This window comes from Melospiza georgiana, chromosome 1 (assembly GCF_028018845.1).
Source record: "Melospiza georgiana isolate bMelGeo1 chromosome 1, bMelGeo1.pri, whole genome shotgun sequence".
Classification (NCBI taxonomy): domain Eukaryota; kingdom Metazoa; phylum Chordata; class Aves; order Passeriformes; family Passerellidae; genus Melospiza; species Melospiza georgiana.
Genome location: NC_080430.1, coordinates 24,770,872 through 24,915,050, shown reverse-complemented (window position 1 = coordinate 24,915,050; position 144,179 = coordinate 24,770,872). Strand labels below are relative to the sequence as shown.

The 144,179-nt window shown below is 39.7% G+C and overlaps 4 protein-coding genes across 5 annotated transcripts; 2 read left to right on the top strand and 2 right to left on the bottom strand.

Moving 5' to 3' along the window:
- The first annotated feature begins 43,927 nt into the window (after positions 1-43,927).
- Positions 43,928-49,254, top strand: BET1 (Bet1 golgi vesicular membrane trafficking protein). Its single transcript, XM_058041222.1, has 4 exons — positions 43,928-44,105; positions 45,370-45,485; positions 47,398-47,454; positions 48,000-49,254. Exons 1-4 carry the CDS (start codon positions 44,087-44,089, stop codon positions 48,153-48,155), a joined length of 348 nt encoding a protein of 115 aa, XP_057897205.1. The 5' UTR covers positions 43,928-44,086; the 3' UTR covers positions 48,156-49,254.
- Positions 49,255-49,425: 171 nt separating this feature from the next.
- LOC131093847 (probable acyl-CoA dehydrogenase 6) lies at positions 49,426-124,682 on the bottom strand. Its single transcript, XM_058041198.1, has 9 exons — positions 124,536-124,682; positions 112,358-112,478; positions 78,990-79,119; positions 74,934-75,040; positions 68,856-69,023; positions 63,477-63,650; positions 57,360-57,521; positions 57,086-57,236; positions 49,426-50,219 (listed from the first exon to the last, which is right to left on the bottom strand). The coding sequence occupies exons 1-9, from the start codon at positions 124,680-124,682 to the stop codon at positions 50,129-50,131; spliced, it is 1,251 nt and encodes a 416-aa protein (XP_057897181.1). The 3' UTR covers positions 49,426-50,128.
- A 138-nt stretch (positions 124,683-124,820) lies between these two features.
- On the bottom strand, positions 124,821-128,409 carry LOC131093873 (guanine nucleotide-binding protein G(I)/G(S)/G(O) subunit gamma-11). 2 transcript variants are annotated; one of them, XM_058041234.1, is made up of 3 exons: positions 128,313-128,409; positions 128,083-128,186; positions 124,821-125,259 (listed from the first exon to the last, which is right to left on the bottom strand). In XM_058041234.1, the coding sequence occupies exons 2-3, from the start codon at positions 128,176-128,178 to the stop codon at positions 125,134-125,136; spliced, it is 222 nt and encodes a 73-aa protein (XP_057897217.1). In that variant the 5' UTR covers positions 128,179-128,186; positions 128,313-128,409; the 3' UTR covers positions 124,821-125,133. The 2 variants fall into 2 exon arrangements, with proteins under 2 accessions (XP_057897217.1, XP_057897228.1); XM_058041245.1 differs by lacking the exon at positions 128,313-128,409 and having other exon boundaries at positions 128,083-128,286.
- A 3,348-nt stretch (positions 128,410-131,757) lies between these two features.
- TFPI2 (tissue factor pathway inhibitor 2) lies at positions 131,758-137,707 on the top strand. Its single transcript, XM_058041211.1, has 5 exons — positions 131,758-131,836; positions 131,918-132,097; positions 132,556-132,735; positions 133,944-134,117; positions 136,573-137,707. The coding sequence occupies exons 1-5, from the start codon at positions 131,758-131,760 to the stop codon at positions 136,674-136,676; spliced, it is 717 nt and encodes a 238-aa protein (XP_057897194.1). The 3' UTR covers positions 136,677-137,707.
- Positions 137,708-144,179: the final 6,472 nt, after the last annotated feature.

Below are 144,179 nucleotides of genomic sequence, written 5' to 3'. Positions count from 1 at the left end.
TCTAAATGTCAATTTTCACTGAAGCTGTACAACTAGAAAGGATTAATTTTTAAATTTAAATTCAAGTTCTTTTTACACAGTGATTTGGCTGTGCTAATAAGACAGGTTCATTAGGATTCATGTGCTAAGACTACAGTCTCTTAGAAATTTACAGAATAGTGATTTTGTATGAGACAGGCTATGAAAGAGATGAAGAGCCTCATTCAGATGCCAAATATATGATTCCAGGACTCAATCCTGCATTTTTCAGCAGTCGTTTGAACAGTGTTTGCCACTTTGAAACAGGCTCTTTCCATCTTGTATCTATAGATCTAGGCAGCTAGAGAAAAGCTCCATATATGTGAAAAACAGCACTTAGAATAAGCCTGATTTCAAAGTATACATATTGTATTATCATGATTTTCACCATGTCCCCAGCTTCTCTGTTATCAGAAATATTTTCTAATAACGAGATTAATATGTACAGCCTGGAAATTTTGTTACCTGAATTTAAAAAATCAAACCAAATTCTGTTTTCTGTTGTTTTTGAGCTGAAACAGTTAAACTTTACCCAGCATTGTTTGCCATTCTGCATAAGGTTTCCATTCTTGCTCCAAGATCCCAGGTGAAAATGCAGAAAACTCAGCCTGGCTGTCTTGTATCTGTTTAATTCCCTGTATCTTGTCATGTTGTTATTTAAGGGCCAGGACATTTCCTGGATCACTTAGCATGAGGTTTACAAGGCAGCTACATATCAGAGCAGCCCTCTCTTAGGGCTGCAGCTGAGTTGCTGAGAGATTTCTTTTCATTAGACTATTAAAATAGTACAGCACTGTGATGGCAAGAAATTTCTCAAGCTACCTAATTTGAAATGTACTTTTTCAAATTTCTGTGCTGCTGTTCTGAAACCTAATGTCATTCATATCAGGCATCTTGGAGAATTTATTTTATTCTTTGCATTTGCTAAATGATCTTTTTTTAATGATCTTTTTTTTTTTCTGTGACTGACATCACAGAAAAACATATCAGTAGAGCTAAAAACAGGTATTTTAAATATAGAGGGAAGGCAGAGGTATTTTTCAGGTTAACTAACTACTGTGCTTTTCTGGACTGAGTCCTCATTCACCTTGTATCAACACAGATATACCACAGAAATGCTTTATCATTTGAATCTTCTGTATTCTTCCAAAAATATTACTTTGCTACAGCAAACCCAGAGGATATGACACAATTCGTGTTGGCTGAACCGAATGCTGAGGAGGTGGGTATTCAGTGATAAAGGAGAATGAAATAAAGACAGCATATAAACACATTTGCAGGTGATATTGTAAGAACTGACTGAATGAGAGGGATTAGCAGAGAGAGTAAAGGACAACAAACTTCTCAAAATGTGAAAAGATTAAAAATTATTGTTCTTTACAAAGCTGTTTTGCAGCATCCAACTATATTACCAGAGAAGTGAACCCACAGGTGACATGGTGACCTGGTCATGACAAGGAGATGTGGAATGGAAAGTTATTTATTTTCTTCATGGAAGCTATAATATGTTGTGGCTCCATGAGGAGTATGTGAGAAAAGGCAAAATTCAAGGAGAAACTAATGTTTAATGTTCATTCACTTTAGCTTTAAATTTAGAAGCTAGAAATACTAGAAAAAATAGGAGAAATGGAATAGCAGAAAGCTATGGAATGCAAAGGAATTGTCATTCCACAAATGCAAAACTAAATTAAAAGTCTTCATTTTTATTCCAAGCTCATACAGTGTGACAAATGGGGAAGGATCTGGCCACCCCTGGGACTGTAGTTCCCCGTGAATTCAGTGTGGCTTATTGCAGCCACCATATATGTCCTTGAACCCAGGTTCACATTTTGGCAAAGTCTGTATCAGGCAGAGATAACTTACTGGATTCATGCTACAGATGTGACGTCTGCCATCTTGGGCACTTTTTGATTGTTGGACATCATATTGGAGGTATTTAAGCAATTTCCCTAAGGAGTTTTTCAGTTCTTTATACAGTGCCTGCTAAAAAGACCTGTTGGTTACATCTTTGGCTGATTTTGTTGAATATTCACTTTCTGTCTGCAGTAAAAGTTTGCCTGCCTGTTGCACTGAACTTCATGGCATCCCCTAAATAGGCTGTCAGCTTGACTACTACAAGCACTAAAATCAACCTAGCTATGTATGTCACTCAAATATGACACCATTCCCTGCAGTATTTAAGATGTCTCATTTAGAAGCAGATTAGGTACCTCTACACTGTTATGCCACACAGACAATTTGTCAGTACTAATGAAGCTATGGGAAGTGTCAATATTATCTTTTAAACACAGGTACATCTAATATTTGTCTTTTTAAGGGTGACAAGAGACCACAGTTATGTCATTAAATGCAGAGATAGGAAGGTAGTTGTTTTGTCATTCAGGATAATTATTGTGTTACACTCTGCTGCTCCATAGAAGCAGGTTGGCTGCACAATCACTGCACCACGGTGATAGCTGGTTGCATGTGGTAGGCTGGAATCATAGAAGCAGTAAGGTATTGATAATGCAAATGAGAACTGCAGTCAGCTTCTTTAAAATTGAAATTAATTACAGCTGTGAGAATTTTTGCAGAAGATGGCAAATCTGTAGTCAAATTTTTGTTGCAGAAATAGATATGCTCCACTGACATTTCATAGAACCATAAAAAAGTTTAGGTTGAAAGGTACCTTTAAATATCATCTAGTCCAACACCCTTGCAATGTGCTGGGTCACCTTCAACTAAATCTGTTTGATCAGAGCTGCATCCAACATGACTTTGAATGTTTTCAAGGATGAAACCCCCCCTCTCAGGGAAACCCATTCCAGTGTTTCACTAACACCATTGTAAAAATTATTTCTTTATATCTAGTCTAACTCTATTCCTTTTTAGCTTAAAATCATTACTCCTTGTCTTCTTGCTACAGGCTCTGCTAAAATATTTGTCCCTACTTCCCTATAAGCCCCCTTTAAGGTCACCCTGCAGCTTTTCATTCTCCAGGCTGAACAACCCCAACCTTATCAGCCTTTCCTCATAGAAGAGGCGATTCATCCTTCTTTTCATCATTGTGACCCTCCTTTGGACTTGCTCCAGCAGGTCCATGTCCTTTCTGTGCTCAGACCCCAGGGCTGGGTGCAGCCCTGCAGGCAGGCAGCGCGGAGCGGAGGAGCAGAATCCTCTTCCTTGACCTGCTGGCCATGAATCCTCTGATTCTGACCAGGATGTGGCTGGCTTTCTGGGCTGTCAGCACATCTATATGTCCAGCTATAATCTGGCTTTTAATATAGGTTCTAATAATAGCTCTTGATAATAGCTGTTAATTTACCTTAAGGTTTTTCAATTCTAGAATAAGTTTTGTGGTATAAGACAGATACAAACACAAAACCCCAGGCAGGACACTGTGACTCCTCTGCCTGTGACACACACTCTGGTACAAAAAAGTACTTTGAAGTGGAGCCTCTTCCAAAGGAACACACCAAGCAGTGCTGACTTGGACAAACATGCTCCAGTTCTTGTAGTTTCTGAAAGAACTGACTTGGAACCTGATGTGAAGAGGGTTTGGGTTTGTGTCATTTAGAAGTCAATTCTTTTCATTAAAAGGAATTTCTTATTCAGACAATGTATAAAAATTTATATTAAATAATTTTAAAGGTTTTCAGAGGTTTTCCTGCCATCAAATGTTCAGAAATGTGCATAATTATAACTGTGTATAATATCATCAGAAATTCCTTTCAGGATCTCAGGTTCATTTCAGGCTAGACAAGGTCCCTAGGTCTTAACTTTTATATGAGACTATTTTCAACAAAAACATTTCCAGGAATGATTTCTTCACAGCAGCTTTTTGACCTGCAGTTTCATTCCTTCTGGTATCTGACCTTCTGCTGTCTATCTCCTAAAAATCCTCAAACTAAACCCTTCAGACTGATTGCTAAGCTCTGGTAATCAGAGATGGCATATGACAAATTTAATTATGTTGCAGTATTACTAGCACAATTTTCTGTAAGAGGGATTGTACAAAGTGGAACACACAAAAGGAGAATGCTAAGCAAAATGTGATAAGTATTTGATTGTTCAGCACAGCTAATAATTAATCTACCCTCGCTGAAATTAATAAATTGCTGCTGCAGACTAACAGATGTGAAGAGTCTGTCCTGATCTAAATAAAAGGGGGTAAAACTCAGGCCTGAGAGGGCCCGAGACTCTCACAGATGCTTTTCTGTCTATGCTGCTGATAACACAAACCCTCTCTTATTACACTGACATGCTCTGCTTGTTTTTCTTTTCAGAATAAAGGAGATTAAGAAATGTATAAATGATTGCATTAAGGGGAAAAGAGTAAAAACAGGTGGTAGAAGAATAATTGGTATCAGTGACTGACTTTGTAAAGCTGACTTTACAGGCATACGAGTGTGTTGACACAGCCTGGTCTTCACAATGGCAATGACTTTTTTTTAGCAAAAGCTTTACTTCTACCTTCACTGCATTGTCTCTTGTCCTTATTTTGCAACTATACATCAAATAAAGTCCAGCAGTGTTAGTACTTTATTTTGATGTTACTTATACCTGAAGTCACTGCTGTTTCCAGTCCCGTTAAAAAAGAATGGGTGCTCCCTTTCTGTCCTTGTGCTGCAGCCACAGGTTTAATCGACAGCAGAGCCCCCAGCCCAAATTCATCTGCCCCTGCTGGAGAGGCAGCTGGTCCCACTGCTCTCTGCAGGATTGGCCACATCACTGTGCTGACAACAGGCCTGGAGCTGCAAGCCTGCTGTCCCCAACAGCCAGGACAAGGTACATGTGCAAATGGATTTATTTTACCTCATATCTGAACATCATAGATGTCATCTCCAAGATCAACCTGTGATGCAGTAAGAAAGAGAAGTGAGGTTCTTAATTCAAGGGGTTTTGCAAAATGAATTTGAAGGGAGCACTAAATCCAAGCTCATGGTGAGGTATGTACCTGTATTGATTAATGTGCAGCTACTGATCCTTCCAAAACCTGGCATTTATCTAGGCATTCAGCAAAGAACTCCTCTGGCAGAGGAAGCTATTACTCTTTGTATCTCTCAGGACAGTATCAGCACTTCTATAATCACATTTGCACTCATTGTTTCGGAAGAAATTAACTATTTATTCTTGAAAAGGAGAAATATGTTTGGGCACGTCCAGTGAAAATTGAAGTTTTATCATCTGTTCCAGTGCAGTGAGGCTGCCTTCAGACACCAGTGACACATGACCAGTAAATACACAGTGAACATGCTGATAAGAGTATCTGCCATGGTCAGGTATGCAGAAGCTGAGGAGAGACTACAGACCATATTTACTTCTGTTTTATTTTACTGCAGAGGGTTAAAAGCCTGAATCTTAATATTCTGTAGTATCTTTTTTAAAATTAGAGAAATATTTTGTTGAGCTTGCTGCCCAATTTTGATCAGAAGAGGGAGAGAACTCAATGATAATTAAGTGCCTACAAAATTTATAAAAGGGAGCAGACAAAAGGACCTTGTGTGAATATTTGGAAATTCACTCCACCATCTTTTGGGTGTTATTTTGCTGGCCACTGTCCTGTTACTGCAGCAGCCTGTGCTCTACAGAAGGATGCCACAGGAGCATGGGGCATAGCCAAGGGCTTCTGACCAATGCTCCCATCAGATCTTTCATCAAGGAACAAGCCATGGCCAGGTTTCATTACGCTTATTGTACTCAGGAAACCAATTTTTTCCAGACACAATTCTTCTAAATTCAGAGCTCTGGGAGCAAGAAAGAGCTCTGAATGGGCTTTGACCTAAGGGTGCCATGATGGGATAAAGGTTCCCATAGCAGCTGGATATTCCTTTGCCTTCACTACCCCTTGGATATCCTTGGGACGACCTCAAAATGTGTCTTATCTGACATAACTATGCTATTTATCACAGAAGTTCCCTTTCCTAATGACTGCTTTCCATAGCCCTGTAGATAACTTCTTACTTTGGTAGTATGGTTTCCTTATTAACCAGATTCTACTACTTTCCATAGTCTTGGAACCTCTGGTAAACCAATCTTGCAAATGATGGACCACTGTACAGTTTATAAAACCCTTCTATTAAAATATATTTAAATATGAAGAGCAAGAAAGATATTTGTAAATATTTTTCCCCTTTGAGTGAAAATAAAATGTATTTTTTGTTATTGCATCTGTGAAAAGACAGCCCTTCCTAAAAGCAGGAAAATCTCCATGGTTATGTTATAGTGAGAGAACACTGTGTAATTTTTAAACATAGATACATATTTTGAGTTATTATCCTCTCTTCTGTTCTTATTTTCCCCTTTCTCCCACCACTCCCCCATAATTTTAATATCTTAATTGCTTGGATATTTCTGTCATTGAGTGAATAAGGAAGCATAGCTTGCCAAGAATCACAGATAGAAAATTAATGACATTCTTTGTAGTTAATAGAATTTCAGTATTTCCAGAATACCTGATGTTTTAGTGACCTCAAAATTTATTGCATTCATGGAAATAGCTGTGATCTCTTCAGAATACCTGCAATGGATATAAAAGCTTAATGATGTTCATAAATCTGCATAAAAACAAGGAAGAAAAATTTGATTACTATGTTTCTTTTATTTTAAAGGGTTTCAAGTAGTACTAGAATTATCCTGTCATACTTTTTCTTTCTGGTTGTTTCAAAGCAAAAAAAGTTGATTTATTAAGGAATAAAGTCTTTCCATGGAAAGACAGACATCAGTTGCTACTATTTGAATATTCAGAGTATTCATCTTTGCATAACGAACAGAGGAGATTATAAGAAACTGTCTGGGGAGATAATATATCTCTTCTTCACACCCTGGTTTTGAGAGGAGGAAGCTTTTCTAGAGATACTGATTTAGCTTAGTGGTACATGAAAAAAATGAAATTAAAACAACGTAATAACAAGATCAAGAAATTCTATAAGGTATGGTTATCAATTGTAACTTCTAAACAACATAAAAATTACAGAAAATAAGAGCTTGACAAAACCTTGGAATATTACCATATTTTTTGTGGTAATTGATTTTGGTCTGAAATCTCTTGCATTTATGAATGACTAATGAACCATATTGCCCTTGCAGCATAATGAATGCTACTTGGTGTTATCTCACTAGGATAAAGGACTGATGGGCTTCTTTGGTGTCTCTTTATACAGATACAGCCTAATTGTTCTGTCTCACCTACTGAAACATTTTTGGGTCTGTTTCATTCTGACATTCTGAGAACCTCAAAGGAAACTGAGGAGAAATGAAAAATGAAGCTGAGAAGAGAAGCAGAATTCTTGACAACAGGAATTCCCCACAGAGAACTCAAGGCAGAGTCTGCTGCCCCACGAGTTGCTTCAGAGATTGCTTGATAGACACAAAAATTACAAAACTCATTTGAAGTTTGGCTGTAGTCAGCCACCCACAGATAACATGAGGTACCAAAGCCAGCTGAAAACAAGCCCAAAATTGAGTATGTAGGTACATTTTTTACATGACCTTTTAATACATTATATGTCTTTGTATGAAAAATAGCCTCACTTCTTTAATTTTAACTAATAGCCAAGAAAAGCATATATTTTAACAGTGGGGTATAAATGATTACTAGCTGTGGATATTTTGCACAATAATTTTAGTCCTTTTTCAATTGATAGATAAATCTAGATTTTTCTCAATGTGTAACAAATCTCTGAATGGTATATTCAGGTGATTTAATCATTTGGGAGACTGTTGAACCTCACCCATCTCCTATATCTATGTGCATGGCGCAGTTTTTCCTCTGACACAACTATTAACTCTAATAAGCTGGAGTATAGCAATTATCTAAATGGAATATGGAAGATTTTCTACTGTCTGTTTATGACTTATCAAATGAAAATCTGAATTTCATCAGATTTCTGAGATAGGCTTTATTTTAAAAATCTGAATGTTCATGCCCAGTTATGCTTACATCATGTTGTTCCTATGGATCCTTCAGAAGCAGACTGATCTTAGAGCAAGACTATCACATCATCAAATATTTTTCTCTTCTGTCTAATCTGGTCTAGACCAGAACAAGAAAAAATCAAGGACTCAAGGAGAAATTAACATGGCTCCATGCTAAGGAATCAGAATGCTCTATATATGTGATGTAAAGAGCTTCCCTACGGATGAAGGAAGTTTCCAGAAGATAATCTGAGAATTCTATGAGACACTTTATGTGTGCTTTTCACCAGGTTTTTGGGAACTGTTGTACAATTAGCCTTTGTTTTTATCACAGAATTTTTCACCCACTCCTAGAATTTGTGCGCTGACAAAAGACAGAAAAAGATGGTAGACAATGAATCATTGAATCATCATACAGAGGTAAAGATTAGTGATGACAACCTACACAAATGGCACTACTAACCTTCTGTAATGAGAGGCTGATGAATGATAACATAATAGGAAAAGTAAACTTGTTGGTTGATTTATTCCTTTCAGTAAGGTAACACCTATAAGCTATAAAACCGTGACCCCACTGTGTTCAGCACATAGTAAAGACTATCATCTCTGGTCCAGAATACCTTGTATCAGTGATATCTCATAAGATCTTTCATTTTTTTCTTCAGCAGTCATGCTGAAACTGTTCAGCAGCAGGTATCAGGTACCAAAAATGCTCTAGGTATTACCTATTGTATTACCTCTAAGCTATGTAAATTACTTATAATACGTATTATAGGTATGAGTAACACCTAAAATCCTCACTATATCAGTAATTTGCCATTGAAAGGCAAAATAATGGATGTGCAAAATACATGTACATCCTTATGTATTATTCTCATGTAACACCCCTTCTGAAAGCTGTCATGCAGGGAACTGCAGAATTGTGGACTAAGATGGACATTTGAAATTGAGCTCTGAAGAGACAATAAAAACACATAAGCTCTGATTCCATGACACTTATTAGGGAGAAAAAAACCCAAAACCCCAAACACCAAAAGTCAAGCAGAGGACTGTGTTAATGAGGAACAGTCATTAATTAAAAGGTAAACACTGATCCTCAGTCTCACCCAAGTGACTGGCTCAGCTTGTTCTGAACAGAAGCCTCTCAGCCCCGAAGGAGACAAACAGAAAAGGGATTGGAAGCCATAAAATTAACTCTTCTGAAGCACTAATGACCAGCTTCTATTTCTTTGAGGAACAATCTGACATTCAGTATTCTTGTAGTAAGAAGTTACTGACCTGCAACACTTAACTACTGTGCCTGAAGCTCTCCATGGGACACTGAGGAAACAAGAAGCAGACAGCTGGGGAGCTGCAGCCGCTGCCAGAGCACAAAGGGGAGCTAAGCTTAAAATGAGATGACAGAAAAAATAAAGCCAGGAGCACATGCCTTCAGAATGGAAAGACTTCCTGGAAAAGCTGAAATAGAAAATCCACTTGGGCATTGACAGTGCTGCTTCAAATTGTGAAAGTTGAGCTGTTCACAAGAGGCACTTCACTCGTTTGAGTAATGCGGTGTTAAATGTAACATCACTGATTCTCATCACATGGGCTCCTGCATAAAGAAAACTGCCTGATGGAGAAATTGCATAATTTTCAATATAAGTTTTAATAATTCAAGTGAAAGGAATTATCTAGAAGGACACTATTTTATTTCTTTTCCTCACAAGTAAAAAGGAACAGGTGTAGGAGCAGTCAGGAAAACACCCATCTGCTACAATTGGGAAAATCCCCATCTAGAGTTATGTACTATCAGTTTAGAAGGTGAGGCTGTTTTCAAGTCACTCAAGACAAAAGGCATATCTCAGGCAATCAAGAGAATACTAGGTGATAACGTATTACAAAATTTCCAGTAGCAGATGAAAGCAACAAGAAGGAAAACACAAGGAAAAAATACTCAATGTGTTGGCAAGTGGAATATTGCAAAGATTAGAAATGAATGTGGATTTATTTGAGAAAAGTGTACTATTCAAGCTAGGATACATAAGACTTTTTTCTCAAGGGAAACAGAGGTATAAGAAGCAGACCAATATCAGGGATAACCGAGATGGAAGTAAGTGCAAGAGAAAACCATTGGTTCTTCCCAAGGCTACCTCAGTTACCAGAAGCGACCATGATGGGAAGAATTAGACCTTCAAGATGGAGGATGTACTTGTCTTGGATTGCAATATAATAAGCCAAATCTGTGACAGTGACAAATTGTGCTCTGGGAATTTGCAAAAAGAAATCAAACTACATTAAATTTTGAATATAACACATTAGGAACCAAAAGCCATTTATCAATGTAATAAAAAACTTGCTTCCAGACTTCCCAGGCCCTTCATGACTTCCAACTCTTTGATTAAACTGAAAAGTTTTCATCTGCAACTTCTGCCTTCAAAGTAGAGTTTACAGAACTCAGTGTGTGGTTCTCCAGGAGTCATAGAGTGAAAGGCTGGTAATCTGAGGGCACGGAGTACTTGCTTCCCTATTTACTTTGTTTTTTAATTCAAGACTTTGTAATAAGTCTACCAACATTTTTTCCTGAACAGAGTTTTTTTCTTCACACCAAGAACTGGGCCTTAAAGCAGAAATTCTGAAAATATGTCCTGCTTTTGACTGAAGAATACCTTAAATATACTGTTAATAATAACCCATAATATGTACTCTCTAAATATAAGAATATACTAATGTGATAAAGTATGGCATGTACTTCTCACAACTTATTTCTAGAAGGAATAGTCTCTTTTTGGTGTCCTGAAGCCTTTTTTTTAAGAGCTGTCATCTATATATCCTTTAAGTCCCTTGGTGTAAGGTAACAACGGTGGCATTGTCTTCCCATTCTTCCTTAATCCTTACAGGGTTTTTCTCTTTTGTAAAAATTTTAGCCTCTAATAAAATAAAATATTATTACTTCTACCTTCCCTATATATTTTTATGCATTCATACCAGTATGTATGCAGTACCTAAATTAATCTACATAAGGTGTTTGTCTTTTCAGTCTGTTCTCAGAGGTAAAAACTTTTTCCTTCTCAACTAATTATTCATCTATTTATTTTGATAGAGAAGGGAATAAAATCTCTGTAATTGTGTCCTGGTTTTAGCTAGGGTAAAGTTACTTTCTTCTCAGTAGCTGTTACAGTGATGTAACAGTTTTGGACTTAGAGGGAGAATGGTGTTGAAAGCACAGTGATGTTTTGGTTTTTTGCTGTCGTGTTTATCATAAATCAAGGACTTTTTTTTGGTGTGTGTGTCCCATGCTCTGCCAGTGAGGAGGTGTGCAAAAGAAACTGGGAGGGAGCATAGCTGGGACAGGTGACCCAAACTGATATTCCACAGCGTAGAAACTCATGCCCAGTGTATAAACTGGGGAGAGTTGCCTGGAAGGGCAGCAAATCTGGGTTTGGAAAGGGGTGTCTGGCATCTGTCAGTGGGTGGTGAGGGAATTCATTGTGCATCATTTGTTTCTTTTTCCTTTTTCATTCTCATTATTATAAAAATTTACAATTGTTACCATATTTTAATTATTGAACTCTATGTTGTGCTTAATTTCCATCTGGGCTTAAATCCCAACAAATGGCCATAAGTTGCCTGGGAACACCATTCAATCTTAAACAAGAACAAATCTGTCAGAAATTTTTCCATGTGTAATAGAGGTGCTATTATTGCAAGGAGTTAATGCTGATTAGTCCTATGACTGATGTTATATGGAAAGTTACAGTGCTCTGCTGTGACCTTCTTATAAAACAGAGCTTTAAATTGACACAGCAAGAGTGGCAGACAACTTAAAGACCATCATACCTCTCATTATGTTCTGTTCCAAGTTTTCTTAATTGTCTGATCAAATACCCAACATCTGCATAACAAGGAAAAATTGTCGTCTCAATGAAAAGTAAATGGAATAGCAGTTCTTATCAGATACAGGTGGAGTAAAAATACTCATAACAATACATCAAGGACACTACACAAGGCTGTGTAATAAACTAAGGCATCCATAGGCTGCAAAGTAAAATAAAACTGAATTAAATAGTAATTGGCATGTGACAAAGCTGCCCAAGATGTCTTAGGGAAAGTGGAAGAGAGTATTTCAGAGCTTAGATATTTCAGTCAAGAGCACAGAAATACACTTGTAGTATACATTTGACAGTTGTCAGAGCCTTCATTCTTGGTCCAATGAATCTCCTGACACCCTGTTGACGTGCTTAGGCCATGATCTGTGGGTATGCCTCAGAAGGCTGGCAGAGTGCTCTTTGTGTGCAGCTCACTGGTCCCACAGCACACACCAGGGAGATCTCCCTCATCACACCTCCCACAGCAGGGTGGGCTATTTTGCTAATATCCTGTCCTTTAGATATCAGTCTTTTGAGGCATAATCTTTCAGAATGACAGAGGACACCAGCCTGAGGCAGGGCAGTTGGCTATTTCAATGTCTCATTAATTAGAGCTTTACCTTGGCAATGAGGGTGGGCCTAATTGTACTTGGTGGCAAAAATGAGGCAGTAATTCATTGGACTACATTAACCTGAGCCCAAAAGACATCAGGAAGGGAGTAGAGAGTCCAATTTCCCCACTCGAGTGTCAGGCTCAACTTTTCTCATCTCATCGTAGGTGCTAAAAGAGTGTACCTAATTGACTATAAACTGAGCTTAGCATGATTGGCTTAGATGGAACGTGTTATATCTGAATGAAGCAAGATGAACGCCACTCCTCGTTTCAGAGCTCAAGAAATTTGGTGGCTGATCTGTGCTTAACACAATAGTGTTTGCTTTAAACCCATGTGCCTTCCCCTTCTCCACAGCCATGCACACTTACATTATTTGTTGAGTGAGCATCCTCAGCTCCATCTGAGTTCTCATAAACATCCAAATTTTCTCTCTGGGAGGTGTTCAAAATACTCTTATTACTTTTCATAATAAAAAAAAAAAAATGAAGACAAAGACAGGATGGAAATTCTGATCTCAGTGTCTCAAGAAGCAGAGAAAACCCTTGAATGGTTCTAACAGCTGTTAAAAATGTTAAAATCAAAATGGAAAAGGAGGTACTTTCAGCTTTAAGAACAAACCCATGACTACTATGCAGTTCTGCACATTGAAAATATCAAAGACCCAACAGCCTGAAAAAAGAGATGTCTTCCAAACATCTGAGCTGAATAAACTTTTATTCAAAGAATTCCTGCTGAAGAATGTCAGTGAATAATGTGCAATTTACCTTGTTACATTGTATAGGTTTTTCTTTGCATAAACTGCCATTTAAGATGACTGTGAATGTCATTCTGGCAATCTCCTGTTCTGTCCTCTAATGTATCTTGCTCTTTAATAGTCCAAATTTTTTAAAGTTAATTTTACATTTAATCATCAGTCTAATGTTAATATATTCCGGTAGCAATGCTGCAGTCATTATTGCAAAGTATATTTTAAAAAGAAAACTTATTTCCTAAATACATAATGATCTACCACCTTTTAAATGATTTATATTACTAGGCAGGCTTATGATTTGTTTTACTCACCATGCTTTGCTTCCACTGCAACTTCTCAAGCAGTTGCCAGAGTTTTATGAAAAGCTAAAACAAAAGTGTGTTCCAAATCCCTACTGGTGAAGGATTTCTAACATTTTGTGCCTTGTAACTCTCAAAGCAGAAAGTTCTGGCAGTGTTTCTTTTTCCATGTCTATTTTTTTGAGAATTGCACTGTGATTTTGTCTTACAGTACAAACAGTATGAAGAGGTTAGGAATTCTTTTGTACATTACAAACTCACTCCACACACCAGTTTTCATCCTAATCCAATTAAGTTACTGCTTAAAATTCAGCATATTTTTAAGCATTATTGCTATACTGGGATGAATTTGACTATTTCCTCTGTACACCTGTGTAATACTTCCCACACTCTTTAAGCCTTTTCAATTATTTTTTTAATCTTCTCTCAGATAAAAGACAGTGAAAGTGTTCTCATAATGCCATAAAAATCTTTTCTTTAAAGACAGTGAGAAAGAAGATTCAGTCACAAACATCTTGGTTCCTAAATTAAAAATTAATTAAAGAAACCATGTTTTTTGTTTTAAAGATTTCTTTTAGGCAAATTTTTTACTTTTCAAAAGTAGAATTTACTTCCAAGTTCTGACTTCAGCTCAGCCATTTAGCATGCAATTATTCATTAATTACCTTGTCACTTGAGCACTAGGTTATGCTTCCTTAGCTAGTTTTAAAAGCGGCAATTCTCAAAGTCATAATTCTTTCATATTCTGTATTTATTTTGAATTGATGTCTCTAAGTAGAGCTTGCTGCTGTGATTCTTTATAATTATTGGACCTGCTCCCAGACACCTGAATAGAGTCAGCTGTAACTTTGGTTTGCTATCAGTCTTAAAAAAAAAGATTATTAACATTTATAAACTGAGATGTCAGTGAGATGCTGATGTTGAAAAATGCAAATATAGGGCATAATTAAAGTACATCCAAGTACAGTGACTTTCAAATGCATAAATGTTTCTTGCTTCTGGCAGAAATTTGTGGAGTTATTTGCCACAATTAGAACTCAGTGACAGCAGAGTAGCACAGTGTACTCTGAGAGCTGATGCAAGGTCAGGAGTGACCCCATTGAAGCTGAAGAAAGAAAGGATTACCCAATGTCCCTTTTAAAGAGCATTGTAAGATTACATACACTGAGACTCTTGTATTTCTAAGTCACTTATTAGCAAATTAAAAGTCCCCATTCCTATTAGAAAGCGCAGTAGAAAAGGGTAAGTGGTTTGTTAGTCCAAGGCAACCCAGTTCAAGAATCATTACTGACTAACCCATTCATTAAAAGAAGTTTTCAGAACACATAGAAAAAGGTAGGTAGCTTTTTAAAAGTGACAGTGTCAGGGGTTGTACACCTATCATAACAGAAAGCAGTGATAATAGCTGCTGGTCTTTATTGCTGGCTATTTCTATGTGTCCCAGGAGATTTTAGAAAAGCAAAAAACACTGATAATGCCTCCACTCCTCTATGCATTAGGAAAAGAGGAGGGTTGGCTGGAATAAACAAGTCTGAGATTTTAGAAGAAAAAACAAGAGTTTTTCATCAGAAAGACTGTTGCAAACTGTCCTTACAGAATGAGGCTTGGAAAGATTAATTGCAGCCATTCAAAACGACAGTGACCTCCCTTTCCTGGAGGCAGCCTTCAGTTTCCTCCCATACAGCCGAGAATGCTTGCAGCCTTGGCAGCCTTGTTCAAACCCTCTTGGGCTGCCACCTCAGACTTACTTCTTGCTTTGGGGAAGGGCTGCCTGGAATGCTAAGGCTGGATCTGCACCACATAGCAGCCTGCCCCCTGAAGCCTCCCTGGGCTCCTGGGGAAAAGTAAAAGGGAACATCATAATGCTGCAGAATATGCATAATCCAATAGAAAGTAATTTAATTGGAATGTTCTTAATCAGCTTTAATTACAAATCCCTAGAGTACATTACAACACAACCATAGAGTTAATTTTATTAAACCCTTGTTATTTCTGGGTGAAATGTACTATTACAAGGCTATACTAATTGAAGCTTAGGCTAAAGATCCTGGAAACACTACAGAAACATCCAGAGGAATATGTAATTCATCTGTATGAAACGGGGTTTTAACCAGATTCTCACCTAATCCTGCGTTGGCTTTTACTACTATATGAAAGCCACTTCTGAAAATAGAGGACAGTGACTTGTGAGATGTAATAGGAAGCCAAGTACTCCTCAAAGCAGAGGGAATTCAACCCTTCTCTGAGCATTTGGCCCAGTAGAAACAGCAGATCTGTATTCTCTCTTTATCTCCAGTCGTGTCCTCAGCTGGCCTTCACATTTCTTCTGCTTGTAGAGACCCCATGGTTTTGAGGAAATGCTAATTTTGTTCACTCTTCACAATTGCTTTGTTCCTGGAGCTTCATTCACAGTGATCTCCTGCTGCAACATGCCCAGCAGCGAAACTTGAGCACATACTTTGCCATTTAGGACTCTTCTATTGCAGTGCATCTCTGTGCGTACCTGTGCAGTAAAAATAGGCAAATAGGACCTGGTGATGCTTTAGAAAGCAGGTATGGAAAGAGAAATGGGCACAAATGTCCACAGCATCAGATTCTGCAGATTTGCTCCTCACACTGTTTTCCCCAGGTCTTCAGCTCAAGCCAGTTGCTCTCTGCCCTTTTCACCCTACCTGTGGGCAATCAGCAATACTGCTTTTGCAGAAAGAGGCATCTCTCAGTTTCTGCGAAAAGTATCCTAGGAAACAGCAGGATATCTCCCAGGACAAAAAAACTACCTTTTTTTTTTGTAAGGGAAGTGGGGCCACAGTAATAGTGGTAAACATAGGAATCATTGGAAAGGCAGAATTCAATTTATGCTGGGAAATGGAAAGAAAACTGATAAATTGGACTCTTCCAGTAAGTATTGTCAGAAAACTAACAACTGCAGCACATAAATGTGGAAATGAGATTTAACTGAATAGCCCCATGTTCTGTGGAGGTGCTCAGTACCACATCTCTTTGCCAGATGTTCCAAACAAAACCCAAATCTTCAGCTAAAATAAGCATTTGAATGTAGAAACACCCGGCATAAAGGAAAGTAGGAAACCCAGAACAAGCACAAAACCACTTTATTAGCTGTCCAGAGGGAAAGAGTTTTTTTTTCATATTGAATTGGGTTGGCTTCCTGCTGCTAGGTTAGGGGGTCATGCAGTACTGTGGAGAGATAGGGAACTAAGCAGTAGATGCAATGCATGCTTTAAGTCTAATTCTTCTAGACCTGCCTGAAAGCAGCCCTCTGTTCTCATTTTCAGTCTTTGGCTGCAGGTTTGTTTAACCCCTGGGAAACAAACAGATTGCATTAAATATAATTAAATGAAGTATAGCAGAGTCAGTACCGCAGCAAGGTCCTGATCCAGAGCTAATGAGAAACTAACTAAATTAAACCAAATAAGTTTGGAAACAATACTTATAATACAATTATTGCATTTTAAATATGGAAGGGAAAACTGCACCATGGGGAAGGGATTATAGCAATGGTAGTGAATGCAATAAGATTTCAGGCAATGGTACTTGCTAAACCAATGGATATCGTATAACTGTTCACAACACCCATATTTGCAATACCACCACAAGGCAATATTTCACAAGATAGGCCAAGATCCAAGGGGGACTGTTTTCAAGCAGCCTGTACACATGGAGAAAACATACATAGGTGTTTTGCTAATAAGAGAAAGAAGATAAAAGCATGATGTGGTCTCCTCACATCATGCGTGAGCATGGGCTGCTGCCTCTGTGGACCTGATGACATCTCAGCTTTAAGAATGATAAATCTAGAATTTTTCCCCACCCCCTAGTGCTTTGTTAATGACTCTTTAACCATTTTCAGATAGAACAGACATAAAATTCTAATCAGCTGTACACTAAACCAAGTCAGTCTGTGTTATTGACCTTGATTTTACTTTACAGATGAGCTGCACGTGTTTTGTTCCAGCATTGAAGGTGTGGTGAAAACATCATCTATCAGCTACTGGAAAACTCAAAACTTTTCTATACAAAGACCAGACTAACACAGTTTGTGGTGCTATTAATAGCAAGGAAAAAACACACACTACCTTCAGTTTCCACTAAAAGCTAGATTTTTCTCCTCAGCTGAACTTTAAATAAAAGTTGATGTCACACTTCACAAAGGCCTAAGTGAGAAGTTTTTCTTGCAGTCGAGATTATCAGTAGTAGAATTGTATTTCAAATGAAACTAAGTACTGGAGGACAAGATAAAATCCAGAAAACCAGCCCAGTTATACTCTATATGTTATCACATAGTGCAAGTTTTGATGTCAAGGAAAGCAAACAAATCAATTCCAGTATTGACATAATTCCAAATTCCACTGTGCTCAAATTATATCCACAGCAGATGTTATCACTGGCCAAAATATTAGAAGATTCATTGCAGTCTGCCTCCACCCACTCTCCAGCTAGATATTTCTTTTGCAAAATGAAACCAAGAATGTAACATGGCAGAAGGAAATTACATTCCAGTAGGGAAGTTGTTACAGGTTTGCTTGGGATAGTTCAACTCAATGAACAACCCAGGAAATAGAGTCTAATATTCAAGATATGTTTGACCACTGTACAAACTTATTTTGCTGCAGTATATGTAACTACTTTTTAAACAAATGAACTTTTTTGAAAAGTGTTTTCTTGTTTTCTGTCAGAAGAGTGGCTCATTTCAAGGCTTTCTCCACCAACATAAATCCCCCTTTTCTGCCTACGTAGTCAACACTATTAACTTTTTCTTGTTCTGCTTGGGGGTTAGGAGTCAAGGAAATGAAATCAAACACAGGAACAATTCATTTTACTAGGATGCAAGATATGAAGTGCCAGTCTCCGGTATTCAAGTGGTACTAGTGTGATGCATTAAAGCAAAGTTTTTGGGAGAGAGCCAGGAATTCTAGTCTCAGGTCCTCATGTACTTTCAAGCAGAAAATTCAGAGAGCAGTCCCCAGGTTTCTGGCATGCCTGGACACAGAGTGGTCTGCTGGGAATCCAGCAGCAGGCTCCTGGCTCCCTCTGCCTCCTCCAGACCTTTCAGCATACACATTTCTGTGATGTTCACATTCCAGCTGTGCACTGATTCAGGCCTGCTATAACAATTTAGGATTTGATCTTGAATTGTTAAAGGCAAGTGTTTTCCATTGAATGGAGGCTTCATTGGGAGCAATGAAATATTCTTATAAAGGTTAAAAATGATCCTTAGAACTTTATGTGCTGTTAACTTCACTTGAGGCTGAATAACCTCAGGGGCAAATACAAACATCACTTAGGAAGCATGTTTAAAAGAAGGCACAGTAACAAGTAAAGTGCAGTGTCTAAAATATGAACAAGTTCAACTCAGATGTTTCTGTCCATTAAATCCATGCTATTGCAGCTTTCCAGTTAGCTACTTTTATGTCTTGGCACTGTTGAAAGGCCTGTATTTTTGTATCCCCTTGAGCTGCACAAAATCTGGATGGATACAGCAAATGCTATGTGGTTCAAAATTGCTAACTCATGCTTCCTAAGATAAATAGTATTAGACCACTGCAGGAATATAATCATTCACTTCTCTATAATTTATTTTAAGCTATCAGAAATAGTATCTCAAAGTCAAAGACTTATACTTCAAGTCTTCATATAACAAATCTTCTATCAAGTGTACTGATAGGTTTCTTACCGTTACAAACAGACAAAAATTGCATTTCAGAGATCCCAGCATTTTAGAATCATTAGATAAATTAGGCAACAGAAGAACCTGTCCTGTCAAAGACAGAAAAGTATCTGGAAGTTATCCTGCTTCAGAGGCAACAGGAGCTCCTTTCAGACTGTTCCTCCTCTCTCCCATCCCAAGCAACATCAGACACTCCTCAGTGTCAGGCCCCCAGAACTAACTTTCCAAGAACCTCCTAAATAGCTCAGAAATTGGTTTTCTTACCTAGGATTGATTCAAGCCACCAACACCCTTCAGGTACAGAATTAAACCTGTGTCTCCTAAAAATGCCAAGTTGTTGGTGGTTACAAGTAGTAGTTTTTTGATCAAGCTTCTTAGAGGCTATACAAAGGGGAAAAAACTCTAATGTAATGATTACTACACTTACTTTGAAACCTGATGTTGAGAGATTCCTAATTACAATATAGCTGTCAATTACCTTTAAAGGCATTACATAATCATTTGATGCAGCAGCTCTTTAAGTTAAATACCTTTGAAAATATTAAGTTAAATACCTTTGAAAATATTCCTGAGAACGTAAATAATAACTGCTCCTATTAAACACATCCAACATTCATATCACCAGGAGGGTTCTTTGGATAGCTGTAAAATAATAAGCATTGCAATATTTTTTTATTCTGAGGCATTTCAGTCTGTTGGCCCTACTATGAATCACCTGGGAAGATGAAATACTGAAATAGAACCAGGTTCATAGGCCTGCATTACTTTTCTCTGCAGATGTCTTCTGGAAGGAAGTGGTCTCTGCAGTGAGAACAGCTGTCCCTGTCTTGGAGAAACATACCTTGAAATGTTCTAACACATGACAGAAGACAGCCTCCAAGTGTCTTTGTACAAACTAATTTCTCTCTAAATTCAGTTTTCCCAGAATGATGCAGTGGAAGAGGCCGGAGCAATGTCATACAGCTGAGGCCCAGTTTTATACTTCACTGCAGTGCAAAACAGCTCAATGCACCAAGCCACAGCCCACGTTCCAATTAAAGAGAATTTCTCTGCAATAAAGAAGTATCCCTTTTATGCTTTTTGCTACTAATTTCCATGACCTCAACTTCTACAGAAACATTGCAACCGAAGATTGATGTGGAAGCATTAAAACTCAAGTACAGTTTCTGGATAAATGCTCATGTTCTGTAATGTTCTCTTCTTAGAGAATCTTATACTGAATCACAGGAAGTGTTGTGAGAACAGAGCAATACACCACCAGAAGGCACACTGGGCCCAGAGCTTTCTTAGAAGGCTCACATGCACAGGATTTATCACGAAGATGAGAGAGAGGCAAGGAGAGGGAGATAGACCTGTATAGGCAACTCTCAACAGAGATGACTGAACACTTTCAGAGCCTCTCTGGCTTGTTTGAGTCTAAAGTTAGGCACTTCATTAATCTGTAATAATTTAATGTGAGATGCAGTTTTCCAACTACAGCAGACTTTCCTTTAAGGACAGGGGAGTTCATTACTCTTCACAGAACCACAGGATCGGGGACTGGGTAAGGCTGGAAGTGACCACAGTGGATATACAGCTCAATCTCTCACAAGGCACAGGATTGTGTACAGCTGGTTCTTGAATATCTCCAGCAAGGGAGTCTCCACAACATTTCTGGACAACCTATTCCAGTGTGTGGTCACCTGTGCAGTAAAGTTCTTTCTTGTGTTCAGGTGGAACTTCCTGTGCATCTGTTTCTGCCCGTTGCCTCTTGTCCTCTTGCATGGCACCAGAAGAGAGCCTGGTCCATCCTCTTGACATCCTCCCTTCCAATACTGATAGACATGGATGAGGTCTCAGCTGTCTCTTGTCGAGGCTGAACAGACTCAGTTCCCTCAGCCTCTCCTTAACCATCTTTGCTGCTCAATTACCCCCAGCAGCTCAATGTTCCCTCTCTACTGATGAGCCCAGAACAGGACACAGCACTCCAGGTGTGGCCACACTAGGGCTGAGCAGGGTGTGTGGATCACCTTCCTTGACCTGTTGTTGATGCTTTTCCTAGTGAACAGCAGGATACCAATGGCCTCCTTGGCCACAAGGGTGCTGCAGGATCATGGACAGTTTCTTGTTCACCAGGACTCCCAGGTGCTTCTCCACAGAGCTGAAGTACAACAATGTAATTCAGGTAATTATACTCTTTGACTAAAGTAGATTTGGCCTATTATGAGAGAAGAGGTTTAAAAGCATGGGAGTTAGCAGCTACTGCTCACCATCAGATGTTTCCTTTATGTAACAGGAGAATCAACTGTTCCTTTAAGGTATGGTGGGCACCATACCTGCCCACTCCCCACTTTTCTCCTGCTCTCTGTGTGTTATGACTTTTTGAGGGCTTGTTATTTTACCTGATTTCATTTGAAGCTACGTGCTGAGAAACATTAAAATTAATATTAATAATGTTAACATTAATTAAGTTTTTTCTTCAAATGAGAGAACTTCAGTACAGATCAACTTTGGATCAGTTTCATGATTAAGAACATGTACATTATTGGGTGCAAGGGATACATTCTATGGACTTGTATTATTCCAGAGCACCTAGGCAATCCATGTGTAATGGAATGCTACAGCAAGAGCTCTTCAAGCAAAATATGCATTGAAGCTCTCATTGGTCGCAAGCAATAGTAGGTGGGAGTAGAGCATTTATTAAAGCAGGACGACAATATAGATGCAGATCCAGAAGGGTAATGCTGTCCTAAGTGCAGACAGAAGGTCTTACAGTGACTCCCCAGGGCTATGTAGAACCTGCATCTCTAATTCTTCCTTTAGCCTTTCCTCTACTTCCTAATAAAAACTGAAAAAACTTTGGAAAAGCTGCTACAGAAAGTACTGAAAAATGGGAACTTCATTATCAAAACCAGGCAAATTGAATCGGATAGGCAAAAGTTGCAGAGTACCAAGAACTCAATAACATGAGCTGAGAAGAGTGAGGAAAGACCCTTTGCAGAGGTTACACAAATATGCTCCTACACAAAAAGCACTTACTCATGCAAGATGCGTGGTTTGGTAGATAACAGGACATTACCATACATAATTATCACATGCATGCTCAATTGCCTATTTCTTTAGGCAGTCATTACACACACAGAAATAATTTGCCTACATGCAACTGAAATCCTGTTATCTTTGCTCTTATTTGTGGAGCATTTAAGATATTTAATTGCCTAAATTTCTGTGAGGAATCCTAAACAAGCATTCACTATTTTGTAAGAAGCATAAGATTAAAATACCAATTTTCTTTTGAATTATTTCCCTTAAGACTTTGAATGGCTTATAATTTCTAAGATGCCTCAGCTGATACATGTCAGAAAGCATTAAAAAAACCACAAAACAAAACAAACAAAATAACAACCCCTTCCCCCGATTCTGTCACCTGTAGCACATAACTGAACGGATGAAGGATCATGACATTATTGACTGATCAGGAAATTACTACAAGAGCATGTAGTGGTAATTCACAAGGAGGAATGACTTTAAACTGAGAGAAGGTAGATTTAGAAAAGATATTACTAAGAAATTCTTCACAGTGAGGGTGGTAAGATCATGGAACAGATTGTCCAGGGAAGTTTTGGATCCTAAATCGCTGGAAGTATTCAAGGATATTTCAATGGGGCTTTGAGCAACCTGGTCTAATGAAATGTGAAATGCTCACCATTCTATGAAAATTAAGAAACAAACTTCTCCAATATGTGACTGAAGTAGAGTATATGGAATTTTGGACTACAGCTGTCTAATTAATATACTCTGCCGAGTTCTGCACAGTAGTGCTCCAGTATAAAAACTACATCAGTTAGTCTTTAAATTTGGCATCACAACTATTTTGTTGTTCTACAGTGCAGCTAGGAAGAAAACAACTATTTAAAGAAAGAATTGAACCAGTAAAGCAAGGCAAGTTAGACATCTTTTTAGTCACACTTTAGTGACACTCAATACCCTTCTGGTTCCTGATGGGATCAAAACTTCCCCATGCGAACCCGCTGCATTTGCACAAAGTCCACACCTTATGCTGCTCTTAGCCACCTGACAATGGAAATTGGTATTTTTGTTTAGAGCAGCTAAGGAACATATTCTGCTCCTTAAGTGGCCTCTGCTAGCCTTGCTTACAACATTAGTATCTATATAAAGCAGTTCTAGAATTAGAAATACTGTAATGACTTTCATGGGCAGTGAGCACCTAAGGTTTAAGAATTTGATGAGGAAACAGAGCACTGCTCTCTTCTTACAGGTCTGGAGTATCTTTTCTTTATGGGGTAATAATTTTGCTGCATGATTGCACTGATCAGCTCTGTTTCTCATCCCCTTTTTGTCTTTTGATTGATCTATTAGATATATCTTAAACTATTTTGGAGAATCAAGTTTTGTGACTACCAAGACCTTCTCTTTAAGTCCCATACTTTGCAACCAATAGAACACATATCTAAATAATGTTGACTGAAAAAAGTGATTTTACCATAAAATGGTGCTTCCTGATGCAAAGTAAGCCATCAGTGATTCTGCACTATGGGCCTGCCTTGCCCAGATGCTGAGCGCCTTAATCTGTTAGCTATACTTTCAGTGCTTTGCATATAAAAACCAAAATAGACCAGGTGTTTCTACTCTAAATAGACAGACACAGCTTTGCCAGCTGAATGAATCTCAAGGGTTCTTTATCCTGATGTTATTGGATTTTTCTCAATTGGCAGGAAAATTGAGGACTTTCTGGCGAAATAGACTTGAGCCATTTTTTTGAAAGCTTATGGGAACAGACAGCCACAGGGGACTGTTTCCCAGTCATTATAATTGTTTATCTTAAACAGTTCTGAGGAAACTATTATTCTCAGTAGCTTTTTTCTGCTGCTGGCTACAGTGTGATCAGGAACTCTGCAAATAGTCAGCTACAATTGCCTTGCCAAAATATGTTTTGACATTTGAACTGCTTCATTGCTTGAACTTCTCTCTTCTTTGTCTCACAGGTGATAGAATGAACCCGAGAGTGATCTCTGGGAAAGTGCAGTTCAGGTGAAACAGCTGCTGAGAGCACAATCAACCTAATGCTTTCAGTCAAGGTTGCATTTGTTACAGAGTGGTGAGCACAATGAAAAATCATTTCTTCATATAGGTTTCAAGCAAGGCGCCTTTAGAAAGCTAGAAAAGCCAGATGATGACTTGCAGGAATCCGTGCTTCAGCACAGAAGAGGGAAGCACTGAAAAAAACCACACTGTATCACAGTCCATGCTGATAAACAAGCAAGAAGGGATTTGCTCAAGTAGAGGGTTGTCTACAAGAGTGTTAGTGAGAAGTAGGTAAGTACAAGATGATGAAGTTGTGTTCTCAGAGGAGCCTTTGAGAAGTCTTCAATTTGGATTTGTAATTTCTGATACTGACTGCACTGAATTGGGAATTGCAGCTGTAACTGTGTTAACTGTAAAGCTCTTCATGGTGAGACTTTTCCATACTTGACAGATCACCAAATATTACGAAAACTTGTATCTTTTGAAGTAGGAACTCTTAAATTACAGTTTTACATTGATGTGTGCTGAGAAGAAATTACAGCAGAAGAAACAGCAAAATTGTTTACACAAAGAGTTAAGTACTACTAAAAATTACTATGGAGATGCAAAACATTGCTTCCTTCATATGAGCTGAGTAGGCCATACAGACCATTCTTCAGAAAAATGAAAACATTCCATTTATCAGCTCTGCAAGGTCACCAACAGGCCATACTGTCCAACACTGGCACAAAACCTACAACAATTAATTTTCAGCACAGTACATAAATGAGCTGATCTAAGTACAAGCTGATTTCAAATATTCCAATCTGAACATTACCTACTGTGACCCTCTGGATTTGAAGATAACAAAGTGGTGTTTTGTTATGAACTCTGTAGCAAAAGAACACACATGGTCTTTCACATGTAGAACACACTCCAACACACTTAGGGATCTTAAAAAAAGCAACCTACTTATTTTCAGCTCTAAGTATTTTTAAAATGAAAACTGCACCCATTAAAGTTGATGCACTTTGCTAAAAGTATTTAATTCTAGTAAAATAATAAAACATTGAAAGAGATGTTTTAAGGTCATCAAATATATAATTTCTGACATTTCTGTAAACCAGAATTCAGCTATTTTATGTTTCAAACAGTTGTTTCTTCTATAAGTCAGACTATAATTATAACTTACTTAGGAACAATGGAAAAAGGTCAAGCATTACATAAGGCAACCAGTTTTTGACTCCCAACTCATTTTTTTCCTGCCTCTCAGTTCTGGAAACCCTTATGCATCTCTGCCTCCAAAATGAGAAAAGGAATAAAAAAAGCAAATTTCCCTCTTTAAGAGGAGGTCTGTTCTGCTTCCTTAAATGCCACCATGGAAATGCTTACCCTTCCTCAGTCTGTATCCAATTTATCCCTTCCTCTATCCAGGTGCCTGGTCAATACAAGCTTCTGCCACAACTCCTGGATTTCCTATGACCTTAATTTACCTTTGATTTAGTTACTTCTGGCTTACAAAGTATCCAGGACTTCATAATTATGCTCAAGTTTAAGACGAGCCAGTCTACATGTTTTCTAGCTGATGGCTGGCAGGGTAAGCACAGAGCAGATGTTGAAGGAGAAGATGATAGAGGACAGTGAAAACCTGCAGTATACCAGGAACACCAAGTCAAAGCAAGGCCGCATTTATTGCTCTGCCTTGACTTACAACAGAGGAAATAACTTTCCCCTTGAGTTCTCCCCAGAATAATTCATCAGCTTCTTGCTTTGCTAATGTGTTTATAGACGCTACATGTAGCTGAGTCAGCCATGGTCCCACTGCCAATCTTGAGGATTACTCATGGGTTTTGAAATCAGCAACAGAAGATTCTCTTATGTATCATGAACTTTTCCTTCACACATTAAGCAATTAACAATCATCTAATTAGGCCCCAAATCACAGTGGATTCACAGCCATTGTTGATCAGAGCAAATGAAATCAGATCTTTTCTTTGCTTGCTGAGGGCCTGTATGTCTCACTGCAGGCACACCTCTGCATGCCTGAATTATCATGGGGCGTACATTTCTAAGCCACGTTTTATTTTTTATTAGTATCTAGTTGAGGTTAACAAAGGACGATTTTCAGCTAAAAAGAACAGAGAAAGACTTTATGAAAAAGCAGCAAACAGAATGTCCTAAATTAAGCCTCATTAGCAAGCTTCAGTTGAACTCTTCACCCTATATTCAGTTTTCACCTTTACTGTTTTTACTAAAAAAATTAAGACATGAAAGCATAAAAAGTAACATTTTTCAGTTTTATTAGAGAATGCACAAATTATGCTTAAGCAGTGCATAAAAAATATCTGGTTTGAGGGTAGTCTTTTTTCCTGAATCATAGATTATTCAGCTTATGTGTTAAAGGATGGGAACTCTCTGCTTCTGAATTTTATTCTATTTATTCCTTGTGACATTTTAAATAGGCCTGAACAAGTGATTTGTACATTATGTGCCTTAACTTACTGCAGCCATAGAACTTGTACCAAATACTGTCAGTAATATTCCACCAGCACACTGCTTAGACATACTGCAGACATTAATCAGGTTATAAAGCTGGAAACCCCTCTTCAGCTCAGGCTACACCAGAACATCATCAACACTGAAAGTGTGAGTCCAGATTTTGTATGATTTTTGTTTACAACTGACTCTAGAGTCAGAATTGACATCAGCTAGTAATCAGCTGAATCTAGTCCAGACTGCAAGTTGTGAAATTTGGCAACAATTAATTTGTCCTATATTCCATACTGTTTTCTGCTAATAGAGAGGGAACAGTACACCCAGGAGGGAAAAAAAAATAGAAAGAAAACCAAAATCAAACAGGGTTAAGCCTTCACCTTCAGCCCTGGAAACTCCCACCCCCAACCAGCGGTCTCAGCTTTAGGCACTGGGAAAGAGTGAGGAGACCAACCACTCCTCACACCCTCCTGTGGCACAAGAGGATCACTGATAACACAGCCCCAGGAAACCGCAGCCTTGCTGCCTCTGGTCACCCAGCAGGGAAGGCTGGAAGGGAGCAAGGCACAGAGCTGGTGAGGAACCCCAGCATGGGTTTGGTAACACAGTAAACTTGGCACTTCTGGACTTACACAGTGTTACTTCTTGCAAGTTCTTCAAGCCTTGTGTTTTTCCTCTCTAGAGCAACTGTTCCAAGTAAATGCAGAACCATGTGGTTCTTCACATGCATTTAATTTACCTGCTGTTAGCTCCTGACGAGTTGCTAAGAGCCCCACCTTGCAAATCATAAGCACATTGATGAGAAAGTAAATAAGCTCAGTAATCACAAACATGCACCATAATAATCCAAGGAAAAGCACAGGCTATTTTATGGATTCATAAAACATAGACAAAATCCCAAACTCCCAAAAGCAGGACTTTATTGGTTTATTGTTTTTCCTTTTATTTTAATAACCATATTTTAATGGTTTCTCATTTGAATTAAATAACAACAATTTTTTTTCTTTAAAAATAAAAATCATCTCCCATTACCATCTGGTATTTCTACAATATTTTAAATCTACAGGAGGATATTTCTTTAATAGTACTATCCACTTAGAGTCAGTCACATGACAGAAAACAAAAGCTCTATAAGGTTTTCTGTTTCTGAAAATAAGACATCTATTTTGAGAATGAAAGCTCCTCATATGGTAGCCTAAAACAGATTTTTTAAACATAGTTACATGAAGAATGATTTTTAATCGCTATTTTCACACTTTCTTCACAAGTGTTATCCTTTTAGAACTTCTCTTACCCAAAGGTACAAACATTTGTCAGAGAAAAATCCTTCTTATTCAGACTTCACTTAAAATTTATTATATGCCCACAGATTTTGGAAGGTGTTCAAGATCATAATATAGAGAACTGTCAGATTTGAAATATAGTATTTGGTTAGAAGAAAATGGAAAAAAGTGGTGGATTCAACCCAGTTAGTAAATGTTAATCTCTTTCAGTGGCTGACAGAAATATGCATTGTTTTTGTGGAGTATATTTCTGGCTTTGTGAGAAGATACAGTGTTCTTGATCCTAATTAGGATATTACGATTTTTTTTTTCATTCAAACTTTGAGGTATTGTTATGTATATTCTTCAAAGCATCTGTTGTTTTTTTTTTAAATGAGATCTCAAGCCTTGAGGCATTCAAGACAGCCAATTATTTATCACAGTGAGTTGTTGGTATATACCCCAAATTGGAATGAAGACTATGTACAAGGGGACTTCTGCATCTAGAGGGTTTCTTCTGTGTGACTAAGGTTTCACCCTTCCAGCAATTCACTTTTTCATAACTGAAATCTGCTGTCTTCATAATGATTACTCCCTATGTTTGATTCAGTTTATTAAAAGTCAGAGTACCAAAAATGATACCTGCAGTCCATGAGCAAAAACTTTGTCCATATCAACAAGAATTGCTAAGAAAAACGTGGGAGGAAAGAACCTTTCTGTGAGCTCATATATTAGCTAATATTTTCAAACTACTGAAGAAGCAATGAGTATTTCAGTAAAAAAAAATCACACTTATGGGTAAACATGTCCAGAAATTATTCCATGGATAAAAACACACAAAGGCAGGGGGGGGAAAAAAGTAATTACATTAGATTCACTATAAAACCTAGGAGTGGTAATATGAGATTAAGTATTCCATATAGCAGTCAAAAGAAGTAGCCACATCAGGGTATTGATTGGCTGCTAGTCACCAAAATTCTTATGTATCTGATCTTTAAATTGAAAAATCCTGAGGTGGTCAGCCTTATCCAAGCAGAAGTGTGTCTGAGTAGAAGAACTTAAAAGTCTAGAGGACTGGGGGGCTTAGGAGTTTAAGTATATGCGTTATGAGACAGAAGGTGTGGAGAGGTTCTTGAAACTGCAGCTTGAGATTTGAGAGCTAAATATTGGCTAAATCCCTTTTTCAGATACACACTTTTTTTTAAAATATCCCTTATTAGACTCATGTTTTTTTTATTTTCCACCACAATGCAGAAATACCAGAGTTTCCTGCATTATTCACACAATAGCAAGAAAATTATTAGGGCTGCAAGAAGTTTCAGACACAGCTGGAGCGTGCCGTGTGTAAGGACTGAAGATGAACCAATTCACCCCAGAGCAGCTCCAGCCTTCCGAGCACTCCCTTCAAAGGTTCAGGCACTCCCTTCAATGTGTGATGGTGCATAAGCAATTCTGTAAGTGTGCAGAAAATGTGATGGTCACTCTGAACAGACATTTAACACTCCAAAAAATATTTGAAAAAGGCCTCAAAAGCAGTGAATCCTGGATAAATAAGGTATAATTTACATTTACAGTTGAGAAAAGCAGTGGTCTTTCTGACAAAATATTTATAAACATTTAATTAGATACTCATATATGAAATACTTATGTCCTTCAACATTCTTAATATGTTCTGAGATTGTTTCAGCACAGATTAATTGCCATTGAATGTGGAAGCCTGACACCAAGACATAATACTGCAATAGTTCTGTAAACCACAGAACAGAGATTTGCAGCCTGAGCAGATACAAATAATAAATCAGCTATGATTCCTGAATTTACTGGATGAATGTTAAACAGACACTGGAAAGGCACGCAATGTAAATGAACACAAACCTCCAATATTTAGTGGACTCTAACAACATATCTATGCATATCTCAGATGTGTAAAATAGTGAGATATTAAATATCAACAGAGAAAACAATGTATTTCCTTTTTAACCTAGTAGCGGTAAAAAAAATCTTTGTGTGTGAGAGCTCAAGAGATTACACTTGTGCAAATCCAAAGACCAGTATAGTCATAACTAACTGAGACCATAGCCCTTAATGAGTTAAATTAGCCCTTAATTAGTTAAATTTGATGATCAGTGCTGACCCAACCACAGGATACTCCCCCTCACCCCCTGATCTTTGGACTGGAGGGTACTGCACCAGTTCTGCCAGTTTATTTCATAGAGGCACGTGAAAAAATGTGATTGTAAGTTTTCAGCATGTTTTTTACTTCTAACACTTCCACTGACCATGTGGACCTTTGTGGTCCATGGATCTTTGTGAGTTAGCAGATGGCAATAAAATAATTGTTTATGGGAGATGTAACAGACACACACACACACACCCCTGCTAGGATACTGTACAGTATAAAAGGTGCAGATCTGTCAAATGTAAGAAAAGGTGCTCTAATTCTGTGCTAAGAAACAAACAGCCTAACGGCTTGGCTTCCCCTCTCCATTTGCAATTATTAAATGACAAACTCAACTGACATAGTTTATGAAAAGCAGAAAATAAACACATACAAAAGAACTGTATATTAAGGGCTATTTATTTCTTCACATTGGAGAAATCCTCTGCCCTACAATCAGTGTTATTTCTTTATGCTATCAGAAATTGCTTCTAAATAAGTTTTTGATTGCCATATTTGTCTGTAATAGCTGTGTGCAAGCTTTCTATTTGTTGCCATATTGACTAATACATACTCAGTATTAAGATAGCTGTTTGGTATCTCAGATTAAGTGTTTTCTAAAAAATAGATAAAGCATCCAGCAGAAACCAGGTGATAAGTGGAGCATTTGAAATGAAGCAGTGAATTCTGTCAGCAAACTGCTGTGTGTTTGATAAAAAGGCTGGACTGGAAATACAATTGAAAACTCAAATAAAAAATAGAACTGCTTATGAAATCCTCAGCAGATTTCTCCCAGTGAAACATAAGAAACACAGCAGGAGGCAAATATTAAACTTCAGACATAACTGAGCCATTCCAGTGTGTCCATTTGAGATTCCAGGAATCTCAGCCCAGACTCTCAGGTAAGCCCTCTGCACAGCAGTGTAATCACTGTGTATTTCACAGCTCTCCAGTAGGCAAAAGTGTCCTTGAGGCTTTCTCAAAAATGCTAAACCTGCTTTCAGAGTGCTTGTAAGAGTCATTAAGAGGCATAAGATAATCAATACATTATCCCCATCCTTGGAGACATTCAAAACCCTTCTGGACATTGTCCTGGCAGCTTTCTGGCCGTGAGTCTGTGTGAGCATGGGGTTGGACCAGTTCACCTCCAGAGGTCCCTTCCAATTTTCGATACTCAGGCAAATTTAATAATACAAATAGTTTGTAGTAATTGATGCAATATCTCAGCTTATCTGGAAACTTTTCATATTGAAGATAAGGAATGCATCAACATGACATGTTAACAGTGAACTGACAACTTCTTTAAAATGCTCACAAAAAGGTTAGAAGATAAACATCTTATGAAATAATAACTATTAAGCAGCACTGGCCTAACAAGGCTACTGTAATTGCCAACTTCTAAACTAGCTATTGTTTGCTATTTTTATGTACCTTGACAGAAACTGTAACTCATTTACCAAAGTTCTCAGCTTTTCTGAATCAATAGTTTAAAAGAATGATTAAATCTTTGAAGAAAGCATCTAGGACAGAGTCCTCTATTCCTCATAGAAGAGAAACGTGTCTGCTGAATTGAGGAAGGTGTATCTTTTCATCTCTGCTATTACATATGTACAAGCTAAAACCTAACACCTGAATTTGCTTCACATTAGACATCTTTCTGATCCTCTTTTGGATCTTCTTTCACCTATTTTTTTCATTTCAGTATCAAAATTCTGTCCTCTTTAAGGTCTTAATACCTTTTGGATGAGAAATTCTACCCAAGCTGTATAAACACAGTCTAAATAAAAACTGTTCAAGGAGCAGCAATTGCAGATTTTACTGAGTTAAACCTACTGAAAGACATTGAGTAATAACATCTCACATGACACTATGTGAGAAATTAATAATCAATGACTAAAGCAAATTCAGAGCAGATGCTCATGAGAAGCCTTTAATAAAATGGATAAAATAGCAAATATTAGCAAATATTCAGGAGTTTTGAAGGAAGGAAAAAATTTACATTTCTTTTTGCCAGTCTACCAGCTTTCAAATAATTCAAAGTGAAAGGCTTCAAGGATTTTTATATTTCTTTCCAAATCTTTGTAAGAACCAGCTACCACTAAGGAGCATGAAACATTAATGGTATTAATTTTAAATCTATTTCCCTTTGTAGTAGGGTTTTTCCTATCGTTGAGGATATATTTAAAAGTATGATTCTTTTTACATGAGAGGAAATGTTCTGAGAATGAAAAAAAATACTTTACAAGAAAAGAGGGTGAGCAGAAGAGATGTCCTTCTCCATCCTTGGCACTCCTGGAAAGGTTAGTGAGGTCTCCTTTCCTGCCTCTGGTGGAACTCAGCTGATTCTCCAAGTCATGCTTTTCAATGCTTCCCAAAACCACTGAGTTATTTCTTGTACTTCCAATCCTGTACAGTGTGGTTCAGGTTAATTTGCATAAACTATTTCCATTTTTGGGACATATTTATAAAGTCATTTACATAGCTGACAACTGCATTTCAGTGAAACATTCAGAGCGTGGCTTCTGTTCTCCTGCTAATTGAGGTTAGAAAGGCATTACTGATGTAAAAATAATAATGATACCCTGCAACTCAGTACAAACCTACTAATAATTCAGCTGTGGAAATTCTTTTCAAATCCATTAAATGTCATTTAAAATCCTCATTAGTATTCCATTAAATAAAATCTTAACTGTCAGTGCATTATGGTCTCCTAGAAAGAGGTTTAATTGTTTTGCTGATGGTTCACAGTATGTGTAAACAGTTTTATTTGACTTCAAGGTAATATTCTCCAGAGTCTTAAGGAAAAAAAAGAGCTCTTAAATAATTGAAGGCAGTGAGTTGGACTATTTTAAAAGCCTTGGCTAGAATTGGTTTTTATCAAAGTTCATATAAGAGATGCCTGAAAACCAGTTTTGTACAAACCAGTTCATCGAAGAACATCAAAGCTAAGATGTAAAAACTCATCTAATCAAACTCTTAGCAAAAGTCACCCCTAAAGAAACATACTCTCATTTTCAGCTGCCTAAAATATTCACATCCTTTACATGTGAGTGTCCAGCAGGATTCAACATCTTTTGAGAATTCTGCTGGGTAGGGAGAGTTGGATATTTCAGCTCCCTCAGAACATCTCCTACACAGCATAACTTCCTTGCTTTTGTATTTGTACTAACCATGCACAATTTTAATTTCTACCCCCCCACATATTTTCTTCTAGTCTAAGAAGGTCTCACTCCCTTCTTCCTCCTCACTCCTCCAGGAGAGGAGTCTTATCCCAGGAGTCCCCCAGTGACACTGCATTCTGTCCCTGAATCCATTTGAGCACGAGCCCTAGGTAATTGCTGTCGAATTTTAACAGGTTTCTGGCCTTATTGGTGTTGAATTCCCACAAGTGTCCTGCAGACACCTGACCAGTGAACAAGACCCTAATAACACACCAGTGGAGGGAAAGGTGTTTTGCAAGTTCTTAAGCTTTATAACAACCAAACCAAAACAGAAGAGAAAGATTTCATTGCCTTCATTACTCACAGGAAAGCTTGGAACAGACTACACACCAGGCAGCTCCCAAGGTCCCTCTCTTGCCCCTTTCTTCTCTTTCTCTTCCTTGGGAACAGCACCAAGGCTGCTGCCTGACATGGCCAAAAGTGGACACAAACAGGTGTGCTCATCCCAGCACCCTCGCCATGGGCACCGGAGCATCTGATGCTCAACCTGAAACAGCAGAGAAATGTGCAGCTCTTCTGTCTTCAGTTCTCCTCCTGTAGAAACCCCTGCACCTGTCAGCACATCAGGGTGCAGGCATCCCTCTGAATGCTGCTGGCTGCTTCCCTCCCTGCTGGCAGTGCCATAAGGGAGAGATGAATTTCCTCTTTGTGACAATCACTGGGTGGGCAATGCAGGGAAGCTCAGAAAAAAGCTTTGAAAAAAACAATTCATAGTATACAACAGAACAAATCTGCTTATTTTTAACTGTCTTCATCTAAATTTTCAAAAATTCTTATTAATTTGTTAAAGGGTGATATCAAATATTTCTTTCTAATTTCTAAAATGAACTTTTGCTTTATGAATTATGTGATTCCTAAGAATAGATTCTTATTACCAGTAAGTGCACGCACAGAATTTGTATCTATTCCATAATAAACATGACCTTGAAGAGCCTCATGCAAAAGCTCTTTGTATATGGCAATTTGGTGATGTGCATGAACATGATTTTGCAAACTTGTCTGCACATTCTGTGTCTTTTTCATAAAACTGGAAATTACAGTGCAACAAAATTAAAATAGATCATATAGCTTCTTTTATCAAATGTATGTTATTTTTAGCAAAAATAAAATCTACTTTATTACAAAGACATATATAAAATATATATTTTATATACTATGTTATATTGATATATTTCTATTCAGTTTGCACTCCTAGATGTTTTTCCTTCAAATGGGTTCCTTGTTGCTAAAATGAGGCATAAATTTAATGCTCACAGTAGGATAAAATACTCCAGGGACCATAAGAGTTATAAGGCATCTAGGAGAACTGTCGTGCCTTTCTATAAAACGTACAAGATGAACCATATAATCTTACTCTATTGTAATGCAAAAAAGGGTCATTCCTCTCCCACTGACTCTGAGGAAGGAATTATGTCTCCCTATGTAATCTCCATGATAGATCAGGTAATTGTTTCTACTGCAGCACAAATAGTGGACATTATTCTTTTGCTGATAATGAATAACACTTTTTTCTTTCCTAAGCCCCATTTCAAGACATTAGAACATATTAGTAAAAATGATTAAACAAACCCCTTAACATCGTTGGCAAGAAATTAACATTCTAGTGACAGGGAAAAAGAGGAACAGAGATGTTTTTGGCTCCATCCTAGAATTTATTTTCCAAGCTTAGAATCCAATCATCCTCTCTCTCCATCCTGCATATCACTTTCTAGGAACATTTTCTGAGCTGCCATTTGCACTTTGTGCTGCAAGAGAAATGAGGAAATACTGCCCCTTTCCCAGCAGCAGCATGGGAGCACACACTGAGTCTGACTTCTCAGGCACCACCGTGTTAGGAGGCACAAACCCAGAATTAGAGCCAGCCCTGCTCTCCTGGCAGGTCACCAGGATTTTCTTGGAGACTTGGCCCAGGATATTTTGTGTTTCCTGTGATTAATGAAGAGCATGAGTCATATCCAAGAGAGGTGCATTCCATGCTATGTGCACACGCACATTGCCTTGCACACACATGACACACGCTGGATATGTCACACTTACATCAAACTGCACACCAGCACTGGCTCCAGCCCTCCAGCCTGACATCTGGCACAGGATGAGCTGGCCTGTATGTGCCAAGAAAATGCTAGGCGCAAGAGCCAGGTGCCTCAGATCTGTCTTTTTTGCTGTCTAGTTTTGCTAGGCTTCTTTCTGTTACTAATTTCTTAAGATCTGTCATCTCTGGAAAATGCCTGAAGCAATTTGGACAATGCATTTGGACAATGTTCTCAGGCATGTGGTGCAATTCTTGGGAATCCTTGTCCTTGTGGGACCTGACCCTTTTAACTCAGGATATTCTGTGATTAATATACAGTCAGTCACATTGTAGTTGGTCATGATCTGTCAAGACACAGAACTGCATCTTGTGAAACATGATCGTGTGGCCGGAATCATCCCTACTTTTGCTGTGGTCTGTGATCTGTGCTGACCTGTGAAAGAGAAATGTGGTCTAAAGTTTATACTGCTGACACCAGTGAGAAGGAAGCCATCAGAGAAACTTTTGAAGCCAGATCCATGACTATGTATCCTGTCAGGAAATAGGGATTCTAACAGGAGTACTAGTATACCTCATTTAGTAATTCCTGAAGCATAGTTTTACACATATATGGAATACATAACTTAAAAGACAGTAATATTGAATAACAACTTTTATTTTAATGAATGAGGTTATCCTAGTAATTTCATTTAGAGAAAAATTATCTTTAAAGATTCACGAGTATGAAATTCAGATATGCTTTCTACATTTTCTTTTACACCACTGGAGTATATAGACATTCAGCATTGCTCTAGTAAACTAACACTTGTATTTTAACTCCGTGAATTTCCAACAGAAGTACAAGTAATTAGCATTTGGAGTCAACTCAGAAACATCACTCTGAGTAGAGTTTGTTGTGTCTAGTGTCCTCTCCATCCTTCCTGAACCCTTCCAGGAAAATATATTCTCCAGAAACCACCAGCCTGATCCTTTGCCCTGATTCAGAATTTCAGGAAAGAGATTTAGATAAAAGGGTCCAGTTAAATAACTGGATTCTTGGTAAAAGGATTCAAAAATACCAATTCATATTTACTCAGCTATGAAGAAATACACATTACTCAAGGATTTTCTGAGCAGCAGGGATATCAAATGGTGTTGACTAGGATGGACAAACTGAATAAGGTCTCCTTAGCAAAGGATAAAAGGGAAGGAAAAAGTATTTAAGAGTCAAGCTTAATTTGTCACACGTCAAACAGCAGGGAATGGAGTTCCAGCAGGACAAGGCCAGCACTGAGAGTAAAAGACAAAAGAGCAGTCCAGCAGACTTTGAGCTGTAAGCCAAGACCCAATCCATAACAAAGGACCAGCTGGTGGACCTTGAACCAAGGAGCAACCCACCACTGGATTTCCTGGTCCACCAGCAGAGCACAAGCTGGTGAACCTGAAGCCATTCACAATAGCATGTAGGTTTTGTGCACTTGAACTGGCAGTAAATGGGGTGGAAACCTACATCCAGACCTTTTGCCTAACGTGGTCCCTAAAGTGACAGAGGGTAGTGGTTATTGTCCAAGTACGGGTTTCTGAGCACTGGTGTCAATGTAGAGGGTTTGCATGTCATGGCATAGATGTGTATAATATAATTTAATTTGAACTCATAAATCATGTCCTTTTTGACCATACTTTTGACAAGTGACAATGACTTTTCAAGTTATTTTCAAGTAAATATTACTTCTGTAGGTGAATGGTCTGCAGGAGATGGAATCTTTCTTCATGGGTATAGCATAAAATATAACCTAAGTTTGATTTTATCTACTTTTACAGAAAACCATAAAGAGACTTTTAATTCTGAAACATAGTGATTCTTTCTGCACTATAATTACTTCAGTCTTTGACCCCTTGCTTTAAAAATGATGTAATTTTTTTAAAGTTTCATTATAAGTTAGATATTGTGCTCAGATTTTCAGTAAGTTAAAATAGCTTTTTCTTACAAGTGCATTGACACATCTTTGTGGAGAACAATGTCACACTTTCTTCCATGATTCCTACACTGCATCAAGCAAACAATATAAATACAGAAATTAAATATATATTCTTGTGGCCCAGTGTAGAGCTATGCAGAAACACACAAGAAAACTCAGAATGAGCCATCGTGGGACAGGAAGTCACATCATCCCATTAGCACTGTGCTCTGTCCAGGTAATTAACCCAGCTGCTGCAATCCATGCAGCAGTCTAAGAAAATGATCTTTATAAAACTGCTTTGAATGGGCAATTTGCTTATAATGGTCTTTCTGGAAAACAGGTGGATTGCAAGAGCTTTTGCAGACTTATGTTCAGGCACTAGCTTCTCTAATTGATCATCAAATAAATTGGTTTGTGCATGCTTTGTTGACTCATGAGAAGACTAAAGAGAGTTCTCTTAGGGAGGAAGTACATGATGGTTTGTTTTTTCCTTCTTAAGTAATTCTTCAGTGGCCAAGCACAAAGGTAGAACAAAGCTAGCTTCAATATCCAGGAATCTTGATTCACGTTCTCAGTTCTGCCTTGCTGGACAAACAAACAAGCATGATGTCTGCTCCATTTGTCTCGAAAAATATTCTGTAGGAAAATGCTCTGCAAGTCTGCAAAAGAGCACTCCCTTCACTGAAACTCATTGTGCTCAAAGTCTCTGTTTTTATTGAATTCTCTGCTTTAACTGGTGAAAGCCTTTCCCACATATTTGAAAGGTCAAAATAAACATAACAGAAATCATCAAATTACTATTTAATTGCATCTTATGGAGGATTGGGACTGTGTGCTCCATTCATTTTTTCTACTGAAATGAAAAATTACTTTGACTTCCACTTTTTGTTTTAAATGTATTAGTCCTCCTCTTTAGACATTACAGTTATTAATGCCCAGGCTTCTGCCATGGCTCTGAATTCTTATCACTCACTCAGCTGATATTATTACCCAGTCAAAGCTGACATCAGAAATGGTACCTTAATATTAGAGAAAGAAACCATGACTGGAATTATTCATAGATTACACAGCATACACTACTTGGGAGATAAATAATCAGCAGAGGTGTTTTTATAATAAAAATTTATAGCCTGATCCAAAGTCAATACAAAAATTCTCCATGACTTCAGTAAATTTTGATTCTAGCCTTACGTAATGAAATTTAGGAGGGAGACAGCAGTTGTGTCCATAACCTCTCTTCTTTATTTTGATGTAATTTAACAGCACTGACAAGAAATTTATAAAAATACGCCAGAGATTTCTGGGTGGGTTCCCTGAAGAATCAAACAGGAGCCAGAGCAGTTTATGATACTAAAAAGCAACTGAAGGAGAAAATAAGAATAATCACAGTATTTTGCAACTAGGTAATAATTAAATTATATGGTGCATGAGGTAATATAAAGCTCAATAGTTCCCTAATACAACTTATATCAAAGTGAGAAGAAAGATGCCTTCACTGCTAACAAATTCTAGAAGTGTTGTAAAGGTGAAAAAGACCATATTTTCTCACTAGACACTTTCTGCTGATGCAGCTACAGATATTGTTTCTCTTTCACCCCGGTGGTTCTTGGCTGCTGATGTGTATCTGAAAAACCAAGCTCCCTGAGGGACCTCTACTATGAATGTAAAATGGAGATGATACTGAAATCAGGAACAAGAAAATAGTGTGGAAAGTGTTCCATCACAACTTTATATAAATACAAACCAGAAATTTTGCTCTAAGCATATTTACTGAGTTGAAAAATGCTGTGATAGATTTATATGATTTTTCAACCTGTAATCATACTCATATGCAAAGTTATGAGATAGGAAGTCTTTATAGCTACAAAGTGTTAATGATCATTTGACCTTGTGTATGGAAAGGCTTAGGATGACTAGGCAGGGATAAACACAATTACATATATTCAAGGAAGCTCTTCTGATTCCCAGCAACATGGTTTTATAAAAGATTACAGGAGTTCTCAGAATCTTGTCCGGGTAGATATCTTGTTGGTTATCTTCTAAAGACAAAAAAGGCTATTTAGGCAGATACTTGATAACTGTCCTATTAAAATAACATCATAAAAAATTTGTTAGAATACAAAATGAGATTAAATTAGTCTAAACCTTATTCCAGAAGGAAGGCACTAGCTATGATGGAATTGCTTTTAGACCAGAAACAGCCATTGTTCTCTTTGGCAGTATTTAATAAAGATTTGAATCATCATGATGGGTGACACCAGCAGGTTTGTTGGTACTTGCAGTGGTTTACATATGGTCTCATGATTAAAGAATTTGTGATGCCTGCATGTACTATTCCTCTGGTGACTTGGATGGTTAATTCTTCGCTTGACAACCTGGGTGGCAATGAGCATCAGACCCCTTCAGTCATTTAAAGTCTTACAGAAGGTGTGTTTTTACACGGTTTATGGTTTTCTTGACAGCATCATTTGGAGAATACAACCAGGAAGAACAAGGGTCATGACATACTAAGCCCACTATCAGTTTTGTCAGCTTTGCAACATGGGAGCAAAGTCCTGAATGGTTTCACTGGGTTTGTTAGAACAGAAGCATTTTCAGAGTTCCCTTTTGATAAACAGTCTTAGAACAAACTAAGATGTTAATTGACAAGGTTACTGGTGAAAAATGCTGACATTATTCCTTTTTGAAAATACTGAGGGTAACTAAAATAGTCTGTTGTTTTGTGCTGCTTCTTTGTAAATAATGTTTTAGTTTTATTTAGAAATGTCAGCTGTTACTTAATTGCACAATGGATCAAGATTTAACTAGCAAGTGGTTTTTTTAATAATTGAAGAAACTGCTTTACAAAACATTGATTGAAATATTTGATACTAAACATTATATTGTGTGACATCTGCTTTTCAACTTGCTAATGATGCGTGTGACTAGTCAGGCTGTTTTCACAATCTATAATTGTTGAAAGTAGCAAGTTAATAATGAAGACTATAAAAATCTGTTTTTAAAGACATAAAACCATAAAGACATAATAATTTGATCAAAATAATGTCATTATTGTATCACGTTAGAAAAAGTCAGCTGTGTATTGGAAGACTGATTTTACAGGATGTTTGAATCAGATTCCCTGTGGTTTTGGGGTTTTTCTTCCTTTTTATTGCTTTTGCAGTGAAGTTATGGAGTAATCCACTAATATAATTTTTACTGCTTTTGCAGTGGTCATGGAGTAATCCACTAATATAATCAATTATAATCTAATATAATCTGTAGGGTGTTTTCTATATAAATGTATTAATCTAGTATAATTTGAGTCACTAAAGAGAACCAGTAGAAGTCAGTAAAGAGTCAGTAAAAACTGTAGCAGTGACAGGACAGCTGGTAGGACATGTGGAATGCTTCTCTTACAAAAGACATGATTTTTGTTTTTTTAAAGAGTAAATTGTTCACTAATATTTTGGGGAAAGGAGAATGACATGCACATTGCCTCAGCAGGGTCTCTGACAATGACACACCTGTAGCAGGCTATTGTTAAAAGATTGTAAAAGCATTGACAAAACAGGTAAGCTTGCGGACTTCATTAATTTTTTTAAAGGTGATTTTTCTTCCTGTATGTTGTCACTGGCAAATCAAACATTGATGAGTCACTCATTGAAAACCACTTGCTGACTACTCACTTAGGCTTCCTGGCAGGAAGAGCTGCAGATGCCACGAAACAGCTGCAGCCACAGCTGCCAGCTGCCCATGCACAGCTGGGCTGATGGCTGAGGAGCTCAGGGCACATCTCCATGCAGGGAGCTGCCAGGGAGAAAGGCAGCAGCAGCACAGTTAATCACATCGACAGAAAAACTGTATTTATGTCACAGATGTGTTCTGTGAAATCATTAACGTGAGTACAAGCTGTTCCATGGAAATGTAACATAAACATATTAATGACACCCAGAGTTGACCTCTGCGTGCAGCCTCTGCTGCAGAATGTAATCCTGATTTCCTTATTGTAATGCCAGGAGATCTGCAGAATTAACTAACTTTCCTATTAAGTACTTCCAGTGTATGAAAAACTGTAAATTCAGTATGACTAAAATAGATTTGAAACATTAATCATGTCAGTATCATTTTCATGCTTTGCTGTAAGAAACTGTAGAATAAATGTGGTATTTGTAAATTGCATATAGACTCAAGATGTTATTTCACAACATCATAAGGAGATTATATATCTATATACTATGAGTTCTGAACACACTACCTGTGGTTAATTGGGATTTTCTTTTGCAGAAAATGTAAGTGAAAATGAAAAATGAGCTCCTTAATATGAATAACTACAATTCTTGTTGAGAGATATACATTTTACCTAGTTATATATAAACCCATGTTTACTGAAAAATGGAAGATGAGTCATGTGGGAAAGAAAAAGGTGACATATAATATGCAAATACTGTAAAGACAAATATTTTCATACAGCAATGTCACCAAATGCAATAATTTTCTTGGATGGTGTATGAAGACAAAAATGTAAATAAAATTACACCTAACAAAGAGAGAGAGTGTTGGGCCAGCTGTTACAAAAAGACATTTCCTACTGCCTCCTAAACCTTCAGTTTTAACTCTCTGATTACTTGTTGTATAGACTGTCACACTAGCCCTTCTTCAAAAATTCTGATGATGAGGACATTGCTCCTAACAGAGCCCTAGCTCAAATCTGAAGCACTCAGGAAGAAGGTTTTCTCAGAATCTGTTAATTTTCTTTGCATTTTCAACACCTAGATTTTGCTGCTCTAAGCATGAAATCCTTTAAGAGACCTCTTTGCCCCAGCAAGTAAAAAATGGGCCTGTCTGTGAACTTCAGATGGTTTTACCTCAAAGGGCTCCATCTTTGAGCTTCAATCTGGTGATAGCACTTTTGCCATCTTTGAAACAACTGATGCATTTCCCTGAACTGCTGTAAATCAAGTCTCAGGTTATCAATAATGGCAGCTAGCAAATTCCTGTAAGAATTGCTGAGCTCCAGACAGAATCCCGTGACAGGAGACAGCTCTGCAGCTCATTTCTTCTCCTTGACCTTCTCTTCTGTTTTAGATGAGCAAATGATGCTGTACTTGAAATTTTGGATAAACTGCTTAATTTATCAATAATGAAATAAATATTTGTTTTCTGCATTAACTAACTTTACTCTTTGCAATGGTCTTTGAGACACAGGCATCCAGAGGTGACAGAGAAAGAAATAAATCAGCTTCTTAACATCTGTCCAGAACTTGGACAGATACAAGACTAAGGTCTCAAATGCACTTCCACAAAGGGAGAGAGAAGACATGCTGCAGTATTTGTGGGTTTATTCACTGGGGACTTGGGGTGTCTTACAGCAATTACACAGGAGGTCAGCAGGATGCCATGGGCCTTCTTATTGACCAGAACTATTTTACCCTTCCTTCTACAACTCTGCCTGCCTAGGTGAAGGCTCCTGGCGTACTGCAAGCTTCCTGAAAAAGGAGCTGTGGTCTGTGTTTAAATACTTTGTACAATGCAAGTAGGTGCTGGTCCAATATTGAGGGTCCCAGTTTGTACCAGAAGACAAACACCAGAACAATTAATGAAAAGGCAGCCTTTTGTATCTGGAAAGGCAGTTCAGCTTCTTTAATCCAGTGGACACTACCCCTGAAAGCAAATTCTGAATGGACTCAGTGGTGTTTGCTTTACATTGGAGTTCTGATAAATCCTTCTGGTATCATCCTGGCAAATAAATTAAATTCAGTCAATCACATCCTTCATATAAGCAGAAAAACCCCTATGCGCTAAAGCATTGCAAGAGGTGAATGAATGACTGAAGGAGAAATTATCTTTGAAAACAAATTTAAATCACATTCAATAATACAAGTGACTGTATTCTTCAAGTTTCCAGTCTAAGTGTCTGTATGCTGCAGTGGCACACTTTTTACTTCTAAATAAACAGTGGAGGGAGAATGTGAAAAATGTGTATTTTATGATTGGCTTCTCGCAAATATTAAAATTAATATTATATGTGTTGTGTTAGAAAGTAATGCTGTATTGATTCTCTTGAGTAGTGTGTTAAATATAGTTTGGGGTTATAAAAGAAAGTTGGAATAGAAACTATGCTGTGTAAGATACTTTTTAAAGGAAAGGACTTGTAGCGAAATAGCAGCCACATGACACCTAAATCTTTCAGAGAAAAAGAATTTGCTGCTCTCTTATCAGAAGAAAAGAACTTCTTCCCACCTCGAAGGCGCTGTTAGGATTCAGAGGAAGAAGTTGACAATGACCAGATAGTATCCTTTATTTGAATGGAATTTATGCATCATGTATGAGGTATATGAATATGCAACAGGTTCTTGTTTTTAAGGCTTAATCCTCTGTTAACGTGCTTCCTTTTTCGGGCTCGTACTGCCCAGAAAAAGGTACCCGGACGTCCGTAACTCTTTGTAGTATTATATTGTCCTATTTCACATTGTCCAAATTATTATTACTCTAATTGTATTACTACTTTTATAACCATTTTATTACTATTAACCTTTTAAAATTTTAAAAACAAGTAATTGGCGTTTTTCACAGAGAAAAAAAAAGAAATTAAAAGCTCCTCTCAGCGCTTAATTTTAATTTTCTTGGCATTCTGTTGCGGCCCTAGGCCAGGACTACAGCCCCCAGCAGCCCCCGCGCGGCCCCGTCGCGCCCCGGGCGCGCACCCAGCGGGCCGCGCGCGCAGCGCTGTCGTGGCGCTCGCGGGTGAAGGGTCCGCGGCCGCCGTGCCACCCCCGCCGCGACCCGGCGGCGCTCCGGCCTCATCCTCCTCTTCCTCCTCATCCTCCTCTTCCTCCTCCTGCTCCTCGTCCCGCTCCTCCCGCGGCAGCTTAGGGCAGAGCCATGAGGCGCGCGGGGCTGGGTAAGCGCGGCGGCCGGGCCGGGCCGGGCTTCGACACGGGCAGGGCCCGGCCCCTGTCAGGGCTGGGGGCGCGGGAGGCGTGAGGGGAGCTGTGCCCTGGGGACAGGGTGCTGGCTCTGCCCTGCGGGCAGGGTGCTGGCAGGGCTCGGGAGCTTGGAGGGGAAGGGCCGTCAGCCCTGCCTCTGCCTCTCCTTCTGGCCCGGCTGGATTTACCGAGCAGCGACAGGTTTGTGTTTGTCATAGGATTTGGTTTGGAAGTGACTTCAGAGACCATCTAGGTCCACCCCCCATGCCGTGACACCTTCCTCTAGACCAGGTTGCTCAGAGGCCCATCCAACCTGGCTTTGAACTAACACTTCCAGGGATGGGGGGGCATCCACAACTTCTTTGGGCAGCCTGTTCCGGTGCCCCACCACCCTCGCAGTAAAGCATTCTTTTCTAGTATTGAATTTAAACGTACTGTCTTTCAATTTAAACCCATTGCCCTGTCACTACATGCTCTTGTAAACAGTCTTGCCCCATTTAGTTGTGCTGTTGTTCAATTGTTCTAACACCATATTAGTTTGAGCCGTGTTCCCATGAATAGACAGATTTATTGCTCTTCTGTCAAGTCCTTCCCAAATTCAGAAATTGTTCATTTGGGGGTTTTTTTAAGTGCTTCTCTGTTTCCCTGCCATGTTCAGGGAGTAAAAAAAACCAAGAATATCCACTGTTATAAATTTATTGCAGATATAATCTGGTGCAAATTGAGAAATCCTTGCAGAATTCCTGCTGAGTGTTTTGGGCAGCTTAGGCCTCATTTTTCAGCCAGCAGTCATGTTGACGACTAGAAGGAAACTTTGAACTCCCACGTCATGTTCTGCAACCCCGTGGGTGCTGTGACGCCTCTGTAAAGCTGAGGAGATGTTCACACCCCTGAAGTGTATGACTGAGTCCTAGGACTTCCTCCTGGAAAGTATTTGGGGCTGAACCAGGTGTGTCTGACACTACCTTAGATTTATTCCTACACTTCAGATTTGTATTGTGCAGTGGTATTTTCATGAAATCAGACAAGTCTTGGGAACACTTCTTAGGGAATCAGGAGAGGTGTTAGGCAGTGTATCTATCATTAAGAAGTGGGTATTTGACGGTGCTTAGTGTTCAGTCCTTTCCTTTGTCAGACTGACGGGGAGGCCACCCAGCTGCGTGCTGTTTCTGGAGAGGGGATGGGTGTTTCAGCAGGGAGCTCTGAAGGAAGCCTGCCTGCTGACTGTTGTGTTTGCAGGTGATGGAGCAGCTGCAGGGAGCTATGGCTACACCAACAGTGGCTACAGTGTTTATGAAGAGGAGAACGACAGGTTAACAGAAAGTCTGCGTTCAAAAGTCAGTGCCATTAAATCGGTATGTATTTAACTGCAGTGGTGTCACCACAGCAGGAAATTCAGGTATATCCATCAGGGAAGCAGCAGACTTAGTTTACAACAGAAATGTAAAACTGTGATGTGTTAACCTGGCTGGATGTCAGGTGCCTACCAAAGCTGCTCTGTCACTCCTCAGGTGGATGGACAAGGGAGGAAGAAGCACAATGAAAAGTTCGTGCATCAACATAAGGGCAGGGAGAGATCACTCACCAACTACCATAATAACCAAAACAGACTTGACTTGGGGAAATGAATTTATTGACAATCAAATCAGTAGAGTAGTGAGAAATAAAAGACTTAAAAAGGCTTGCCACTACCTTTCCTTTTTTCCTGGGCTCAGCTTCACTCCCAATTTTCTCTGTTTCTTAAATCTCAGTGGTACAGAGGAACGGGGAATGGCAGTTGCAGTAAAAAAATATGTAATGTGAAAACAGCTCTTAGAAATAGCCTGCTAATATCCTCTGAAGGAGAAGTTTGGTGTTCCAATGATTCTGATTCCTTTCACAGATTGAGGACTTCTTTCAAACAAGTCTAACTGAAAGACAGCTCTGAGATTAAAGTTTTGTGGATTTATTGTTCTTAAAAGCTTTAAGTTTTATAAACCACATTCCAGTGAATTTTTTAGGCCTGAACTCACTCGAAGTTTTACTGCTAATACTGTTGCTTTAAATTGGTTTTGTCTCAAAGAGAAATTAAACAGGTTTAGAATAAGAATTTGGAGCAAGTTAAAGGGTAAAAAAAAAGCTTTGACCTTTGTTATCAAATTTCATTTCTTGTCTCCTGCTGTGGTATGTCACATTTCAAAATCCATGTATGTCAAAAGAGCAGTTCATGGTTTCCCAAGGAGATCTTTCTGTAGTTCTGTCTTTTAATGCAATGGGATAATTTTGGCACATGGAATAGCCTTCACATAATCCAAGAAGCCTCATGTAAAATCAGTTTCACTCTTGTTTGAAATGCATCAGTACGAGATAATGAGACTCAAGTTCTGACATGTGAAAACAAATGGCTTTTGGCCAATCCAAAGCATGGGGGCCTGGAGTCATTTCCCTCCACCCCAGGAACTGAGCAGTTGTTCAAGGCCAGTGTGCTGGTAACAGAGTCAGGCTCAGTGTCAGTTCTCCCCTGTTTCCTCCAGAGCTGCTTTAAGCCAAGGCTCTTCTGGCTGGCTCTCACCTTTGTGATGTTGCAGCTCCAGCTGTGCCTGGTCTCATTCCCCCTGATTCCAACCCTAACCCATTCCTCCCTCACTTCACTTTCTGGCTGGGCCTGGGACCTGTCTCAGGCTTTTGCCCAGGCTGTTGCTGGCCCTGGTCACTGTCTCAGGACTGGCTGTAGTGCAGCTTTCCTCCTCCTGTTCTGTGACATAAAGCAGAGAAGGGCTACACAAGTTCACTGAGCAAAGTCCTCCTGTTTATAGCACAGCAGCTTGTCAAAGAGGTGTGTTTGCAGGTTACAAGTGTCAGCTCCAGCAGCACCTGGAGTCAAACCAATGCTCATGGTTCTCTCTGCTGTGTGCCAGCAGTTGTAACAGTTGTTCCAGGAATGGGTAATTGCTGCTTGAGACTTGACTAAAAACTTGAGATTTGAGTTTTTTTAAGTCTGTCCAATAATTCAAGTAAGACATTATCTGGAAAAGGGGAAGAGAAGCATTGAGTACTTCCAGTGACTCTTCAGACTCATCTAGTCAAATGGAAAATCTTTTATTTACCTAAGGGTTATTGATAGAATACTGTGCATGTTATTTTGTTTTTTGAAAATACCAGATATTGCTTTCACTGGGGAAAATGTTAGTCATGTCATGTATTTTTTGAGTGGATTCTCCAATCTGTGTATTAACTGATTCTTCATATTTAATACTTTTTGGGTTTGGTTTTGTTTTGTTTTTATAGCTTTCCATTGAAATTGGAACAGAAGTTAAAAACCAGAATAAAATGTTATCAGAAATGGTAAGTATTGAATAATTGCCTTTCTTTAAATATGGGTCAGGATTAAAAGTTAATAATGTAAAGCATCCTGTCTTTTAGTATAAACATTGGTATTAAAATTTTGACAGCTTATTGTTGACTGCAACATGTGACTGATTTGCCAGCAGTATCAGTATTTCTGTTCAAAAAGATAAGATGTGCAAATACATTACTCCTAAGGCACAACTTAGATCTTTATGCTTCGGATATCAGTATAGGTTTTTAATCAGCAAATGTCAAGTATCATTAAAAAGGCACTTCTATATTTAATTGTATTCAAGAATAGAAGAAGGAAGCAAAAAACAAGAGAGTCAGAAATGCCTTTTTTGCTTACACTTTGCTTTGGCTTGGGGTAATAATAGCACTGGATAAATGGGTTGATAGTTTTGCCTCTAAAATAATTTTAGTTTTGGAAACTTTGAAAAAACAGGGAAAACTATATTGAGTGAGCTGTAAGGGCACTTTTCTCTCAGAGTTACATGTTTTTTTCTCTTTTGTTTGCTTGGTTGTTTCTTTTTTAAATATAGGAGAATGATTTTGACTCTACGGGTGGACTTCTAGGTGCAACTATGGGCAGACTGAGAACACTCTCCAGAGGAAGCCAGACAAAGCTATTATGCTACATGATGCTCTTTTCATTATTTGTTTTTTTTGTGATATACTGGATTATTAAACTGAGGTGATGCATGTTACCTCTGGTTTACATTGTATAATTTCAACTGTAGTCTTAGTTAATGAAGACATTGATTTAAAGTGGCACATTTTATGGATAAAACAGTGAAATTGTTGTAAATTGCATTAACAATTAATGCGAAGTTATATATAGTTTTCTTAATGTATCAGAGTTTTTCCATCATCCCCTGTTTTGGGGGGATTATTTGTAAATATGCAGAAACAGCTAGCATAGCGGGATGGATTTTTTTAGGGGAAATAGTTTTTAGAATTGATTAAAAAATTTCAAACAGTGGTTATTTGAAAATGAAGTACTTGCAGAATTTCAAGGCTTTCTTTTTCATTCTGCTTTTCATTCTGGGCCATGCTCTAAATTAGAGCTCCAGTTTCAGGCATATAGTCATTTCAGTTGCAAGAGCACAAAGAATATGTAGATCTTTCTGAATAGATCTTACCTGTGGAGTTTTAAAGGCTGGCCTGAAGCTAGCAAATGTAATACTGGTATTCCCAAAAATTACTTTTGTGTTTAGATCTGTTAATGTGTAAGTAACTTTAACTGCGTGTTTTGACAAGAAGTTACTTGTCAAAAAAATTGATTTTTTGTTTTTTAATTTAAATGTGACAGATCATGTTTACACATCTACACTTCTAAGCAAATGCCTCATCGTTGGGACCAACCAATATGGACACAGTACAGATGTTTTCTTTATATTTAAAGTATTTAAAACTGAAATGATTCAATTGAATCACTTTAACTTTTACCATTAGTATGCTTACTTTCCAATTAGTGATAGTCCCTGAATCTACAGTGCATGATGTCTGAAATACAATGGCAGATCTTTTGAATTTTATATTAAAGTACATTATGATGTATTTATTGGAGGTGCAGTCACATTAGGGTTTGAGAACTTAGTTTTGGCTCACCAAGTAGTTTCTAATCATTGAGACTATTGTGTTGCTGAATTTACCATTCAAAAAAAATTGAAGTTTGCTAGATATTGAAATTGCATCTACAATTTTTGAAAAACTTTTTTAAAAATACTGTATGATATGTTACCATTAATAAGCAACTATGAACTTACAAATAAAGTGTCCTGTAGTATTATCCTAGCTAGTGTTGTTTATATACATTTTTTTCTACTGTAGAATATCAGTGTATTTTTTTGAAATGGTGCTGTATTTAAGGGGCAATTTTTATTTTTTTAATCAATAATACAGGCTGCCTCTTCCAGCTTAAATGGCTGTTTTAGGGAGATTTTCAGTAATTATGCACAGTTTTCATATTAATGTGTTTATTTTTAATATTTTTCTTAACAATTATGCATACAACATGGTACATTTCTGCTGAAGTTCAGCCTCTGCAAGCTTCAGATACACTTAAACAGTTGTTTGTAGAATTCTGCAAATAAAAATTTAACATTACTCCCATCACCAAAAGTCCATGACAGAGCGGAGTACAAATTGATACGGATTTGGCAAAGATGACAGAGCTCATTTTAATGATTGCTTGCTAAAAGTGAAAGATAGGGAAGGTGCCTGTTAATTGAGAGGAAAGGCACTGTTCTGGGGTTTCATTATGGCAGGGAATAATTTGTGCCATGATTGTTCATCTTGAAAGCAGAGCTTTACTGAAATGAGATTAAGCTACATAGCTTCCATTCATATGGAAGTTCTGTTGCGTAATTATCAGCTTAGATGCTCTGAAGTGTAGATAAAGCTCGATTAAAGAACATATTATTTTCTGTGTGCTTAGCAAGGGTCATTGGAAAACTTAGGTCACTCACTGAAAAAACAGAATGCAGGAGGCTGCAAGCTTTCAGAGTGCTTCATTTCAACAAGAATTTGACATTGGAAAACACAGAGTGGTAATGGTGAAAGACTTCAATGTGCTTTCTGATGGCAAAATTACTGATCTGTACCCCTTCAGTGTGCAGCACAAGGCATGCTCTTGCTTTCTTCATTTTCAAGGAAGAGTGCAGATGCATCACTGTCTTGGAAGTATGTCCATGTATTTGCATATGATGGAAAGCATGGTTTCATCTGAGCCACCTCCTATTGACATCAATCTCAAGTCCCTGCAGAAACATAAAGAGTAGATTTAAACATTTGCATGCTGTTCTGATGGTGCTGTGCTGGACAGCTTGCCCAGAATTACTTACACATTGGATACAAATGCTACATGCCTGCAGAACACCTCATCCACTGGCTCCTGGGCAGGTGGGCTGTGATGCTGCCCACAAGAACCCTGCTGGGCCTGTTCCAAACCTGTTGGTGCCTAAGCCTGCAGTTGAACTGTAGGAGGGGAGGGAGCTTTTCCAGGGGCAGCAGCAGAAAGCATTGCAGCTCTTAAATTGGCTTACCTGGGGTAAAAGAGTCAAGTACATGAGGTATTGGAGAATTGCACAGAAAGGGTATAATTTCCATTTAAGGTTTATAACCAATCCAGGTTTTCTTAATGACTATGTAAGATCTGGTAAAAGCCTTATTAATATTATATGGTTCTTCAGTGTTACATTGTATAATATTACAAGTAGTTCTGTATAGTATTCTAGTGTAAATAGAGCTTTTCTGCTTTAAAAATTAATGCTTCAGGAATATTTACTCTTTATTTGATATTTTTAATATCACTCATTTAAAACCTGCCATAACCATCCCAAGTCAACCCTAACAGTATTGCCTAGGTTCCATGTGCTAGCCAGAGTGCTCACTACTGCAGCCTCAAGCAGTTTGACTCACAAATATTTTACCTCAGGGGAGAAGGAAAAAACACCACCAATAAAACTACCAGAACAATTCTAAACTACCTCTGCTTAGTAACCTTAAGATTCCCCACCTTCCTATGGGCCTTGCTGAAGGCAGCAGAGCTGGAACAGTGGTAGGTTGCTTATTCTTAGTGCTGCAGTGCTGTCTGTTTTGTTAAGCTGAAGAAAGTCCCTGCCAATGCTCAGCATTTGGCATCTTCATCGTAGCAACAGCAAGTAACTAATCCTCAGAACTCCTCTGTGATGTCAACAGAAATCTGCAGCAGGAATCCTGGACACATGGGGCTCATTTATATGAAATTATAAATAATGGTAAGATCTGGCTTTGGTGGTGTGTGTGACAGATGAGTCAGGCTGTCACGTATAAAGACACATCTCAAGAAACCAGAACACCTTTCATGTGTTTAGTGCTTGTCTATATGTTTAAAAATTTGCTGATCATTATATTTTTGTCTCTGTGGGTGAGATAAGGAATATTTCTTACAGAATCTACAGCCAGGTAACTAATGCTGATCTCTCCTCTGGGGAGCCAGGACAGAAGGTTTCCCCCTAATTTAAGCGGATTAAGATGACAAAAGACACAAATTATTTTAATCCAGCAGCCGTCTTCTGGGAAAGAAACTTGCTTTCATCATAAGAAGCTGAAACCATGGATTAACTATCCTGCCAGAAACTCTGTAAGGAAGCTGGGAAAGAGCACATAGTGAAGTCAGCTTCTATATCAGTTATTTAATGTATTCTTATGGCTTGATAGTTTATATCTTATATCAAGAATGCATTATTAATACAGCACATGAGTATTTCAACATATATACATATTGGAATTCGATTGCTTTTGTAAGAGACACTGTTAGGCTACTGCTGTTATGACTTTTGATCTGGCACAATAACATTTTGCTTTTGATTTCTGCATCACCATTTTGTTGCCACATGACAGAGCAGCCCATCCTAAACTACCTGCAGCCCTCCTGAGGTGAGCACCAGTGTGGGGTGGCTTCCCCCTGACCAAGGACCATGAGGAACCAGCCTGCAGCACACCAGGCAGTTTGTAAAGGTGTCATTTTGAGGGACCAAACCTCTAGCTACTTGTTGAATGTCATTGAATGCTGTTTTCTTTAGAGAGTGGGAGTTAACCTGAGGGAGGAGAGAATCTAGCTGTGTTCTATCCCTCTAAAATATTCCTTGTTAAGTGTTTCCTTACATTCAGGAAATCCCATGTGTCTGAAATACTCACTGTAGATTATAAGACTTCAGGAAGTCCAAATCAAGAGAGATAAATGGTAAAAATCCATGTTTTAATGAATAAAAGCAAAAAAAAATCTTCAATGTCAAGTTAAAAAACAGCACTTGAGAGGGAGGGTGAGGCACCATTCCCACCCACCAAACTCAATCCAGGTGATTAATAACTTATAGTTAGGTAGCAACTGGAAAAAAAAAAAGGCCCTCCACATTGTCAAATCATGTTTCCCGTCTCCATAGAGGCCATGTCATACAGCCTTCAGAAATGTGTCAAGCACTGCTTGAAGGAGAAAAAGCAAGCTCCCTTTAATCTTGGACTACCCTAATTTGAAGGTTATGAGATAACAAAGTTGTTCTAGTGATTAGGAACCCTGTAATTCACAGCCTGAAAATGTGTTTCTGAATAGTGTAATCCAAAATAGTCTGCAGTTTAACATTCCTCTGTTGGCTGGTGCTGACCCCTCTGCACCCTGAGTGACATTGGACCTTGTTTTGCACAAGCTAAGCCATGTCTACTACCCTGCCCGTAAAACTTTGGTCCCAGTTTTCCTGAAAATCAGGGCCGGTCCTTATCCCAGTCCAAGCTCTCCTTGTGTGTGATTTCCCCAGCCATAAAGCAGGGACATTCACAGCACAAGCAAACTGTTAGATCCTGTAATGTGCTGTATGCAGCTCATGGCACTCTACATCTGTCTGTAGCTTCAAGCTGGTAAAATGTGATCATGCTTGCAGTTGTGCCTTCCAGTACCATTTATTACCTACAGCTGAGAAGCTGAGCCTGCTGTGGGAGCTGCTCTACGCTTCATTTTCCTCTGGGAAACCATATGGAATTGGACTGAAGCTGTTTCTGTTCCCAAACAAGCTGAGAGGAGCCTGCTGCACTATCTGTGATGCAGGTGTCTTCATGAAACTTCAAATTTCCTGCCAAAATAAACTAAAGAAAATTTTTTCTCTTTTCTGGCAGTGATCAGTGCCAGTCAGGGGGCAGAAAGTGAGTTTTGGCGATTTAAGCCCTGGGTTCCCCTAACAGCCTGGCATTATGGCAGCAGTCCCTCAGAGATGCTGCTCTCCACTTCCCTGGTTAGAAGGCCATTGGTAAAAAACCTTACCAAGGTTTGCCTGGCTCAGAGTATCACTGCTTCCCTGGCCATTTATACACTGCTTCTTTTCAGCATAAACTGCATTTGATTTACCCTTTTTTTCTCATAACTCACTATTTAAGGTTTTAACTATTTTAAGGTTTTACTACTGGCAAGAATTTTCTCCAAAAAAGGTACTGATGAACCCTCAAGCCTAATATTTTGTGACTTTTTTAATGTTCAGACCCAGCTAGATTACCTATAGGCTGTCCAAATTAAGCAGAATCTGAAGGAGGCTTTGTTCTAGAGAGAAGAATTTGTGCTGGTGCCAGTCAATGCAGCAGACCTCTGACCGGGCTGGCACAGCCCACAGCTGTGCCTGCCAGTTCCCATGACCCTGTTCCTTCCCTCTCAGGGACATTCTGAAGGTCAAGAGGAGGGAATGGGCATCACCTTGCCTGCTCTGAGCATAAAGCAGAGTTGAACATAGCTCTGCTTTAAAGTCATCACTGCCTTGATTTGCTATCTTAAGGTAAACGTCATGTGCTTCATCTCCTAAATTCCTTCTCAAGGTACTCATAAAAGTCAAAGAAAGTGGTAGACAGGCATCTGTCTCAAAGCCTCTTCAGAAAAAGGTGGAAACTGCAGATTTTGTTTCACAGATGACAGCAATTGGTATTAAGTTTTGTCTCAGCAGTTAGGTACAGACATCAAAGCAAATTGTCAGCAGAAATGGATAGGTTTCATTTTGTTTGGTACGACTATAAATTACTATAACGAAAAAAGCTGATTAAAACCCCCATTTGTCTGGACTCACTCAAATTTAGACATGTTTTATAAAGAATGAAAGACAATAAACAATGAAATAGAAAATGAAAGTGAATGAAGTATTTGAACTAACTATTGAAATATGGGAAGGAAAAAAAATCTAGATGGAAATACATTACTTATTAAAAAAATCCACTTAAAATTATACAGAATTTAGGTTTTTAACTATCCTCAATTACAAACAGACCTTCATATTGCAGTAACTACATGACTGTTGAGGAGTAAAATGAAAATGTGTTTCTTCTGCAGCTATGCATTTGCAATGTTACTTACACTTCTATTTCACATGAGTGGTTAATATTTTTCACTACTGCTTTCTTAAGTCTTTTACAATGTAGCAAGTAAAGAAATGATAGCATTCTCCCCATCACAGCCCATTGGAGAAAAACTTTTGAGAACTGGAAGCAGTTAGACATGATGTTTAGCAGTTAATAACAATCTGAATTTAAAATAAACCAAACAAATCAAACTGCTTTAAGAAGACCATATAAGTTCTTCCTATTACAATTGAAGCACACATAATTACTATTAAAATATATAGATCACTACCTGAATTTTTTTAAAACTCAGGAAGTCTGAAAAATTGCAATAAACTTGATTCAAAAAGGTTTCTTTCCTCAGTCTCTCATAACCTTGAGAAGTTTTTCATATAAATGATGGCTTTGTTCAATAATAGATTTTTGCCAAGTCACGATGTCTTTAAGGCCTTTCAGACAGAAGAGAGAAAAATAAACAAGCATGACTCCAGGCTAGTGCTTTCCTTCTCCAGAATCCTGCTACTAGGGTACAGTTGGGAAATACAGTCATATTCTTTATGGGTTTATATTGTCTTGTATTTTTCTATGAAACCTTTTGATATTTGAGCTCTAAGCTTTTCTTTTTTTTTTTTTTTTTTTACCTATTCTTCTTATTAGAATCTGTACAAGTGAGATATTTACATATCTAAAATCAACCCAGTATAGACACCTACACGGTGAAGCAGCTCTCTTCATGCTTTCTAGAGAATAGGAATTAAGATGTGCCAGTTGTTCTACAAAGTTTAAAATGTTACTGATTAAATGACAGATATCAATAAAATAAGTTGGCAGTTTTGTGCTGTTTCTGCTTATGATCTCTAACTGACCCTAATAACTAAAATTCAGAGACTTCATTCACTAACTATGCATTGTACTGTATGTTCTTTGAGGAGTGAGTAACAGCCAGAAGTGTTGAAGATTAACCTACATCTCATTGGGAACTTCATAAAGATTATGCTACAAAAATGTTTGAACATTAGGACTAGATGTCCTGCTGTGCAATGATACTGCTGCTACTGGACAAACATCACAGTGACGTGAATAGTTACTCAGACTGCTGTAGTAAAAGAAGGGCTTTAGGGAAGTTGCTGCTTTGCTTATTGTCACAGATTAACAAGATTCTATCTTGAACGTGTAATTGTTTATTTAGGTAAAATTCTCCTTGTTCCTTCTTGGACCTTTGGTTACTCAATGGTGGAATTTTACTGATTCATAGAAAATTTCAGAGTATAAATATCACACTGTCCTTAGCCTCATTTATAAGAGTATTTGTTTTAGAGGTAGAAAGATACATTTCTTTAGCCAGCTGACTGCGTCCACCAACAGGAAACAGTCTGGATTTCTTCTAAGGAAAAATGTGACTGTGTTGTTATACTTGGAAATCACTCTGGAATCCACACAGAAAAGCCCTGCTCACAGTTAGCACTATACTGGGCTATGAAATCTTAAACAAAACTATGTGAAAGCGTGTACACATTAATCTGTCCAGACTACATAATTTACAGTAAGTGCTGTAAGGACAGGGATTAATGTTATTTAGATTGCCTACTGCAGTAGTTCTTAACATCTCTATCACCAATGACCATTACTTGTTAAAATAAGGCTGTGAAAAAAACCAAGGAAAACCATCATATTGACAGCTAGCGTAAAAACACCATCACAAAGCAGTCTGTACCTGTGTAAGAAAATTTCAGGAGTCCACTTGTAAAAACTATTGAGAATCTGTTGACTTACTGCAATGACATTATTGTTCATAAAATGCTGTTAAAAATAGAAAAAGGAACTCAACCTACCTAAGAAGAAACAAGTTTTTTGCAGATTTTCTCAAGTGTTCTGCTCTCACTTTACACAGACACATTTACCAAAACTTTCAACTAACTGAACGACTGATTTGTCTAACTTTGGATTAGGTGTTGTCTGTGTAAGGGCTGAACAGAAAGCTGTTACTGCAAGAGAATCTAAGGTCAATTTTGATCATTCTACAGAATAGAAGACACTGAGGCCAGATACCTAAAAAACTGTTTCCTTAAGGAGAATTTTGCTCTAAGTAGATAGAGACTAAAATCTGAAGGGACCTCAATTAATGTGCAAAAAGGCCTCTGGACCAGTTTAATGATCTAACAACTTCCTGGAAGCAATTACATCTCTTGTATGTCTCACATGGTATCTAGTGACTAAAAGGATGGAGACTGCTATCACAACAGGCTACTGCAGAAGCCAAGTGGGGAACTCCAGCTTCACACATATCGGGGTAAAAATATAAAGCTGATTTCCATTCATTTTAGAAGAAAGTTTCTGTGTTTATTTCTGTTCTTGTAATCAAGATTACATTCAAACAAAAAGCAAAGAGAAAAAAGTCACTGGTTGGTAGCTCCCAATTTTCCCACCTTTTTTTCTACTCTGTGACAGATACCAGAGGACCATCAGGCAAAATACTGAGTTTTCCTTTTCCATTTGACATTTAAGCTAACCTGTGGGCAGTTCAAACTTCACAACTTTAATGCAAAGCCAAGATTTGGCAACAGAATAGTTAAGTTCCGACGCCTGTCTACTCAAAGTTAATTGCACTGGGTGTCCTTGCACCCACAATCCACTTCAGAGACATGCTATGAAGTGGAACAAGACCATTCACACTGGTGAGAAGCTGCTGCTCTTTTCAAGTAGGTGATTGTTTAACAGGACACTTAAGAGGCTAAATTTCAGTTAAAGACACTTTGTATTTTCATCACTCTCTTACCTGTAAAGCCTGCTCACGAGAACTTCATTGGTGAATCCCATTCCTCCCCAAAACTGGAGACAGCTATCAGTCACTTCACGGGTCAGACGACCTGCCTTTAGCTTAGCCATGGAGGCAAATTTTGTCACATCATTGCCTTCTACATAGAGAGCTAATAAAAAAACAAGACATAAAAAGTCAGTCACTCTGGAAGTCACCTCCCCGTGTTCCTTTAGCCTGACAAGGTTCTTTGCTCAAAGAGAAGCACGTCTGGGAAGCAGATGTGGGAGCTCACCCACGGCGCGGTGCAGCAGCGAGCGCAGGAGCTCCACTTCGGCTGCCAGCTCGGCCAGGCGGAAGTGCACGGTTTGGTTGTGCAGGACAGGCCGGCCAAACACCTTCCGCTGCCGTGTGTAGTCAATAGTTTCTTGTATAATAGTTTCCAGTGGTGTCAGGGCTGGAAGAAACAAAGCACAGAACAAAACATCATTTTAGCCAGATCTGTTTAGCTTCTTGTTGAAAAAGAAGGTTTTTTCACATTGTACAAGCATCAAACAATCAAGCAACATGTTAGGTTTTTTAAAGGAAATTGTTCTGTACACTCAGTTTGGGGTGAAGTTTCAGTTCTGAGAAGAGTCTGGTACTTCCTTGTTCCTTGAAGACATCTATCTTATTTGAGCCCTAAACTGCCAAAACCTGGAAGAAAGGGAAGAGAAGTGGGTAGGAAAGAGGGAGAGTCATAAAAAGCAGTATCAACATGATGAGGTAAACTTTATGCTTAGTGTCTCATTTAGGGCCCTAGCAAAAGCTTGTGTCAACTCCTACTTCCCATGCTACCTGTGTGCTGAAGGTTTGTTAAATCCTGGAAATAAAATCTGAAGGCGGACAGTGTAGTGTGCTTGGTGAGGAAGACTGTAGAAATGCAAATTGAAGGAAGCCTTCAGGGAAAAGGCAGAAACCTGTTCTGAGATCAAGGAACACAAATAGACTGCTTATTACATCTGTGTTCTGTGATCCCAGCGTAGAGAAAAAAAATTCATACCCACTTAAAAAAAAACATTAAATAATTCTAATGGAAACAGCATGAAAATAGGGTACTGCTGTAAAACAGGTGAGAGAGGCAGCAGACAATGCTTTAAAGCAGAGCTAGTTTGCTGCTGCTTTTTGTGCAATCTCATTTTAAACAAGAAAAAAGGGGAAAAGTTTCTCTTCCAAGGCCTTGAAGTGAATGACTAAGCTATCAGTCCCTTGCAGTGTAGCTGGGATAACAGCAGATACAGAATGTGAGGAGCATTTTGTTTGGCAAATATGGACTCATGTTACTATGACAAGCAGCAGGGCATGATTTCACAAAACTATCTGTATGAGAAGGGTCAAATTTTCTCTTTTCAAAATATGCATATCCACATCCATTTGCATTTGAAGTCTAAACCACAAAACTCTGAATGTGAAATGCAAAATAAACCCAAGCCCAACTAGTATGAAATCCCTTTTCCTACCTGTGAGTTACTCACTTGATAGTCCCTTGCAGGAGCCTGGTGTGGTTCCATGTATCTTTTTACTTTGTTTTCAAGATCACTGCTATTTAAATTTCATCTCTGTACTGCTGTCCTGTGTAGACTATGCATCCCACCAATTCTCCCTGCCATGATCATTCACCATCACTTCCACAGAGCACCATTTTTTACATGATGTCTCCACATTCCATAGGGTGATCAGCTTTGCTCATTATCTAAATATTTTCCCCTCCTTTATGATACAACTAACTGCAATGCTTATTTTTCAGAAGAGTATATACAGTAATGTCCTCATTTCTTCTGTGTTAACACACTATGTTGTCACCCAAATTCTGGCTTTCTGGAAAGGAAAATAAATTTCTGTTTTCAGGAACATCTCTTGAATAGAAATACTCTCCTTCCAAAGGACAATATCACACAACACTGTAGCATGTAACACCAACAGCTTTTTTACTTGTATGTCAATGGTCTCCAGCTTGAGAATTGTAAGGAAAGAGCAAGGAGTATCCAGGCACCACTTGTCCCTTTCCCTCCGACTGAAATCTGGGAAGAATACAGTGCAGTCTGAGCTGCTGGGTGGGAAACTAAACAGTAAATGCTTGTGCTAGGAGAGCAGAAGGGAGGTGGAAGGGATAAAGACAAGGCATTCATCTTGTGTTGGTCTGTCAGCGCAACAAGCTCCAGCACAGCTTGTGTGGTTCCCAGCACCCAGCACCGGGGAAAGAGGAATAGGAAATAAGAGTAAAGAGGAGGCAGGAGCAAGACCAGGTGGGAAGAAACATGACAGAAACTGTTCAGGTCCTGCTTGCAAAAGGTCTAAAGATCATGAAGGCACTTTGATCAAACTCCACTCAGGCAGCCACCAAACATCATGGCTCAGACTGGGGTTCTGGGAAAACTGCTCTTATAGTGTCCACCTTTCCAATTCACTGCCTCCTTCCTGCCCCTGCTGATCCTTTCTCCTGTTTCCTTTGCTGCCATTACTGCCCTCCTTCTTATTTCAGGAACTGTCATTTGCGAAATCTAAGGACTGTCCTGGGCTGCTTCAAAAGAGGCCATCAGGTCAAGGGTCATGATTATCTCCCTCTGCTCTGCTCTCCTGAGACCCCATCTGGAGTACTGCATCCAGCTCTGGAGCCCACAATACAGAACTGCCATTGATCTGTTGCAGCAGGTCCAGAGAAGGGTCCTGAGGAAGATTAAAGGGCTGGAGCACCTCTCCCATGAGGACAGGCTAAGAGTGTTGGAGTTGTTCAGCATGGAGCAGTGCAGGCTCTGGCGAGGCCTTATTGCAGCCTTTTGACATATAAAGGGAGCTTATAAGAAAGATGGGGACAGAGTTTTTACCACACCCTGTGGTATCAGGACAAGGGGGACTGGTTTTAAATCAAAAGAATGTAGATTTAGATTGAACAAAAGGAAGAATGTTTTGGAACTGGAACTACATGATCTTTAGGGTCCCTTCCAACCCAAACCATTCTGTCATTTCATGACTGTAAGAAATGTCTTATGAGAGTGGTGAGACACTGGAACATGTTGTGGTTGGAACAGAGAAGGTGTGGGTGCCCCAAGACATATCCATTCCCTGGACATGTTCAAGGCCAGGACGGATGGGCTTTGAGCAACCTGTTTTAATGAAAGGTGTCTCTGCCCATGGTGGAAGGGTTGGACGTGATGAACATTAAAGGTCTCTTCCCAAACCATTCTGTGATCCTGACGACAGGTACTCAGAGCTCTGAGCACAGCTCTAACATGGCAAAGCCTGGCTGTGTAGCAAACAGCACCAAAATGCAGCACACCATGAATACCATGACAGCCAACAGCCACGTTGATAACAGCGCACAACACTTTCTCAGTATACCAATTCAGAGAAATGCCATTCATAATAGGAAACCCCCCTCTTTTTATGTGTATTTGTTCCTTTTTTTATACAATGTTCTCCACATCCTCAGACAAACTTAGCCCCATGGGCTTCAACTGACAGCACATGCAGGAAATGTCACTAGGGCAGCCTAAGGAATGCGTGGCCTACCACACAGATGAGAATTGTGAAAGCACTTGAAGTTGCCAGTGCAGAATAATCTTTTCTTTGTATCTCCATCCAACTTATATAATTCCACTTAAAATTTCTGCTCACTGTAAAGACACTTTGTCTTATTGCTGTGTTTCCACTCAAAAGAAAATGAAATTATTATGTTTTTCCTAGGCTGTGACTGATCATTCTCTAATGAAATGTACATGAGCTCTAAGCTGAGCAATCTGATTCTTAAGGACGTGTGTTGCCCATGCAAAATGATCTGTCATCTTGCTTACTGGCCATGACTCAATGGTGCTCATAAAACTGAAGTTGCAGGAGCAAATAGAATTCATTAGAAAAGTGCCATTCTGCTCCCATATGTATGCTGAACTCCCTCTTTGTCTCTGAGTTAAGCAATTCACAGGACAACTGTTTGCTTTTTTTGCCATAGCAACATTCTTTTCCTGTGATCAGTGCAACAGGCCCTTAAAATGGACAGTGTTTACCAAGTGTCACAACACAGCAGACTCGTGGCACCTTTTTTCTTTCAGTGAAGCAAGAAACACAGTGACTTTGACCAATGCCTTTGATGATATGTCACTCAGAAGAAGAGACCACACCTGGGAGCAAATTTTGCAATTCCAGGAAGCTAGTTTTCCATTTGTATTTTAAACATGTTTGACTGAAAATAGATTTTAAAAGAAAAAAAGACAAGTGAAGAAAGATACTGGCCACCAAGAAGATAATTAATAAACAAAAAAGAAGTCTAGAGCATGTGATACTTGAAACTAAAAATACATAACCCCCCCACCAAACAAAGAGAAATAGAACAAATAATCCCAAACACAACAAAATAATTCCCAGAAAGGAAAAACAGACTAGTCAACTGCCTTTTCCAAGTTAAAGGAAGCAGAGAAAGTGAGGATCCCAGGACTGGTCCCTAAAACATTTAAAGGCAGACTGATGATTTTCAACGTCATGGTCATGAACTGGGAAGGAATAGAATGTCCTATTGAGGGGCAGAAGTGAAGACCAGGATTAAACATGCAGACCTAAGGCACTTAAAGGCACTTAAATGGTTTCACACATCTGAGCCTTCACCTGAGCAGTCATGGTTGAAGTTATGTGAAACTATTTTCAGGACGGGAAGTTAACACCTCTAGATGCTGTGATACAACACACTGCACCCATTGAGTACTGGGCTCCCTTCTGAACACTGGTTACTCTTTTTCTTGTTCACCACAATTGGTGATCTCTGAAGTTTGCAGCTTGGCCCAAACCATGGGTCTTGTCCCTGCTGCCAGTGCTTTCATGTATTTTATATCAGGTAGTTGGAAAAAAGCAAACCCAAGGGGTCCAGCAAGGTTTACACAGTAGCCACTGCAGAAAGCAGCTCCCTCTCGTTGGAGAGCTCCCAGACTCTTCCTCCCTGCTGGCCCCTGCCTGGCCACAGCAGGCAAGGAGAGAGGCCCTTCCCAGGCTGCTCATCCAGGGCAAGGGTTCACCTGCTCCTGCTGAGTCGTTGTGGACAAAAAAAGGAATTGAAACCTGGTGTTCCAGTTCCTGGCAGAGCACAGTGACAGCCAGGCAGTTGTGCAAGACTGGACAGCACCAGGCTGCCCGTGGTTTTAGCAGGAGTGATCTAACCTGCCAGGCTTTGTGCATTGATGCTGTCAGTGCGCGTCACTTTTGCCTGGGGCATGACTAATGCTGCCTGGGGAGTCTCACTGCAGAGCTCACCAGAGCTTCTCATGGTTTGTTTAATTTTGGCTTCAAACTGAGCATAGAAATGCACAATGCACATCCTTGCAGTCTGTATACACCTCAATTAAAGCAGAAGCAGTGGTAGTATCACAACTCCTGCTTGCCTGAGTCTGCAGTGACGTCCTTGGCAAGTGTAACCTCCTGTCCTTTGTTAAAACTACTCTCACATGTACTATTTATCTCAGGCTGAACTAAGAACTTTAGTTCAATAAACGAGGTTTTTTTTAAAGGCATTTGAACTCCAAAATATTTGGTCTGTGATGAACCCAAAACAATGAGTGATTTTATTTGTTCACTTAATGAAAACACCACTTAGAATGATTAATTCCCCAGCCACACACAGATTGGGACATGCACAGCAGCATGAATACAGTGAGATTATTTAAACAACCTTGGAATCTAAAGAGGACCAATCTTCTTACTGTGAACTACATTCTATTTAACTTAAAGAGCCAAACACTGAGGGGTAGGGAAAAAGTTTTCAGGCTGAAAGTAGAGAATCCAGACTTGGATCTGGTTTCCTGGAATATCCAGAATCCATATAACCCAAATACCTAGATTTGAGTACAGCCTGAGTTCTGAGTAACATAAACTCTGTGACAATATAACTTCAGGGAACGGAATGTACCACTTATGTCCAAAGTGTACAGAGGTAAAACAGATTTGCAAAACAAAGCTCTGACACCCTGCAAGAGCCACTTAACTTTACACAGGCAATAAGTTACCTTTCTAAAATCCATGATCAGCATCATAATGCACTGTACTACAGGAAAAGTCACCATCTTTCTATTTCATGCTGATATTTTGATAGCCTTTGCACTATATTTGTAATAGACATAACATGATGCCATAATTTCTTTCCAGAGTAGCAAAAAGAAAAATAAACAAGGCAAAAAAGAGCGTCTGCAATGGCTCACAAAATATATTCTGCTTCAGGTTTTTTTAGAGAAAAAGGAATTTTTCTACAGAAAGGGAATGTCCTCTGTATCCAGGCTATGACGGATTTCGAAAACAGATCCTAAAAGATCATTGCAACTTACAAGAAAAGAAAAGTGCTGTTAGTCATGCAAAGAGTGACCCCTGTGTCCCTGCAGAAGCACAAATGATGACTTACCACTGGCTACTCCCCACAGCCGCTCTTCTTGGAATTGCAACATCTGGTATGTAAAACCGTTTCCTTCCTCACCGATGAGGTTCTTGCAGGGGACCCGTACATCTTCAAAAAAGATCTGAGCTGTGTCCGATGACCTCATACCCAGTTTGTCTATCTTTTTAGCAACATGAATGCCTAAAGAGAAAGGTGCATGAGAAAGACCACAAAAAATAGAAGCACTATGAACAAATACAATGTTTTCAGAAGGAAAAGTCTGCAGATGTGAATGTACATTCCAAGACAAGAGTGCAATCTACCTTCAGGAAAAACATAACAGTATTGTGGAATGAAATGGCCCAGATCCTATTTTAAAAGGTTTTTCCACTTTATTAAACCAGCAAATCAGAAACTTTAAATGTAAAAGTCCTGCTTTTCATTATATCCCCAAATAATAAATATTTACTAATCATAATAATCTTACTCCACACAGGTCCTCAAACAATGCAATTTTATTTGTTTGTGTTTGATTTTTATCTAGCATTACAATAAAGTGCTGAAATTCAATTTGGCAATATTTGCTGAGTGCCTGCACTGCTATGAAACAGTACACAAATATTCAGTAAGGGAAAAAACAGAGCTACATTTTAAGCTGCAGCTAAGAGTATTTCTCCTCCTGGAAATCCTGTTCCTTCCCTCTCTTCTTAATTTATCCTCCCTTTCCTAGCCTATGCTGATTTTTTCTGGTACAGTGATCACTCAGTTTTCACGTGTGTATGTTTGTGAGGAGAGTTTGGGTTCCCACAGACTCTCTCTACACAGCACTGACTCTGACCCTACGTGCATTGGTCTGTTGAAGATGAACCTGGTTCATTCAGGTCTGGCCACATGAGGGTTCAGCTACCTCGTCACCCTGGGCAGGACTCCTTCCCACTGTTTGTTTTCTCATAGCTACAAGTTCTTCCCTGCTGTTGTTCAGATGCAAACATGGCTCACCCCTGTGCCACAAGAGTTTAACAGGCACCCACTGTTTTCCCCTGGCATTTCTCCTGTCTTCAGCTTTTGTCTCCCTGTTGATCTGGAGCTAATTCAAATATTCTGGGTGAAAGTCAAGAATGTTTCAAAAGCAAAAGGAAGACAACAACCAGTCATAAGGATTTGTGCATAATACGTTAATTACATCTGACAAGTCTGTATGTGTAGCAAAACAGTCCTCCAACTCAGCATATGTATCTTTGTCAGATAACCAAAGCTTTTTACTACTCATGTCCATGTTATTCCAACCAGCTTTGTGATGAGAAGGTATTCTGTTGTTATTTTCCTCTTTATTCATTTTCAGTCCTCTACTGCTCTCTGACATGGCTCAGTAGAACCTGGTTGGTCACCATCCAGACTGTTCTTGTTCTTCTGTACTTGTTCATATCCTGCTATTCTTCACAACTTTCAGAAAATATCTCTTTCTGAACTAATACAGACATCTCATCCTTTACTCAAAGGAGGCCTTCAGACGTATGAAAATTACTTTGGTTTTGTAGGCAGAAGAAGTTGGCAGTCATTTCCTTCAAATTTACTCTCTCTGGCTGCACTAAATAAGGTTATGGAAATTTTCATCTCTTCACAGAGATGAAATACTGATATTATTTACAAATGCCAAGACTTCTCTGAGAGCAATGTTCACATAGACTTCCACAAGTTCTACTCAAGATTTTTTCTCCACCAACCAAGCTGTAAACAGATTATGTATTAGGAAGACTTGCATTGATATATGATCAATGCAAGAGCAAAATCAGGACAGCCGTATAAGAATTCTTGACTTTTGAATTGAAAATTATCCAGTAATTTGTACTCAGTCAGCCAAAAAATCATTTGTGGTTTGTTTCCATATTAAAAACATAGCTAAATAACCACACACTGAGCAATTTAGAAGCCCAGATGAAATCAGGAACATTGTTTCCCATTGGAATACTGTTATTTGGTTTCTGTGAGAATTGCAGATATCAGGTATGGTCTAAAGCCAACTGGCTTTATGTAATCACTGCTCCTCAGCCACATGAAGAAGCACTTACTGCTCTTGTTAGTGGGTGGTTTAAAAGGACTCTCCTCAAGAAAGCAAAACTGCTGCCAGTTCATTATTACATTGCTAAATTAATCCCGTTGTTTACTTCCCAGATCCACATACAGCAAATACCACTGAAGAAAGCTCTTACAGGCTTGGTTAGTGAGCTAAATGTGCTGATGACTTCTGTCTGTAATTCTTCCAGACTGGGTTGTGGTTCAATTTTCCTGGGTCCAGCAACATCCCCCTTTGTCATGCCCTACCAGTTTCACTTGCTCTTAATTCATGGTTCTCACCCACAAGGAGACCAAGCTGCATCACTCTCATGGGATGCCCCTTCTGAGGCTATGCTTTACATTGTGGAAGACAATCATACATAATCATCTCTTCGGCCACTATGGGGGCATCAAAACCTCCCTTCATGTAATTATCTTCCTTCTCTTCCTAAGGGGTACTACAAATGAGAAATTACCAGCAGCAGTAGAAATTACTGGCGCAGGTAAGTCTTGGAGTTCATCTGTATTAAATAAATTACACGCAATAACTCACAAATCTGAACTTAACAAGGCCAAGCACATGACTTACTAGAATCACTGTAACAGAGCCATTTAAGCTACTTGCACCAGTATCATTGAGATGGATTGCTATTTCTCTGCCTGGGCAGTTCTTCCCAAGCATCTTTGATTTTTCATTTTCTCCCATTCCTCCAGCCTTCTGACAATCTCTTTTATTTCCTGTATTCTATCTTAAGAAAACGGCAGTTGCTCTCTCCTGACACCATTTACTGCCATTACAAATGGAAACAGACACATTTTAAATTGCAATCCAAGAAACACACCCTTTCTCTTTTCATGGTTGCTCTTCTCCTTATTAACTCCTCCTTGCAGTCTCCCCTAGAGCTATCTGAGGACTCAGAGGACAAACCAGAGGACAAAACAGTTACCATATCAGGGCTGCAAGCCATTTGTCTATATACTTTACACACAGACATTTTGCAATGTGCTAGATTCTCTTTCATTATATGAAAAATTCAGCTGCTTTTTTAAGACATTGTTATTGCATGAGGAGTATTCACCTAATTTGGATATTTATTGTGGATCCATGGTGCTGTTATCCAAACTTCCTTTATGAGAAATGTATTCAGCAATGTCTGTCAAATCTAGACCAGGATTTGCTTCAGCCTAGATTAGAGAGTATATATACCTAAAATCAGTAGAAGCAAATCCTACTTTGTCTATCCAATAAATTATCAATTGTTGAAATTAGTAATTCATTTTCAAACTTGGAATTTTTTTCTCTCTCTCTTTTTTTCCCCCACCACACGATATAAATACAAAACAACTTAGATTTTTAGCAAAAATACACCACAGATCCTTCCTTCCCCAGACTTATAGGCTGGTGCCTGCAGAGGTGAGTCAGACACAGCACATTTGCTCTCCATTGCAGCTGTTTTTGAGCTTTGACACACATACATCCCCGGACGTTTGAGAGTGCATCATTCCGTGATGTCCTCCAGACACTTCCCGTACAGCCTTGCTCTGCTGCCCTCCACGGAGTATAATCTTTAGCAGACAGACATCCTTAGGATGTATCAAACCAGATGGAGTTTCCTGAAAAATCTCACTTCTGATATGACTCACCCATAGAGCACAATCAACAGCTTTAATACTTCATTTCAAAAGGTCACCAATCTTGGTACTGTGACCCCTTTGGAGATAAATATGTGTTCATCACAGAAGAATTAAAACACATGCATTTTGAGGGGCACAAATTTTGTTCCTAGGAAGACTTCTACACTTCTGCAGATCAGAATAAGGTGTCTCAGACAATTTTTCTACTCTAAATCTATTTAATGCAGGTAAAGAAGGTCTGCATGTAGGCTGTGAGATCTAACGTCCCCACTCCTAGAGCTATGACAACTCGTGTCTTTTTGGAATAAGCCAAATAGCTGAAAACTTTTAAGTAAATTTCTGTGTATTTTATCTGCCACCAACTGTGGGTCAGCTGCTTTGTTGTTTTAGGAAGATTGATCTCAGAGAAGAAGTACTGCATTTGCATTCTGACCTGTCCATGAAAAATCACAAGAAGAACTTCATTCTTTTATCAGCGGATGGCTGAATAGTGAATTTACCTGGAAATTCAGAGCAATTCTGGCTGTAAGTTACATGTTTGCTCATCACTTCTCAATAAGGATGAAGTTCACAAGTAGTGAAGCAGCTCAGGTCTGCCTTCCATGAACACCCATTCAAAGCCTGTCTTGCATGAGCAGAAGTAGTAGAAGCTCACTCAGAACCTGCTTGATTCCCTAGGCAATTCACTTGCTTGATTTACTGCATGTTTAAATTCATTTAAAAGACATTCTCTTAAGAAGCTCTCATCATCCTCTTTTGCAACACTGAAGACCTGGGTTTTGTTCTCGGTCTAATCCATTAAGTGAACACAGATTCATTCCCTTCACTGTTATAGTGGTGTTCCTACATGTGAAATGCCAATAATGGCACATTTTGTATGCAAAATACTCTGAATTGAATGAACAAAAGAGCCCTGAGTATAAATATCTTATATATAAATACATTAATAGACATTAGTCTAAATTTAAAAACTATTAAATTGTATTAAACTGTTTGTTTGCATAAAATAAACATTACTTTAAAATTAAGCATTAAAAATACTATATATTATATACAGCATAAATTTATATGTTCTATATTTTTAAATATTAAAATGAGTTAAATCTGAAAAGGTTTAAAAATTTTTGAACAAGCATCAAAACTTCAAAAAGATCCCCACCAGCACAATCTTAACTGCATCCTCTCTGGATGATGTTCCCTATGCATACAGCACTCGTGCATTCTGTGAGGTCTGCAGGTTACCCAGGACCAGACACTGTGTGCATGTACCACTGAAACTGGTAGTCTTAGCTCAGGAAGTATTTCTTCCATGTCTTTAGCAGAATTGCTTGTCTTATTCAAAAACAATATCCTTACTTCCAGGATATTTGAATCTTTCACTCCAGCCCACATTTAACTCTTATACTATTTTTTTAATTTAACTGGTAATAGTGCCCTGGTGAAGGGATCCCTTTGCACAGCACAGCCATGAAACACTCTAAATATGCCTGCAATTCTCTTCAGCAAGCCCACCAGGCCTGAGAGGTATTTCCCAAGTTTGACATCTCTAAACTCTTTATTCTTTTATTTTCATATGCATATGAATCATTGCCATGAAAACGTATCTGACCAACTTCTCTAAATATATTTTTGGTTAAACACCTTTCCTTCTTGTATTAGGCATACAAAGAACACCAATAAAATCAAATGAGAAGACAAAGAGTTCTGTGTTATTACCAGGTAGATTCATTGGCAGACATATGAGAGATTTATTTTGATGGGGAGGTCCTTCGCTGGTGTTTGCCAGGAGGCACATCCAGTCTGCCTGGCTCCCGGACGTAATCCACATCTTACCACCATTTATGACATACTCATCGCCCTTTTTCACGGCCGTTGTCTTGATATCTATTTCAAAACACAGGAAATGAATGGTTATTACTGTGAAGGAGGGGTATATCGATCCAGTTATGACTGGCAGGGTCATTCCCTTGCTCTCGAGACAGAAAACTATTTGGTTCTCCCTCATACTCCCCTGTCCTATAACCCTTCCAGGCCATAAGGCAAAGCTGTCTAGAAAACTCTTGGAAGGCAAGCCAGGGAAACAGGATCACTTCTTCCACCTTCCTTTAGGTGGAGTCTTCATCCCAGTGGATGAGAGCAGAAAACTTCCTAAGTAAATGTGGTGGTCAAAAACTTGGGAGAGAAGCATTTCACTGTGAGGTGATCTGTTACAGTTTCTCTTACTGTGTGCCTTAGTCCTGAGGAGTCCATTAATTCCAGAGTCATGACTTAAACAAACACAAGCCTCGGTACCTGTTAATGCATAAACATAAATCAACATGCATTTTCTGCATGCTCTTGGTCACAGTTCTGCAATACCTTCAAAGCTGGTAAGCTACTGAAGGCCAGGTCTGAATGCAATGAGTGTGTGGACATGAAGGACTTCTAAATACCTGCTATTTATACACCCTGGAAAAAAAGAATCTTATTTTCATCTGCAGTGGTTCACATCATGCTGCAAGCAGCCCTACCTGCAACAGAGAGCCAGAGAGAATCATTAGTTATTATTTATCCTCCAGCAGAGTTTCCAAAGGGCTCCCTTCTTTTCCCTGCAATTGAACTTTGACAAGAGCCCCAGCTGATGAAGACTCTCCAACAGGTATCCAGCTGTAAGTAGGGGATGGTATAAAAGAACCTAGCCACACTCCTAACAGCACCTGTGAATCTAACAAGACTATGAAATTCATGAGAGAACATCCACTGAAGGGGGATCATAGACTTGGAGGGTAGGAGTCAGACACCAAGTGGAGTGGGCAGGCATGTTTAAATCATCTGGTCACACTTTCACACACAATCACCTCAGTCTGCACATGCACATTCTTCCCTGGGGCTCTAAACATAAACCAAAAGCAAACCCAAGTATCTGATCTTCATTTAGGAGGTAAACTGGGACTGAGGTCAGCACAGCTGAAAATTGTTCTTGTTAATGAAGGCACAGGAGAAAAATAATGGGAGAAAATTAAATAAGGTATAAAATAAGGAAGTATGGGATTTAGCTATGGCTAAAGGAACATAAGCAAGGGGAAGAGTTGTTAATCATGTGGATAAAACCAGCAGACACAGAAAAAGACTGTGGCAAATCTGTCCAAGGGACTCGATATGAAATCTGTATAAAAATGAATGCCAAGAAGCTTAAGTAATCTAAAGTACTGGCACTCATAATACACGGACACAGACATTGGACACTCACGAACATGGAGACTAAATAATAATGGAAGGACACACAAGAGCTGGAATAAGGAATATGACTGTACTGAAATGGTGTGACAAGGACGGGAGCATACACAGTGATTTACATCATGCATCCCTTTGTTGTGGAACAGCTACTGAAGAGATTAGATAGAAGTCCCATAGAAGGCCTGCAAAGGAACAATGAGCACTGTGATGTTACCACAAATGTAAATAGCTCTTGTGGGCATGGCGTCACAGGGGCCTAACCACCCAAACACAGATTAAAGAACAAATGCCTTACTAATGAGAAAGTTCAAGTACTCCAGATTCAATTGTTCACAGTTTGCTTCAAACACGTGAGAAACAACTATTTCAAACGATCTTGTGAAGAATTGATTCTCTTTAATTAGAGATGATTAAGAAAGATGATCAAATCAATACATAAGTTTTATGTTTAAAATATAGCAAGCTTTGAAAACCTACTTAGCAATTTACTATGGTCAAATGGACTCAGGAATATGGCTATGAAAATAATTTGGAATATTTGACTAATTATTTTTCCTGACAGAGCATATCTCTGGGAAAAGGATACTTCAGTGGGTGCTCCATAACTCATTTTTGCAGGCACACACCACTGACTCTCACAACCTCTTGCACAGCATTCTCTGAGGAGCCCTTCTAGGAAAGAGCACAAGGCATCACCAGAGGTGAACGATACAGCTGGTGCCCTATAAGCAACCAGGGCTGATCACATCACTGTTCAAATCACACTAACTCAAGCCTCAATTTTCTTCTCTACTGCACTCGAGTCCAGCCATGCACTCAAATGGATCTGACTAAAGGTAAGGTTGGCTTCAACTTTTAAGGTCAATATTACAGTCAAAGATAAGCAACACACATCCTTAAAGTAAAATATGAAGAACACATATCTTAAATTTTCATCAGCATAGGAAAAACTTCAAAGAAATACCTTCAAGTCTAACTGAATGAATAATCACATCAAAAACCAGGAAATGACTTGCAGGAAATGAACAAGATTAATGATGAAAGTAAGCTACAGTTTGGAGTTTGGAATACAACTATTAAAATAGGTTGAACTAGGTTAAATCTTGCAGATGAAAACCAACAAAATCAAAGAAGACTGTGGTGGCAAACAAAACTGTTTCAGCCATAGAAATGACAAGAGAATGGGAAAAAAAAAGGAGGCACATAGAGGATACTTAAAAAGAAGAAATATTTCACAGGAGACAGATTCAAATATGGTTGACAAAGCTAAACACCTACAAGAAAGAATGAAATTAGTGAAAACAGAGGTTATTTGTTTTGGCAATCTGCACAGCCTCAAAATACATTTGGAAATAAAAGAGAATTCAATTTACCCATGGTATCTTATTTAAACCCAACCTGGTTTATTACTAAATAGGATTATCTAGAGAAAAATCCTATTGGACCCAAGTAAGTGAAATTGACACTACTAGGTAACTATGAGTTAAAATTTGAAAATATAAGACTTAGGACAAAAGTGGAAATGCGCATAAGGAACTTGGCAAAGCAGAAATTGCATCAGGTTACATTAAAAGAAGAAGTTCTGATGTGCAGGGAGAGTACTAGTTAAGCCCCTCTCTGGATATCAGCCTCTGGACAAAACCTACTGAATATTTGCATTAATGATCTTTAAAAGGACAGGAATACACTAATTAAATTTGTCTGTGGCACAAACTTGGGAGACATCACCAACACAGACAACTGAAGTATGGCCCAGCAAGAAAGGAATGATCTTGAGTTTTCAAATTCAACATGGCAAGTACAAGCACTCAGACATGAAGCAGTAAAAGTGATTGCTAAATCCTGCAGTGTTTCAATAGTAAACTGGTAATGAGGATGATCCACAGTTAATCACAGGATTCACAAGTCTGCAAGCTGTTGTGTAACATCATGTATTGGAGAGTAATACTTCTGCCAGGATTGAAAATGTATTTGTGCCATTATAGACACCATGCAGAATTCTGGGGTTTTATGCTCAGAAAAGACAAACTCAATCCAGAAAAGCAGAAAGGCTGGATTCCACTGAGACAAAATGGAGCAGGATATTTATGTAGAAGAGGTAGACATGAACAGTGTTGCTAGCTGCAGACACCTGAACATAACCTGAAGATAGAGGATGTGTGTGAGAAAAGTGTTTTCCATGATGTGGTTTTATATATACCCACAGATTACATTCTATAAATTGTGGAATTGGAGTGAGATAGAATGAGACAATATCATTCAAACTGACAGAAATGCTTATGCTTTGTAGTACCAGAATCCTGAAAGTAAAGACACTTTTTGTACCATCTGTACTGTTCTGTTTTTCTTCTCAAGCCAGCTCTGTGCTAGTTTTGGTGCACATGGTCACTACTATGGACAATATAAAATTACTACACTTGAAAGCAGACTGGTGTTCCTTCAAATTGACATGAATTTTGTATTAGACTAATATACACAGTCCTTTTTGTTCTGTTGAATTCTGAATAAATTAGTTTGAGGCACATTTCAGTTCTCATGTAAACATTGTTTTTGTTTTCTGAGTTCATATCACCTTCAGTAATTTTGGAACTGCAGGAAAAAATGTTAGAGATACTTTACTCTGCGTCATTCTTTGGGTTAAAATACACTGGCTCACATGGCAGAAGCACATCCCCGACTTTCACATGTGAACAGCTGCCATGTCCCTTCACTTTTCTTAGGGACACAAACTTCCCAATAGCATGAGCAACAAAAGCAAGCACCAAGTGCAGTTTCACACACCTCAGTCTGCTTTGCAGCTGGGCCATCTGGAGATGGTGCAGAATGGTGCAACTCAGAACGCAAACTATTGTTGCTCATACCTAAATTGTCCCTTTAATTGTCCTTCAGAAGCACTGTAAACTGGATTTGGCATTTGTATCAGGGATCAAATGTTCCAGGACAGGGGAAAAAGTATTTTCATTTCATCCTGCAGTGTGTCTCCAAGCTGCAGCATAGATTCAGTAGATAATCCTCTTTGATTCCAAATTGGTTTTTAACTACATTCATCTAAGTGTATCATACCACTTTAACTAGATGATAAACAAGATGCTGTTCAAGGAATATTTATGTTATTTATTATCTGGAACACTGCATCAAAAAAATTAAATTCCTATTTAGAATTTTCTGATGACCATCTAATTAAACTAGAGAGGCATTTATTAAAATAAATGATGTTATATTTCTTATATTAGCAAAATTCAAATTTATAATTACTTTATTATACAAATTATTAAGTGCTATTATAAGATTTATTATTTAAATCCTAATAATATTTAAATTATAATAAGCAATAATGCAGTTTAAATAATATTGAAATTTAATATTTTGAATTTATTGTTTATAATTATTAATAAGTAATATTTAATAAACATGTCTACTAAAATTATGAAATTCTTCTTATGAATAAATTCAATTAACCCAGAAAGGAAAACAGCAATAAATATGCAGGAAGATCTAGTGCCATTATTTCATTATCCACATTAACATTCTTTAAATCTACCTGCTGCAACCTTGCTTGAGCACTGGATGTTTATCTGTTTGCCTTGAAAAAACAACAGGAGTTTTCTCATGGAGATGGATATAGGATTCCTCGGATAAAAAATGTCTGTCATACATTGGCAAGCTTGTAAGAACACAATATGGTCAACTAGGCCAGGCTCTGTCCAACAAGCAAACCTCTAAAAGTGGTCACTTATCATTCCCTTTTCCGTGAAGTCCATGGTTCATCATCAGAGGAGACATTATTTTCTTTTTCTACTGTATCTGTTTTGATTTAATTTTTCAAATTTTTTACTGCCTCGGATGCCTCAGAATTACAGTTTCTTTTGTCCTGGTTTCTAAACATATTCTTGCACTAAACAAAAAAAAAAAAAAAAAACCCAGTTGCATATAAAGTAACTAAATCATAAAGATAATAGATTTGACATTGCAAACTCTTCATTAGCTCTAAATAAAGCAATCATCAATTGAGAGATATTTTTGCTTCACAAGAATGACAGAAGGGGGGCCGAGGTGAAGTAAGGATGAACAAGAGGAAATCATTCTGAAAGTGATGCCATCATTTTCAGATCAGAGAGGCTCTGTAGTTTTCCCCCATTCAGTGGAGAGGTCTTTGTCAGGGCAGCCCAGTTCTAGCCCAGCTGAACGGGTTCTGTTCCTGTCAGTACATCCAGAGTTGCATGACTGAATGTGGCTGTGCAGATGATGAGGAGCTGGAGTGCTCCTGCCAGCTGTGAGCCTGCACAGAGCAGGACAGCACTAGAAGAAAACTGGGGCCAGCACAAAATCTCTTGTGCTCAGCCTATACAGGGTCACTGCATTGATTCACCTGACAAATACGTTAAAATTGATTGCTTTTGGATGCATGAGAAGGATGTGTTGTATTCCTGGAACGTTACTTTTTGCACTCACCACACCAGGCTTTCCTTCCTTTTGTTTCTTACAAAGGATGGGGCAAAGTGAAGGGTCAGGAAAAACAGATTATTTCCCTTAAAACATCAGGCTGTCTAAAACTGACTGTTTGCTAGGTTAACTTACTTGCAACATCTGACCCAGCTCCAGCTTCACTGATTCCCAAGCAAGCCACAAAATCACCAGCTATAGTTGGTACGAGGAACTGTTTTTTCAACTCATCAGAACCAAATCTGCAGTAATATAACAAAAAAAAGATACGATATTAAAACCCTATGAAGGTAAATTTTATTAGAAGGTAGTTACAAATTTTGTTCTACCCACAAATTTTCCTATGACTGGGTAAAAGCTGTCCCAGAGCCAAAAGATAGAATAAATACCCTCCAAAGCTGTGATTCAGAGTCTTCACCACAAGTGCAGTCACAGTCATTTAAAAGAAGTTTTAAAAAGTATTCAGGCGTCTTATTCCCACAGAAACGTGTGGTCTAGATGGCCAAAATTTACATGACTGTTGCTTTAAAAGTTCCAGATCTAAATAAACATAACCCCTGAGGATTCCTCTCAATGCTCCTGCACTACTCTGCAACCACCAGGATGGAGGACCTGGTCTGTTTTCTTGCACCATCTCTTTGCCAGGTTTTAGTGGTGACTGAAAACTTTTGACATGTGATGGCCACCATCTGCAAAGACCTGTATTTCAATTATTTGTACTTCACATCTACATTTAAATCACTCAGTAAAATCCATTAATGCTTCTTCCAGCTATTCTTTTATCTCCACAAAAATAAAAAGGGAAACAGCAAACTCTGGATGGTATTTTAACACAAAAATTTCACTTGGCTTTATTTAAATTCAGTTAAGAGGCACACACTGTTTTCCTGCTGTTTAGAAGACTGTATCCATCCAAGATATGCTACATCTATTTCATGCTTGATTTTGTCAAGCTTCAATTTCTTGTCATGCTTTAATTAAGATTCACTGATTTCTTCTTGCAGTGTGAATGGTGAGTTCATGGTCTAGTTCTCAGACCTTTCTTGTGCGACTGAAAAATTCCTTGGGTCATGAAATGTCTTATGTGTCCAGGAATCCATAAATTCAAGTTCCTCCTCAGCCTCCTCTTTGTTGTGAGGCTTCTCAGCTCATCATCACCACTCATCTCCTCAGGCTCCTGGGGCCTCCTTCTAAAACATTGTCCCAGTATTTCCAAAGGAATGGTGCCATTCCAACTAAGACTAAGTCATCCCCTCCAACCAACCCTGGCACAAAGGATGTGGGACAGCCATGGAACAGACTGGGATCTGGCAGACACTTCCATTTGGTGCACACAAGCAGCTTAGCTCCTAGTCCTGTCCCTGCTGAAAATCACAGCAGCAATCCCAAATAAATACAAGAAGCAAGTTCAGAGTGCCTACTCTTTCCTCTAGCATACTGGAACAAAGTACCCATGTCTGTTAGGCAGAAAACTTTGTTAATTTTCCATGGGGCCTGATCAAGTATGATTTAGATTTAGATTTAGATTTACCCATAGCTGCATATTCATCAGTCAAAAAAAAAAAAAACCCAAACAGCCCAACCAACAAAATGGAAAATCAGATTATGAGAGCAGATAATGGTGATTTTTGGCAATGCTTTCTAATGCTTGAAACTTTGCTAACCTTTAGCATTTCAACAGAGGATTTTCACAGCAAGACTTTGCTTAGAATAATATTTTTGGTTTGATGTCTTTCTTTGTTTTGAGTTCCAGAAAATAGTTAAGTTCCTTCCAAAAATGTGGTTATAGAAGATGTTATTTTGCAATCAAAAAAAAAAAAAAAAAAGTTGGGCAACACTATATTCAGAAGATGGTGGGTCTCTATGCCTTGCAGGAGACAGCTAGCTCCTTGCTCAGCTGCTAGCTTGTGTGTTAAAAATATGCCACTTTTGCAAAATTCTACCCATCTTAAATTTGCTTACTATTTGCCTATAAACAACACGAGGAAAAAAAAAAAAAGTAAAGTTCACTGCCTACTGCTGAAATAAGCAGCTCTACACTGATTTGGTATGACTACAGATGTGACACCCTACAGGCATGTCTATAAACTGGGAAATGCCTATCATTCACTGCCTCAGCTAGGAGCTGCTTTCTCCACTCTATTTGTGGGCAAGAAGGGCAGTATTATATCTGAATGCATTTGAAAGACTGGCAGAAAGTGATGTTCCAAACCATCAAAGGTCAGATCACTGCGGACAAAGCATTTTCTATTTAATTCTTAAATTTAGAAAGATTCCTGTATTATATATTATATATCTATATCCTGCAGAAAGATTTAGAAATTTCTGTAATTCCCAGAATCCCCTGCTTCACTTAGGGGATTCTAGGAATTTCAGGAATCACATTCATGGAATTAGTTTGTCGGTACACTCACTATGTGCTGGATGAATGATGAACAAAGCCCAAGGTTATGAAAGCCAACAAAGAGGCTTTTTAGGGGTTGATGGTTGATTCCCACATCATTGTTTGATTTGTGCAACAACGCACAGCCAAGATGCAAAATCTGACATATCTCTATGAACGTGTTTAGGATCCCCATGGTACACAGATACTTTTAAAGAAACCACCCAGGACATGGGTGCCATTTGAATCCATGGCCCAGGACAAGCAGTTGGTCTTCCCACTACACAGTATGAGGTAAAGAGGCATACAGGCAAAATTTCCTGTAGCAACCAGCTTTCTCTTTTCATTACCAAGTTTCACTTTTACATGTGTGTGGGGGGCATGGGACTGTATAAATAGCCAGTGGAATTGGCTCAGCAGTGGGGGAAAAATTCAATAATGCAGATACAAACTCAATTAAAGATTTCGTCAAGTTAACAACAATTTCACTGTTATTTTCTAAGAACTTCCACTTTAAGATTTCACTAGCACAAATATGCATAATTTCACTGTTTTACTACAGCAGAACAGAGTAACAGAAGGCCAAAAAACTGCAATGGAACAAAGTCTCATTTTCTTTTACCCATAGATTTTCTTTAAACCCCTGAATTAAAGGTTGTCATGGGGTCAAGGTAGTACTGTCTGAAGTCTTTTAAAATACTATTTTTATACTCAGTTGGACTATAGCTAAGGCACTTTTGCAAGAGACACACTGAACTCCATTCATTTAGCAAGCTTTTGTTGCATTACACAAAGGAGAAGAGAACTTTAATAAAAATTTGTTGTAGATCAGACCTCCAAAGTCACACATACAGCAGGATAAGCAAATGTCAAGGGAATAGAGCTTATATTCCAGATTCTTCAGTAGATTTACAGATATTTCCATTCAGAATGGGAAAAAAAAGTCAACGACCCCCTAAAAATTATCAAAAAATCCCTAAAATATTCTTCTGAGTACCACTACTCTTCTTGTATATCTGTTTAGTGCAGAGAAATTTCCAATTTCAACATAATTATTAGAATTTAATTCCCACCCTCATCTTCCAGAATTTTAGGTGTGTCCATATTCCAGGGACAAACTGCTGGATGAGCCAGTTGCCCCACTCTAGTTTTAAGAATTTCTGTTCTAACACAGAATATGTGCAAAACTTCTTCATGAAGAAGTTGGTAACTTTTACTGGGGGAGGAAAAAACCACAACAAATCAGATTAAGAAAATGCAGAAGCCTAAATGATAGTAAGTGATTAAAATGGGAACACTGACATAGATGATGAGAAAAACTATTAATAGCCTAGAATGGGCATATTTAGGAAGCATGATATATGTGCTACAATTTCAGGACCAACACCTTGCAAAGCTGGAAAAAGAGCAAGTAAATTATAAAACAGAATTAGACTGATCCTAATCCTTACAACTAAATGCATCCTTAGTATTACTGCACTGGGATATAAGAAAAAAGACAAACATCAACAAACTGGATTCTGGAATTAAAACTTTTTCATTGATTGTGGTACCAATATTTCATGTTTTTAAACATATCATTTACTACTCAGCAAGGTTTATGTTTTAACATATAATCAATATAACTCTAGCATCAAAAAAAAGAGAGAAAGTATTTTCTCCCCTAAAGCAAACTGAGAGAAGTAAAGAGTAGGTTCTTTCCTCAGGCATTACTGAGTAGCAACTAGGCAGTAAATCTACACAGTATTGGTTTTTTTTCTACTCATGACAACTGAGTTTTAGGCTAAACCAAAGTTTCTGAAAATTACCTTGTAAGGGCAGGGGTAGCCATGCCCGTTTGCACTCCAATGGCCATGGGAATACCTCCACAACGGATATTTCCCAGCTCTTCTGCCACTGCAATATTATAGGAGAAGTCCAAACCCATGCCGCCATATTCTGAGGAAAAAAAAAATCTGTGATTCTCATATTCTAGACTGGCATAAGCAACAAGAAAAACAGCAAAAAAAGATGTTGTTACTGCAAGGATTTTCCAACTGACATTTAACTGCTAATTTTTAAGTATTTGACAATTACCAGCTTCCCTTTCACAAAAGCAATACCACATTATTCTCTACAATATTGAGAACTGAATTGAGAATGACACCTGCTCTAATTATCTCTGTGCACATCAGGTCACCTCAGTATCCTACGTAGCCTCATTACTTTTACTGGAAACAGCAGGAACAAGTGACATGCTGTCTAAATGATACCAGAAAGCAAAATTATTCTTCCCAATAGCAAGGTCATATTACCACAAGGTAATAAGTGCTTTTATTTCTCCATGATAACACCTGACACCTGCTCTCATCCCCCAGTGCAATTCTCTTTCTCAGACACAGCAGCCAAGTCAGCACGGAGCGCGACCACACACAGGTTGTGTTTCTATTCTAAATTACTGCTGTAGCTCAAAATTCATGTTAGACACAACTGCAGCACTGAATGCATTCATTCCACACCCTGCAGCCAGTCTGTGCCGTGATTAAAGCACTCTTGTTCAGAGGGAGCTGACAAGCTGGGGTGCCAGCCTGGTGCCAGCACAGCCCGTTGCTGCCCCTCTCCCCCCAGCATTCCAATCTGCAAATTCAATTAAAGAAGAAATTATTCTTCACCTCATTCCCATGCCCAGTGCTGATAAACCCACTACATAGTGAAGCACAGAAAAAGGCTACATTGCTATGATGGATGAGGTAATTTTTAGCTGTGTTAAATAGCTTATAGTCCAAAGGAAACACGGTGAGAAAGTGAAGGTTAAGGTTACTACTTGACGTCATTAGTTGACTGAGCAGCTTTGATTAGATAATGCTGCTTCTCTTTTTTTTTTTTCTTTTAGCTCCTTTGAAGACTGGCTAAGAAAAATTCAAATAAATAGATACAAACCCTCACCCCTCACACACACAATAAGGGGCAGATGACCCTCGCCTGTTTTCACTTGCTGACCTCAAACACTGAGCACACCCTTCACTGACCTGCTCTGAAGTTTTCAAAAAACACCATTAAATAAAGGTCAAAACACCACAGTGCATATAAACATGGGGCTTTGTATGCTATCATCTGTTTCCTAAACCCACAAAACCTATCTTTGTGCATCCTTTCTTTGCTGAAAGGAAAAACACAATAGGAAAGGCAAAGCAAAACGTTTGGTTTCCAAAAAACGTTTGTCCTTAGGTCATAATGAATAGTCTAGACTGTCAGAATTAAAGAACTTCTACTTTTCCAACCTTTTGCTTGAAAATAATATTTCTTAAAAATACAAAATAAAGTTCCTACTGGGAGCTTAAGCAGTACAATGAAACATCAGCAATATGGAAATGGGTTTAACATAACAGATAATGTAATTTTCTTGCCTTTACACAGCCCCCATCAATAAATAAATGCTCTGAGGAGCAGTAATGGATGTGCCTGTAAAGGCAAGACTATTTAAATATATCTGGCATGAGGGAGATTTTGCTAATCTGGAATGGTTCTATAGCAGAATTATAACAGATAACCTCAGTTCTGGCACCTCACAAATCCTTTTCATTACATTTTTAAAATTTTATTTTAAATCAGTCAATGCTTTTATTGTCAGAGTACTGTTATTACTGATTTTATCTTTAGTTTTGTCTACCAGGCAGTTATATTCCCATCTTTCCTTCAAATTTCACAGATCAAAACCTTAGTTTCTTTTGATTTATCCAAAGTAACTTCCCAGGAGGAATGTTATGCACAAAACTGACCCAACTTAGGCTACTTTATCCTAGTATCCAGCTTAGAGACATTCTTTGTCCATACCACAATCCATTGTATATTACCACATAACAGAGTCTTCTAGCTCTCATTTTAGATAAATTAACAAGCAGTACACTTTAAAAACAAAATACTGCAAAAGGCCAACTTTAAAAAGGATAAGAATGAAAGAATTTCTGACCAAAGGGAGTAAAGGAGCAGAATGAAGCTTTGGGAGCTGAAGGTGGAGAAGGAAGTCCTGCTGGGCAAAGAGATTATAAAATCCCAAGATTTTATAATCTCGGGATAGATAACACAAGAGACAACCACAGATGCAGGCAGGAAGGGCAGAAGCAAATGGTAAAACCATTAATCACACCACACCTAAGGTTTCATCACTTCTGCTCCAGGAGCCAAGAAGTTAAAGTTTCCTGGAGAAATGTGAGTGATTTGATAAACAATGATAGGGAATGTATTTTTGAGCCCCACATACTTGATCAAGGTGGAGACTGATTTGTCAGTGCAGTCTGTGCCATTATTACCCTGGTAATCCAGGTAACTTAGGCTGTGGCTAACCACAGTTGTGTCCCATCTCTTTGGAGAACCAGCCCTCCACACCGAGCCAGGCTGCCAGTGCTGTCACACACAGCATTAGCAGGCAGTGCTGGCTACAAGCACCAAGGAAATTTCCTTTTTTTCTCAGGTCCTAGTAGCAGCCTGGTGCTTGCAGACCCACTGCCAGCACTTCAGACAGAGATTTTGGGGCTGGTGTGAGCACATTTCCCTCCACGTCATGGGACTCAGCTCTCAGACAGAACCACCAAGCCATTCTTATTTCCATCTCCTTCAGTGATGATGGTAAATCTTGATGAAATAGTGTTACATTTTTATTTGGAACAGAATTTACTCTTTTTTGGAATAACTTATTTGCAAAAAAAGGCAATATGCTGGTGGTGGTAGGCTTGTATTCGCCAGTCTCATCAACAAACACCATTTCCTGGAAGTAGCTGTACTATGATGTAATTCTAATAGGTCAATTAAATTTTAATTCAGAAGAGCAAACACCATGCCCAACACAGAAGTGAAAAATTTTGGTGATATTTTTGGTGAAAAATCCATAGTGAAAGAAACCAAATCAATTCCAGACCTGATCACTTTACAAACATACAAACCAACAGAAACACACACACACACAAACACCATTTCAAAAAATAAACAGCAAAAAACCCACACCAAAAAAACTCCACATCAATAACAAATTATATTTAAATATTCACATGTTAAACATTTCTGGGGTAAATACTTCATTTTACTTTAAAATGAGATGAGGGACCTTTAGATAATTGTTTGGCTATATTACCAATTTTAATTTGCAAGAAAATTAAAATAACAAAGAGCAAAGTAGACTAAACTAGGCAGAAAGTGGAATGTACTATTGGCTTTATAGCTGAAAACAGGTAGAAAGAGGCAACTCAGCTATGTTCAAATTGTTACAGTTTTGATGATAAAAGCACAACTTCCAGCTGTTAAATGGCCTAATATAATATCTCATCCATTGTTGGATATCAGGTTCTTTTACGAAGCAAGTGAAATATAAGGCCCAAAGCAGAGAGCACAGAAACACACAAATAAATAAAGATTCTGCACTGCTGGCCATGGGCAGGACCCAAGCTGCAGGAAGGAAAAAGTGTGAGGAGGAAGGAAGAGCAGAGAGGATGTGCTATGGACTGACCACAACCTCCCATCCCCATCCTGCTGTGCTGCTCGGGGTGGGGAGTGAGGTAGATCAATCAGGAAGGAAGGATGGAAGATGAACCTGGGAAGAGGATGGTGGAACATCTTGTTCTAATTTGCCTTTGCTTCTCACCACACAAATCTACTTTAACTGGCAGGAAATTAAAATAATTTTCCCCCTGCCAAGTCTGGTTTTTACTGTGATGGTAACTGGTGGCCAGTCTCCCTGACATTGCTCGACAGCCAGGCCTTGGCATTGTATTTTCTGCCCTGTCCTGTTGAAGAGGAGGACTGAGTTAGTGGTTGGCCAAGATGAACCTACCACACCATGGTCAGTATATTAAACTATTCCTTTAAATTGGATCTCTGCTTTTCTACTAACCACCACCATCACATTATTTTACCACTCCCCAGCCCACAAAAGCTCCTTATTTCATACAGACCAGCAAACTTTTACATGTCATATTTGTAGATCCTGGCAGTGGAGAATCCAAAAGATCATAGTGAATCTTAAAAAACATTGGTTTTAAAAGATGCAAGTGTAAATTCTACTAAATCTGACAATTTAGGGTATCAGGAGTCTTACATGAATTTAGGGTAGACGGCACAAATGATGCCCAAAACTACAAATGAAAGAGCAAGACATGGTGTCTAGTTGCAACAGGTCAAAATGGAAGCAGTGGTGACAAGACCAGTTGGAAAAACAAAGGCACAGAAAGTCTGTGAAAAAGGAGTCATAAAGGCAAATGAGAAGCTGAAGTCTCTCATATAATCATTTCACCTTTGTGAAGACCAGAGCATTTCTTGCCACTTATTCAAGAGGACTGTTCAAATATGACTGTTCCATGATGAGATAGGCTTGAAGTCTCTACTCAAAAATTAGTAAGAGTTTACAAGTGTCTCTATTTGGAATTTGCTTCTGAACCCCATCTAGTAGCTGTTAGTGGGAATGACAATATCTGTAGTGAAAACAGTCTGTAAGTGAATTGAAGCAAGGTGAAACAGGTGGTCCTCACATTATTTTAACAATGTAAGTGAGCCTGGATAAAGGGATGGTGATAACACAATGCAGTTGTATCCAGAACTCCATGTTAAATGCTTAAACTTATATAATTTATCTTGTTTGTTTACATACTTTCCAAAGTTTCAGTGATGTCTATCTACACCAAAGAAAATCACTCAGTATTATTTCTACTCTGGGCATCCACCTCAGTGCAAAAAAACCCCAAATATGTGCTCTCATATTTGTAAAAGACAAAGCATGAATCGAATCCCAGTTTGGAGACAGGTCTGAGAGACTTCTATATTTGACATTATGATGACAAAGCTAATTGCTATTTTTCATCACAGTCTACAATTTTAAATCAATAGAAGCACAATTTAAGTGCTCAAACCTTGTTCACCCGTCATAAATATGGTTCAAAAATTTCAACTCCAGAGAAGTACAAAGAGCCTTGAATCTATACAACTGCAAATGTCATCAGGTAGGACAGTACAGAAATCCATATCATAATTCTTTTCCTCTGCTTTATATTGAAGGGATTTAAAGGGTGTACTCTCTGTCTTGTGGAATTTCCCATAAATCCATTCTGAAAAGTTGAGACTGATGAAGTTCAGAAAATGCCCCCTGCCCTCTTGGTTATTTGCATCTGGCTGGGTGTAGAGGAAAAAACCTCTCATTAAAAGTAACAGAAAAATTGTGAGTCCATTTTAGTCTTGTTGAGATTATGTATTTTTGGGCTATCCTTTTTCCCCAGATCAATTCACAAAAAAAAATCAAAACAAAACAACAAACCAAAAAAAAAAACCAACAAAGAAAAAACCTCTAGACACAAATAAACCATTGTAACTGATGGAAAGTTCCTTTTAACAGATTACCTTAGTAAGAGAGACCAAACACCCCCAGTTTGAATGATTTTGTCCCAAACCAGGAAAAATTATAGTGCTTCATGATTTTATTTGGTTGATCCTAGAAAGATCACAGTCACCTTCAGTACTTGCTCTCTCACAGAGCAAAAATTTCAAGACAGATAAGGACTTACTCTGCTAACCAAACTTTTAGTATCACTCATCACCCAGTAGCCCTTGGAAAAGGAAAAATATGGATTGGCTTCTCATTACTTTTCAAGCACTCATGGCTGGCACCACAAGTACAATCCCAAGAGCAATTAATAATGCAAAATATGTGTTCCTGCAAAACTCCTTCTGTATTCTGTATTATTCTGTACTGTATTCTGTATTATGTTCCTTCTTTCTACAGACGTCATCACAGCTGCCACCACAGAAACTAAATTTACTGAGAAAAATAAGGTGATTGTGTCTGTATAGGACTGTTTTAAATTAAGACAGATCTACACTATAAAATATAGGAGAAACTTCTCACACAGTGTAAGGATAAAAACTCTTCTATAACACTACCACAAAATACCACAGAGGAACTTGGCAGTGCCTGCCACTGAGCAGATAAATACTGCCACTGAATAGATAAAGATAAATGCACCACAGAGACCTGGCCCCGGCTAGGGATAGCATGGACACATTTAAAAAGGGTTCAAATCTGTATAGGACACTTGAACAAGCTAGAGCAGTATATTCTAAATCACCAAGCTGCCAACACCTGCACTTGCTACTCTCTAAAACATCCCTCAAAAATTTGTAAGTTTTCTTCATTTTCTAAGTGGTTATGCAGAATCACCCAGTGACATTGAGTTAGTAATCACATTTGCATAAAACTTTGAACTCAGAAGGCTATCAGAGCTCTAAAAACAATATCACTCAAACCCTGAAAAATGTGTACAAACAATGTTATGGGGGAGGAAAAGCTAAGCTGCCCGGTACAATAGAGTAAAATGTACACATGGCATTATAAGAAACATCAACAATGTAAAAGATGTAGTAGCCAAAAAAGAAAAGAGGACAAAGAAGATCCAAAGTGCACACAGCCACAGGAACCAGCTATTGCATCAGCTCCAAGCCAGACAAAAACTTTAAGCAACCCCTGGTCACAGACTCCTCAGTTGTCTTTTGCCTGGAGTTTTAAATGGAGCTTATTTCCCACCCCCACCCCAGTCCTGATCCAACACCTGTTCCAAAGAATTGGAGTTTAATCGAAATAGCTTTCAGCTTTTTCTTTAAGGTTAAAGAGCACAGATCTCAATTATTGTACATTTGAAAGTGTCAGTCAAACTAAATGCCACAGCGTAAAGAAAATGAAATAAACACCAAACACACAGAAAAATGAAGTCAAGAAGTGTAAAGGCTGGCTATCACCCTTCCTGAGTTCCAGGGGAAAAGCCATGTTACTTCTCATGGGGATTCTCTTTGGGCAAGCTCATAAACAAATCACAGAATGCATTTCAAGGATATGACCTTTGCAACCTGCCTGCTGCTTGAGATCAGTCAACCAGCAACAGCTCCCAGACTCCTTACGTACATCGAGCACACACGTTGCTACCAGCCTGCTCTAAAGTTTGCTTGTAGATGCTCTAGTAAATTCTCTGAGTCAGGCATATCCAGCAGTGAATGCTTCTCTCCAGCTTGAAGGTGGGCACCCTTCTGATGATCAGGCCACCACTGCACCAAATCCTCCAACAACTGTCCACTGCAGTCCTCCTGACACAACCATAAGTCAGCCTCAGAGGCACCCAAATCTGTCATCAGCATCTGTTAACCCCATGTAAAATGTGTTCTTCCTCCCAAGAAAATGTCTGAACAGCTGCTCAGCTGTCTTAAACATATTTGTTCACATTGAACAGGTAATAATGAGTCCCACACCTGCACAAGGATGAAGCAGGTACGTCACATTTATGTGTTGCTGGTGCTTCTATTCAGGACTCATCCTCTCACATGGACGGCCACAAATTCCTACAAAAAGTTTATGCTACTCTGCAAATTTTCTGCCACTAGGATCTTGAGTGTGAATGCACAAATAGATAGTATAAGGAACATACAGTAATGCACAGACATTCAACCATCCATAGGTCAACAGGGAAACAAAATGGGAATTGAGTTATCAATGGGTAACCGACAGAGATACCCCAAAGAACATACCCAGTTTAAGCACAACAGAGAGAAGAGTAACAGGACTGAATACGAGTACATTTGTAAGGAATTTTTAAAAGCTGGATGAAAAGGAGTCACTGTACTTGGTTTTGTAGCTCTCTATAAACAAAAAAGCAGACTTACTGCTTCATTTCTTTCAGGCATCCAATTACTTTCACTCCTTTAAGGTATCAGTATATACAGTCAATATTAAAAATATCATTATGTTTCTTCTGAGTTCCAAATAAATAAATCAATTAAATAAGAAGCAATACTAAGTGATTTAAGGATTACAGACTTATTACATTTGCTACTTACTAAAAATTCTATGCTAAGATTTAATATATAGACAAAATATTTATCAGTTGAAAGCTATGTTTAATTTTCTTCCCTACAAGATCTTTTATTCCAATTCAAGATAATAAATAGCTTGTTGGAAATTCACATTTGTCTGATATGAAAACTTCAGACACTTAATATGTCACACCCAAAGACATAAATTTTACTAGCTCACACTTTGCGAAAATTGCAATCTACAACAATTTGCAATAATTAAAAAAAAAAAAAAAGATTTTATCATGTGTGCAGTGAATAATGAAATAAACTTCGGATATGCTCTAGAGCTAGCCTGGCCAGCACAGAGGTTTTAGTTCAGTAGCAGCAAACTTGGAACAGGAGTGCACTGCAGGAGGTTTCCACAGGAATTCCTGATCAGCACAGACTTAAAGGACTAAATGAATTTCCATTAGAATTTCCATTCATGGCTGACTTCCTAAGTCCTTGAGATGTTGGGTCAGATGCTGAGAAAAAGGTAAAATGCCATCCTAGCTAACAGCCTTGCCACATTGCAGGTCAGCACAGTCCCAGCACAGCCACAGCCCACAGATTATTAAAGAGCCAGAAGCACACCCTCTGTCATTAGATAATTTCCTTGTTTATAAATTCTCTTCAGCTGGCAACATCTGCCTCTGCATGCTGACACAGCCTTCAGCGTGGGCAGGGCTGGGGCCACCAGTCCCACAGCTCCTTGTCTCTGGCAGCTCCCAACCCTCACTCACCCTGTGGACAGCCCATCCATCGTGCTGGAACCTCCACAGGTTCCAATTCCCAAGGACAACAGAAACCAAAGGAGACCACCTCCTGTATTTGTGATTTTTGAGAAACCTGGCTGCTTTTGAAACTGCTTTCTGCTAGCAAAAGCAAAGCAATAAAAGAGTATTTCTAGCTCTGAGCAATGGATTGTGGTGAGCTCTTCAAGACAAAACTCAAATTTGCAGTTTTCCAGGAAAGGCAATGGGTTTGATCTCAAAAGGGGAACAAAAGTCAACGAAAAATTAAACAATCCAATTTTTATAACAGTAAATTGTATGCCTCTGTCAGGTGACCTTAGGTTTTTTTTAAAGACACACAAAGGAAAGATCACAATAAAAAACATTTCTGGGGTAAAAATGAAAGCACTTTTGCAATGTCAGAACAATGCCTTTCCCTTCATTTTCTCCAATAAAGTCAATATTTCAGTAAAACTGATATGTTTCCATGCTTTCTCTATTCTTGATAATTTTAATGCAGAAAAAATTTCATTGACAACTTTTATTTGGTTTAAGGAATGTGGATAAATGTTTTAAGCCATATTCTAGAGCTGCAAATATCTGGCTCAGTTCTCATTTTTGCCTAGGATTCTGTGTGCATCCTTGTCTTAAAGATTTGTCAACCAGACCATATACTGAAACAGATTATTCCTCTCTGTTTGTAGAAGAGCTGACACAACAGGATTCTGATCTGAACTGCTATCTCCAGTGTGAAATATGCTATCTACTATTTTTATTTATGCTGACGTTGTAGGGTGTGCTTTGTGTGTGTTACTGGCCAAAAACGAAAGGATTTTCAGCATAGTGCAAGCATACCACCAAATAAAATTCCCCATTCAAGATTATTCTCTTCAAAAGAACCTCCTACTCAGAGTGTTATATTATTTCTATAAGAATTTCATCACACAATGTTGTCTCCTCCAAGAAATTATTATTGATCAGGACTATATTTTTTCTTCTTATAGATTTAGTTCTGAAATCAGTACCAAATCAGCTTGCAAAGCAATGAAAAGTAGGTTGTTCCAAGAGAGAATAACAGCACCCTGCTGCAGACCAGGTAAAATGATAATACAGTTTGCAATTAAAATCACATCAAGCTGCCTATTACACAGTTACCAGTGTGACACACTGGGGTCCATAACATACCTAGAGATTAATCTAGGGCAAAAGGGAACAATGACGTGGCTAAAGGTATCTGTAGAAGACTGAGATGAGTTCAGAGAACCAACAAAACCTCCTCCCCAGAATATCCCTGCCTTGATTCTCAGTCCTACCTGAATTATAATTAATGATCCTAAGAATTCATAAACCAGTAGTTAAATGCCCTTTTACTAGTTTAGCTGCAATTTTTTACCACAGAAATAGAATATAGATTTAGCCATAGCAAATTAAAGTCTGCAGTAAGGATGCATTTGGACCATTTGTATTTAAACACTTAAGACTAAAATCAGACCTCTCTCAGTTATGAATATTTACAGACCATTCAGGAACCCAAGAAGGGTTCACTACTCATCTCAGTAATTTACTTTTATAAGTAGCTATACAACAAATTTTATTTCAAATTCTTGTTCCCAAAATATCATTCTAGAATTACATAGCAATAAATGTGTATTTTTATTCAACACACTGAATATGTGGTCACATAGTAAATTTGTAACGGAATTAAATTTCATTGCTTTCTCCAAGAAATTCTGAAAGGCAAATTACATTAAATCAACACATGCATTGTATTGTTATGGGATGTTCCTGAAATAGAATTTAAAATATTTATATTTTAAAATAAGAGAAGCAAAACGATTTTTATTGAGGGAAAAAAAACCCCACCTTCTTCATAGAAATTCAGAAATTATTCCAGGAGATATTTAAAAAACAATCTTAAAAGTATTGGCAAATACCTGAATAATTATCTTCATGGCTCAATAATCTAGCCAATAACACACCTTCCTTTCAAATTAAAACAAACAAATAAACAAAGAAACAGGAAAACAACAACAAATGAAGGAGGCTGGAGTCCCCTCCACCTTGCACCTCCCAAGGACATAGATTTTCCAGTCACCATGATTTTCCTATCTCTCCCACACATCTACATGTAGACAAAAAGTGGGAATAATGGGAGAGGAAAAAGTAGCCTTTCATGCAGAAAAAAGCTTTTGTCAAAACTATACATTACCACTAATTTTAATTGGTCTTGTATGAAGGACTTTCTATTAGATCCATCTAATTGCAAAGAATTTTTAAAGCACTTGCAACCATCCATCAGACACCTGGTGTTTATACAGTGTTATGGGTTTCTAAATGAGTAACTGAATCATCTGAAATAAAAAATAAATACCACACAATTTATTGACAAGTAGTATAAGAATCTCCAGAAACAAAACACATATTTGGAAAATTATTTTAATATACTAAGGCTCCTTGTCATGGTTTTGAGTTACACAACTTAACATCTCATAAGAAGCACTATTTTAGGAGGACACTCACTAGTCACAAACTATTTGCCTAATTTTCACATCCATCCATCTATCACTGCAGGCTTCTGTGGTCACGAGACCCCAGTGGGCAGCACAGGCCTGTAAGAAAGGGAACTGAACAGGATTTTATTACCATAGGCACCTTTTATCACAGTTAGCCATCTCACTGTGCAGCCACTGTATGTAAGATTGCTGATGAATGCTTTGTTTCATGCAGTCTCCTGGACATTTCTGTTCAGAGAGAGAAATATTTTCCACCATCTCCTAGTTACTCTTAAACAACATCTCCAAAGAGCTTGCTGATAAGCTTTCCAGTATTTCAGAGGCACCCTAAGGAGGTGCTGGGCTAAATTAGTTTCCTCATTTATGGGCAGCACATGACATGGGAGGTGGCTGAGACTGCAGGGATCATCATGATGACACACAAAGAGCCCATTGCTGCTGGACCCTTGCAGCTCCCCTGCAGCTGAGACACTGTGGGCTTTCCATGCTGCACAGGAGAGGCAGCAGATGTGCACATGTCTGTCCTGGAATGGTTCTGGCTTAAAATGCATTTCCAGCACATATCTTGTATCTCACAGTCACGCAAAAATACAGCACGGTCAACATCTCTCAGTGGAGACACTGAGCCCACACTGACTCAGACTGTCTTTATAAACTGCCCAAGAGCCAGGGCAGCTGTTCAAGGGTGCAAAGCAGCTTTTTCATCATTGTTAGCAAGGTCAAAGTGCAGAGTGAGATGCTGAAGAAACAAAGTGCTATATAAGCATCTGTAACGTGACCCATTCTGAAGCTTCTGCAATGTCTCAGGCAAAACTATAATAAATGTATTACAATTTACAAGCTTCATGATCCTGAGCATACTGCACATCCTTTCAGTGCCGCATTATTATAATCCTTTTCCTCCTTAAGAACAATTTGCTAACTCATTATGATTAATCCAGTGCATAGCATCTCTCAGCATGAGGTAGGCCCAAACTGAGTGATTCTGGCAACAGCAAATTAATGGTGAGCAAAGCAGCAGTGACTGTGCCTCCTTTTTCCCAACTACATCATTGTACAGAACCACAAAGAATGAGAAAGTCTACACCAAAGACATCAATTTATGCTCAACTCTCACTCTGTGTTTAAAATAGTTGAGGAAAGGACAAATACATTGTTCATTGAATAGTGAGCACTAAAAATTAGCAGTAAGCTTTAAGACCATGCTATACATTGTTGAAACAATGAAAACTTACATGAACAATTCCTCACTTGTAAAGCTGCAATTCTCTTTCCATTAAAAAAGAAAATAAACCAAACCAACCAACCAAAAAGCAACAACTACAACAACAACAACAACTAAAGGGAGGGGGAAGTGAGATGAGTTTTTCCATCTGGAAAAGATCACAGCATCTTCTGGGCTACAGCCTCATCACTTCAAGTCAGGTGGCATAAAATAAGTAAAAATAAGACATGAATGAATGCATATCTTCTATCTCAAAAATCTCCAACACAGAAGAAAAGGAAAAGAAAGAGCTTATTTATTTTACCTTCATTTATGCAAACATGGTATAACTGTAATGATTGAGCTTCTGTTTTCCTTACATTACCAAGCCCCAATAAAGAATTGTTTCTTGTTTGAAATCTCTCTCAAACTGTGGTTAATCCTGTTTTCTAAATCTTGGAGTAGCATTGATAAAATGTGAACTGAGAGCAATTAACTAAAGCAAGAACATGAAAAATTCAGCAAATACAAATTCGCCTAAAGAGCATGCTAAAAGACAGACCTTAGCAACTACATTTTCAAACCAAACCATGTGACTATTCTCTGCATTTTAAGGAGGCTTACATGAAAGACTAGACACATATTCCTGTTGCACAGATTTTTCTTATGTGTTAGAAGTATTGCCATGGAAAGAAATAGAAAATCCCACAAAAGAAACCCCAACCTTTTACCGTTTTAGGGAAATTGCTGTTTGGAAGCTTTGCTGCTGCAGACTGAGGTCACCCACACTAATGTTTTACCACTGGAAAATGTCCTCCACTTGCAATTTAATTGCAATTCACTCTGTGAGATTTGGCTTGCTTCTGACTTTGTGTTAGAGTAGTTAGTGCTGTTGGAGTTCTGTTTAATCTTGCCCTGCAGTTGAGATGATGTGTGCAGCCTGTCAGCTTCCAGAAAACTTTAGGCTAAAACTTTAAGCAAAAGAGAAGAACTAGCAAGTTTAACTGTGTTGGAACGAAGAGGTATAAGAAACTGTCACTCTTATTTGAAGATAAATATGCTTGAGTAATCAAGCAACAAATTTTGATATGATTTTTTGTTTGTTTTGTTTTTCATCTCTCAGTGTATCCTTCCATGCCAGCTTTCCAGAGCTAAGATATGTCTTTAGACAAATCCCATTCTCTGGTTTGTGTTTTCCATTCTAACCTGGGGTGAAAGTGCTCCCTAATTTCTGCCTCAATGAAAAGTCTTTATCAGTGTAAATGCAGCTTTGGGCACTGTGCTTCCATCCTGTTTCTTATGCTAATGAAGATTTATCTTCTTCATCCCACATTCAGGATGTTTATGGAATATCTTAGCAAGATGAATGGCCCTCATTGATCTGATTGTTTTGTTGATTACAAACACAGAAAAGGTGGAAGAATCCAAACCAAATTCATCTAGGTTTTACAGCAGGATCAGAAGACCTCTGTTTAGCCTGCCAGCAATGGAGAATGTGCTGCAACAGGGTTATATAAAAACTAATCATATTGGAATTTAATTATTCCAAATGTTTCCCTGTTGACTCAATTTTAATTTTTTTTTAATCTGACCTCCAGCTAAGTTTCTCAACTGCTGTCAACAACGCCACAGCGTTGCTAAGCAAAAAGCCCTCAGCTCCCCACACTGCCTTGCTGCCTCCCCATGTCTGGACAGTCAGATTCCACTTAGAGATACAAGGCACTACCTGCTATCAGGTCTTTCCTGCTAAGGAAGAGAGGGGCCAAACAGGTGTATTTCTTATCTTTCATTTACCCATTCATCTACCTTAATTTTCTTATCTCCTTGCATAAGCATGGAAGCATTTTATATGTCTTCAAAATAAATGGCTAGTGAGGCAATACAGCCCTTGTATTGTACTACGAAATTTCTTTTAAAATGCCTTATAACTTACTGAAAAGATGAAATTTTTTTCCCTTTAATGATGACAGCAGGATTTACAACACTAGTAAAAGACATGGAAGAGGATGGTGAGGAAGGACAAAGTAATTTAGAGATAGTACATTACCTACAATTCACTATTGTGATGTTTTTGGTCTCTATGACAAAGTAGATGCTGCAAGATAACTAACATGAGTATAAAGAGTAAGTCTCTTGATACACAAGTTAAGATATTTTATCACAGTCTCAAAGAAGCCAAAGGAGAAAAAAAAAAGAAACCCTGAAGCAGAGAGTAGTATAATTAATTAACAAGGAACACAACAGAGGAATAATTTCAGGAAAGCTCATGGAAAGGAAGGAGTGATGCTCACCATTGCAAAAAACAAAGGAGAAAGAAGTTTAAGAATAAAAGTACTTTGTTTAAAACCTAATTCAATGAAGCAAGGGGTGGAAGGAAATATGAACCCTCACAACCTACTTGGTCTGTGCTTTAACTGAAGTTTCCTCCTGGAAAAAGCAAAGAGTAGGAAAAAGCTTCTTTGGGGGCAGGTAGAGACGGGAGAAACAACCCAGCTCCACCACTCAGCTTTAACAGACTAAGATTTTTTATTGCCATCCCATAATCTTGTCTGGTATAAGAATGGCCCCCATGGAAATGGGCATGTACAGGACAAACCTAACAATGGGTGAGGGCTCACAGCTCTACAGAGACTGCAGCCCAAAACAGGTAAAGGTAAAAGCTTGGGACTTTCACCACCTGGGACTCTCATTTTCCTTATTCCACGGTGAGGACTGGTTTGAAGATAACAGACCATCCCTAAGTGTGAACCACTGCCCCATCTGCAAGCAGAAATCAGCAGGAGAAGGGTTTCTGACTCCTGGAGCAGCCACAGCTGTCACACTGTGGTGCTGCCAGCAGCTCTGCTGTTATTCCAGCCTGAACATAATTTGTCTCTGGCTGCTGGCTTCCCCATCCCTCAGCCACACAATCCCAACTGCCTGGAGCAACAGAAGAGTTATGAAATAACCAGTGCTAAAAAGTGGCAGATTGTTTTAAATTATACCACAGTGTACTTCACTTGTTATGCTATCTCCCTGCACAACACTTTTTAACTATTATAAGAATACTTTTTAAAATCAATTTGTAAAATTTACACCAGCTCCACTTTAAAGCTCCCTTTTTTCTAATCCTAATGGCCGCCCTACACACTCTTTAATGAGTGTCACCAATCCCAACACGGCTGTCGGAATAACATAAAACCAAACTAGAAACGTATGAAAAACCTAAGTCCCATGTGTTCTGTCCCATACCCAAACTCTATATAGAAGTTTCATATTTGTCTGTTTAATACTCTATCTGGGGCTTTCACATTACAGAATAACAAAAGACATGAACAAAACCACAGCAATTTTGATGGTTTCTTCCCCAAAATTTGCTTTAGAAGTCTTTCCATGGCATACACTCTCTAACTTCAATGTGACTTAACAAGCTGTCTAGAGGAAGCAGCATGAAAACTGAAGACTGATGGTTTCCTTACTTATCTTTTTCTGTTTACAGTTGAGATTATTTTCTCATTAGCATGATAAATGACTTAACATTTTTCACTACTTTCAATGATGACATAAGCCAGGTTTATTTTACAAAGAAACAGAGCAAAACTTTTTTATAAAATAAATATATATGTGATTGAAGTGTGTGTAGCAAATAATTTGCAGTCAGAAGTTGTCTTTTTGCCTGTTTGCTAATAGACAACAAACTTATAAATGTGCTTGAAATTGTTTAATAAACACTTTTTCTGAAGAAATGTATGGAGATTCTGAAGATAAGCTGCCTATTAGCAATACCAACCTGATTTTCTTCCATTATTCATACTCTTGCACTGTTCACTGAAAAGAGACTTTTTTTATATCTGTCTTACCTGTAAAGATGCTCTTAGTGATGATTAAAGATGTGAGGACATGAGAAAGCAAGCCAAGAACCTCCACAGAAGGTCCCAGAAGATTGTCCCAGCTGCAAATCTTCTTCATGAATACAACTGGTATGTCTTCACCAGCAAAGTTTCCAACTTTTGGTGAGAAGTGATAATCTCAGCATTTCATTTGCTGGCAGTTTTTCAGTCTATATTTCTCATTTTCTTCCACTGTCCTAAACAGGACCTCATTTCCTTGTTTATGCCAGACACTTATATTGTAATCACATGACTCTAATCACTCCATAGCTCAGCTAGAGAGCTCCTAAATTGTTCCTACAGATCAATCCTTTGAGCTTTCTTAATTTCTTCCTTGACCTCATTAGTTTGCCAAAAACTTTCAGGCCAAGACATGCCCAGCTAATAGCTTCCATTCCAAATCTGTCCTCAATGCTAGTAAAATATGCAGTTAATTTAGTTGTTGTCCTAAGAGCTGTAGATGAAAATTCCCTGAAATACAGAAAAGATTGATTTGCTCTTTTTTGAGCTTTCACTGGTAATTACAGTGATGACCTCTGCAACACAAGTGGTAAACAGATGCAGAAAGAAAAGCAGCCTTGTAGCAAAGAGAAAGAAGAAAACAAATATTTAAAATAAAGAATGGGATAAATTCTGCTCAAGCATAAATGATAACTGCAAAACTCTTACAGCAGAACATGGTTCAGTGCTACTTACTAAACTTAGGTCTTTCACTGGCAGAAGCAGTCCAGCACCAGAGTGAAGTTATTCCAACAGTCAAATAAAAAGAGCTCCCAAAAATATCTTTCTGGCTGATTAACAGATGGGTAGAGAAATAAATCAAGATCACAGACCAAATTAAACTAGATAGCAGTTTAATTGTCTCCAGCAGCATACAAAATGGTAATTTTTCAGTATTTTGTATTTGGGAAAAACAAAAGAATCATAGGAAACTAAGGTGAGTTAAAAAAATTTAAAACAGATCTAAGTTTGTTTTTTATTAATATTGCCACTAGACATGGCATGAGCCAGGGAAAGGGATCTGTTGTTTCTACAGTTTTAAACAAATTAACCACAGCTTTCCTAGCCAATAATGCACACTGCATTAAGTCTAGATAACAGACTAAAAGACACCTTACTTAAGAATATTCTCAATTGCTACTTAGGATTTAGAGAAACCAAGTGCATGAAGATCCAATTTTAACCCCAGTAAGTCATCTTACTGTCATCAGATATGAAGGGTGACAGAAACTGCAGGCACCCTCACTACTACACACTCAAGTTGTTCAGTCTGCAGCTCCTCATTAATATTCTCATGAAAATAAGATACACTTCATCTCCTATGTGTTTCAGGAGACAGCCCTGCTCCTTTCATTCCCTCCTGCAATGGGAGGTTGGCAGACAAGCATGAAAGCAGGCACAGTTTTGATGTCAGTGTGAAGAACAAACACTGGAAGTCCCAGCGCACGACTGTGATTTAACAGCAGCTGAGGGTCTCTGAAAATGCAGGGCACCTGCAGCAGCTCATTTGAAACCCCTATTGTGTTGCAAACACAGAGAAATAAATCTTGCTAGTATTTTCCTATTATTTACTGCAGTATTCACTGCTGCACTGACTTTAATCAGGCAGAAGAAGGGTTCATGCTGCCATTTGAACAAATGATGGACAGAAAATCTAATTCCCACTTGGCTGCATGGCCAGACCCCACAGCTGCATGGTGGTTTCTCAGACAGGCTTTCTGCTCTGCCAACCACACCTTTTGCTGCCTGGCAGGGTTGCAGGCCTATGGGAAAACAACTAGCTGGGCGGGATTTGCACAGCACACTGCAGCAATGCTTCCATGCCTTGCAAGTCCACTGCTAAAAGTCACATCGAAACACTCAGCAAGATGCAAGACCAAAGTCTAAGGTGAGAACCAATGAACCAGCAGGAAAAAATGGAAAATGTAAAAAAAAGCATAATTTTCCTTTTTTATTCTTCTAAGAGTGAGATCTAAGCCTCTGTGTCTTCACTGATGTAACAAAGAGACTCAGGTATATGCTCCTTATGACAACTTGAGACTGCTTAAGAAATGTTTATACAAAACCACAAGAGTAATGAAGCATGAGCAAGCTTCCTCACTTCAATCAAACTGGCAAGTTTACAAATCTTAGTAACACATTTCATGACACATTTATTGCAAGATTACAGTAATGCCCATCTGCCCAGAAGCAGGAATGGAAAACTTAAGAGTTTGTAATGCTTCACTGAAATTTCACTTGCTGATTACCAAATGAGCATCTCCAACTAGCAGTATGTCTACTTCAGGACACTGAACCTCTGAAAAACAAGACCTCCCCTACAGACTCCCTTATCTTCAAATCCAGTCAGGAAAGAGCCTCAGAAAAATACGATGTTCCACAAGCAATACAATTATTTCACCATTTAAAATTATGGCAAAATAAAAATTGTTCATTAATTTAAAGACTGGAAAATGCATATGTCTGGATGATTCCCTTAGTCATATGGTTTAGTTTTAGATAGTCCTGAGAGGGGCAGGGATCTGAACCCTGTGATCTTGGGGGTCCCTTTTGACTCGAGATATTCTGTGACTCTGTGATGTGTCATGATGTGCATATGTACCATAAGACACACACCTGTATACACATCTCTGCACCAGCAACATGTCCTGCCACTCTGACTCATGTTTCAGACATGACTGAACACCACTGCTTGGGGCTGACCTGGCTCTCTCTGCAGGACACAGGCCAAGCACAACATTGAGGTTGTTATGCCACTCCCCTCTTCCCTCTTTCAAAGGACAAGGGGTACAGAGAAAGATTTGGAGAGATTTGCCTGAGTCTGTTCAGCCACACCTGAGATTCAGCCTTGACATAAAGCTGCACCCAGTGTCTTCACATGGACTGATCTGCTACCATTCCTACATCTGCAGGTTTGGGTAATTAATAGTCAGGGAATTGGTCTAATTAGTTTCAAATTAAATATTTTCAAAACACACTGAGAATTAGTGAGTAAGCCATGCTAATTAAATATTGAAGGAATAAGTGAAAATAAGCATCAGGAGAGGTGTCCCTGTGCTCTATTCCCAATGCATAAAGGATTTAAAGGTATTTACTGGAACTCATTAATTGGATCTATGAGCTTCTGCTTGACCTCTGATTTTTCTTCAACATATTAAGGCTGTGTAAAATATGTATAAATGCAAGGCACAGCTTTGAAAATGGATTTATAAAGATTTTCTTAGAATAAACAAACCAGTGAAGGCTTTGATAATATATCTAAAAGAAGAAAAAAATTCACTCAACAATAATAATGTAGCACCTCAAAGCAATACAGAAACACTCTATTACCAGCATGCAAAATATATAGTAAAAAAGCACTCCTGCAAAAACAGTATAGTCATTCTTCTCACAGATATCTGAATATATGCAACATTGCATTAGCCCACAAGTGTAGAGCGATGAAAAACGAATCAGGTGGGTGACCTGACAACAAACAGAGAAACAGTGAGGATAAATACCTCAGTGAAAGTGGAAGATGGAATGGAATTTTTTTCTATAAATATTTATGGCATCAGTGATGATCACTACTCTGCCTGGTGACCCAGCAAACAAAAAATAATTAGACTGTGGTGTTTTTTGCCATCATATAGAGGGAAATCCTGTCTGAGCTCCAGGTGCTCTGCTCCCCCTGTTCTGTGCTCAGGCTTTGCACCACCAGCTGCCCACTCCAGGCTCTGGGGCTGCAGCCAGGAGAAAGGCTGGGCTGTGTGGGGTAACAGCTCTAAATGCAGCTGCCCCAGCTGGGCAGTGGGCAGCTTCAGCTCACACCCCATTTCTTTTCTTGGTGGCACACACTCTTGTCTCTCTCCTCTCACCCATTAAGGACTTTCTCAGGCACTCAGGAACTGCTTATCTTTGGGGCCTCAAATTAATCTGGCTGAGCTTCATAATATCCCAAAGCATTAAATGAAACTGAGCACTTAATAAAGTAAGAGTTTTTTTCAGAAACAAACTCTAACCACATCACAGCTTCATATAAAAGCAGCTTTCAGTGTCCCCCCTTGCTTCCAAAGGGCACTGCTGCAGACCAGGTAGCATTGGTGTTATTTCATCACAGGTATCCCTCTGCCCAAATTTTAAAAACTTAGAAAGGGGGCATGGTGACATCTGCCCATCCCCTGTGTGACATCTCCATGAGTGGCTCAGGGAGCTTTCCTTTATTACAGAGAAGTTCCATAAGATGTCTCCTGCCCTTTAATCCAGAGCTTATTAAAGTCAGTGAGGATGCTGCCTTTAAAATCACTGCAAGCAGTGATTGCCACCTGCCCTCCATTCCCTTGCTGGGCTTTGCAACCCTGAAATCGTTCTGGGAGACGGGAGCTCGGCAGCAGAGACACACCAGGACAGGCTGACTGATCTGGTTACATGCTTCCAGGTGGCTTGAAGGCTTTAGTAGAAACCAGCAAGGAAAGATGTTCTAAGGAGGCAAACAAAGAGAAAGCTATTTATCACATCATTTCCTTTCTCTCATTACAATCTCAGTTTTCAAAGAACTAAAGTTGCATGTATGTCCCCAATTCTCATTATTGTTCAATGGAGCCAAAACCCAATAATTAGCACTCAGGCCTTTTATTGCACAGAGGTTATTTAAAGAAAGGTGATATTTGACCTATAGCAGCTAAAAAGACACAGGCAAGCAACAGGGATGCTATATGAAATTATCCAAATCTCAGCCAGCAGCCTGAGTGTTGAAAATATTGTTGCATGAAGAAGATGTATGTTGACATATGGTTTTAACAGAGGATCAACTTAAAACCAATCTTAACTATAATCCCTCCAGTTTCATTCTTTGCAAATGGCACACATCTCATACACCAAAAAGAAGAGCAATGTTTTGATTGTGCTTTCAGCTCCACAAACATAGTGAGTTCAAAGCCTGTGTTGAACATGGGTGTTTTCATCTGGCCTTGTGCTTTAGAATGACTTCATATCATTGAGATATTTTTCACTCTAAATTATGCCCTGATTGGTGCAATTTGTTACTTACTAAAATTGCAGCTGACCATTAAAAATGCATTTGTGGCATTCCTCAGATTCTCCAGAGTCAGCTGAAATAAAATCACCCCTGCCAAGTGGTTTCTCAGCATGATATCTGAACAACAAGAACATTTTCTACTATGTTCTTAAGACATTCACCTTTTTTTCTGAAACTTACCACTCTCACAACAAAAAAACCCCAAACAATCTTGACTCAAAAACATCACAGACAACAGTGAGAAGGGTGGTGGAAAGCTGAGCAGGGATGTTGGGAGATGCTGGAGGTAAACACTTCTCCACAAGGTTCATCTGTTGGGATCTTTCAAGCCTTGGACTACAGTAACTCCCTCAGGACTGTCCAAGAGCAAGCACAAACCATCCTGATCAGAAATCTCCTGTCTCCCACATTCAGCACAGCTACCGAGACTCCCAAATTTAGGGTTCATTTTCCATTTTCTGGCTCTGCTCCAGACTTTGCCATCTCTGCATTTCAGCTCCCAGCTCTGAAGCCTGGCTCCAGGCGGGCACCCACCATCCACCAGCATCATTGGACCTCGTTACACTGGTGGCCTCTAATAATCCCAGAAGTGTAGCTCTGGGAGCACGTTGGTGGTTTATTTGCTTTGGGTTTTTTGGGTTTTTTTTTTTTTTTTTGTGTTGGGGTTTTTTTTTTAATAAGTTGGCATAATTAGAGATAAAAAGGAAACATGTAAGAGCTTGTACCACTCCAAAGCCAGGGACAATTACAAAACACAAGTCTTACCTCATCACTGTCTATTTCACATTTTGCAACTTTAGCCATAGACAAATCAGTGGCCATGTTATGTTTTGATTTTTTCTCTTATTTGTTGCCTAATTTTCTTATTTCTTTTTAAACAATACCTCAAACAAATGACAATCCTTTTCTTTGCAAGCTTTTGTTTATGTATGCCTGTGAAATTAACTGTGTAGAATCATAGAATGTTTTGGCTTGACCTTTAAATGTCATCTAGTTCAAGCACTCCTGTGCTGAGCAGGGACTCCTTCAGCTACATCAGACCTCTGTCTAACCTGACCTTGAATGTTCCACAGGAGGGACATCTATCACCTCTCTGAGCCACCTGCTCCAGAGATTCAGCACCTTGATTGTCAAAGATGTTTTCCTTGCATCTAATCTGAATCTACCCTCTTTTAATTTAGAACAATTACTCAATATCTCTGCAGGCCTTGCTAAAGAGCTTGTTCCAATCTTTCTTATAAACTCCCTTAAGGTACTGAAAGACTGCAACAAGGTCTCTCTGGAGTCTTCTCTTCTCCAGGCTGAACAACACCATCCCTCTCGACCTTTCCTCAAAGGAGAGGTGCTCTGTCCTTCTGATCATCGTTATGACCCTCCTCTGGCCTTGCTCCAACAGACTCAAATCTTTCCTGTGCTGAGGACCCAGAGCTGGATGCAGCACTGCAGGACAGAGGAGAGGGGGACAATCACCTCCCTTGACCTGCTGGCCACATTGCTTTCTAAGCAAACCAGGATACTTTTGGTTTTCTGGGCTATGAGTGCACATCTACCAGGTCACGTCCAACTCTTCATCCACCAGTACCCCCAGCTGCAGTGGTGTTCTCTGCAAGACTACTCTCATATTTACAGCTCGTGGATATTTGAGACTCAGAGAAGAACTCAGGTATTGTTCCATTTCACCTTTTCTGACCAAGCTCTGTTATGACCAGAAATTAATGATTTCAATTAATCCCTTTATTATTATTCAGCAGAACTTATATTTAAATTTCCTTTCCTCTTAAACTTACTTAATATGCTTCAACAACTACCTCTAAGGATACTCCCTTACAAGAAATTAAACTCCAAAGCTTTGTGATTGTTTTTTGAATGTTGTCAGTTCAAACTTAGTATTAAATTATAAGCTGTTTCATAATGTTAAAAAGAATGTTCTGTATAATAATCTGCCTTCTGATGGTAATTTTGTATAATTAATGCCACCTTTCTGTGCAACCTTTTGTGTTCTAAAGTTTATTCTGTACTCCCACACGGAAAATTAGATCATTCAGCATGTGGAGGCATTTACAGAATACAGCTCACAACTACCCATTGAATATACAAAATAGTGAAATGAAGGGAAAATTATGTTAAAATATCAGCTGTTTTTTTCTTTCAAGCACTTACCAGTATCTTCATTCAAATGACAGGAAAGGAGATGATGGTAGCAATGTGAGAGACCACCACCCTTCACATGTGCTGCTTCATCTCTCATCAGGACATGGAAAGTCTCTGCTGGAGGCTTTTTCCACCTTTCATTACAGACAAGCTAATTACAGAGCTCGCTGGAGTGGTGGCAGAAGGGAGCAGGTTCAAGCCCCAGATCTCTTGTACCCACTCTCTGTTCAGCTTCTCCTGACTAAATCCATCAGTGGAAGACTCTGCACACCACAAACACACATCTACCCAAATCCAGGCAAAATATTTCAAAGCCATGCTGGAGAGCCTATCCACAGAACTCAGCACGAACCCCAGACAGCTTCAAACTATGGCAGAAGACCTGAGGATGCCTCCTGAATAATTATCATGCAGGCACAATGTACAACATGGAATGGGCCCCTCTCTCCACCTTCCACACTCTGCTGTGCATTTTTCCTTGCAGAAACCACACTATGCTATAGATCTAGATAGTGGTTGCTGCAAAGGTAAAAATCTCCTATAATCTCATCACTTTAATTTTTTCATCATAAATTGTTTCAAAGTCTGAAACCTGGGAGCAATTAAAACCTGTCAAACCTTTAACAAGATCAAAGTTGGAAGATTTTTCTAATCCTCAGCATTTACATGTTTTATGTTTCAGACACCTAACTAAACTGCTTGAAAAATATCTTTAGGGAAAGTCTAGTTCATTATCTTCTGCTGTTTTTCCAGTTTCCAGACAGAAAATGGATATTTTCCCTCCCTTCCCTAATTTAGCAGGCAGCACCAGAGAATCTGTGCAATAGCCAGATTCTGATCCATCTCTAAGATGATACTCTGAAATCCCTGGAGCTGCTTATGGGTTACACAATACAGTGGCTTTACAGGCCAGGCCAATTCTTGCACAATCAGTTTGCAGAAGCATGTTCAGTGGGCACCTCCAAAACTCAGGATTCCTTCAGTTTTAAATGTACCATCCAGCAGAACTTACAGCATCTTTCATGTGCATTAAAAATCTGCTTGAGACTTTAAACTGATGATGAAGCAAACTTTTCAAAGACCAAAATACTCATCCATCTTCTAGGAAAGAAGAAACTGGATTCTCTGTAGAAAGAAATAAATGCAAAAATGGAATAAAGTGAAATTAGTGCCCTGAAAATAGTTACAAAATTCTACCAGAAGGAGCAAAACATTTCCTGTCAAAATGAGTTGTGTGTAAAGAATTTTACTCCTGGTGTTTGTTTCCTCTTGTATTCTCCTCTTTCCACATCCTCTTTTGGGGCTATGGGATCTGATGACACACAGTTTCAACCTGAGTAGAGACAGAGGATGGGATTCCCAACATTATGTTGGGAAGGACATGGGTTTAAAATGTAGGAAACTCCCTTTATTCTTGAGAGAATTGAGTTTATCTGGGCATCTCATTAGTGTGGTGCCAGGGAGTCCAAGTGAGACCTGTCCAAAGGTAACAAGTGCATAATTGTTTCCTTTATAGGTCCAGTTGCTCACAGGTTTTACAGGAACAACCAGAAGGTACAGCTTACACAACCTTTCCTATGCAGAAGCATGTAAAAGAATAATACAATCCACAAAGAGGTCAGAGGATGCATCATGATCGCTCAAACACCCCCCAGAATACAAAGGTGCCAAAATCTCTTCTTAAATGCAGCACTGCTACAAGTATCAGCTGCTATAATTATTTTCTTTTAATAATGCAGAATCCAACGTGCAGAATATGAATTAGTGTAAGGCTTTAGAAACAAATAAATAGAAATTTTACATGGTTCCTTTTTGTTCTTCCAAACAACCCCAAGCACAGTGTCACTCTCCCCCCAGCAAAACTGTCCTCCCTCAATGGTGTAAAAGGACCTGGTTAAAACCAAAATAAAAAAATGGCTTCAGTGTGATTTTTTTTAATCATGTGCCAAGTATGACAGCCTTGTCCACAGGAAGCATCTGGACACGCTGGAAAGAATTTCCTGACCAGCTCTGAGTGACAAACTCAACAAACAGCTCTTTTACACCAGCTACAGAAGAGCAAGTTGCTCCCATGCTATCGCTCTTGGGGAAAAAAAAAAAAAAAAGCAGGGAGGATGGGAGGGGAAAGAGCCCCTCATTATTCTACCTAAAATAAGCAAACAATCAACGACCAAAAAGCCAGTAAAATAGATTCAGAGGCCTTTTTCATTACTTTTTCGCAAAATATTTTTATTGCCTTCAGTCCTTTCAAAGTCAGTTAAAATAGAAGAAGTAGCAAATAGAGTTTGTTTGGGAGGTTACACAAGGACCCACCAGAATCCTCTCAAGAGGGAAAAAAAAAAATAAGAAGAAAGAGATGAGGCTCAGTGGGAAACACAAGTAGATAGAGGTGGTTGAAAACAATTGGTAAGATTTAGAAAATAAATATGGATAGCAGTAAAAAACACGTTCACAACCATTCCAACATACAAAGATGGAGAAAAATACAAAAATTAACTTGGCAGTGCTGGGTTAATGGTTGGACTTGATGATCTAAGAGGTCTTTTCCAAACTTTATGATTCTGTGACTAATTAAAGGCTTCCTTTCTTGGGCTGTGGATGGATCCTGAACAAGTTGAAATATGTATTGTGAATGTTTTTGCCAGGCTCAGACTCCAGCACACAGAGCACTGCTAGATGTGTTATTCAGGGGGGAGTTGGTGAGGCCAAAGGGTACAAGAAGCTGTGAAATGGTGTATTCACCTGCTAAGTGAGCAGCTGAGGATCAGAAATACAATTACTCTCCCTGCAGTAACTTTAGATGGTGCCACCATCTGTATATTTATTTAACATTCTCTGGATTCCTGTTAAACTTTGCTCCTTGTGTTTTCCATGAAATGAGTTTCACCGGTTATACATAATGTAAAAAGGAAAAAAAAAATCCTTTCAGAAGGATTATTACTCACAGATCTTCTGCTCTGCTGAGAGACCCCTGTTCTTGAATAATAAAGCAATGGTGAGAACAGTCCCATTCATTTCCTCTGACACACAGTATAGGAAGCAGAAGAAATGCTGCCTAAAGTCACCTTCAAAGAATTTTAAAGCATTCAATGATGCCACAAAAAACTCCAATACTTTCTCCCGTGGTACACATCCATGGAAATTTTTGATTAATCCTATCTTTGCTCCTCCTTTCAGGTGTACAAGTGAAGCTGATTTGTAAATGGTTGAGGCTCTGGGCATTTTCTGCCCATTTTCTGCCAGTTCTCGGGCTCAAGGGGAGTACAGAGGGCGTGCTGTTACGAAGGTCCCACGCGAGAAGTTCCTGCCCTCCTCCAGAGTCATGCCACGTTCCTGGCTCCTGCTGCCCAGCACTGAAGGTATCTCCCAGGGCAGGCAAGACCACAGAGCAGCTTAGTAGTCTTATGGAAAATTATAGCTACCGCACTGGAGATAACAGGAATCAGCAATTCTAGGCCACCCAGGAAAGGCACAAAGAGAACAAACAGACACATTCTTCAGGAAATACACTGTCCTGCAAGAAGTACTTTGTTTATCACAAATGGCCTCCCATGCCTATGCTTAAGAAAAAAAAAACAAAGGGAAAAAAAAACAGAAAAAAAACCTGACACTGAGATCTTACTTCAAAACTTTTTCTATAAAACAGAAAAATTAAATTAAATTTCAGTGTATGTACAAGTCTGGTGACTGGAAGAACACTGTCTCTCACAGTTGGTCCACGCTTCATATGTGTACTGACATGTAAGCATAAGAGATGCATTTATACTTTCAGAAAGCTATTAAATTATGCCATTTATGTATATGACAGATGTCAAGAATCTTGAGGCTGGGAAAAGACAGTTATGTGTAAATTAGACATATTTGTAATACCCAGGTTGTTTCAGTATAACCTCATTCATTGGCCAAGCTTTGTTCAAGAGACAGTCTTGCTATTTGAGTTACAGAAATAAAGAATAAGCAAGACGCCTCTAATAAAAACTTCCTGAAGTTTTTATTAGAGTTCCTGTCTTACTTGATAATGTCTCAATCCCTATATTCTTTTCAGGCATTATATTATTTCATATTTCTTTAATATATTCAACTGTTCACTTTAGTGTACATTCTTCTCTTATTCACAACTATAAAATCAAGAATATCAGATTTTTATGAGATAAATCTCTTTGAAAATCCCCAAGCCCAACAATTTCCTACAAAACTAGAGGGAAGTCAAGCACAACAGAGGACAGACTCTCCTGCACAACCCAGAGTAGAACAGGGACAGAACAGGGACAGAACAGTGGCAGCTGCTTGTAACAGTTTCATCTCAGATTCGAAGTGCTCCAAGTCAGATTCAAGACACCACATGGGTCTGACAGTTTGTGCAAAGCCTGTGATTCACAGAAGGGAATTTGGCATGGCAGGTCTGCTGTGAGAGAAATGTGTGTCAAGAGCTCAAGCATTAATTGCACATACATAACTGAGCATTTGCTACCAGTAAGATGCTTCTAACTTTCTCCAGGAAAGAGACATTTTAAATTGCCTTCTGAATATAATTTTGACATAGCCTGTACACATACCAGATTTCAGAAACTCCTACATCTGACCCCTAAGGCATTGTTATTAGCACACCTGAACAGCATGAAGTACTGCTGTGTTCTGCATTACAAGCCACAAGTGTGAGGATTTGCCTTATCTGAAGCACAAAAGCAGAATCCCAGGAACTAATCGGATCCCTCTATCAACAACACATTTAAAGGAAGATTATCTCTTCTGCAAAGACTGGGTGTCCTTGAGTAAGTCAGTTCTCTGCTGGCTGCTATTGATAGCTGAACAAGCTATTCCCAGAGGTAACACTGCATTTCCCAACCAGCCATGAAGAAAAGAAACACAACCATTTCCCAAGTCAGGTTCCCAGTTAAAGAAAAACCAAAGGTGAACTCAAGTGCTCATTTCTCTGTCTGATCAGAAATACCTGATGATCTCTGAAATGTAGCAAACTGTCCCCACCTTACCATTTTCAACTGAATTTCATCATGCACTTGCAAGATACTAGATGGGACTTGAATAGTCAACATTTCACAGCAGTGGAGGAGGCGAAAAAATTCTCAACTACACAAAACTCAGGTGTATATACACATACAAATCCCTGTTTTCCTGAGATTTCAATCCAAGCCACTGAATTAGAAGGTCCAATAAGCATCTGAAATTTCTTATACATATCTGATAAAGGTCTCCAAACCCCTGCCACACATCACAATTTTTGTCATCAAATTGACTCAAACAAAGCAGTGGCTGACTTGGTCTACTGCTTTTTGACGGCCTATCAAAATTATTTCTTGATTGCAAAACAGGTATAGATTATAGCTGGTAAACACTTGAGAGTGGTTCATTGGTGTCTGAAAGCATGGCCCAAAGGCTTCTCTTGCAAACCTTTAGAGTGCAACTACTATTTATTGATGATTATTGCACTCTTTTGTAAGTGGGAAAAGATCAAGCAGTCGATTCAGCTGACTATACTTAAATCTACTAAACCAAGAACAAGCACTGCAGCTGGTCCACTACTGCCATGCAGGAACAGTTTGGGGTAAATTAATTCACTTCTGACAAATCTATCACTCCTAATTTTATCCACAGAAGTACCTGAACACCTTCCATTTTCTTTCTAGGTTACCATCGAATCCAGTATCACCTGAACTACTAAATCCCTTTCTAGTTATTGCTCTTCCCAGGTCCTTCTATGCTCATTCTGTGTAACAACAAGGCTTAGTACTACAGAAGGGAGAAAAAATAACCCCATGCATTTTTTCCAAGTGATTCTCCATGTCCAAACTCTCACAAGGTCTCATTTTACCAGATAAATGTATACTTGCAAAGAAAACAACAGAATTAACCTTAGAGGATAGTATAGATCTATAATCCCTCCCCACATACAACACAGAGACACTTGTAATAAACAGACTTTCTGAAGGAATCTTATCATTTTCCAATTCCAGTGCAATCATACACTTGAAACATTATTTTTGTTTTATTAGATGCTTCTCTGTCTGATGTGACAAGAAGGTAATGATTATTACTTTCTCCAGTCCCAAATCTGGCGTTTGTCCCAGCAGCAGAGGAAGGGGACCGGCAGTGTAGAACTACACTTTCCCATCCGTGTGCAAATCCTACCACAGTTACTTAATTTTCCTGAAATATACAAGAACATATTTTCTACGTTCACTGATAGGTGTCTGACAGTAATAAATTCAGGCTACTATTTGGACAAACTTGTCATAATTATTTCTAGATGCTAACGCATTCCACTAAATATTCCTACAGTACTGCCAGTGTAAACACTAATGAAACACCCAGGGCAGGCATCATTATCACTCATGTTTCACAGTGATGCCATGTGAATATGCAGGAGAGCAAACATTGCCCTCCCACAAACCCTTCTCTTCCATCCTTTACAGGATTCCTATGCTTTTACATCAGCTGATAAAACAACTTTTAATCATCTGCATTGGCATACGCAGGCACACAGTACATTTTGAGCCTGCATTTTTGGCAATACATCCTAAAATTTAGCAACAGCCAAGGCTTTGATTCATAAGCCATAAGATCACAAATAACCACACAGTTACTTTCCACTTTTAATCCAGTATCACATCTAATCTGCACATAGAACAGTTCAAAGAATATGTCTTGCCCACTTCCCTTAGCAAAACAGACAATGGCAAACTACCAAGACTGGTTAAATATTTCTGCTGCCTGCCCTAACATTCTCTGCCCTTAGTTTTGGGACTGGCAGTAGCTCAAAAACTCATAATTTTATCATTTATGAAGACATACACAGTAAATATAAATGAAGAGTAATAAATATATAGGGATGCTGGTTTTTTCTTCTAAATCCTGAGTGAAGTAAATTTATGCACATTTTTCATACAGCAAAAATACACTTTTTATGCATAAATGATATTCACTTTTCACCATGTATTTTACTAGTAGGAAGAATCTTGCAATGTAACAGAAAACAAACTCTTTCCTAAGAAAAACTAACATACGCACTATTTTTGAGTCATGTAAAGAATACCAGAGAAATTGTTCAAAGAGAAGACTTTCTCTGGCAGAGAACTGACCAGACAGTAAATTAAATCTACTGATGATCTTAAAATTCTCCAATTATGGGTGCATGTCTGAGCTTTGCCCACAGTGTTTACATGACCTCCAATGAACATCCTGAACTACAGCCAATATTCACTAGAACCAACTACTGCATAAACAACTGTGAAAAAAATATACAGGAAAAGCTTTTTCAAGTTTGTAGCCTGCAACTGCATACAGTGGGAATTGATAGAGCTTTTGCAATACAAATAGTGCCCCAAATCAGTTCTGCACACAGAGAAAGTTTCCAGTGATAAGGGACACATGTAAGGCACGTTCTTTTAAAAACCTGACTCCCATGAAGCGGGTCATTGTTCATAAAGGGAATGGTGTTTACACAGGAAAAAGTCTACTTTCAACAAATCTAAAATCCAACAGATGTTTCCTTCCATCTAAGCAAAACAAGTTTGTGACCCATTTCTGCCCAATCAGAAAATTTCAAAATTATTTCTGCAGGAAAAAAACCCCTCCATATTTGACAGAATGATCTTGGAAAACAAATTCAATAAAACTTGTATTTCAAAATAGCAACTATTACTAAAGTGAATTAACTTTAAAAAAATAATCAGTGCTCTTTAAAGAGAATGTCTTATGATCTGGATTTGAAGACATACAACATGATAATTTTGGTTTGTGAAAGAGAAAGTAGGGCAGACTCACAAGTGCTCTGCATTGCAATTGCTCTCCTCAAATCAATTTACTCTCCCTTCTTCTCCTGCAACAGCCCTCCAAAGCTCCTGCCTGCTCTTGGTTTCTTCAAGTTTCTTAAGACTTCTCTTCCTCTGCAAACAGCAACTAAATAACAGAAGTGGCTGAACAGAGTATAAAAGTGGATCTTTTAATCTATTTTACAGTATACACTAATCATACAGCAAGTCTAAGGACTGTGTAGAACTGTAGAAGACAAAGAATTTCAGGCTTTGCCAAATTTGTGCAGTTACATACACTGTGCTGTAACACACCTTACTTTGACTTACCATCAGGAGAAAGTTTCAGGACTTTCAAGATGTACCTGGTGGCATTACACCATTACAAAGCAAAGCTGGATCTGACGACATCCTGTTGCACAACTGAATGCTGCAAAGACAGCAGCTTCCAAGGAGTTTGTGCACTTTCTCTGCCCAACAATACTGAACTGAGATGGATTACAGGTTGCTGAGGATTCTATCAATTTTTTATACCTTTTATAAAACGCAGCTGCAGAGGTCAAATAAATTATATTAACAGCTAGATGCAAACATTAAAGCCGAAGTTAAAATAGTCTTAAACATGAGTATGACAAGTGTAATAAGTGCATGTGACTCTCTGTGCCACCTGTACCTCCACGAGTCCCTTCTTCACAGGATTTTACTCCAGTTATTTCTTGTCCAGATATTTTGTGAGTGTTATACAAAGTTCCCACCTCTGTATTGTTGTATGTGCAGCATCTTCAGCACTGAGGTTCCTAAACCCAGCTGAAGCCTCTGCATGCCCTGAGATGAATATAAGAAGGCAGAACTGAAATCTGCCAGCCATGCAATGCACCATTATTACACCCAACATGAATATCAGCAATGCAAAGGAGACCCACTGAGATGCAATTCAAATCTGCCTATCAAACAATTATGGCAGAAAGTAGAAGCAGTTCTCTCTCTCCCCCAGTAATCCTATTTGTCCTTTAAATCGATCTTAAGCATAATCTTGAACTGTCAGCATTTCTGTAAAGAAATACCAGCTCAGACCTAATTGGATTTGTCAGACAATCGCAGCCCAACAGCTCTCTGAGATCTAACAGCTGAACAGCTGTGGGAAAAGCTTCCACATTATAACATAAGAATTTGAGTTCATTTCCAGAGGGAATATTTCCTCTGAAATTAAGTGATAAAAAGACACAATTTGTTGCACAGAACCCTGTGCCTTAGCAATATCATGATGTGGTGTAGCATAGCCGAGATTATGTGAGCTACCCCATAGAGAAAATTATCTGCAGTTAACTGTTAAACACTTTGGGCTGCTCCGAATGTAGGAAAATGGGGTAAAGAAAATCACCGAGAATTGTGACTTGAACATGTAACAGAAGCATTTGAAAAGAAAACAAGTATATATTATATCACATATTAAAGAAATAGATAGCAGAATATCTATCTTAGCTGAAGAGCAGAAATACCTCCTATTCCTCTGGACTTTTTGGGTCACCGACATATATAAACACACACACAAAAACCTGCTCTCTGTATCTTCAGCCTCCTTTTCTGTTCAGGCTTCTGTGGGATGGAATAATGCATTTTAAAGACAATCTAGGGGATAATGGCCAAAAGGTCACACTATCCTCATCCTTTGAAGTGATGGAGAGGTTGCATGTTAAGGCAGTACAATAAGCCAGATCTTAAAATGCTTCCAATGCCTACAAATTGTGGTTTCTTTAATGAAGATCTGGATTATTTCATACCTATCTGGATGCAGAAGAAAAGTTCTTATACAGATTTTATGTTGAAAATTGAAGTGATGTTCATTTCCCTAATTTTAAAATAATAGTCATAAAGGTTTTAACATTTGCATTTAGAAGAATATCAATTTAAGTATGCAACAATGTTATTTTGTGTATTTGCAGAGTTAGTAACTCTGTATGTGACTGAGGAACATAAGCAAACTTTGCACTGAATTCCAACCCATGCTTTGACCTGGGGCAAAAGTGAATTAATCTTTTGAGTCTATCATTATTAATAGTCAGGAGTTACACACTCACTTACCTGTTGGCTTATCCACACCAAGGAATCCAGCCTGTCCCAGGATTTTAAACACTTTATGTGCTGGGAACTGTCCTTCTTCTTCCCACTCATCCACAAAGGGATTAATCTCCTTGTCAATGATCTAGATTTGGAAAAAACAATTTGCACAAGTTATAAACACAGGCATCCTGCACAAAAACTTTTGACTACTTTCACCTAAAAACTGCAATTCAAAAAGAAAAAGAAAATATATATTGAGAAAAGCCCACTAATTTTCTTACTTCCTGATGGATATCCTTATTTTCCACTCAGCCACAACTATTACAACAAATGTAATCAGGCAAATGTAAATAATTATTTTAACAATTACTACTAGAACAGGCCATCAGGGCAAATTTAAGCCTCTTCAATGTCTATGAAAATGGCTCTTTCCCTCATCATTTGTTACCTGTTTGGGTATAGTTTCTAGAAAGTGACAGGAAAGGAAATCTGGATTATCCTCAAAATAACCTTGGAAAAAAAGGTTGATCTGTTCTTGATGACCATACACATTTCCAAGAAAGCCAAGTAGAAGAGAATCATTTCCTCTCCCTTTGCCTGAAACACTTTCCAGGAAGTTGGTGCTGTTTGGAGCATGTCTGTATTTAGACTTCCCCACAAGTCTGACAGAATAAGTACTGGAAAAGTATGACCTTCTTCCAGAATTGATAATATTCCAAATCTAGTCCCTGAGCAGCTCTTGTCTGTGCTACTGCTAGGGGTGCACACCTTCCAAAAGTCAGTGTCCTGAGCTGCCTGACTACAGTCCTTACACTGTTCAGGCTGCAGTGCTCCCTTCCCTTCCCTTTGCAAGCAAAACACATCAGCAGTTCAGCAACACCTTCAGGTTTCAGGGCACAAGAGCTGGATGTTCCACTCCACAAAGTCCCAGATTTCCATGGCCATGGGAAAGCAGCAAAGTGGGCGGCCTGCAGGTGTGCTCTTGCTGACCATCATGAGGCAGCTGGGTTGTGCCCACCTCCCCCCAGCTCTGCAGCCCAGAGCAGGCCTTGGCACAGGCTGCTCCTGCCATGCAGCCGAGGGCATCACACACCTCAGTCAGCCTCACAACGGGGTCCGAATATGAACATCCTCCCCCCAAACTAAACCCTACCGAAACAAACACCAGTTCCCAAGAGAAAGGTAATGCCTTTAACCTGGACCATGATTTAACTACTATGCTGTTTCATGAAGAGAGAATTTGTTATTTCAAGAATTTACTCCTCTTAGTCTTCTTTCCCCACTAAATAAACAAGTCCTGTGGTGCTAACTATTTCTTGAGCTGGAAATAGAATCCTCTCCCTCCATGACTGCTGTGTTCTTGAGACCCTGCGAAACCTTCTTCCAAACTACGTATTTATTGCACATTCTTTGGAGAATTTCAACCCATATATGGCTGTTTTCTGTCTTCCAGCTGGCCACAGAAATAAGCATACTTGAATGCTGGTAACAGGAAAATCACTTTTTCACTTCTCTCACCAAATTCTGAGAAATTCGTATACTGAATGTTCAACTCATTCAGTAATTTTCATCTCTCTCTCACTGTTATATTGATTAACACAGGCCTAATGATCAGTAATAAAAAAATACTTGGCAGAACCCTATCTAGGAGAGCTCACATTTCTCTTCAGTATTACCATGTCCCATATGCTCAGACCCTAAGATGCTGACCCTCAGTGTTGAAGGTGGTTACACCTTTTTGGCTGTTGTCTGGTAATGCTCATTGGACTGAAACACCCAGGGAAAGAGCATACAAAAAGTTATTCAAGTATTTTGATGGATCTTGGCAAAAATATGTGGTGAATATGCTACCATAGTTTTGTTTGTTGTAGCTGGTACTGGGCCAAGTTTTTTTATAGCCTACATACAAAGCTACATTTGAAGTTAAGCACATTCTCAATGACTAAGCCATGATTTCTACAGGTTTGCTCCTGTGCCTTTGAGCAAAATTCAAATTGCTTAACAGAACTGATTTATTACCAGGTGAGTTTGCCACACTGAGTAAAACAAGATCTTCCTTGCATGATACAATTAAACCCCCAAAGACAACCTCATTGCATAAACTATAAATTGTGTATGGCCTTAATTTTTTTTTTTAAATCAAACTCCAGATATTGATAGCCACAGTTTCTTCTTAGCTACTGGACCATTCACTGTGGTTTTATGGAACACCTTTCCTTGTACAACCTCATAAAAACATAAGCCAAATTCCTGAAGAACTACAGTACTCCTCAACTGGCTGGTGCTTCAGCACTGATTACTGGGTATTGTCATCCCTTCTTAGAAAAGCTAATTGAAACAAGGATAGGTATTTTTAAAGAGCCAAGCCAGCAGTGACAGAATGATCACAAAATTAAATATTTAAAACCTTGCTGCAGACAGGTCAAATAACGCTTTGTACTTTAACCATCTGATTTGTCCCCTCCCTTGGCTTTAGCTATTTCCTCACATTTGTGCCCTTAGAAAAATACTTTACACATGAACTTCAGGCAAATATTATGTAGGGATCTTAACTTAAACCCTAAGGTATCCGTGCAGTGTTTGGCAATTGCACAGAAGCAAGCTTTCAGCAGTATGTGAGCATCTGGTCTGCTTATTTATATGTGCTTTATCATGAGAAACATGGAAATCATGAGAAACATGGAAAACATGAGTGCCAGCATTTAGACTTCCATCACCAGGATACCAACTATAACAAGATCTAAAACTTCTAACAGTAGAAATATTTAGCACACCATACTACAGATGTCATCTGACAGATATTCCCAGCCACAAAAGAAATCTTTCCACCTGATCTAGCTGGCCAAATCTCAATGGCATTTGGGGTGCAAAGTTGATTAAGGAGCCATATAACCTTCCTACTTGTTGAAGTACCAGTACACCACAACAAAAAGCGTTCTTTTCCTGACAGCAAGGACACAGTAAATCTTATTTATCTGAACTGTATGTTTGAACAGTCTGTATGGAACTGGTGTTTTTCTCAGGCTACTTCATCCGAGCAATAAAGATGCAAACCTAAAGGACCAGGGTCTGGAGGCAGCCTTGGCTTAGCCTGCATCCCAGCATGAGCTCAGGCTGCTCTCTGGGGAGCCTCCAAAAATGCCCTCAGGGCTCTTACCAGCTGTGAATTATTAAAAACACTCTGGATACTTGCCAGAGTGGAAATGGATCAAGCCAACAAATTTACTTCATGTTGAATGATGGTATGAAAAATAAGTGTTTTCATTAGAAACTGTCTTGACAAAGTTTTGTGAAAACAGCACCTGTAGCTTCCTGCCCAGGTCTGGGGAAATGCCATGGCAGGGTTGGTGAGGGGACAGAGACATAAATTCAGATTTTGTTAGAAACAGGTAATTTTAGTTTTTCTTCAGAAAAAAGCAATTAAAATATCTCCCCAAATCACTGCCACAGTTTTGACTATTTTCCACTGAAACTTGGTATGTTATTTAAATGAGAAAAGTAACAAAAATATATGATGCTGATGCTCAGTATTTTTGCCGATATTGTAGTTGTATCAGCAACTACCCAGAAACATTAGCAATGCCATTTAATTTTGAATTCTAAAAGAAATGCATTCTACAACAGTAGAAACTGTACCTTAATTAATTTGGGTACTGAGAGAATGTACAGATGACTTTTACAGCAATTAAAGATTATTTTTCATTATTCATCAGCATGTTTACCTCCTATCATACAATTCAGAAATTAAAGACCACACCAGTTCTACACAAAATACCTCTTCTAAGTGCCCCTTGTAAGACTGCACAGTGTACAGTTTCAGCACACTATTAGCAAGATGATGAATTTTGAAACAAGAAACTGAATTCTTAAAAAATTACACAAATTTTTACTACAGCTTCCTGTGAGTTACACCTCAGCTGAGATTAGACTAATTTATTAGAGAAGCAAAAGAAAATGTCTAAGAAAATGGTATTTTGGATTAAGAAGATTAAATGGAGTTTGTGGAGCCAGGATTAGATTAGATGTTAGAAAGAAATTCTTTACTCAGAGGGTGGTAAAACACTGGAACAGATTGCCCAGAGAAGTTGTGGATGCCTTGTCCCTGGAAGAGTTCAAGGTCAGTAGAAAGGGGCCTTGAGAAAGCTGATCTGGTGTCAAACATCCCTGCCCAGAGTAGGGGGCCTGCAAGTAGATGATTTTTAAGGTCCTATCCAACCCAAACCATTCTATGATTCTATGATTTTATGACATAACTGTTCCATATTATGTTAGGAGCAGAATTTTTTCCCATTTAAATCACGTTACAGTAATTGAACTTACCTCTATTGCTATAATAACCCAACAAGACACAGTTAATAGGATCTTAATGTAAAAAGCAAATAAATAAACAAAAAACCACTAATGACAGTTCTTGAGTGATTATACGTAGATATTAGTGCAACAATGACTCAAACAAGAGGTAATAGACCAGAGATTTCTTTGCTTTCTATATCACCAATAAATAAAGCAAATAATTAACAGCCTTCAAAACTACATTTTCCCTTCAGTTTTAATCAAAACCACAAGGAGTAATGACTGCACTGTGAGACAACTCAGCATTGTAGCAACACTGTGTTGAGGTCAAGGTAGTACTTTAGAAAGATGCTAAGGCAAAAAAAAAAAAAAAAAAAAAAAAAACCCAAAGCTGAGGTGGGCAAACCCGTGGGCCACACATTGGTGCTACCAAAGCTGGACTCCAAAACCCAGCCCCGGGGTGCAAGGCAGCCAGGACCCCACTGGTGAGCTCCTGACTGGCCACACGTGCAGCCTGTGCAGGTCTTCTCAGCTGCTGCACAGGAAGACCAAGGGAAAGTTTTCCATGATGATACGGGGTTGAAATGAAAAAGTTCAATTTAAAACTAGACATCCATTTCATGACCCTGTGAAAAACATGTGGGTAAAAAAGGTCCCCAGTTCAAAGAGCAGCTGCCCACTTCCCACATGTTGATCTCCATCTTGGTTCCCCCAAGGCATGCATCCCAAGCACATCTGAATGAGTTTCTCAGAATATATTACTCATTTCTTCTCACTCAAGGGCTTGGAGGTCACAGCCCTCCTTGACTCTCTCAAGACTCTTCCAACGTCCTAAATAAAGTTTGATGGACAATCCTTTCCCAGGAATACTCTTCAGAAAGGTAGGGAAAGGCCACAGGGAAGGAGACTGAGGTGTGGAAACATATTAAGGACAGAACCAGGGAGAATATAGGCGTGTGAGAGAAGCAGGTCAGCTCCTTGTAGCTGCTCCCTACTAGAGAGGCTGTGGAGACACTGAGCTTCTGCCACAGCAGCTCACTGATGAGAATGTCTATGCCACACAGTAGGCCAATCCACGTCCTGCATTTTTGATGTCCCTCCAGCGCTGGTAGGATGGATGGCAGTGCTGTGCTTCCAGCCCCAATGACACATGCTAGGAGAGAGACCCTGGCAGAAGCCAGGAGCTGCCCCTGTGCCTGGATCACCCAGCGTGGTGGTGGAGAGCCTGGCCTGACAGGCTCAGCGCTGCAGCAGAAGAGGCAATCATTCAGTCTGGCATGACATTGGGTGCAGAAGCAGAGGCAGTATGTGACTTAAAACACCACAACAGGCTAAAAATAACCCCATTAAACAAATATGATTTAACCACACAGCAGCCAGAAAATGTTCCCTGCAGTGCTAACCTTGCCTGCTCACACAAAGTTATTTAGTGCACTTTCTTCTGGCAAGCAAAATCCTTCATTACAGGCTTGCCTGTGGTCTGCAGCAATCTAGAGAGCAAAGCTGCAGCCTACTGCTTCCTCTTTCAGGATGCACCACCAGCACAGGGCAAAGGTCTTCAGGAAGTTTTGCAGGACTGTTTTCTGGGGATTGTTTTCTTTGTGGTTGGGTTATTTGGGGGGTTGTTTGGGGTGTTGGTTTTTTTGTTGTTGTTGTTTTTGGGGACTTTTAAATACTAACTGAAACAAGGGGGATAGCCCTCAATCCTCCTATAAAAACATGAGTTGTTATTATTAGTTAGGAGCTCACCTAGGAGATCTATGTAAAATATAACTCATTGCTATGAAGGGGTCATGTCCAGATAGAAAATGTCCCAGATGCTGCTGAAACACTTCTCTGCCTCACAGACAAGTCTCCTCTTGCCCACAATATAGAAGATTTGGCATTTGCATACAATATGCATCTCTTACTCCATATTCCCAGCTGGCTACCCAGCCAAATATATCATGTGACACACCTGGGCAAATGATCAGCTACAAGAATTGTCAATGAAAAAATTGCCCTATTTGCATATGGGATTTGAGGCTGTGCCTCAATCATGATATGGAAACTTTTGTACCCTGAGCTGTCATCAGACTGTTTCTGGAAACAAGCCAAGAAAACATTTTCCATGATGATATGGGGTTGAACTGAAAAAGTTCAGTTTAAAAGTAGACATCCATTTTGTGACTCTGTGAAAAACGTGAAAAAACATCCTAGATGTAGAATTTCCTCATAATTAAAATAAAGAACAAAAACAAAGTAATTTTGATTAAAGTTTTTCAAACATTTTATTTCCCTCTCTTTTCATACATGTTATATGCAGAAGCCAATGGTTGGACTTGGTGCCTGCAGGACAAGGTGTAGCCCACAGAGAGAAAAGAACCTACTGAATATATTACTGAGAAGACAAAAAAGTGTGTTTCTCCAATGCTGCTGCGCAGAGCTGTGGCCAGAACTGACCTTCCAGAGAAGATTCCAACAGATTTTAAACCAATATTGAGTAGGCTTATATAAAGAAAAAACTCAGAAAATTTTCCTAATAGCTGGAAAATATAAGGCTTAAATGGGAAATACATGCAGTTAAAACTGATTAATCAGAGCACAACGATTCATTTTTGTACCTTCAATTAAGCTGTGCCACAGGCAACAAAGTATTCTGCAATCTGCTACTGCACTGGGTACCAAAGACAGCTGTGATCACCACATACGGCAACAGTTACTAAAGGAAATTTTCCCTTTCTCAGAGGGAAAAATTAGTGGAGGGAAAAACCCTATAATGTAAGAGCTGGCAGTTTCTCATTGTATAATAAAGCATACCTGCCCTCATCTATTTTTACAAAATCTGGTTTTCCATGGGAAAAAAGCACGCACTTTATAAGTATTCTGCAATTGTGCCTGGTCTATTCATTTGTCAGTACCTAGACATGTTTCTGTTTAAATCATTGTGTTTCTTCCTTTTCACTGCAACGCAGTTCCTTGCAATAAACCTAATAGGTAAAGCAAGGCTGAGTACTGGTTCAGAAATTTGAATACTGATTATCTTTTGGTCCCATACATCTGACTACAGTTTTAACTTCAGGAAACCAAAAAATCCAAACCCTGAATCAACTAAAAAGTTTTTGCCAACACTTACTGAAATACTAAAATGCTAAAAGTTCACCAAGGAGTGCAGAAGCATGTCCTGCCCTCCCCCCCATGCAGCTGCTGGCACATCTGGGGGCCCCATTGCTGAAGCAGGGGGCACACATTATTACCATGCTAAGAAAATGAAAGGTTCAGCCCCCTATCCTGGAGCTGAGCCCTGCTCAACCATTTCCTGAGGAATGAGAGGCTAGAAGGCAGCTCCAGCTGGGAAGGAACACACATGATCCCAGCCAACACCACGTCCTTATGTCATTTTTCCAAAGACAGTTGCAAAGACGAATCCCTCCTGTGCAGACCTGAATGTCTTGGCAGTCCCTGCACACTCACAAATACACCCCTTTCAACTGCCCTATCCAAGAGTATGGCAGAAAAGGGAGGATCCCAAAATTTGTAAAAAACCGAGTGCTGAGGGCACAGCTATTCCTGGGATCTGATAGCAGAGGCTTTTAAACCAGGGTAGTCCTACAAGACCAAAAATGTGTGCTGTGCTAATCTAGGCACTGATCTGGGACAAGCATTTTGGGCAACAGGGAGCTCTGGCCACTGGAATGGTATCCAGGCTACTTGTATTGAGTTATGAAAGAGATACAAGACTGAGAAAATGACCACAGAGATTTTCTTGCACCTGCAAATCTTACTTTCCAGCACCCAGGTGCTGATTAGATAGAGTGTAATGTCCACCAGAGGCTGGCATGCTGGGGTTTGGGTTCTCCTTCTGAATCTACATCCCTGGAGGAACAAAACAAGTTCTTTCACTGCAGCCCACACCATCACATTTGAACTGTCAGGCTAAACCAGTATCAACCCCAGTTTTTTCCTCAGGCATAAAGTGCTTATTAAGACACAATTTTAGTTCTCATAAATGCATAACTGTATTGCCTAATCAAATGTGGCAATGATAAAGCAATATAATAGCTAGATCTGAGGCACAAAAATATCCACTAGCCATAGTTGTACTAAAAACTGTTCACTGAAAAGTCTAACTAGATACAGTAGAAATTTGTTCTAACACTGATATGAGGTAGGAAAAAAAAATCCAGTGTTAGGACATAACAACTCAATGTCAGCTCTACTCTGACACCAAGTAACAAATAGGAGCACTGATTACAAAATTGCCTTAATTGCACTTTTGCTACACACTGAAGCATTTGTACAGAAAGTGACATTTTTCTTATTATGAGAAAAAGCTTTTTACAGAGCTTGCTTAAATAAACTGTACCTCATTTTTTTTCCACTCCTGTTCTCCTGATTTAAAAGCACTTCTTGGTAGGGCACTAGTAGGTGTACTTGGTGGTCTCTCACATTACAGTGGTGTATCCCAGCTGCCTCTTCCAATAACAACAAAATTCAATGATGAAGATTTCCTCTCTGATAAACTGCTACCAAAAATTCTTGGTACCAGCACGAGAATTAGCCCCTAAATGTTCGTGCGATGTTTCTGGCAGACACAAGATGAAAAAGACTGCAATGCCCCAGAACCTGGGAATACATTTTGCTTCCCTTAGACAGAAGGGCAGTCAGTGCAGAATCTGTGAGCCTTGCCAAACTGCTCTCTTGCAGAAGCCTTTAACTTGGGTGTATGATAAGCTAGGTTTTAAAATCGCAGGTGCCAGTCATGTAATTGTTCAGATTCAGCTGCATGTTTTCTCTCTTCCAACTTAGTGAGAAACTGGCATTTAAAGTATTCTTTCTAATACCAACAAGCTATTACTTCACCATCCTGTGGCAGGGGTTTATGATTTCTTAAAATCATAAAAATAATTCATAATAAAACTCAAATTCATAATAAAATTCAAAAAATCATAATAAAACTCCATCCAAGGTGCCCCAATGATAATAGTTGTCACCCTTCATTATTTTGCAAGTAGTCAGAAAGAGCCATATTATTTTGATGGAAAAATTACAGAAATTTTACCAGAAAGTTATGGGAAATGTGAATATTAAATTCAGATCCTGCATGCTCTAATACAAAGAGACATTAACTGCTGCAAAAATCTATTGATATATATTAATAAATAGAAACTCATGACATACAAGCCAAGAATGGCAAACAATGAAGCAGTGTCCCTTGGTGGAGTCTCATTGTCATGGGGGAAATTCTCATCCTACAGACACACAACACAGTGTAACTATACTCAATTTCATAAAATGAAATGTCATTTTTAAAATACATGCAGCTCTAGCAAAATGTATGTCAAATTTCAGCATTTCCAAAGTTTCTTACTACTAATGCCAGAGAAAAAGACAAATAAGCAGCCCACATACATGTTGCATGTATATGAATACTGTTAGACACACATACACAGAGTAAGTTAAACTTTTTTCCTCAAACCAGCTGTAGTAATTACTGAAGCAAGCTGTAGGATACCAGTGTACTGCAAGCATTGTTCAACAAGTTAAGGAAAAGTTACGTTTTCAATTTCCAAGAGGAAGGGTGGTGACCTATAAAGCTGTAAAGGAAACCACTCACAGAATTATTTCAATACCCTTGCTAAAAACAGCCCCCTGGAATTATAAGAGTCTCTTCCTCATCCTGCTCAGAACAATTGGGAAATTATAGATCATTTAAAGTACGTTAATACACTAAAAAATAAAATTAATGCAAACAAACAAACAAAAACCCCAGCTCTCACTCATGGAATTGCACTGCTCATTTCTCTGATTTCTCTGGTACTCGCATCTGCATTTAGCTACTGGAAAGGGTGCCCCAGAATATATAACAGGTATACTTAAAATGTGTTGCAGATACTGAATGGCCATTCTCTCCCAAAGACTTTGGGGACACTTTTCAATTTATCCTAAAATCACTAGAGAAAGGCTTAACTTAAGACAAATCGAACATTGATTGCTAGAAGCTTTGTGTGAACAACATCAGACTGGATTTGACATAAATAGTGATTTTTCTTTTTTTCCAATATGATCAGAGGAAATCTAAAATAAGTGCTATATAAGCATTTTTTTCATGCAGGGCGATTCAATAAGCTGGTTTATATTATCTACTGTGATTTATTCTACAATATATCATCACAGGGCTTTATGTGATAAATGTAGCATCACATTCTCTCTTAGCCCATGATTTAATTATCTGCCCTGAACTCAGCAAGGTAGAGCATTCTGTTATCTGCACTTCAGAAGGCATGGAGGGCATAAAAACAAGGGGAAAAGGAGGGGAAAGTTTTATTTAAAAAAGCAGTGTGTCACACAACAGAGCAGCAAACACTGCACTAGCAGACACTAATATAGCTACTTCCCCCGTCCTCAATAAATACACAGCTGCAAATACTTGAGATACAAAACAATGTGTGCCTTAACCTATCCATGACAAAGAACCAGATTACCTCCTTTACAAGCTCTGTCCTTGTCCTCTGAGTTTCATGACATGATTTTTTTACTAATGCAGTTGTCCCTGGGCAGGTAATGAAGAGCAGCATGCCAGGGAACAAGTTCATTTGGCAGATAGCTCTGAAGATACACAGATATATGGTGGCTCTCTCCAGACAGAATCAGCACAAATTTTACACAATGGTATTAACTACAAAATTCTACTATTAATCCCGGTGAGGATTCATTTCCAGCTTCTGGTTCTTTCTGTATCATCTTATTTCTGCTTTGCAAAGAGTCCAGGAATGTAGAGTAATGAAAGTAATTTACTAAGAAAGTGACAAGTCATGGGTCTCTTTTCCTCCTTATTTGGATTTCTTTTTCATAACACAGAAGATACATCCCCTTCTCCCAAAGCTCGATGATAACAGATCTCAGTGACAGAAAATCTGACCCAAACACTGGGTTTGGGATATTTTAACACTGGAACTGTGAAAGTTTAAAAAAATCTTACCTTCAGAAGTAACTCCACTATCTTTTGTCCACAGTGGACTGGAGGTGAAGTTTGGAAATAATTAAGCGTATTTAGGGAAATACAAGATTCTGCAAGTAATTTTTAAAAGCGTCCATGAAAGATAGGACATTCTCACATGAAAATATCTGGCAATCCAGAGCATACTCACATGAAAGTATCTGGCAATCCAGAGCATACTATTTTTAAAAAACTACAGCAGAGCACTGCATGCCAGCTAGAATTTGGAAACTTGCCTGCAATCTGAGATAAGTCCTTACATTCCCTTCACCTGAACCCATTGTACGTTCTTATGTGGTGGCCACAATAATGGTGTTTGGCCCTTGCAGCAGGTACTGAACTCCAGCACTTTTCTCAGCGGTTCCTAGGTTAAAGGTGGATTTCTCTTTCCCACTGATGCTCAGCCCAGCAGTGGGCACCACACCAGGGCTCCCTACAGCCGAACCTGCTGATCCTCTGGCTTTGGCAGGCGCCCTGAACAGTACCACGGAGATGAGATCTACAGGTGACACTGACCTCACTGACATGGAATACACAGAGCTCGCCAGCACTACTGTTCTTGCAGGTTGCCATTTGGCACTCAATGTACATGCTACGTTACCAAAAACGCTCCGTTTCCTCTTGATTTATGACTGAGTCTTGCAGGACACTTCCATTATGTGTCCGTCGTGCTCCTCTAGAACGGGGACCGAGCCCCCGCTCCGCCCCGGGCAGCACACGCCGGGCAGGGCTCTGCCACCCGGCAGGTCACCCGCAGGCAGGGCACACACGGTTCCGTTTCTGCCCTTGGCACAGGGAAGTTTACTCATTTAAGCACATCCCGAGCCGTTCTCGCGGCTCGCTGCCCTTGCCCTGGTTCGTTCCCCGCACGGGGCGGTCAGGCCGGATGTCCCGCGGTCCCGCCGCTGCCCGGTCGCTCCTCGGTACCTTGCGGAGGGCCTCCCGCAGGTCGCGGTGCTGCGGGGTGTCCCCGGCGAACCGCGGGGCGTCCCCGGCGTACCGCGGCCCCGAGGGGCGGCCCCGCAGCGCCCAGCCCAAGCGCCGGGCCCAGCGCCCGCCGCCGCGCAGCGCCATGGCCGCCACCGGTGCCGGGCAAAGGCCGCTACAGCCGCCGTGTCCCGAAAGCCAGCCCGGGCCGCCGGCAGCCCCCGCCCCGCCCCGCCCCTCCTCCCACTCCCCTCGCCCCGGCAGCAAGTCACGGGAGCTCTCGGGTTACGGGCAGGTTCTCTTTAATGCCAACGAACAGCCATGAAGCGACCGACAAGCGGGTGGCGAGCGGGCCCCGCGCAGCGACACAGGCCGGGCACGGCGGGCAGCGGGGCACAGCCGGCCCTGGCCAGCGGCCGGCGCGGGGCTCGGCTGCTTTCGCGAGGGTTTCTGTATTTTTGTAAGGAGAAATAGAAAATGAAAATAAATCCGCTCCTGTGCTCGTTCGACACAGACCGGCGGCGGAGGGGACGCGCTAGTCGCTCCCTACGGGTACGGGAGGAATGTCTGCAGCAGGGGCAGGCGGGAGCTCCTTCTCCTAAGCGATGACACAGCCTCCCTTCTCCTTGAAGGGGTTCTTGTCTTCGGGGACCCCCTTCACCAGCGGGTCCTCTCCCGACCGCTCCTCGATGTAGTTCTTGATCTCTTCGGAGCACTTGGACACCTCGAGGGAAAGGACAGAAGAGTGGCTGCGTTACGGCCGTGGGAAATGTTCATCAGTGGAGGAAACCCATGAATTTATATTCTCTCTCATTCACCTTCCCATCAAGCATAAAATATCTGGCCACAGAGCACTAAGCACGTGCATACTCAGCTTCCTTCCTCTCTTTTCACAGCCTGATATTGACAGAGCATGTGAGTGTCTCTGGGAATGTAAATGCAACTCCGAACAGCCATTGCTGCATAGTTAAACTTGTGTTCATAATTAGCCGATCTAGTTTCATTAAGCTGGGGATCACACTCTCCCTCAGCACCAGCATGACTTATGGTCAATAGTTTCAGGGTCAGTAACTTTCAATTCAGTTTCAAAGTATTTATGGCTTTATGTGTTTTTTCACAAACAAAACATTCAGCAATGATTTTTCAGTGGTAATACCAATTCTTACTTTGCAGTTCTACTATAGCAATGATGCACCTTGAATGAGGGTCTAACTAGGAAAGACAACTTATTTACTGGTAACCTGGGGTTATTTCAAACAATGGTTAATAAAAGAGCCTATTGTGTTCTGAGACCATAATAGTTCCCATAGCATTCATACCAAACTAGCACTGATGTAGGCGAGCCTGCACAGAACCCACCCACAGAACCCAGGAAGAAGAAGGGTGTTTAGTTTTGTTCACTGACACATGCAGCACATGTGGTAATGGTGTTTGTGGAGTCTGAGAGTGCACAAGTGAATGTCTGGGGCTCCTGAGGTTCCTTGTGCACACACATCTCTTGCTCTCTGTGCCAGCAGAAACTGTCCCTAGATGCTCAAATACCTGACATGCCTGAGGACACACTCCTGCTCTGTCCCTACCTCCTCGCTTCGTACCCGCAGGCCCTGCAGTGGTACTGCTGTGCAGAGTCAGCAGCAGCAACCAGCTGCTGGCCAGGCCACTAGATGATTAGTATTTCTAATTTAAGGCCCCTTGCCTCCTCTGTTAATTACATTTTATTTCAAAGGTAAAACTACAACAAGAGAACCAATGAATTTACTTACTGCATCACAAACAACAGAGCATGGCCTGTGCAAAATTAAGCTTTAAGCCATCAGAAGGAACAGAGTTAATTCCCAATTAAACAGTGCATAAAATAAGATCTAGCTGCCTTAGAGCAAAGAAGAAGCTGCACCTAGAAATCCCATTATACGTGTCTTGTTCTTCTGTGCCTTGCCAATTTTGTTCATCCAAACTGGAGCACCTAACAACACCATAGCACAGTTGCATGCCAAACTATATGAAGGACCAGGGTTTTACTTCAGTCAGCACTGCCAGGATCACTTCAACTTACAAGTAAAAAAGTCTGCTTAAATATACATTTAGAAATTTTTATTCATTCCAAAGGCCATTTCCTTTTTATTTTGTAAAGTTGTTAGTGGGGGTAAAAAAAATTTTGTCTGACGTTTTGCTTTTGGTACCAAGAGTAATGTGGTTTCTGCATTTCCCAGTCCCTGTAACACCCACACAGGTACCAGGGGACTGTGACAATAACAACAATTTCATTCTCACAGCAAAACTTCTGTTACAATGCACTGGTAGAATTAAACATGCTTCACTACAGGAAAATTGAAAAATACCCATTTTCCTAAAGCGATCAGGCTTTTGGTTTATTCCAAAAATGTAGACAAGTATTTAGAATTATTATTATTTCCAAAACTTTATGTCTTGCAGAGTATATTTCAGTTGTCTAAGAATTATCTTTGAGAGATGACATAGGTATCAACACTAGTTGGACGTTGAGCCCTCAATACCGCTAGAGCTTTAGACTATACTGTAATATCTACAATCACTGATAGCCAACTCACAGCTAAAACATAACTTCAGCATTGGCATTTTTATTCTTGGGGTAAAACCTAGACCTTCAATGTAATCAACATGACTAATGCTACTGATTCCCACATACAAATGTATTTTTGGTCCTAACTTGAAGGGTTTATTTAGGTGTAATTTGCCTCTGCTGGCATGCAGAATTTTTTAAAAAAATTAGTTTCATCATAGAGTATGATCAGTTCTGCACATCTTTCGTCTATAGAAAATGTACAAAACCATAAACCTTTAAGGGGAAAGTACTTGTGGGAAGGAACAATCAGTGTGAATGTCTAGATGTCTATGAAACAAGGCTGGGTGGGTCACGGCTCGGCACGGGCGGTGCTCTGGCTCCTGCCCGGGCGCTGCACGGCACGGGAAGCGGGGCGGGGACGCGGGCAGCCGAGACCCGGCGAGGGGCCAGGCAGGGCGCAGTGCCGCGATGGGGCTGCCCTGGCTGCCCAGGGGAGGGCCATCCTCCCCTAGCACCAGCACGTCCCTGGGCGTTCTGCTACAGAAGGGGGGAACAGCGCGACGCGCTCCTCCCTCGCCCGGCAAAGCGGTCTTGTGCCGGCCTTGGGCGCCAGGTACTCGAGGGGAGGGGAAGTTAAGAGGTGCCAAATCCACCGGGATTAAGTTAAGGGGTGCCAAATCCTGCCGCGGCGGGCCGGCCCGCGCCAGCCCCTCGGGGCGCTTTATCCCAGCGATGATGCGCTCCTTCCCCCGGGCTCCACAGCCACCCCCGGCAAGGACCGGCGCTCCGGCGCGGTGTTAGCAGCGCTGTGCCAACAGCGCCGTCCCCGGCCCCTCACCCAAAGTGGCGGCAGGACCGTCGGTGCGAAGCGCGGCCGTCCCAAAACAGCCGGGGCTCTGCGGACGAGCGGCTCCCACAGCCCCGCCCGGCCCCGGAGGAACGGGCTCGCCCCCCGCTCCACAGCCGGCCCCGGGCAGCTCCGGCCCCCTCTCCGCGCCCTCTCACCGGCTGCCTTTCCAGCTTCACTTCTTTCCGGAGCTGCTCCACTTCCATTTTCAGTTTGTCCTTCTCGCTCAGGTCCTCGATGTTGATGGCTGGCATCGTCTACACTACGGAGCGCGCAGGGAGTGAGGACAAAAGGTTACGTCTGGGCAGCGAGGGCGCCGGGCCCGGAGCCCCCGGGCGGTGGCGGGGCTGCGGGACGGCCGCCCCCGGCCCGCCCCCGGCTCACTCACACGCTGCCGGCCGGGCTGCCCCGCTGCTCGGCCCCGGCCGCTTCCTCTCCGGCGCGCCCGCACCCCTTCCCCGCGCCGCTCCGGCCTTTAAACCTGCGCGCTAATCCCCCCTAACCGGATTAGAGCCCGGCCCGGCCCCGCTGCCGGGGCGTTGACACCGGCCCTGCCAGCGCAGGGAGGTCCGGCCGTCCCAGCAGGAGCCGGGAGCTGGAAGACCCTCCTGTGCTGACCTCCCTGGCTTCACCCTCCGCAACTCCCGTGCGGGGCAAGAGCAGCGAGGTCGGCTGGAGCTTTTGGCCCAGCATGAGATCTTTCTCCCCACCATCTTCTCCCCATGCACCTCCTGGCCATGGAAATGACTCCGGCTCTGTGTCACCTGCATTCTTGGGCTCGGTGATCTTCTCCCCCTCTGCTAAGGCAGAAGCAGGTGGCGTGCACGGGTACCTTCCTCAATACTTGTGCATTACCACTACAGATGAACTGACTAAGGTAGAGAGGGGAAGAAACTGTTCCCACATAAAGTGCCTCAACAGGTGGCCAGCCCATCAATGCCAGACATTGCAACTTTTTGGTAGGTATGTCTGCAAAGCAGACTTGCAACTGCATAAGAGGGCTATTGTGGCTGGTTTGCACAAGGGTCTCTGAACACATGGAGTTATGACAGGTGTTGGGGTGGAGTACTCAACATAAGGGAAGTGATGCATTCAGAAAATGCAAGAAGGAGTTAGGAAATTCTTCTCCTGTGGTTGCATATGGTTTTGAGGTCTAGATCCCAAATAGGTTTCTATGCTTTTAGAAACGGAGTGGTCCCTCCATGCCTGCTTGCACAGCACCTAGCATCTGTCATCCTAGTAGCTGTTTTCCTACAATAGCAATGGAAGCACAATTCAGGGCCCGTGAGACTGAACATAGCTACAGGCCATTAAAATGGGCTTGCAGTCCTTCTGTTATCTGCCACTTCAAAGATCTTTATAGGCAGTTAACCCTCCCTCTTTCCTCCTCTGTTTTTTCCCATTAAACACACTCCTTTCTCCAACCTCTTCCTACTCACCAGATGTAAGCAGCTGTCAGCAGCATGTAAGATTTACATCTCCAGCACTGCTCCTGTAGTGCCCTTGGGGTTTGTATTTGTTTTACTTCAGCCAGTTCACTAAAATCAGTTTCTCTTCCTCTCCCTATGGCTACTATCTTCCCCTCCCCAGCTGTGGCATGCGCTTTCTACACGCCCATAACCTACACTGACAGCTGCATTCCCAAACCCCACCAGCTGCTGGTCCTGGGCCAGCCAAAACAGGTGTAAGGAGCCGGCTGTCCAGTGCCCCAGAACAGCCTGGGCTGTTGGTGGGACCAGAAACATTGTGGTGTGCAGAGGCAGAGAGCATGTGATGCGGGGGAGGCAGGGGTAGGGTGCAGGAGTGAGCTGAAGGTGGGCTCTGGCACACCACTGACACAGTTGGGGTGGGAAGAATTTGGTATCCATAGCTCTGTAATGGAAAACTTTCCCTGACCTGTCTGCTGATGTGACTGGCTCTGCAGATGGCAGTGAGTGATGGACTTTCTACCACTCGCTGTGTTAACTTTTATTGTGGTTCATATATTTTTACAGATATTTACCTGATCTAAGTGAAAGCTAAGGAGAAGCTGAATAGCAGCACTGATGGATAGGTGGCTTTAAATCAGACTTTGATTTCTATATGTCTGTGCACAGAGGAAATTGAAAATGTTGAAAATGGTGTTTTCATTCACTTTGCTGCTATTGTTTAAAGTGGTATTTAAATTTCTTTCTTTGCAATTCCAAAAAATGTCATGAAAACTAAAGGGCATCAGTCTAGGAAAACATATTAAAGAATATCATATTAAAACCACTTTAGTTTCCCAATGACCTTTTGCTTTCTTTTGGAAATAGAAAAAGAATGTCGGTTTTTTTGTTTGTTGGTTCTTTTTTTCGGGAGGGACATAAACTTTGATATAGCTGCTCTGCCTAATATGCTGAACGAAATCCCTAAAAATGAGGACACCCATTAGTAACCATTGTAGCTATAAGAATCTAAAGCATGGCAGATATATCCCATCGTGATGACTCAAGCTGCCCCACGATTTATTTTCTTGTCAGTAAAGTACCACTTATGCTTTAGCTACTGGAGATTCTGAAAAAGGAAGCAGTTCTGAAAAAGGAAGGAAAGAGGTGCCATTCATTCCCTTTCAGAAGTCATGTAGGTGGAGTAGGAATTAGACTTGCTCCTTTCTTGCCTTTATGAAAAATATGTCAGGAAGCTAGGTTGTAGTCCGACATAAGTAAAGCACAGAAGCCATGGAGAGAAAGTCAGTTCAAGCAGTCAGGGTGCTCTGAAGTGCCTCCTGCTTACAGACTGTATCTTCTTTCCTGCAGGCCACAGATTCCCAGGGCCCTGTATTGCAACCTATCCAGGGCAGTGCCTGCCTGCAGGACTATGGCCCAATGTCGCTGTAAAGGGAGCAGAGAAGAACAATAGGAGATCAGATTAGTTTGTCCTTATCTATGGAGAGCGCACCTAATTTGCAGCCACTCTTATCTGCCTTACTATATTCCATCTGGGGTAAGCACTAATTAATGCAATGTGTCTGACAGATTAGAGAGGGAAAGTATGCTGTTTGGTGCTCACCCCCTCCCCCCACAGATCACACCTCATTGCCTGGTGGGGCTACAATCTGTAGAATAAACCAGGTTATGGTATTTCCTGAAGTCCATCCCTCTTTGCGCTGCCAGAGTTGTTATCCATTCGGCCCCTCGGGTTTCCCCCGAGTCCAAGCCTCATTTTCTCAAGTTCATCAGCGTTTTATACTAGGGAGGTAAACTAACGCCGCGCGTCTGTCTCGCTAAGCAGCCTCTTCTCGATCCGGCTGGATCGGGACCTGCAGCAGGACCAGCGTTTGATTTTCGGCGTCCCACCGTCATCTACCCGGAGCTTCCGAATAGGGAGCGGCCTCAGGGGGAAGAAGGCGAGGATGACGAGGGTGGGACGCGCAGTGATGAGAGAGGGGGTCTTTCGCTAAGTGACCTGTCCCGGATTTCGCCGTGATTTACAGGAAACGCTCTTTGAGCATCATCCCGTAACGTGAGCGGGGCGGAGGGTGGCCCCCAGCCAGGTCGCCGCAGCCCCGGGCGGGGGCCCCTGGGCTATGGGCGGTGCACCCTGCGGGGAGGCAGCCCCGCCCGGCCCCCGCTGCTCCCCCGGCGGAGCGGGGCGGAATGGGGCGGGGGCCGCCCGCGCCCCCGGATCCCGCATCGCGCAGCCCTCCGCGCCCCGCTGGCGGCCGGGTCAGCGGCGACCTCCTGCCCCGCTGAATCAGAGCTTCCCCTCCCACCACCTGCGCAAGGAGGCGGCCCGGGGAAGCCGCCTGGGTGCATATAAAGCGCTGCCGTCGGAGGGGAAGCGCCGCTCGCTGCCCGGACCCCGCTGCTGCCATGGCCGCCGCCCGCCGCCTGCCCGCGCTGCTGCCGCTGCTGCTGGCCTGCGCCGCGCTGGCCCAGCGCCCCCTCACAGGTAGGAACGCGCCCTCGGGGGGAGCCCGCGGGGCCGGGGCCGCCTCCCGGCGCGGTGGGCTCAGCTCCGGTGTCTCCGCAGAGAAGCAGCGCGCCTGCCTGCTGCCCCCCGACGAGGGGCCCTGCCGCGCCCTGGTGCCGCGCTGGTACTACGACCGGCACACGCAGAGCTGCCAGGAGTTCACCTACGGGGGATGCTACGGCAACGCCAACAACTTCCTCACCTTCGACGACTGCGAGAAGAGCTGCTGGACCATCAAGAGTGAGTCCCGGGACCGGCAGGGGCTGGAGGGGACACACCGGGGAGGCTGCTTGGCTTTGCGGGACGCTTTGCACCACCCCGATATATCACAAAGTCTTAGAATCATAGTGTTATTTAGGTTGGAAAATACCTTTAAGATGATCGAGTCCAACTGATGACCCTCCTGCTTGTTGCAGCTTCTTGCTGATGGCAGTTTTGGGCAGAAAATACAGAGTCAGTTGATCCAGAGATGATGTGTGGAATTTATCTATTAGGATTTTAAATGTGATTTGATATTGCACTTACTTGCTAATTAATGCATTGGATTCCTCCAGAAGAAAAGCAAGTGGGACAAAGTGGGACTTGCCTGCAACTGAAGTAATACAGTTTTATCTGCACTACCATGTTGTTCTGTATGCAAAGCATGAAGGGCTGTTTTTACAGAGGTTGATTTTTTTTTTTTTTGTTTGTTTCTGCAGAAGTGCCCAAATTATGCCGGATGGAGGCTGATGGAGGACCTTGCAGGAGCTATCTAAGAAGATATGCCTTTAACTTGAGCTCGATGAGGTGTGAGGAATTCATCTATGGTGGCTGTTATGGAAATGGAAACAACTTCAGAGATTTGCAGTCTTGTGTGGACCACTGTCTGCCAGAAAAAAGTAATGGTTGTTCCAAATTTTTAATAAAATAGATGGTTTGAAAGTAATATGAAGAGGATACTTCATTTGATATTTTCCTCTGAATACCCATACAGTGGTATTTTTGAAGACTTGTGTAAAGCAGATGTTTATGTTGTCGACTTTAATTTTAGTATGTTGTCTTAGCTGTTACTGGAAGAACAAAAATGCTGAGATCTTAAATACACCCACAGCTGTACCAAATCAATTTCTTGACTTCTAGAGAGCTGTACAGGTGTATCTGAAGAGAAATAATAAGTTTGAGGATGTGTGTTGAGGATGATGTGTCAGAGATTGCTGCAGTCACATTCAGGGAAGTGTTATGTAAAGCAGAAACACCTTTTTAAAATTCAGGCCTAGGAGATGGTGGTAGGCAGCTCAGGTTTTTGGCACTCAACAACTCAGCTTCTCACAAAAGTGAGATGCCTGATGTGGTTCTTCGCTGTGTCTCCATTTGAGCTTTAAATAAGATTGGTGGCAGTTATGAGCAGGTAACTATAACTAAGTTTTGACATGAACACCAGATTAATATCTAGTTCAAGATAGGCTCTTTGAAGATCTACCAGAATGTGTAAAACTGTCACTGCCCTCCCTAAGTGTTATTAGTGCTTGATGACATTTATTTGTAGCTGATGACAGATCATCAGCATTTTCTTAGGTGAAAGCTGAATTATTTCTGTTGCACATACAATGAGTTGATAAAGGGGGTACAGCAGAAAAAATAAAGTTTTGTTGAGGCAAAAAGAAACATGCTCTTGAGGAAAGTTGTTGGATTTGTACTTTTTGCTGCGAGCAGAATTTGCTGGGAAAATCATAGCAAAGTTGTGCCTTCAGTGGAGGTTGTTCCACTGAAATTATTGCTATATTCCTATATATATAGAATAATATGTAAAAATCTTTGCTGTCATATGTATAGCATCACAAATGGGGATAGCTGATGAATTTCACTTATGGGATCTAATCCTGTTTCCTAGGATGGTCTCTTGCTTTCTCAAATTCACAGCTCCCAGGAATTAGATGTAGAAAGTCTCTGAAGTCATCAGTAATAGTGTCAATTCAAGGGGAAAAAGAGCCGTTTAGACACAAAACTTATTTCGGGATCAATTTTAAGAAGCCATGTACAGTGATCACATTTATGTAATTTTTCTTGCTCTCTCTCTTCTTTTTTTCCTTTCTCTTTTTTTCCCAAGCTGGCCCCTTGCTATGCTATAGCCCAAAGGATGAAGGATTGTGTTCCTCTTCTGTGCCTCGCTATTACTATGACACCAAGACTAAATCATGTAAAGAGTTCAGATACACTGGCTGTGGTGGAAATGCCAACAACTTTGTCACTGAAAAGGATTGCTACAATGTCTGCAGAAATGGTGAGGGTTTTTTTGTTTGTTTCTTATTTTTATTTGTTTTTCATATTTTGTCAGTCACATGCATTTAAAGCAATCCATATAACAGTATCAAATATTCATGGTGTTCTTTTACTCACCTTGGCCAGCTACAGGGGTATGCTTTTTGCATTTTGGACTCTTGTGTTTTTAAGGGCAGGGAAAATTGAATGGCAATGCTAAATCCTTCTGGCAAGATCAGTGTGATGTGAAGTGGTTACACCATATTTGAATGAAGTGTAGAGGAGAGCACACAAAAAGACTAAGCTTACTTCCTAGAGCCTACAAGGAATCAGTCTTTAAACTGTTCAGTATCTCCACGACCACAAACTAAGATATCCTTTTATTCTAGATAGTTTTAAATAGGATTAAAGTCTGTTGTGAAATCAATTTACTTTTTTCCTTTGCATTTTCAGAAGTTACCATCCTTCCTCAATTCCCTGTTGCCTACTGACATTTCCTGTTCCCATTACTAAAGGTTCTGCCTCATCAGTAGTGCTGTGTCAGCTGTTTCTCAGGCTGTGGGGGGAAAGCTTGGAATGATAATAGATTTTTCTAATACTTTTATTGAAACCAGCTTGTGGCTGTGCTTGTAAATCAAAACAGTTGTGCTTTTATTTGCAGTCATATTACAGCTATTGCAAGTTTTAATACTCTAATTTAATTAATTTGATAGGAAAACAAACGAGATAGAAAATTGTATGTTGTTGCCCAGAAAACTTAGGAAGCAGACACAGTGCAGTATTTTAAAAATGGATACTAATGGGAGATATATTTAAGGCTGTATCAAGCATGTACATTGCCTTTGGGAAAAAGGAAAAACTGAAAAGCACTGAAACTAAAAAACTCTATTTTAAACATAATAAGCACAAGATCTGAGTACCTCAGTATTAAAGTTGTATAGTCAGAAGCCTTATGCTGGGAGATGATTCTTCAGTTCTGGGCTGGAAATCCAGGTCTGGGGCAAGGATTGTACCCTGAGCACTGTCCTCAGAAATAAAAATATTGCCTGCCAGTTAGTCATGACAGTAATATTTCTGTGGATGACAGGTCTGAGTGTGTCTCTGCCATTTTATTATGAGAGAGTCTCTAATAGTATGTTAAGTTTATCTGAGATGCTTGTGATTATCTAATTTGCATCCATTGCTACCTGTGAAGTGGTTGGGCCAGGCTCCAGTGTGGAGAGTTCAGAGAGAGGAGGAGGGAAGCTGCTTCTTCAGCATCTCACCTGCACACTGCCCCTGCCCACACCCAGCCAGATTCACCTGGGGGTTCTCTCTAACTCACTTCTTTTTTTCTTTTTTTTTTTTTTTTTTTTCCCTTTTGTGTGTGTGGAAGAAAGAGGTAAGGAGATGCTGTCTGTCTTGTAACTAGAGCACCAGATAGTCACATGCAAAGTACCAGTTACAAGCTTTTTCATCAACTCTGGGATTTCACAGTTCAGTAAGGCTTGGTGCAGCTGAAGACCAGAGTTAAGGGGATAATTAGTGCTGATTAATGTTGTGCTATGCATAGTCATTTCTAGAGCTTGGGAGTGCACAGCAACATTAAGCAAATAATTCAGGCAACTTAAGCCTCTCCTGCTCCTCCTCTCCTGCTTCCATTATTTTCTCCTCAGCAGCTTTCATGTTACCTCTTGGAGTCTCAGGTTGAATTCAGTTGACCTTCCCTCTGCAAATATACAACTTTGTTTGTTAAATTGATCTATAGTGTTTTGACTGAAAAGGTTTGTGATTCATTTAATCTTTAAAAGTTTATATTGGAAAAGAAAGCAAATGCATTGGGCTGACAGCAAAATAATTGGGAATTGGCCACAGTGGCTCTGGGTGCTGGTAAACAGGTGGCATAAAGACAAAGATTTTTAGTCAAGATTGCTGAACACTTGTTTTCTGAATTGCTCTCAGACAATTCATGCAGCCTTTGGAAGCATGTCTGGTGTTAGCTCTGACTGTATTGGGCCACTCTGCAGCTTCTGTGAATTTTGTGCAGAGACTCAAGTAATTTTCTCTTTATATCTCCTACAAGCACTGGCTGTATTTTAACCTTTGTCCCACTGTTTAGAGAAATGTAAGAATAGGTTGGGGTTTTTTGTGGTTTTTTTTTTTTTTGGTTTGGTTGTTGCGTTTTGGGTTTTTTGGTTTTTTTTTTTTTTTTTTAATAGAGGGCAGTATTTAGTTCCATTCTGCTGTCACTGCAGGACACTTGGATAAGGCTTTGATGCCTGCTCAGGAAAAGAGCAGCAAAGTAGGATTCCAGTGCCAAAGGTAAACACACTGGCAACCTTACAGTGTGAGAATAGAGAATGCAGAACGCATGTTACAGTTTCTGCTGTTTGTTATTATTGGACAGTGAACAGTGTAACATGAACCAAACTCAAACGATAACAAGTAGTAACAGTTTTGTCCTTCAGTTTCCCTAACTGCTTCCTTTGTTTTGTTAGCAGGAAATCAGAAACCTGGTATCAACAAGCCAGCAAATTTATCCCGCCGAAAAATAGTGAGAAAACTGAAGAAAAAATCTCAGATGTATAACCCGAAGTCTTAAAGCTGATGTGCACTTGGATGTTTGATACACTTTTTGTTGATTCCACTTTCTTCTTTTGTAAGATATTTTTCACAAAGTTTTATACTGACATAGTTCTGTCTTTCAGAGCTGCTTTTTATGCAATTTACTTTTTTATAAGAAACTGCATTTAATAGAATAACGAACCTAAGTTTGGTTCTTCTGCTGTGTTGTCTTTGCAATAATATTTTGGAAAGACTTGTTTAGATTTCCATGTTTTTATGGGGGAAATGTTACCACTGCCTTGGGAGAATATTTCAGCTGTTGCAAATCAGTTAAAATTTGAAAAATCAAATGTCTGTTATTATAACTAAGGAGAGTCCAACACTGAAAATCTACCATGGATTTTTAAATTTTTTTTTCATCCTCTGCTTGCTAAAGAAGAGGAACTTTTCACAAGTGTGTTCAGAGGTTTATTGCCCTACCATTTACATAGTTTGGCCCTGTCATTTAAATAGATGGTCATTTACAGTCAATGTTCATAGTAAAGGCTTTCAGAAGTCTTCATAACAGTACAAGAAGTATAAATTTAAATGCAGCTTATCCCACAGGAGAGAATTTGGAATAGAGATGCCCTGATAAACACTCTGACAAAGGCAATGAATAAGCTAGTTGAGCATTAAAATTAAACTGTAGCCATTACTTTTTCATGACATTTGAAATTTTGGCTAAGTTACTCCAGATCCTCATATGGCATTAATCAGCATAGTTTTATTGATTTTAATGGAGCTATGCTGATTACATCTGCAGAGGATTTTGATATTTGTGATAATCCAGTAGCTGTTAAAGCAGAGCAGCAGAAGTTTCTGCAAATTTCATCTAAAAAAGAGTACTCCCTCTTTTGAGGCACTTTTATATTTCTTATGGTAGGTTATGCCTATGGTGATACTTTTGCACATTCTTTTATATTTTGTATTTTAATAATGTCTGAATTTCAGTTAATTTCACCGTCAATATTTTCTAAATAAAAATTCATAAGTAATGTTAATAAAATGTTTTTTGTGGAAAAAAAATAAGCTTGTTCTGTCATTATCCTGAATGAGTTGTATAGACCAATATGTGTAATGGAACCTATAATTTGTTAATTATGACTCTAACAGAGTTTAGTTGTCTCTTCAATCATTTCCTTACACTGAGGTCTTTATTTGAAGAAAGCCAATAAATTGCATTGATGTTAATCATCCCCAGCAGTTTTGTAGCTCAGCTGGCTTTCTCAATGAGGTGCTCTCAAAGGGCTGCTTAGTTTAGCTTATTGTCTGCTGCTGCTCTCTTATTTGATGTTGCACTATCTGAATAGCTTTTGTGTGGGTAACAAGCTATTTGTTTGAAATTACACTGGCTTTCAGTTAGAATAATTCAGGTGTGTGCTTTAAACCTATTTCAGAGAGGGAACATGATGGGCGAACTAGTCAAGATCTGATTTTCTTACTGATGTTTCTCTCACTGTCAGATTTTCGATTAAAACAGTTGTCTGTGCTTGCCATTGTCTTTCTGTCACTCCCTGTCTGGTTTTCAGTCTCAAAACCCCTTTTTATTTTAATCATCCCTTGCTTAGTGCAGATGAATGAGGACGCTGTGGCAGACAATGGCAAGTAACTTGTGACACAGTTTTGAGTCCCATGCCAAACCTCTTGGTTGCCAGCCTTCGAACAGAAAGGGGCCGGTATAAACTCCCTGGGGGAGCCAGGGCGCAGTGTCTGTGGGCATTGCTCATATCCCTTCCTGCTGGCTGTGAACTTTGGCTGTGCTGTTTAGAGCAGCAGCCCAGAGTGTCCTCTGAATATCTTTTCATACCAAACACAAACAGTTAGGGCTGCGTTTGTTTCATGTTCAGACCATGGCTTGTAGAAACATCAGCCTGTTTAGGAAGTTGAGGTTCAATTTAAACACAGTTTATAGCTGTAAAGGATGGCTGTCTTTCAACAGCAACACCATGGGCTATATAATATATATTACCATGGGCTATATAATATATATTATCTTTGGAATCATGTTTGAGAAATTACTATTACTCCTTATCTCTCCGTGTCTTTGAATTTCACAGGAGTGTCTTTGGATGGGATATAAAAGTGGACCTAGAATTTAAAGGGAGCCCCAAATCTGAGAGCAGCTCCACTCTTGTTTTTGATCCAGAATTGGGTGCCTTGAGTAATGCAATACTCTGCTCATGTCCTGGAAAGGACCCAGGAGTTTGGCACTCATCTGTTCATGCCAACTCAGGGGCTCAGCAGGAGCTGTCTTGAGGGACCAGGATGCTGCTGTGACCACTGCAGCACCCTGTGCAATGCAGCTGCTCTATGGGCACTTTGTTTACTTGCATAAAAATATAATTTAAAGCCTAAGGGCTTGCTGCTAAAGTATATAGTGAAATATCACAGGCTTGGGTTTTAATCCCTTATCTACCTGGTATCATATAGAAATTTAACATAAACCATGTTTTTCACAGGGTTTCATAGAGAGCAGGCTCTAGAGTATTCTGGAGGAGGTGGGGCAGGGAAAGGGAGTGCTCATGGAAGATTTTTTCAGTTCCTCAGAGAAGCTATTACATAAATTTTACCATATTTCCAGGTAAATGCCTTCATCTTGAGTTTTTTTTTTTTTTTTTTTAGCTATGAAAAATTTCAGCTGTCACTGTGCTGCTCTGCTTTGTGCTCTTAGGTTACTCTTACATCCCTTCAGCCTACTGTGACTTTGACTAATCTAAACACTTGCCATCTAAAGCCCTTTATATGATTCATTACTTACTTCCTTTTTCAGTTTGCTGATGAAACAACACTGGCCCAAGGTTGGGCCAGCTGTTAGTGTTTTGCCACGTTGAAAATTAATGCAGCCCATACCATCCTGCAAATTAACTTTTATTATAGTAGCCAGTGTCCAGCATCTGGTGTTGTGTGTCACAGTGCAAATTTCTGCAGCAGAGGAGGGAAGCAGTGATTATAACCAGTTGGGTTTGCATAGGCAAGCTGCCACTGAAACTCCTGACTAGTGATTTGCACAGGACAGTCATACCTGCCACTGAAAAGTAGTTGCTGGAATAAGCAGATTTTAATAAACTGCATTGCAACATCCATGCTCTTTAACTTTCATTGTGACCCATAATTCCATCATTTCTTAGTGATATCTTGCAAAGAGCTGTGTAAAAATTGCAAAAATGAAAATCTGCACTGATTCTTCATCATATGACAATACTCAAGGATTTGCTTTGTAAATTATTTCCAGAGTAGGAGACTGTATTTCAATGGAACTTCAAATGTCAAAAAGAGAAAAGAAAAAAAATCCATGTGGAAGCACTTAATATTTTTTATTGATAAGCTACATAATGGCAAGCACATATAGTTTTAACAGTGATTTGCCCCAATAAATGGCTTTCTCACAATTCCATACTTTAGCAATGAACTGACAATGAGTCCAGCTTGTATGCCTGGAGTCAGATTTCTGATTATCAAAAGCATTCCTGTTTCTCTGTCACTTCTCATCAGTTGAGGAGGTAGAAACCATGGAACTTTTATTTAGAAAGAAGCATTTTTTCGAAACAATGAGCCATGTTAAAAAAAAATAAAATTTCTAAGCTTATGTCCCCAGTCAGAGGTGAGAGATTTCATCCTGAAGCTTGCAATCAGCTGTATGGCTGAGGGCAGCTGTTCTGACTCAGAGAGGGATGAGAATTTTGTTCTACTAGAGAAACATAGTCCAGCTATGACTGTGTGAATTTGGAAGAACCATGCTGTGGATGTGCCAGAATTGTTATGCATTTAGAGCAGTGTTATTGAAAGCAAAATCTGCCTCATTTTCTTTCTAGTTAGAAAGACTATCACAATAATTTGCACAGAAATACATGCTTCTGTCGAAGCCTCATTTTTCAGAGTCTGGTGGTCCGGTACCGTAATGTCTGTTATCTGATAAATTAATTAATTGCTGAGGAGAAAGGGTGTTAATTATAGAATATATAGCCTAATGAACAGCAGTGATATTTAAAAAGCAAGAAGCACAAAAGCATTAGCCACTGGTTTGACTGGGAGCTGTGATTTCCAAATAAATGCCAGAGAAATGAGTGTTCCTAGCTCGTGTGTGAACTATTCATAGCAGAGAGATAGTTCAGGCAAGTTAAAGACTAATCTATGAAATGTAGAGCATTGTATCTATTATGTGGGAATAACAGAAGTCACTTTTAATGAAGGTTCCCTTTGTACTGGCAGCTGACCATAATTTAGGATTAATATGGGCAAAACTGGTACTCTTCCAGACAGATCACATTAGGTGCTTATCTGCTGCTGAGTGAAAGGTTTTAAATGCAATTGCTGCTCAGAACACATCACATTGTCTGACTTGGTGGGGCTAAACTTCAAGCTGGTGAGCATACAGGAATCTTAAGCCTTATTGTTTCCTAGGCCAGATCCCCGTGAAAAGCCTTAATATATTAACTGCAGGTCAAATACTTTATCTGCCAGCTGAGTTACAATGGTTTTGCTCAGTGAGCTTTGTTGGAGGTAGAGCACACTACTCAGGAAGTTTGCAGCAGCTTTTCTAAGATGGCACTGTCTGTTTATATTAAGGCTTAGAGTGAAATGCAGTAATAAAACTCAGTGTCTAATAAATGCATATGAAAACTGTTGTCTGTGAGGTTTTTATTTTTTTTTCTCTGTGTGAGAAGCAAGATAAAGAGGTTATATTATACTAATAAAACTATTTAAAAAGTAAAGAGAGAATAGGGTGAAAAATATACCACACAACCAAATCAGAAGGAAGCTTTCCATCATTGCAGTAATTTTCAACAGGGAGAATCTTGATTTTCAATGATGTTGAAAAAGAACACTTTGTAGAAATGCCTGCCTCCAGGAGAAACCACAACTTGCAAGTCTTCCCCCCTCTTTTTTTTTTTTTTTTTTGTTTCTGTAAAAGTGGGAGGGAAGTCTAATGAGAAACAAGTGATGAATGGTATTTACTGCTCTCTCATGGATGCAGGCTGCTGCACTGGAGCATAAGGAGCCTGTACAATTTCCACTGTGCCAGCCAGAGGGACTCTACCACGATTTCAACAAGAGCTGGAGTGAATCCAAAGACTTCAACAACCTCCTTTTAAGTGCAGAAACATGATCTTGCACAGAGCAGCATCCCCCTGCAGCAGCACATGCATCTGCTTTACCTGAGATCTACTTCACCAGTGTCCATCAGTGGGTGCAAGCAAATGAACAAAGGCTAAGCAAAAAGTTTCTAAACTTCAGTTCAGCGCCCACAGAGTTGCTGGATCTGGTGGGGCAACTCACTCATTGCTTTACTCCAATACATCTCTAAATAGGATTAGAATTAAAACTGCTATGAAGCCTATTTTACAAAAACACTGGGAAATATCTGTTTTAATATTTAAGGTGTTTCCTTGATTAAGTTTCTAAGGATTTGTTCCTTCCACCTTTGTCAAGACTTCTTTTAAAATCTAAAACAATATTCAGATAATCAGAGATCAGTTTATATTGAGGGATGAATTTCGTATGGTTTAAATTCATCATTTAGTTTGGATACTCTTCTTTCTAATAGATTGCACATTAGAAGACACTTAAGTGCCCCTTTGGTGCTGGCAATTAAAATGAGTTCCTTGACTGCTTTCATAAGAGCAGTTTTATATCCTTCTAGTGTGAATTAACCTAAGCAATAGTCAAACAAAACTGTACAGTATGAATCACATAAGTTCTAATAAAATAAGTTCAATAAAAAGTAAATGGGTCACTGAAGTCACACTCACCTCCTTTTTGTTTTCCAATTTTCTATTTTTTTATTTAATATGAGACTGAAAAAAATATTACAGACTGTACAGTAATGCAGATGGAAAGCTGCTCTTGACCTCCAGATACACAATAAAAAAGCTCTTTGTAAAACTATTGCAATAGAGCTGACAGAGAATTATCCAACTCTCCATTGCCTCATTTTTGTACAGATATCCGCAGTTTTTCTATCCCAAACACACAGAAATATGTGTGACAGTGAGCACTTAGTAGCATTGAAGTTTGACAGTGAGGACTTAGTAGCACTGAAGTTTGAGGTTTTATTTTTTCTTATTTTTGAGAAATCTTATTTCTCAAAATACCTTTCTGATTTCATCCCATAAAGTGTTAGGGAGGAGCATGCTGAGTCTCAGCTGCAGAGGGTGAGGCTTCAGATCTCAGAGCCTCAAAATTGCCTCAAAGTATTTATTGCTGAAACCCTCAGCTCTGTGAAGAAGCCACTGACAAACAGTTCAAATGACTTTCTGGAGAGAAAAGAGGTAGGACATACCTTAAGCACTTGAGAAAGGTAAATCAGAGGAAAATAAATGGTCCCAGCTCTTGCATGCTCCCTCCTAATCACAAGAGACATTTTTACAAGTTGTACAGCAATGATCATTCCTTGGCTAAGGAATCCTGGGCTGAAAGGAGGAGGGGAGAGCCCTTTTTGACTCCCTGCACTTCCTTCTGCTCTGCCCTCTGAGCAGCCTCTGCCTGCACCATGTTCTTGAAAAAGCCAGAGACCACAGGACCCGACCATGTTCTCTGTGCTTATCAGCCAGGTGGTCTGAGCTCCTTTCACTCCAAATTTCCCTGTGAGTGTGAGTGACTCTCCCAGGAGTAACACAATGCTGGAAATGCAAATAAGTTTTCTGAGGACATCACAGAAAAACAAAGGATCCAACTGAGTCCATCCACACTTCTGGACACCCAGGTCACTTAGGATTGCCATTACCTGGGGAAATCCCTATTCTCAGTCACAGCCTGTGCTAGAAGTGTGACTTTGATTTGGGGAGGACACGTGTCCCAGTGCTGTGCAGAGCCAGGGGAGCTCACTGCCAGGGAGGTGAGCTGAGAGGAACAGAGCAAGAGGAGCAGGGCCTGAGCAGGGACACAGCCCTGGCTGCATCACTCGGGATGGGGATGGGGAAGTGGCTGTGGGGAGAGGGAGAGCAGGCGTGAGCAGGGGGCTCCCACCACATCATCCAGCCTGCTGGAGTGCTGAGGCTGGTGACAGAGCCCTTCTTCCCTGCCCCTCCTGGCAAATCCATCCCCCTGTCTGCTCTGTACAGTATGGTCTGTGATAAAAACTGCATATTTTATTCAAAGGAACAGCGTTGATTTATATTCTTTGAGCACTACATTGTAAACTTGTTGGTCATGTGGTCATATTGCAGCACTATCACACACTAGCTAATGTACAAAAAGGAAAAGAAAATTTAAAAATTGCTGTCTGGACTCTCAGGTGGGAGCATAGAGTATTAACAGATTTTTGAAATGCATCACTATAATAATCAACAGCCTAAAAGGTAGTGGTTTTCACCAGACATTTTCAGTCAGACAACTGAAAACAAAATAATGACAATTTTTTTTTCCCAGCTGATGCAATAAATCTCAGCAGCAGTGAGAGCTCCATAAAACATTCTAAAGCATGAATTTGAGACTTTTGGAACAGGTGGATGATGGTGACAGCTTTCTCTATTTTATTGCTTTCAAACAAAGCAGATGT

Coding starts and splice junctions, on each gene's coding strand:
- BET1 (XM_058041222.1), top strand. Junction 45,486..47,397: donor AAGTCAGTGCCATTAAATCG/GTATGTATTTAA, acceptor TTGTTTTTATAG/CTTTCCATTGAAATTGGAAC. Junction 47,455..47,999: donor ATAAAATGTTATCAGAAATG/GTAAGTATTGAA, acceptor TTTTAAATATAG/GAGAATGATTTTGACTCTAC.
- LOC131093847 (XM_058041198.1), bottom strand. CDS start 124,682: ATGGCGCTGCGCGGCGGCGGGCGCTGGGCCCGGCGCTTGGGCTGGGCG. Junction 57,522..63,476: donor GCTGTGGGGAGTAGCCAGTG/GTAAGTCATCAT, acceptor TGTTTCTTCCAG/CCCTGACACCACTGGAAACT. Junction 50,220..57,085: donor CTCGTGAGCAGGCTTTACAG/GTAAGAGAGTGA, acceptor ATGTTTCTGCAG/GGACTTGAGATTGATGTCAA.
- LOC131093873 (XM_058041234.1), bottom strand. CDS start 128,178: ATGCCAGCCATCAACATCGAGGACCTGAGCGAGAAGGACAAACTGAAA. Junction 125,260..128,082: donor TGAAGCTGGAAAGGCAGCCG/GTGAGAGGGCGC, acceptor CTTTCCCTCGAG/GTGTCCAAGTGCTCCGAAGA.
- TFPI2 (XM_058041211.1), top strand. CDS start 131,758: ATGGCCGCCGCCCGCCGCCTGCCCGCGCTGCTGCCGCTGCTGCTGGCC. Junction 132,098..132,555: donor GAGCTGCTGGACCATCAAGA/GTGAGTCCCGGG, acceptor TTGTTTCTGCAG/AAGTGCCCAAATTATGCCGG. Junction 132,736..133,943: donor CCACTGTCTGCCAGAAAAAA/GTAATGGTTGTT, acceptor TTTTTTCCCAAG/CTGGCCCCTTGCTATGCTAT.